Raw genomic sequence first — 140849 nt, 5'->3', positions numbered from 1 at the left:
GCTCTGTGGCAGGCAGGGCACTGCCTCTCCCAGTGCCCACTCCCTGGTCAGCCCCACCCTCCAGCACATTTACCTGCCTTGGGCCCGCCCCACATTGTGCCCAGGCCTGCCTCTGACTGGGCCCTTTGTCTCCTGTGCTGCCCTCTCAGGGCTCTGCCTAGACACGCTTTTCCACCCACAGCCCGGCTCAGCTGGGCCTTGCCCAGTGCCTGCCCTGACCCTGCCAGTATTCCCAGTACTGTTGACAGCTCCCATGCCTTGGCCTCCTACCCTGGGCACAGCTCTTGCCCCCGTAGCCCAGAGGGCACTCGCAGCTGAACGCGTCCCACTGATTCACACAGGTGCCCCCATTATGGCAAGTGTTGCTGTCACACACATTCTTCTTGGCAGGGCAGCCTAGAATGGAGAGAAGGAGACTCGGCTGGGGGTTCTGTGGCAGTGGCTGGAGGGGGATTTGAGACCCCTTATGCTGATGTCCCCCTACCAGGCAGAGCCCCTCCCCCAGCTCCGACCCCAGGCTCCCATACCAGGCACGGTGCCATTGTTGGCAATGAAGTCGGCCATGTCCACGTGCCGGCTGTCCACCTGCAGGTTCCTCATGCACCCCACAAAGTGCCGCGTCTGGACAGGGAAGCTCTCGGGCAGGTCAGGCACCCCGCCCAGCAGCAGGGGCCCTGTCAGATCCAGAGACCTGAGGAGCAACAATGGTGGTGACATGGGGCAGAGTGGGCAGCTTGTGGCTCTTCCTTCTCCCCCTGCCCTGCCGCCAGGCCAGGAGGCGAATGCCCCAGAGTCCAAGGGGCCCTGCAGAGTGGCTCCAGGGGGAGGGGAGGCACCCCCAACCTGGAGCTGCTCTCATCCCACACCTACCTCCTCCCCAGGAAGCTCCACAAGGCCCTGCTCTAATCCCCTGATCTCGCTCAGTACCTCCCACCACCCAGCCCCACAGAGGGCTGACCAGGGGCTCAAGGAAGCGAGGTGAGGGCAGGCCCCCATCTGGATTGGTTCCCATTTCAGGGTCCCCTAAAGCCTACCTCTCGACCGTCACTCCCCCTCCCTGTCCCCTGCTCACTTCTTGCTGCCACCCTGGGTGCCCTGGGCAGCACAGGAGTAGTTGCCCAGCACAGCTCCGAAGCGCAGGGCCACCCCTGTGTCACAGCCATCCACGGTCACCACGGCCACCTTCTGCTCGGATGGACCCTGGGGGAGCCCTGTCTGGCCCAACAGCGGCTATGGATCAGGGAGGGCAGAGAAGGGAAACAGTGAGCAAGGAATCCACTAGGTTCATGGACCAGGCACAAAGACACCTGTGCACATTGATACCCATTGTGTGCACACATACGTACACGTGCACACACGTGTGCTCATGTGATTTATAAGCTTAAGTCAATATCCTTCCTCAATGTGCATTCAAGTTTGGCTGGCCTAACGGAACAGGACATATCTAGCACTACCCAGAGGAACGGAAATGCACTGCAAAGTGGCCAGTACCCACCCCTTCCCGCCCCTGAAGGCAGCACCACCCAGGTCTAGGTGAGCACCTGAGCCCAGGACAGCCCCCCAACCCTCCCACACTCACCTTATTGTAGTACTTCAGCTGCACTGTGTGCCACTGGCCATCACTGACCCCTCCGGGCACAAATGGGGACACGGTGGTAGTGGACTCCCCTGGGAAAAGGACCCAGGTGAGCTGGGACACCAGGTGAGGGCTGGGAATGGGGGAGTGTGCACTCATGCTTGGCACTGGACCCAGGTTTGGCTGGGAGAGTGTGTGACTTAGGGTCAGGGGCAGAGAGACATGGTGCCTCTAGGATATGGGCAAGGACACGGGGCAACTGGATCACCTGCAGAGAAGGTAAGCTGGACCTGCTCCTGGATCACCTCGAGAGCCACAAAGTCATGCTTCTCATTGAAGCGCCCGTTATACAGCAGCAACCCATCACGCTCCTTGGTGGCAAACCTGAGTGGGAGTTGGGGATAGGGGCACGGAATGGGGCACCCACCTGGATGCCAGCATCCCAGCCACCTAACTAGCCCTTGATTCTACCATCATCCAGAGGGCTGACACCTTGGCCAAGGCTAGGGGCCATGGGGCTAGAACGTGGAAAATGAGCCTGAACCAGAACCAGAACAGAACCCAGTCATCCTGGCTCCCCACCTTCGAGGGCTGAGTGGGAGGAGTGACAGGTGGATTCTGGGGGCTGAGGAAGGTCTGCTGGCAAAATGTGCAGGTAACTCCAAGTGCAGCCCTCTCTCTGCCAACGACCTGCTCCAAACACTTTTGCTGCCTGACTTCTGGCCTTGATGGTAGAACAGCAGGCACCCCAGGCTCCCGCCATGCCCCTCCCCCGCCAGCGCCCCGCCACTCACGAGAGGGCCAGGGTGAAGTGGAAGCGCTGGCGCAGGCCGCGGAAGGTGATGAAGGAGCGGGCAGGGAAGCTGCGCGTGGTCACCTGGCAGTAGGGCTTCTCGAAGTCTCCAGATGGGCAGTCACACTTGAAGCCACCCACCAGCAGGTTGACGCAGGTGCCCCCATTCTTGCAGACACCCGGGGTGCAGCGGCCTGAGCGGGCACTCACTTCGCAGTGCTCACCTGGGCAAGAGGAAAGGCAGGGTGAGGACCACGTCCCTGAGAGGAGGAGGGGGACCGGGACTCTTCCCCTCCCAGCAATAGCTCCCACGGGCTCCTGTGGGCTCTGCGGTATTCCCAAACTCTCCCCGGCATCCCCCTTCCTGTCACGGCCCATCTTCTCTGAGAAACCCCAGTCCTTCCAGGCACTGTGCTTGGCCCACTGGGCCAGTCTCAGCACAATCTGATACACTGCTCTCCCAGTTTCTTGAAGCTCCTGGTCCCTTCTATACCCGTCTGGGCCTCAAAGGCACAGGCCTGTGAGGTCCCTGGTCATAAGGCCCAGGTCCTAGGAGCCTTTGGTGTCATGGCTACCACGCAAGCCTGAGGTGTTCTAGCCCCTGCAGGGGTGAACGTGCATGGAAGGGCCTGCAGGGTAGCATGAGGGCTGGTGCCAACCTCCCCTTCCTCCATCCCTCCCACTGATGCTTTTGTCCCCATCAGGCACCGAGATCAGTTTCTCTCCCTAGGGATGAGACCAGGCTTCCACTTGGATTTGTCAGAGTTATGAGGGGTGATGAAGGGCTGGGGGAGGAGAAGGTGGGGACTCCAGGAATGGGGCAGGGAACTCCCACCCCGAGCCCTGGGGTCCAGGCTGAGGACCTCTGTGCGCTTGGGAGATGCTGAGGGAGTGGGGAACTGAGCCCTGGGAGCAGACCAGGATTTCGTGGAGGAGCTGAAAATTCCAACAGGAAAATCCACCCCTTTCTCTCCCTCCCCATTCCCAGATTCTAGAGATAGGTTCTCAGCTCCTGTGCCTAGTGACTGGCTCTTGTTTCCATGGAAACTGTTGTTCGCCTACTCCAAGCACCCCCAATCCTCCTGGACAGACTCCCTCCTCTCCCAAGCCCACCCTTCCCTCCTCCCCCACCCACAGCAACAGCTGAGAGGAGTCAAGTCTGGCAAGTTCTGGGCAGGAAGATGCAGCAGGGAAGGCAGCGGCGCCTGCCTGCCACACTGCTGGCGGAGCTGTGGCCATGGCTCTAAGGCACTGTGAAGGAAGGGCCCATAATGGAGAGGAGAATGGGATGTCCTGAAGAGAAATGAGAGCCCGCAGGGAGGGGTCCAGACCACAAAGCAAACACAGTGAGCGGCCCTGCGTCACAGGCCAACAGGAAGACATCCTAGTCAGCACCTTCTTTTATGCACCTGGGCAGAGTGCAGCTATTCTGCTCAGGGTCACACAGGTGTAATGATCTTCTGAAACACTCCTACCCCTGCACCCAACCTCCTCCAGTGTCCCCAGCTTATCGCGCCTTCCCCTCAATGCCTGGGGAGAAAAGCACTTGCTGCAGCGCAGAAAGGTAATTCACTCAGTAGTGGGCGGAGATCAGGTGCAGTCCCAGCCTCACCTCTGATCAAGCTGTGAGGGGAGACCTGGAGCAAGCCACCTGATCCGAGCGTTCCCTTACACCCAGCACTTTCTACAGGCCAGCTCTTGCCATGTAGGACATTAATTACATTAATCCTCACAACCCTCCTATGATATAAGTAGATTCATTATCTCTATTTTAAAATTACTGAAGCACAGAAAGATTAAGTCATTTGCTCAAGGTCACACAGCTACTAGTGGCAAAGCTAGGATGCACACCCAAGCAGGTTTTCTCTAGAGCCAGTGCTGACCTGGTGACAGCTTGCGGGGGGTGGGGGTGGAGAAGGACTCCCCTCTCTGCCTGGGGGGAGGGGCGTGGGGGTGGGGAGCGGAGAAGGACTCCCCTCCCCACCCTGCCTTCCTCAGTAGGTTGTAAGAGAGTAAGCGCGAGTTGTGAATGGCCAGGGTAAGCGGTCCCTTACTCTGGAAATGAACCAGGCAACCCCTGTGCTTAGCCTGGCTCGTGTGCGCCACACAGTTAGCCCTCCCGGGCCGCCCCCGGGCGCCTCCCTCGCTCACCAGTGTAGCCGTCGCGGCAGAGGCAGGTGTAGCCTCCCTCGCGGCTGCGGCAGCGCCCGTGGGGGCCGCAGGGCCGCGAGTAGCAGAGGTCTACCTCGGTCTCGCAGTAGTCGCCGGTGAAGCCGGGCGGGCAGCGGCAGCGCAGCCCCCCGACCGGGTGGATGGGACGGAAGAGCACCGAGGAGGAGGCGATGAAGGGCGCGGAGGAGTCGAAGCGCAGCACGGACACGCAGCGCATGTAGTTCTCGCAGGGCTCGCGCAGGCAGATGTTGTCGTCGAAGGGCAGCACGCGCTGGGCCGAGATGGCTGTCAGCAGGCTGCGGTTGAGGTACAGGCGCTCTTGCAGGTCCTCCGAAGGCAGGAAGGGCGGCCCGCCCCCCGGCCCGGGTGGCTGGCCCACCGACAGGCTCACGTTGAGGATGCGGCCGCCAGGGGCGTCCGTGTCCCGCTGCACGTTGAAGACCACCACGTGGTCTGGGGGCGTGGCCAGCGTGGCCGCCACCGCCTGGATGAAGAGGCCCAGCAGTGGCGACAGGAAGCGCTCTGGCGACATGTCCTCCAGACGCAGCGTGATGCTGTGCGTGAGCATCTCGTCGGTGATGATGGTGACGCGAAGTGCGCACTGGGCGGTCACGCTGTGCACACCGTCTGCAGAGAGGCACATGGGTCAGGACCCGGTCTGCGTCTGGGAGGGGCAGGAGTGCCAACATATAGACCTGGCCCCGGGCAGCAGCACTTGAGGAAGCGAGTAGGGGCTGAAATCCAGCGGGAACATTACTACCTCGCTCAGTTGCCAAGGAGCTCCCTTTTCTAATTAGCATAAAGGTGCCCAAGGAGGTCTGCGTATGTCACCTGTGGGTAAGTCGCTCCTTGAGGGTCAGCCCCCATAAGTGCATAGGGGATGATATTTTCAGAAGTTCTCTTTGCACAGTTTCCCAAAACCCTCTGTCGTGAAGCATGGCACATCTTTTAATGTTTGTGCACTTTTCCTTGCCCAAGCCATGGGTCCTGCCTCCTTATACCAGGGTGTAGGCTTTCCCTGCACAAGAACCTTCTTTTGCCTTTTCTTACCTCTCTACAGGGCCAGAGCACCATGAGAGACCCACAAATGTAATCCTCCTGCTCCCTCAGCCTCTATATCTCAACACTCCCATACCCCTGACCCTGGCTGTGCTTTCCCCTCCCCCACCATCATGGAGAGTGGGGGATGAACTGGGTCAGTGGGCCACCGGGTCCGCTGAGCTGGATGGCTGCTTGGGCGCAAGCCCGCTATCCCCATGGCAACGCCCCACACAAAGCATTCTTCCCGCCAACTCTCTGGGCTGCTGAGGGTAGCATGGGGGGGCCCACCCCAGGAAATCCAGCTGATCCACCTTACCAGTGGCAGCAGCACCCACTGCCCTGATGCCGTGGCGCGGGGGAGGGGGGGTGGGGGGTGGTGGTTAGGGGCCAGAGATGGAAAGACCTGAGCAGCTCTCCACCTTGAGACTACAAACAGAGAGCCCCACTGGGCTGATCTCTCTTCTGGCCCTATGGCCTCTAGCTACTCATTGCCCACTTGGCTCACCCCATTATACCAGAATGCCTGCCACACCCCCAGGCCACACACTCACTTATGAAAGCTAAGTACTAACACACTCTGCTGTCTCACTCCACCCACGCACCCTAAGCCCAGAAATACCATGCACACCTGAATGCACAAACACATGGGAACAGATTTTATTTAGCTCAAAAATGAAAGCTGGAGGCCAAGAGGAGGGGGAAATGGCTTGGCAGGACTGTAAAGGATATTCATATTTTTATTTACTGTTCAATGTCTTGCACATAGTGGGTGTTCAGCAAAAACTAAAATGTTGATGAGAATCTATTCAGTCTCCATAGTGAAACATGGCAGGAGGGGCCCTAGCAGATATAGGAAAGGACAACCTAGCAAGAATGGGGCAGGAGATGATGTTTCTGGGGTGGGATGGGAGAAGAAGACGGGTCTGGGGTCTACGGCCATGCCGCCCTGAACAAGTCCGATCCCATCTGATCTCGGAAGCTAAGCAGGGTCGGGCCTGGTTAGTACTTGGATGAGAGACCACCTAGGAAGACCAGGTGCTGTAGGCGTAAAAAATAAAAATAAAAATAATAAAGGATTGTAAGCTGACAAGTTCCTTGCAATCTGTGAGGTCGACCAAGGGTTGCCTCGCCTATAAAAAAATAATAATAAAATAAAATAAAAGAAGAAGAAGAAGTAGAAGACGGGTCTGGGAATAGATTCTGCTTCTATGTTGTACCTACTTGAGGTGGCTGACTACACCAGGCTGTTCAGTTGAGGCTGGGAGGCCATCTCAGCCATGTCCTTAGCCCACTGCCCACCTGCTGTGTCCTCTCGTGGCTAGAGACTGCCGAGGCCCGCCTGCTCTCACCAGCATCCTATCCTCCTTGTCATTACCCACTTCTGCTCCTCCCACTCTTGTCTCGCAGCTACTGAATAGGCCGTTCCTTCCTACCCACCCTACCCAGCTACCAGCCCACAGTCACATGAGTTTTCTAACCTAAGCCCTAAGCTCACCTACTCTGAGAAGACTGCCCAGATTTATGACCTAAGGCTCTACTTTCCTCCCTCTTTCAGACCCCCATGCACTCAGGTAAGAGCTGGCACAGGGCTCTCTTGTACCTGGTGCCTCTGCCTAATTAATCCTCAAGATGATACTCCCTCCAGGCAGAAAGCAACCCAAGAATCCACACAGAATGCTCCTGACTGATTAGGGAGGGGAGGGGGCGGTCGAGGCCAAGGAGCAAGAGAAACTTGCCCACCACTCAGCCCTGGGAAGAGCGGTCCTCTCTACGTCCCCTCTGCCATCCCATGCCCCCGCCCCGTGCTCCTCGTTCACTGTGTCTCTGTTGCTCCCCATCTGGTCTACCATCTGTGACCACCTGCCCCTCTGCTATTGTCCCCCATCCCCAGCAGTTAACCTATTGCTCTCTCCTTCCTCTTTGTTCCTCTCCCTTGTCTTGACCTGGGCTGCCCCTCAGGTGCAAAAGCAGCAGTGGGAATAGGGGTGTGGTGTGCATGGCCTGAGCCATCCTCCTGGACAGAAAACTGTTGGGATGGGCTCGGACCCCAGGAAACACCAACTGCGCCCAGAGCCCAGCCAGCTACACCTGGAAAAGTGCCAAGTCTCAGACTGTGACAGAATCAGACTCCAAGTCTCTTCTCCTGGCAGATGTGCCAGTGGAGATTGTAGGCCCGGAGGGGGTCAGCCACTCTGGGGGCTGACAGGCCATGGACAGGAGCTGCTGTGTGTCCTAGAGAGTAAGAAAGAGGCAGGGAGAATTCAGGCTTGAGGAAAGCCATCCAGCCCAGGCTAGGGCAGCCACAGCCACGAGGCACAAGAGAAGGGGAAATCAGAGAGGCAGACACACGGAAGAGACCAAACGGGAAAACAAAGGCCCAGGAAGAGCCAGCGATGGAGAAAGTGGGAAGGAAGGACAGAGCCACGCAGGACATGGGGAGAGGGCCACGGAGAGGGGCAGCGCAGAAGGGGCCCCGCGGGCTGGGGTGGGAAAGAAAGAAGAAACAAAGAACAAGAGGAGGAAAACAAAGGGGCAGTGGGAGTCAATCCCCCCTCGCCCCAGCTTCCTGAACTTTCGGGTTGCCTTGGTGACTGCCTCCAAGGGTCAGGGCTGAGGGGACAGGGTGAGTCTAGCGTCGGAGGGCCAGTGAGGTCTCCCGCTCTATTCCAGGGGAGCCGAGATCTGGGGGCTCTGCCCGGGTAGGAGCCTGAAGGCTGGGTGGGGCCTCCTCTGCCCCCATCCCTGTGTCCTGTCACGCTCGCCCAGGGCAGGCTGAGGCGAGGACGAGAGGGAGAGGCGGTCCTTCCCACTCCTTCCCAGTGCCTCACCTCCCAGCACAGAGAAGGACATGGGACACAGGAACTCCGGCCTCCCACTTCCTCCTCCTGGAGGGGAAACAAGTTTCGAGAGGCACAGAGCCTAGCCGATGACCTCTAAAAGCTCCCACACCCTGGCTCCCATGGCCACCGGAGGAGTGCAGCAGGGGAGGCGTCCGTCCAGGAAGAACCCTGAAGGGGGAGGAGGCTGAAGCCATGCCCTGCCTCTCATGCCTCTTACTCCTCTCAGGCCCAGACTCCCTGGGGTGGAAGCGGAAGCCTGCCAGGCCTCCCCTCCCCGATGTGTTTGGAGTGGGGATACATGACTGATCCATCCCCAGGGTACAACTAACTGCGGGTCCTCACAAGGATCCCAGTTGTTCCAGGCTTGGGGAAAGAGTTCAGCAACCTGGGGCTGGCCCCTCCTTGCTGCTGCTGCTCACTCCCCATAGCTGACAGAAAAGACACAATGCCACCCCCACCCAGACTCTCCTCCCCTAACCCTTCTGTCCAGGGAATCTGCAGGCTGAGCGCTTGGCCAAGCAGCAGGAATGCCCTGCCTGGGTCCTGGCCAGGCTCCCATGCCCCGGGACTCTGTTCTCTTCCCACTGATCATGGGGCTCTGCCCTCAAAGGCCACCAGTCCCCTGGTCCATCCTGGTCCCACACTCCATTCTCCCAGCCCAGGCTGGTCTCAGCCAGGAAGTAAGGTCTGGGGTCCTCAGAACAACCCATTGGATGGCAAGGGGGCCCAGGAAGCCTTAGCCTTCCCCTGGCCTCACTGCAGCCCCTCCCCAAGCCGAACCGAACCATGGCCTCTGACAGTGGGGTCTGTCTGGACAGAGACAATGAGCTCTGGCCTCACTTCCTGTGGGGCAGCCAGGCCAGGCTTTTTCTGCCTGGAGGGAAAAGAATGCTTGAGACAAAGTCCCCCTCAGCCAGTCTGTGGCTCAGCCGGGAGCCAGAGGGGCCTGGAGAGGCCCGACAGCAGGGTCCTGACCCCTGGCGGCAACCCTGTGCCCCCATAGCCCTCAGCTCTATATGAGATCACAGAAATATCCTGCCATGAAGGGGTCCTGAGGGGACCATCTTGCTTCTCCCCGGCCGCAGCCCTCTCCTCCCCTCCCCCAGCTCTCCTGGCCCCCTCCAGTCTTCCACGTGCATTTTTTCACAATTCCTGGCAGCCAAGGCAGCCTCACAAAAGTTCCTCCAGCATGTCACGGGCTGGTGTGTGTGTGTGTGTGTGCGCGTGTTTTTGTGTGTGTGGCGGGGGGTGCAGCAGCAGTGGATTGAAGCAGCCCAGCCCAGCCCGGAGCTGACCGGTGAGGCCTGTACCAGCTGCCAGGACTCCCAGGGCTCCTTCCCAACCTGCTTCTGTCCCTCGACCTCTGTGCCAGGCACCAGGCAGAGTGGCAGGTCAGCAGTTCCTCCCTGGACAGCTACCCAGGCCCTCGCCCAAGGGCCACCCCTACCCCAGTGTCACCTGGGCCCTTCCTTACCTGACACTAGCACACTCATGATGGCCTCCAGAGGCCGGTTGTTGTCCAGGGCCCGGCTCAGCCTCAGCTCGCCCGTGGAAGCATTAAGCAGGACCAGGCTGAGTTCATTTCCCCGCTCAAAGCTGTAAGTCAGGCTGTCTGAGATGTCAGGGTCGTGGGCAGGCACACGGCCGATGGCACCCCCAGGGAAGCTGCTCGAGCGGTTGGTGACATAGTTGTTGAAAAGGATCTCAAAGTTGCCCAGCACTGGCGGGTTGTCATTGCGGTCAAGCAGGCGGACATGGACGGTGGCCCGACTCACCAGGGGAGCTGAAGTGGCCTGGATGACCAGGATGTATTCAGGCCGGTCTTCGTAGTCCAAGTCCACCAGAGCGGTCAGCTCCCCGGAGAAGATGTCCAGCTGGAAGACCTCAGGGATATTGCCCTCCACAATCTGGTACATGATCTGGGCGTTAGTGCCCTCATCAGGGTCAGTGGCTGTGACCCGGGCCACAGCCAGCCCAATGGGGCTGTTCTCTTCCACAAATACATCAAACTCATCCTGCTTAAAGACAGGTGGATTGTCGTTCACGTCTAACACAGTGACTGTCACTTCAATGGGCGTGCGGGCTGGAGGCATCCCCTTGTCCACAGCGTATGCCCGTAAGATGTACTGGGCCACATTCTCACGGTCCAACCTCCGCAGTGTCCGCACAATGCCAGATGTGGACTCCACGATAAAGTCACCATCTCCATCACTGCCCCCTTGGAAGGTGTAGAAGACCCTGCCGTTAAGGCCAGAATCACGGTCAGTGGCTGAGATCTGCAGGACACTGGTGAAGGGGGGCACATCCTCATAGACACTGCCCTGGTAGGAGTCCCGCAGGAACTGAGGGGCGTTGTCATTCACATCATTCACCAGGATCTCCAAGTAGGTGGTATCCGACTTCTGGGGAATGCCATTGTCTCGGGCAGTGATGGCAAGGGTATAGGACACCTGGTCCTCGTAGTCCAGCTCCGCCTGGGTAGTGACAGCCCCCGAGTCTGCATCGATGCGAAACTGGGGAATGCTGTCCTCCATAAAGTAGGTGATGCGGGCATTCTCACCTGTGTCCTCGTCTGTGGCACTGATCAGCACCACCGTGGTGCCTGCTGGCCGGTCCTCGTTAACATTCACTGTATAATGGGAGCTCTGAAAGACGGGACGATGGGTGTTGGCATCGGTGACGTTCACCACCACCTGTGCTGTGTCCTGCCGTGTGCCGTCAGAGGCGGTGACAGCCAGCACATACTGCCGTTCGAGTTTGTAGTCCAGTGGCAGAGCGAGGGACACTAGCCCACCACCACTCTGGCTGGTGATGGAGAAGCGGTTCCGGGTGTTGCCACTGGTGATCTGGTAAGTGATGACGCTGTGAGCATCACGATCTACGGCCGACACAGTCACCACGCTGGTGCCCACTGCTGCATCCTCATTGAGCCGCACCGTGTACTCTGGTTGGGTAAAGGTTGGGTTGTTGTCGTTGACATCCAGGATGGTCACACTGACACTGGCTGAGGCAGTGAGTGCTGGGGTGCCATGGTCTCGGGCTTCTACTCCAAAGCTGTAGAAATCGACTTCCTCCCGGTCCAGCTCAGCAGCCACGGAGATCCAACCCGTGCCATTGTTGATGGTGAAGGGGAAGTCATGCCCGACTCCAGCAAGGCGGTATTCCAGGCGGGCATTTTCACCAGCATCAGCGTCAATGGCCTGAACGTGGAGAACCAAGTAGCCTAAGGGGACACTCTCCAGGACAGTAGCCTGGAAGGGGGTGCTGACGAAGATGGGAGCATTGTCGTTGATGTCCAGGACCTGCACCGTTACCAGGCCAGAGACATTGGAGAGCGGGGGCCGGCCACCATCTTGTGCCCGAACCCGTAGGGTATACTCCTTAGTCGTCTCGTAGTCAAGAGGACTGACCACGTCCAGAGCCCCAGTCTGGGCATCCAGGTAAAACTGTCCCCGAGCATTGCCACTCATGATGCTGTAATGCACCAGGGCATTGCTGCCCTTGTCTCTATCTGAGGCCGTGACGCGAAGTATCGGGGCTCCTGGGGTAACATCCTCCCGCACCTGAACCACGTAGCGCTTCTCACTGAACTGGGGGGCATTGTCATTGTCGTCCTCCACAGATAGGAAAACAGCAGCTGTGGCACTCCGTGGACCAGGGTCTCGACCCTGGTCACTGGCCTCCACTGTCAACTGGTAGGATTCCACCTCTTCCCGATCCACAGGGCCACGGGTTCGGATGACCCCAGAACGAGGGTCAATCTCAAAGGCTTCCGAGGGGCTGCCCCCAGGCCCCTCCAGCAGGCGGTACAGGATATTAGCATTGGGGGGCGCATCGCCATCTGTGGCTCTGACGGTGAGCACCTCATAGCCAACCTCCAGGTTCTCCCTGAGGCTCTCCTTGTACTCCTGCTGCTCGAAAACAGGGTCGTGATCATTGGTGTCAGTCACCAAGATGGTGAGCGTGGCCAGGGCACTGCGTCGAGGCATGCCATGATCCTGCACTGTGACCCTGAACACGTGGGTGCTCTTGGTCTCACGATCCAGCTCCTCCGCTGTAGTTACAGCGCCAGTGATTGGGTCCAGGGAGAAGAAATGGTTGGAGCGGCTATCAAAGAGGGCATCCATGGTGTACTCAAGCCGACCTGCCTCACCCTCATCTGGGTCAATGGCCCGCAGGGATGCCACGGAGGTACCTGCTGGCTGGTTCTCAGGCACTGTGGCCTGGTAGCTGGGGGGCTGGAACTGGGGGGCTGTATTCACATTCCTTTTCCGACGCCCTCCCGTGGATTCTTCTGCTGACCTTTCCCCTGCCCTGTGCCCGGGGGTCTGAAGCAGCTTGCAGGACTGACATCTCAGCCGTGGAGCCTTTAAGCACGGGTGTTCGTCAGGCAGTGTGAGCTTGCCCTGTGGGGAAAGGTGGCCTCTAATGCCCAAGAGGCGACAGCTCCAGGGGCAGCCTTCCGCCGCTGGCGGCAGGGGAATGTGAGCCCCGGATTCTGGGCACCAGACCCTCAATCCATCGTGGTGGGGCACCAGATGGCCAGTCAGCTCGGTCCCAGCATCTCTGCAGCGGCTGGTGTAGAGCCAGAGGTTCGAGGCTGAGGCAGGACAGAGCCAGCCCACGGGGGCGCAGGTCCCCGATGAGCCGCGTCCCCCGGTCCCCAGGGAACGACAGGGCCCCACTTGGTCTCCCAGTAGTGGCGGCGGCAGCAGCAGCAGCAGCAGCGGCAGCGGCAGCGGCAGCGGCGTGGGAAGGGGGGTGCGGGCCGCCCGGCTCCGCATCTCTCCCTGCTCCCGGCCCGCCGGGTCAACGGCGGCGGCGACTCCTCCTCCGGCTTCTGCCGGCCCTGCACCGCCTCATGCCCGGGCTGGGGCGCAGGTCCCCGGGGACCACTCGTGCGCCCCGCGGGGCCTGCGCCTTGATACCTCGGCGGGGCTGGAGCTGTGCCCTCCGATGCTCCCGGGCTCCCACCGATCTCCGCCGGGCCTGCGCCTAGGTCGCCCCGACCACCGCAGGCTGGCGCCGCGCCTCCACTTGCGCACCCGGCACTCGCCACCTGCGCCCGCCGGCCCCGCGCGCCCAGGGCCCTGCTGGCCCCCCAATCCCCAGGGAGCCCTCTCCAGCCCCGCGAGATCGTCCACCTGTGCCCGAGGAGCTGCACACCCGGACCCCGGCCCGGACCCTGTCACCCCGCGTCCCCGCCGCGGCTGCTGCTGTCGCCGCGGCCCCGGGCCCAGCCCCACGCTCCCTCGCCTCCCGGGCGGGCGGGCGAGCTCTGCAGAACAGCGGCCGCGGCGGCCGCGGCTCATTACCATAGACCTGCTCGCGCCGCCGCCGCCTTAAAGTGGCGACGCCAGCCGCACCGAAGGAGGTGGGCCCCACCCAGCGCCCTCAGCACAGAAGCTCTGGGATTCTTGTTGTCCAGACCCCTTCCCTATCCCATCCCAGATCCCTACCACCGCCTCGAGTGGAATTAACAATCAGAAGCCAGACAGAGAATGTAATAAATGGTAGCACTACCCTAAGTGTGCTTAGAGGTTTTTCAAAACATTTTGAAGGGCTCTCAGAGGCCAAGTGCCACCTTACACCACCTATAATGGCTGGCAGCTGCCGGCTGCTGATAAGAGCCCTGATGGCTGTCCCCTCCCACAGGTGTCCAGTCAGACTAGGCTCGAATGGCCTTTCTCCACAATATAAAGCCTCCCTATATCCCAGAGACACCCTGCCTCCCTGGGAAGGCACAGTGCTGTCCTCAGTGAGGTTGTAATCCAACCCGGCTGCCCCTTGGGGTCCCGCTGCTGAACAGAATGACCCTAGCCTCAGTCGGACATCACCTGGGCTTTTCGAGGGGAGGTAAACTGGGAGTGTCAGGGCAGAAGCCAGCTTGTAGAAAACACCCTAATACTGCCAGGTTCTGAGGCCCAGAGAGAGTGAAACCTGTTCAGGGTCACAAGGCTGGCTAAGGATAGAGCCAAGCTTTACCATAGGCTTCCTGGGGCCTAGACCAGTGGTTTTCATTGCCCAAAATGGCTTCCTGTCTGGAGAGATGAACTCTTGCCCCCTCCCTCCTTCCCCATCAATGTGCAGCTGCCCCTCCCCTCCTTCCACCCGTACTTGTGACCAACAAACAGCACAGCCACTGGCACAGGGATCCTGAGCCTCTTCAGTGCTAGCCCGCCACGGACTGGACCTTTCGCTTGAAAGGGGTGTGGCGATTCCAGGAGTCCTGGGGGAGGTGGCAGCGTAGAAGCTGACCATGAAGAAATAAGCCAGGCAAGGGTGATCCAGAAGGAGCTCTCCTCTCTCATACCCCAACCAGGGGTCCCCATCCGGGGACTGCAGGGCTAATCAGGTAAACAGCAAGAGGCCTGGTCAGGTGGTATGAGGGCCCGGCCTGGGGAGGAGGCCAGGGCTTTAGTCCCAGCCTTGCCACCCTCTAGCTATGTGACCTTGGTCAAATTCCTGTGCCTCAATTTCCCCTTTGTAAAACAAAGGAGTTGAATAAGGTCAATGGTTTTCAAACGTTTATTTAACATTAGAATCCTTTTTTTTTTTTTCCCAAATAAAATCTTAAGTAGAAGCCCAAAATATGAAACGGATAACGGTAGCACTGTGGGATTGAGGTGGGGGTCAGGGCTTGTCCCATTTCCACTGCTCCTCCAACAGAGAAACCCCTGGAAAGCCCTGTCGAGCCCGAGGGTCCAGGGGAGCCCAGTTTGAAAAGGATCGGACCAGATGCTCCCTTTCAACACGGAACTCTGGGAACAGATTGTCACTCTCAGCGAGTCACAGCGGAGGAGCCGTGACTCCTCTCTCAGGGACCCCAGGCCCAAGGAACTTCTGTGTGACCACGCAGTGATGCCAAGAATGAGAAATCAGCTTTTCTCTTTCTCCCCAGGGGAAAGAAAAGGAGATGGGCTTTGGGGACTGCAGGAGGGATTAGGGATAGACTACATTCCTGGCATGGTGCTGGGTGGGATGAGGAGAAGGAAGATGCTGTTGTGTCCAGGGCTCGGGAGAATGCCCTCCCCTTTGACGGAAGATGAGCTTTTTTCCTCTGGTCAAGGCCAAGGGCAGCTCCAGAGACAGAGGGGTGGCTTAAGTGGCCTCTTCCACAGGGTTCTTCCTCTTCAGACTTCCTTTGACTCTGTGATTTGGGAGGATCTAGGGGCTGCGTGGGCATTTTGCTCTTCACCTAATAGCCATGTGGTGCAGGGAATGTTCGGAAATTATACCATCTGTTAATTACCCTTTGAATCAGGGTTGGGTAATAAGACTCTCATTTCTGCTGAAGGCCCAAGCCAACACATGGAGAAAATGCAGCTCTCCATTCATCTCTCTCCCTTGGTACTAAAATGAGCTTCTGAGTGGGAGAGAGCAGCTGCCTTGGCTTTGGATCATGGACCGTGGTTCTGGAGCCTAGCACTGAGAAAGGGGTTTCCATGTTAGGCAGGGGGCAGGAAGCACCCCTCCAGGTGATTGGCCTTCTTGCCTAAAGGCAGACAGGTTGAAGGTTGCAAGGAACCCCTCCCTTCATCTCCAAGCACGTTTGGCAAATAGTCCTTAATCCTCACCCCCCACCCCCAACCCCACCCCATGCCTGCCTCCTGGGGAACAGGACAGAGCTGCCTCCCCAATCCACTCTCACGTCCTCCTCGTCCTCCTCGGCTACTTCCACCTCCCAAAAACAGGAAGGAAACTTCTATATCTTCTATGCATCAGAGTCTCTGACTAGGATTAGCTCTGGTGGTGTCCTCCTTGACCCCTAGGGGGAGGGCTGCCTCCTTTATGGAACTTTCCAGCTCTAAGGAACCTTTAGCACTCCCTCCTACATGGGAGAAAACCAGGTGTAGCAATGCTGGGAGTCTGTTCAAAGGGAATTTACTGTTTTTCTAGGCCAAACATTCCACTTGACAGTGGAGGCTCTGGGAGGAAAGTGACATGCTGAGAAAGCCCGGGGCTCTCCCATGCTTCTCCTTGAGGGTACCCCAGGCATATGGAGAATACAGCTTGCATAAGGCATGGCTGTCAGCTAAACAAGGTAGCATGGGTGAAGTGCTCTCGGAGCAACTGAGACAGAAAAGGCTAAAGGAATTCAGAAGGGAGAGCAGTGAGGATTGAGGTAATCCCACAGGGCTTCCAGGAGGAGGTAGAACTTGGGTTGCCTCTTGAAGAATCAGGAACTGCATTCCTGGCAAGAAGAATTAATCAGCAAACTCATTTAACCTACAGGTTAAGAGGCTTACTCAAGTTACACAGATAGGAAGTGGTAAACCTGGCATTTGAACCCAGGCAATTTGGCTGCGGAGTCCATTCTCTTCTTATGTCTTACACTATGAATGAATGAAATGTGAATGTCACCTTGGCTGAAGCCAAAATTAGACTGGGTATGCAGTGGCCCAGCACACTGAAGGGGCAGACAGGGCCCCGCTGGGAAGAACCAGGTAACTTCTGTCATGGGCAGATCCTTGTGAAATTCTGGGACCAATGGCCCATTTGGAAGGAGGGGTATGGAGGGTAGATGCTGATGGGAAAGATCACAGTGACCTTCGATGGGTGAGCGGGGTAGTTACTCTGGCAGGAGAGAGGTTGGGGGACAGGCCCTGATGCCTGATCTTGTTTCTGGGCTCAGTGTTGCTTTATAAAAGGTACAGAGATGGGGAAGGGAGAGCCTGGCCATGTGGAGCTCCAGACACGGGTGCTCTGGGAGGGTGGGGGCGGGGAAGGTGACCAGGAACCAGCAGAGCTGGCAGGCCAGGACCTGAGTGTTCTCTTGTCCACACTTGCCTTTCCTGTCCAGTCCGCTTCCCCCCACTTTTCTTTGCAGATGAAGGGGGTGCTCCTTGAGCCTGGACACTGCTGTTTCTTGGCCCCCCACTTTATGTTTGGCACAGAGGGGGCGCTCAGCCAGGGTTGTGTGGATTCTTCTTGTGGTTGCTTCCCCTTTAAACCATTCTCCACTCAGCAGCTGAAGTAATCTTTTTTTCTTTAATTAATAAAAATTTTTTAGATTAGAAAAAAATCTCCCCCGATTTGTTTATTTTGGAAAATGTTAAGATTCAGAAAAATTGCCAAAATGGTATAATGCATCTGCAGCAAACTTTCCTCTAGATTCAATAATTGTTGACACTGTGCTCTCTCAGTTTTTGGAGGATGAAGTGAAAGCGAGGCACAGACATCATGGCACCTCAACCCTCTGCCCCTTAGGGTGCAGCTCCTAAGAATCGGAGCCCTCTCCCACATCCCACAGGACGATTGCCACACCCAGCACCACAAACTATGATTCCTGGTATTATCTGATATTCAGTCTGATTCAATTCCTTTCTGTTCCTCGAAGGTCTTTGATAGCTGCTACTTTCAGATCACAAGTTTATGCATTACATTTGGTTATGTCACTTTCGTGTCCCTCCCTCCCTTCCTTCTTCCTCCCTTTCTCTCTCTCTCTCTCTCTCTCTTCGTCCCTCTCTCCCCTTTTATCTTTCTTTCTGCTCCCTCCTTATTTTCCTCCTTCCTTCCTTCTTCCTTCCTTCCTTCTTCCTTCCTTCTTTCCTTCCTTCCGTCCTTCCTTCCTTCCTTCCTTCCTTCCTTTTCTTTTCTTTCAGTATCAACTGAAGAGTCCAGGCCAGTTTTCTTGTTCAATCTGCCACATTCTGGATTTAACTGATTATAGGGCCCCCATGGTGTCTTTCACAGAGTAATACTGTAAAGTCCGAATCTGAGCATGTTGCTCCTTTCCTAAAAACCTTGCGCGGGGCTTTTTTGTTGTGCCTTGAATGAACGTCAACTTCCTCATATTGGTCCACAAAGCCTGGTGTGGAGGGGCCCAGCCTCTTCTGACTCCTCCTCCTTTACTCTGTCCTGGACATCCTGGCTTCCTTCCAGCTGTTGAATGTGAAAGTCTTAAATGTCCCCTTCTTCACGGCATGTATAGCGATTTGTAATTACATAAAGTATTTATTGTAAATGTACTTGGTTAACATCTGTCTTACCTATTAGCAGTAGGTCCAGGAGCAGGGACAACACATGTGTCTTGAATAGCTAGCGCCTGGCATGGGACCTAACACACAGTATATACTCAGTAAATATTGGGTGGATGGATGGAAGGGTGGATAGATGGATGAATAGAGGCATAGAGAAGTGGCCAGGTGTCCCTTTATTCCTGGAGCCACCATCTGGGAGGCCAGTTGGGTCTCTAGGTTCCTCTGTGGACAGCTCTGAATTCATTCACTTTAACCACAAAACTATTTCCGGTGCCAGTTGCAGCCAGGAGTCATAGGCCTGATGTAGCAGCCAAGTTACATAGACTTTCTCTGAGGCTCATTAAAAGACAGTGTTGGATGCCTCAACCCAGGGATAGGTTCAACCCACAGTGCCAGTGCTTTTTGCCGAGGGCGGGCTCAACAGGCTAGCATTTCACACTGATGCATAGTCCGTCTAAGATCTTGCTGAGATCATTTTTGGCTCCTGAGCAGAGAGGGGAAGAGCCAAGAGCCGAAAGCGGCAAATCCCAAAACAACACCTTCCATAACTTAGTTGTTACATTTATCAGAGCAGGCAGAGAGGAGAGCCCTAGCCCTGCTCTGGGTGCCAGAGGTATGCAGATAAATAGGACTCTGGCTCCGGCCTCAAGGAACAATCAGTCTAATGTGGTGGTAGAGCCATATTCATTAATATTTCTATGTGGGGTGGGAGGGATTAGGGAAAGCTTTGGAAAGAAGGTGGCATTTAGACCACCCGGAAGAGGAAGGAAGAATTCCACAGACAAGCAGCAGGAATGGCATCTGGGTAAAGGGAACAGCGTGAGCAAATATGGAGGGTTGCAATGCATGCTCAGTGCTGGGTAAGTGAGTAGTCAAGTGGGCTGGAGCTCAGAGCTCATGGTTGGCACAGGCAGAGCAGAAAGGCCTGTTCATCTGAACTGTGGCCATGGTTGGATGAATCTTGACTCTGGCTTTTATTTGATAAGTTGAAGAGTCAGGGGAGGGCACGATCGTGACTGTACCATCCACAGACTGCTCCAGGACAGTGAGTAGGCCCCTTGGAGGAGGAGCTGAGTCTGGCAGGCCAGCAGGAGGCGGTTGTAGCAGTCCAGGAGGAGGAGAGCCTGTGCTGCCACTGAGGAACAGGCTTCAGGGACAGAGCTGAGTGATAAAGGACTCAATGGGACTGTGTGAGGCTGGCCACTGGGGATGAGGAGGGGCTGGTAAAGAGTGACTCCCGGGTGTTTGTTTTGGGTGTCTGAATACCCAGAGGAGGGTGAAAGTAGAGGATCAGGTAAGAAGTTAGACTTGGACTTTTGGGTTTGCAGTCTCGGTGGTGGAGATGCTCGATGTCCCCATTGTAGGGTGGGTGGTTGGAACCGGAGATTCATGAGGAGAGATCATGGATTTGGGGTTAGAGGTAGGAGAGCATACAGAGAAAGAGCAAGGAGAGCACGGAGCCCGGGGGGACCCATATTTCGGGGCAGGCACTAACTCCTTATCCCATCCACCTCACTAGCCTCGACTCAACCTCCCCTCACTCTCTGCACTCCAGCTATTCAGGCCTTCTTGCTGCTCCCTCATGCTGTTCTATCTGGAACATTCCACCTTCTCTCGGAGGGGTGGGGACCATAAGGGCCCAGAATGTCGGTCGATGAGGTACCAGAACCTAGGAGTGTCCACTATTTATCTTTGAGGAAAAGGAGCTAGATGGGATCAGAATTGCCAGCAGAGGCAGGATGGCAGTTTTAAGATGGGGAAATGTAAGCAGATTGGTATGTTGGGGGGAATGGGTGGGGAGGGGAGACATGGAGAGGAAGGGAAGAGGTTTAGGGGGAGAGCTAGCTAAAGAACAGGGACTCAGGGACGTGATATCCAGGGCACAAGCAGAAAAGGGCTGGTTTAGGAGAAAAAATAGGAAAAAAAAATTTTTTTTTCAGACAAGATGGAAGGTAAAAAGGATTGAACACTATTTTAAATGGGAGCTAAATTCTTTCTTCGAGGTTTAAAAAACCTGTCTCCTTGACAGGTTATCAGCAATTTGCACCTCCAGGAAAATCATTTTCCAGACTATTTTTGACAGCAGGTTTACACGGGGGCAGGAAGCCCCAGTCCTATGGAGGAACCCCGGACAGCTCTCTAAAATTCAGGGCTTGTCAGCGAACCAATCAGAGCAGTGAAAGAGGCACTTCCCCTCCAGAAATAGGGGCTTTCTCCGAATCAGAGGTCGCTGGAACCCCCTACCTCTGTCCCGCAGGTCTGGGGATCTAGAGGTTGAGAACTGGCAGGGCTGGTGTCTGGATTTCCTTATTTCCTGCAGGTGGATGGGGAGCCCAGTAGCTGGGTTTCTGCAACAAGGACCCGCCTGCAGCACCACCACCCTGTGTGGGGGGGGGCCTCTTAAAAGGGCAATGTCAGAGGCGGGCGATGTCGGCCCCATCAGACCTCCCCCGGTGGAGATGCAGGATTGCGCCCCTCCTTTTGTGTGTTATCTGGGAGGAGCTTTTGGGGAACCCCTTGCTGGGAGGTGAGTAGGGAAGTGGAGCAGGCCCCTAGTCCTGGCACAGGCTCTGACATGTAGCACATTTCTCTGGGGCCCATCCCAGCTCTGCCTGTCAGACTCATCCTGGGAGTGTGGCCAGGGAGATTTGGGGGGGGCTGGGGGAGAAGAGGAGGTCTCAGCTCTGCAAACCGGAAAAGCTTCAGGGAAGAAAAAGTGGGACATGTCGTCGCAGGGAGAGTGTCAGTTCCCTGGAGGGATTTCACCACGGGGCGGGGGTGGGGGGGTTAGTTCCTTAGTGTGACCGATAACCTGAGCTTCCCTTGGTCTCACATTGGGTTCCCAGTTGCCTGGCTCTTTAGAATTCCTCTCTGGAAGCCTAGTCCCTAGTCGTCTCTCTTGGTAGAGGCCTGGTGTCTCCTCTCTTGCCTCGGGCACACAGACCTGCATCTTGGGCTCCTAAGTCCTGGGTGTGGGAACCAAGGGTTGTTGAGGGACCCAGGGCTCTGACTCACTCCACTGGGCCTGTGGGGTTGTTTGCTGAGGTAACTTGGGTAGCTAAGGTTGGAGATGGGGCAGATCAAGGTGCCAGGGATGAGAGCATCAGCCACGAGTTGCCTAGGCAACTGCCAGGGTGGAGTCAAGGTTATCTGGGCAGGTTCCCAAGTGCTCAGCTTCCAGGCCAGTCGGCCCATCCTAAACAAGGCTTGCATCAGCCCCATCCCACTGCTCCAGGGAGGGGAGTCTGGTTTTCAGCTCGTTATGGAGGCAGGCCACACCTTTCCCAATGACTGAGTTCTTTGAGAGCAAGGGCTGTGGCCCATTCTCTAATCCTGGCTCTTGAACGTGTCTGGAACAGGGTCAGCACTCAGTAAACCCTTGTGTGTTGCGCCCATGTGCTCACCCGCTTGTGTTCTACTGTATGACCTGCAGGGAGGGACCTCAGCCACAGGGTCACCTTTTCCTTCACACTTTCTCTCCTCTGGCTTCAGGAAGAAGCGGGTATAGACTTTCTAACAGACTAATTGGCATACTGCTCTACTCTGGACTTCACGCATTCCTTTGCACAAGGCAGGCGCCCAGGCCAGTCCACACCCTGACCCAGCCGCAGGGTAGGTAGGGGAAGGTTGGCATGGGGAGCTGGCTGCCAGGAGCATTGGGCAGGAGGCTCTTTCTGCATAAAGGCAGCACTGAGTCCAGGTTCCAGGTGTAACTAGCTCCAGAAAACTGGTCAACGGAGAAGGTAATCGACCAGTCAAGAAAAGACCAGAGCCAGCCAGGGCCCCCAGCAGCTCAAAGCCCCAGCTCCTACCTTCACACAGTGTTCAGGGCCCTGGAAAAAAGCAGTGCCTCCTGCTGGAAGGAAGGTCACAGGCACAAGGAGCAGAAGAGGGTAGGAGTGGGGAGCAGAGTGAGGAGCAGAGTGGGAAGCATAGTGACTTCTATGGCTAGATGGGGCTGTTCGAGGCCATCTGAAAGTTTCTAACCCCAAATCCCAAAGGACTTTTCATATGGGGTGGTGAGCTAACCCAGCCTCTTGCTCACTGTGCAAACTGCCTTTCTTCACATCAAATAGCTGGGCTACAGGAATGGGAATTTCTGGTCCTTCTGAGTAAATGAGAGCAGCTTGCTCTTTTGTCCGCTGGCTCTGGCTTTGTTATTCCAGAGCTGAAGGCAATGGGCTACAGTAGAGGCGGGCTGGTTGAGCCCACTTGTGGCAAGAGAGCTACTATGGTCGCCTTTTCAGGTGTCCCAGTAATGACAGGGTTGCCGGCAGCAAGATTAATAGGATCAGCTCCATGCCCCAGTGTAAAACCAAGCATATGGCCTCTTTCCTGGGTGCCAAGCTCTAGCCAGCCCAGGGAAGTTGCTGCTTAGGGACTAAGGAAGCTGAGATGACATAAAGGCTCCTAAGCGACAGGACAGTTGAGTCTTGCTCTCATCTTCCCTAAGAAACACAGCAAGCACCAAGCACTGCTGAGGAGTCAGGACTCCTAGCTTCCACTTGGCCAGGCTGTCTCATCTCCCGTACCCAACTTGCACTGTGTCTCCTATATGATGGAAGAGGTATAATCATGTCCCCACCCTTCCTTCCGAGACTGTCACGAAGATAAAAGGGATCATCTATTGGAAGTATTTTAGGCTCCTAGGAGAGAAGCACTAAACTAACAAGAGGTATTATTAAAGTAAAGTGTTTGTAGATTGTAGATGAAACGTGGCAGGTAAATAAAGAGCCTAAACATCACCCTCCCCAGAGAAAGGGTGAACCGGCTATTGGGAAACAGTGTGAGCGCCAGAGAAGGGATTAGAGCATTCTTTCTCCCTCCCCTCTGTCCTGCTGGCTATCCCCATCCTTTGGAGACGCAGCAACGAGCTGTTATACAGTTGGTCTCTCATTTTGGAATGAGTAGAAAGGGAGAAGTAGCTGTTAATAAGGCCCTACCTCACGGTCTTGAATCTAGGGGCAGTTTTGGATTAAACATAGTCTTGTCTCCCCTGAGGCCTCACAGCCTCCCTCCTATTCCAAGGAGCCCTTCCTAGGGAACAGATGTGTTATAGGGCTTTTTATAACAACTCTGGTCTCTAAGCTTGCCTTACCTAACTGCTCTTAAAGAAGAGAAGATTTATAAAAGAGGATCCTGGCCCTTGTCCTTCAGGCTGGTGTGTCTAAGACTCAATTTTTTCACTTTGCCCTTGAGCCTTTACTAAATCTACCCCTGCCTTCACCTACCTTCTCAAAGGCTGACTTGGTAAATGCAACAGACTTATTTAGAAGGAAAAGAAAAAGTAAGTATGGTTCCAGGGAGAACTGTCAGAGACAGGGTTCAAGTCCCAGGCAGAAGACTGAGGAAGAGTCCTAGCCTTCCCCAGAGATGCTTTATTACATGGTTTCGTCAGTCATCAGTGATTGGCTCCTAGGCCCATGCGAAGAGACAGGAACGTTGTGTTGTACAGGGCAGATGGTTCCCCTTGTCAGCGGGGGGCGACGAGTAGGTGCTTGGCTTCCCTGCCCATGGGCAGACTCTGAGGTCCCAGCCGGCAGAACTGGGAGGAATGGGTGTTTAGGAATCGGTGACCTCCATATTCTGCAGCTGGCTTTCCAGAGTGCCATCTCTCACTGCCCCTTTCTTTTTGCTGCCCTCATGCTGTTTCTTCTGCTTCTTTGATGGCTCCTGGTCGATGGGTGCCGGCTTCACAAAAGGAATCAGTTCCTGGAGACCTAGAAGGGAAGAGCCAACCAAGTAACCTATCATTTCTCAGGAGTCAAAGCCCAAGGACCTCTGAAGTGAAGGGCACCCACAATGAGCACTGGTTTCATTCATTCTTTTCTTCCTCAGTCTAAATTTTAGCTGCATTTCGACAGAATATCATACCTGTATGGCTACTTTTTCAGCTTTGTCCCTGCTATGCCCAGTACCAGATGACAGGCAGTTTTGGGGACTATGTCGCAATAAGAAAAATGGGCCCATTCTGAAAGGGGCTTGCTATCTAGAGGAGTATGAAGAGAGAGAAGGGGAGGAGGATGGTCTGGGCTGGAGTCTTACCTGGCGGCATGAACTCCCTCAACTTCTCAGGCACGACGATGCCCTCCTCTGTCTGGTAGTTCTCCAGGAGGGCGCAGATGGTGCGAGTAGTGGCGCACATTGTAGCGTTGAGCATATGGACAAACTCCACCTGCGAAGACGGGGCCCCAGAGGGAGCAGTTAATGCAGCCCTTAGCTGGTCTAACCGATGACGAGGAACCATCACCCAGCCAGACTCCCCTACTGCAACTTGCCAAATCAAAATCGTGGCTTCTACTCATTATTGAGCTTTTTCTAAACTTGTGTTTACTGCCTATCACATAACTCCAGGAAGAGTCCTCATGTCTCATGAGTGACAAGTGGTAGGTTCCAGTATTTTGAGGAGAGGTGGGTCCTTCAGGGAGAAGCAAAGACACTACTACAGTGGCCTCTCCTTTTAACCCCTTTCAAGTCTGACTTGGAAAAGTAGGGTTGAAAATTGAGTTTGGAGAGATAAGCTACACCTCCTTGGGTGAGAAGAGGGAAGAAAGACATTGTCTCCAACTTGTTCTGTGTTGACAAATGGGGATCCTTCTTTATCTGGAGTTATGAAAAACAAAGACAAACGAGAAAAGCTAAAATTACCTTGTAGAATGGAGCTAGATTTAGGTTTCTATCTAAAAGGACTCAGTACTGATTCAGTAGAAGTCATTTTCAGATTCCTTTTCTGGTCTAGATGAAAAACTTAGACTTTCCCATGATGCTAGGAAATAACGTATTCCAAGGGATGAAAATTAAGATGGATCTACCCTGCACTAAAGGTCCTGCTGTGCGCCTCCCCAGGGGCCACTTACCTTGTCCATCATCTTCTTGGTTTGCCCATATCGGATTCGGAGCCGGCGAGCCTGATAGTCCGTGCAGTTAGAACAGGAAACTAACTCACGGAAGGCTCCCGAGCCCGGAAACCAGGCCTCCAGGTCAAGCTTCTTACTGGCAGCATGATTTAAAGAACCTGTAAGGACAAACCCCTAGAAATCATAATAGAGAAATGGTATTTCAGAAGGCTGACTTTTAGCAAACCTAAAAAAATTCTTTAATTTATATCCTATCCCAGAAGTGAAATCACATCCAGATATTCTTATCACCAAATACTCCCAAGTGAGAAGAGTGTCATATTTTAATTAACGAAGGCAATTAATTGGATTGTGAGCTATTTCTTTGTGTGATGAGGGTGGTGTGCATGGGACGCAGGAAAGGGAGGCCAATACCTGAGACAATATTCACAATGTGGTAAGGGATCCCCAAAGATTGGTAGAATTCTTCTGCGGTAGTAATCATCTCGTCGAACATCTCCCATGACTTGTTGTCATGTGGTGATGAGTAGACAAACTGTTCAATCTGCAAAGAGAGACCCAAGGAGACAGTGACAATGGGACAGGGTGAATGAACTAAAGGACTGAAACGAGAGATATTCTTGCAATCAAGACCTTTTCCTATACCAATGGGAGTCAGGCATGGCTCCCAGCAAGAGAGATCGGCGCTGCACTGGACTCGGGGTGCCACGAGACTGCGTGCTTCTACAGAGAGCTGAGCATGCATGTGCCTGGTACTGTCCTAAGTGCTTTACATATATTAACTAGTTTAATCTTCATGACAGGCCTAATGAAGTAGATACTATTATTATCCTCCTTTTAAGAAACTTGTTCAAGGTTCCACAGCTGGTAACTGGTGGAGCTGGCATTTGGGAGTCAGGCAGCCTGGTTCCAGAGTCTGTGCTCATGGCCACTCCACCATGTTCTCAGGCTCTTCCCCAGAAACACAGGCATAGGTACCAGGAGGTAAGACTGAAGCCAGGGTGGGCCTGAGCAACACAGATCCTGCCTCTCCTCTAACCACCCTGGACAGACAGACAGAAGAACCGTACTTGTCTACTCACTTTTTCAAACTGATGGACTCGAAAGATGCCACGGGTGTCACGGCCATGGGAGCCCACCTCCTGGCGAAAACAGGTGGACAGGCCGGCATACTTGATGGGCAAATCCTCTGGCCGCAGCCACTCATCCCGGTGGAGAGCGGCAATGGGCTGCTCTGAGGTGGCAATCAGGTATTTCTCATCATAGGAGTTGTCATCAGACTTTTCACTGCCTTTGCCAATCACCTGGAGGAGGAGGGACCTTTATTAGTTAAAGGGTGAGGGAGGCGGGCCTCAGCTAGAGCAAGAAACCACAGGGAAGATACGAATGATGGAACAGGGAGAATTTTCTTTAATCCCTTCTTGGGAAGGAACAGGGGACACTAAAGACAAGGGATGGAATGGGTCAATCCCATAATGGGGTCTCTACTAGATCAAAGAAAAGCAAATTAAAAGGAGATAAAATATTCTGATATTTTTTACTTATCTAATATAGGAAACATTTATAAGTAATGTATAAGGGCCCATGATGGCAGGCATACGATAAAACTTGAGCTGGTAGCAATATAAATTAATCCATTCGACAAACGTTTGTAAGGCATTTACTAAGTGTCGAGTTCTTTTTGCCAATGCTGGGCAAAGAGACATGGTCTCTGCTTTCTCGGTGCTTATGGGTTGGTCTACTGATCATAATCCTCGAAGAATCACTTTGGTGTTTAGTTGATTAGAATCACCTTCTGAACCTTGACTTGACTCATCTGGCTCTCTCTGAGATGGTCTCTAGTTGAGGAGCCACAAAATGGAAAGACATGGAAGACCAGCCACTTCTATAATTTCCTTTTGTCCCACCACTCGATAAATGGGCTTCTTTTCTAAGCTCATGATGTTAAAGTATACTCATTTAGATGCATTATACAGATTATTTGGGGGGAAAGATCAAATGTCTGCTCTGTTCAATACGGTAGCCACTATCCACGTGTGGCTACTTAAATTAAAATGAATAAAAATTAAAGTTTTACTTTCTCAGTTGCATTAGCCACATTTTAAGTGCTCAATAGTCATAGATACAGAACATTTCCATCACGCAGTAAGTTCTACTGGAGAGCGCTATTCTGTATCTTCGAAGTTAAACTTCGTAACTTAAGAAGTCATCCTGCCCCACTGTCCCCCGCTTCTCACCTTATACAGTTCTTCGTCAAACTGGCTGAGCTGTGCCACCTCCTGCATGACTTCCTTCCTCATAAAGAAGGGGGTATAAATGGGAGTGTAGCCCCGACTTCCCAAGGTACGAAGGGCATACTGGATGAGTGCCTGTTCCAGGAATACCAGGACCCCCTAAAAGAGCAGAAACACAGCACTGTGTGATTGGCTTCTGTCACCGGCATGTTCATCTGATAGGATTCACATTCAGAGGCAACTGGGGCTGGAGAATATGACTACCCAGGAGCACAAAGGAGGCCAGCGAAGACCGTGAACCCCAACACTGACTTGAGATTCTTTCTTAATGCCAGTGCCCAGCATATCATCCCGGCGTATTGTAAAGAGAATCTTTTCTGATACCAAAGCAAGAGAAAAAAAATATTGGTCCCCAGGTGCATGAGTTTTCTTGTGCTAATTCTTACAATGCTGGACACACTTATATAAAGTAGAGCGCTCCTATGAATGTGTACACACGGACAGTACAACTGGCCCTTGAACAACATGGAGGTTAGGGGTGTTGACCTCCTACAGTCAAAAAACCACATATAACTTTGGACTCCCCTGAAACTTAACACCCTGTTGTTGACTGGAAGCCTTACCAATACCATAAACACTATTAACACATATTTTGTATGTTGTATGTATATTATATACCGTATTCTTAAAGTAAAGTAAGCTAGAGAAAAGAAAATGTTATTATGAAAATCATAAGGAAAATACATTTACGGTATTTACTGAAAAAAATCCACAAGTTCACCTGCACAGTTCAAGCCATGTCATTCAAAGGTCAACTATAATTCCAAAATTATTTTACCATGTCCTTCTGGAAGCTTTCCCTCAACTCATCTGCCCTCTGTCTAAGCTAACGTGGGTTTGCCTCTGCCTACCGCTCTCATAGGACCCTGGGCCTGCTCACACCACAGCATGTATCACAGTAGGTTTTGACTCTTTGTTCCTTGTCTGACTGTCCAATTACACAGCTCCTTAAAGGCGGAGGCTGTTCTGGTTTAGTCAGCAAATCATATTCATTATGGAGGATCCGGCAGTGGCTTTTGTTCTGGGGAATCCTGATCAGCAGTCTCCTGCCTTAGAAAGAAAATTGCATCTAATCGCCGGTAAGTTTGCAGGAGAAAAGCGAGTTCAAGTGGTAGATTTGTGGGCCTCTTTAAGTAGATTGTTTTCTGCACATTACGTGTTCCTTCTTTACAATCCCATCCCGCTGGATCTTGACTCTTACCTTCAGGAAGTACCCTCGACTCCCAGCCACCACGACTCCTTTTTCACCTTCAAAGCCGTCGACCATCACCACCAGGTCCACGTGAGAGTACTTCTTCCTGACTGTACAATCACCCCAGATTCTCTCTACTTTGTTGTCTGCATCCTAAAGAAACAAGACCAGGAGAGAAGGATACATGACCTTTGAATTCTATGACCTCCATCTTTCCTAATCCTGTTCTAAGAACAACCTGAAGCTTTGTGAAGCCACAGCTTAGCTCAAATATGAAGTTTTGGTCACTGTATACAGAGACTAGAGAAGGGAATTTGCTAGAGAATTTATGCTCAATAGAGAAATAATCATTTATAAATTCCTAGAAGTGATTCTAGCATGAAACTGAAATCATGATTTTCCAAAAGATCCGTCACGTTCTGTTATTTTTTACCCGTTTAAATGACTCCTTGAAAATACTTTACAAGGACACCCCTTCCCTGGACAATCAGCATTGCCTAGGGTACAGAGGAGAATGTAGATTTTTTTTCCAGGCTCTCATTGGTCCCAGGGCCATAAGAGGGAGGGCTCAGGGCCCTGACCTCTCCAGTCTGCCACCCCAGCCTGCAAGGAGTTTAATGTTCCGTTCACCAGGGAATGAATGAAAGAGGCACAGATGGGCCCTGCTAAGGCTGGGGTGTCAGAGAACAAAGCCTGGGCTCAGAGCAGCTTTGTGCTGGGGAAGCTCCCACTCAGCAGGAAACTTTTATCATGCAGATTTCCCTTCAACCTGCAGCTTCTCAGCAGGGTGTGGGTGAGGGGTGAGGTTGATTTAGCAGATCCCTCCCACAAGATTCACTGCTACCATGGGCAACAGTGGAGGACAGCAGCCCGATTTAGAAGAGATTTCTGTGCCAGGAGTCTCCTACCTGCTGTCTCTGCTACTTCCCAATCAGGCAAGGATCTGACTCTTTCCATTCTCAGTTGGTGGGCAGAGCAAGTATACAGAGAACTTGCTTCTGACACAAGGCCTTTTACACAGAGTGCGCCAGTGTTTCGTTGCCCTCCTCCTGCCGCACCCCCTTCCCAACAGGGAGGAGTGATGTGAGGCAGCGCCTGCTGTGGCGCTGACGCCTACCTCATCATTACTGATGGGCACAGAGGGATGCAGAAGGTTCCCGATCTCTCGGAGGTTCTCAAACCGCTCTGCCTCCAGCTTTAGCCGCTCCGCGTCACACTTTAGGATGGCTTCATCAATGAGGAGTCTGAGTTTTTTGATCTGTGACACTTTCAGGTTCTGTAGATGAATAGGCGAGGCCGCACCCAGGCCACAGAGTCAGGGACAGCGTAGCAAGCGATAAAGTTCTGTTGCGCTAACCCTGTTGTGTTCTAATGACAGCTCTTGTCAGCGCGTTTTAAAAACAGACAATGAAGATGTTCAAAAAACTTGAGATTTATTCCACACTGGGATACTTACAGTCTTGCCCTACAAATCCATGGCATTTTCTTTTGGGGTGCTTAAGGCAGAGATGGATTGATTCTGAATACTATTCTTGTTCCTACATCTCAGGAATTTTAATATGTAGCTCTTTTAAGAGCTCTTTCCCTTAACTTGCATTTTCTGATATTCTTGATTAAACCAATTTAGCATTCTATTATGTGCTACATTTAACCATTCTCCAGTAAGACTATAAATTTATTAGAAGCAAGAGACTTTGTTATAAGCTAATTTTGTATTCCTTACTACAGATGTTTCAAACAGTACTCTGACTTCTTGGGGAGAGCCCTTACCAGGTAGGGCTGGGCAGGAATAGCACCCCCGATGCAGCCCTTCAAGCAACTTTGTTTTTATTGTGTGTTTATGCTCTCAGCTGTGCTTTTGTGCTATGGATTTTAAGACAAGGTTCAGTGACTAAAACCTTGACAATTACTGCGCTGGGTCCACTGTAGTGAATACTGACTAAATTACAGTTTATTGAAAAGCTCCTTGACTCTGTGAAAACAGAGTAATATAAACCAAACATGGTTAAGTTCCTGTTTTCTCTTCTTATCCTTGACTCTTCCACTCCGGATCTCCATCTCTGCTATTAAATAAACACTCAAGTACATAACGAGAGTGAATGGGGACATGTCCCACTTGCAGAAATTCAAGGATGCCACAATGCTGTGCGGAGCACGGTGTCAGCATTTGCTCGTTCAGGAATAAGTTAAGATAAAAGAACAGAATCCTAACCTAGAAAGGGACAATAACTTACAGCTAAAGTGTCTGCCGTGAGGTTGTCGAGACTTAATACATTATCCGGAATGGACTCATCATCTCCCACTGGCTCTTTTTTCTGCAGGAAATAAAATTACAAACAAACAAACAACACTATTAAATAAAAGAAAATGTCTGACATTGTTTTATAAGCGCACACCTAATTAACGTCATATAAACTAATCACAGAACTTTCTATATAACTGTCTCTAAAAGATGCAACATGTGGGAGAAAAATTACTCAATTGGAAGTGAGAAGTTTCAAGTCCCTGTTCTGCCACTTTCTAGCCTTTTGATCCTGGACAGAGCGATTAACTCACCAGGGTCAGAGAGCTGACATCATCAGGAACACAGGAAGAATGTCTGCCCTGTGTTGACAGCTATGGGCACCACGAATGCGTGAATGCCCACGTGCTGGGTGCTCAGGAACCAGCACTGGGACAGGGCCAACGCCTGGGCGTGCATCCTTGTCTACCTGCTAAGAACAGTCCCAGTGCTGAAGGCAAGGGGAAAAAACATATCATCTGATGAAATATTAGGGAGGCAAGGAAAACAAAATTTTTGAGGAAAAAAGTCACAAAATCTGAAACTAAGTTTAGGCAATTCGAGTGGGCAAAACAGCAGGGCTGTACCCAGGGCTCGACTGTTTCCCCCTCGGCTTCCTCACTTCGCCCTTCTTTATATTTTGCCAAATCGTAATTTTTAATTCTTGCCCATATCCATGGGAAGGATAATTTTAAGAGTCAAATTCTTCTTAAATTAAGGAAAATTATCAAAGGCCATTATAACAAGATATATAAGACCTCAGCAAAACTCTTACAAAAACAAGTTGAGAAGATTTAATGTCTGCTTTGCAAGTACAAATAAAATGATGTGTAGAAATCATGGTCAAATGTCCTAAAATTTTTAAAAATTCTATACATATAACAATAGGCAATTTATACAATCTCATTACCCACTGCACAAAATTGAATCCCGAGAAAATACTAAATCTTCTAAGGGTAAATGATTAGATATCCTTTAGGTTCATTACACATTCTCATACACCAAAGTGAGAAGTAGGAATTCTAACCATAACTCAACTCATACACTTCAGTGATTCAAGCAAATTATCTTAAAAAGTTGGAAAAGTCTGAAAGTATGAGAATGAGTCTTGACAAGAACAAGCACAGATGACTGAGGTAGGAAAAAAACAGCCTAAATCTCAATATTTTTCAATGGTAACAAGATAGCTGAGGCTCCCTGGCTATCTGCCAATCTCGGAGGGCAGCAAATTCAAGTTTTGAGTTCAAGTTCTAGCTCTGCAACTAACTTATGGCATAATTTTAGGCAAGCCCTTAATTTCCTAAGCTCATATCCTTAACCTTCAGATAAGGCTGATAATAGTACTCTCTAAACTCCAAAGATCTAAACATTTGCAGCAAAGATCAAAACCAAAATGAGATGTATATAGAAGAGTTTTAAATACTTTCCAGCGCTATCTCACAAGTTAAAGCATTGCTAGTACCATTCCAATGGACAGCAAAGGAGAACACGCCTCGTTGCTATTGTAAATGAAAACACTCCCATCTTCCTGCTGTGAAAAACACTTGGCTGGTGCTATCTGTATTCTTGCTTCACAGAACACACAGGCAGGAGTATACATGGCAATTAACATAATTATGGGGCTTTTGACATGCAAATGATTAAGTACCATGAGTCCCATAGAAAGAAAATGGAATGATTATCAATTTCTACAGCCAGTCACAAGCTGAAAGTGTAATAAAATACAGTTAAAGAGAAGGATTCGGACTATCAGGAAATGTAAGGTACTAGCATCCCAAGGGAATCCTTTTGCTGTGCTTTTTACTAGTTCAGGTCTCAAATTTTTAATTTTTTGGTTTAGAGTTGCACAACTTAAAAATGAGACAGACTGTAGGTTGTAATGAATATGTTTTTAAAAACGTAATTAAAGGGTTAAAAGGGTATTTTTGAAGAAAGATTGAAAACATGCACTATTCTGGATACCAAAGAAAGGCCGAGCTGAAACTTAACATTCTGCAAGCATGGCAGGGCTTCCTGAATGAAGGCCAGTAACTACTTGCCAGCCATTGTTACTCCCAATTGCAGAATAACTACGATGTTCTAGGCATTGTGCCAGGTTCTCTACATTTAAAAAATTTAGTTCTCACAATTCTGTTCTATCGGCGACTGTTAGTATTGTCATTTCACAGACAAGAAAACTAAGGCTCAAAGTTAACTTGCCTCCAGTCACATAGCCAATAGCCCAAGATTTGTAGTCCCTACCCCTGGGACAAAGAACTTGAAGTCTGCCATAATAAATTCCTTCTGGCACTGTAGTTCGTACCCAAGAAATAACTGGAAAGGATTACTGGTAGAATTTATGTTCTTATTATAAGAACAGAACAGATAATGAATGAGTGACTAGTGTAGCAGGAATCATATCTTGCTATAGACTGAATGTTTGTGTCCCCTCAAATTATATGTTGAAACCTCATCTCCAATGTGATTGTGTTTGGACAAAGGGTCTTTTAGAGGTGATTAGGTCATGAGGGCAACCTCATAAAAGGAACCCCAGAGAGCTCCCCTCCTCCTTCTGCCATGTGAGGACACAGCGAGGAGACTCTCTGTGAACTAGGAAGTGGGCCCTCACCAAACACTAAATCTGCCCGTGCCTTGATCTTGGACTTCGCAGCTTCCAGAACTGTGAGAAATGTTTCTGTTGTTTATAAGCCGCCCAGTCTGTGATATTCTGCTATAGCAGCCAAACTAAAATATATCTGAAGACAGAAGATGGATTCACTGATGCTATAAAGTGCCTCTTCATTCCCTCCCCACTTTCTTTCTTCCTTTCTCTTTAAAATAATTTCCTCACTTTGGTAAGAAATTAGGTATCCCATAGAATTAGACACTAAATTAGAAATTATGTGAGTATTAGCTAAGAATAAGATTAAATACCTCTGCCCAAGCTCTCAAGGCCTTTACTCAGTTCTCTTACCTTCATTTTTTCTCCAATTGTCTTGCTGCATAGGTTCTTCAGCTTGTTCAAGTTGTCTGCCTGAAATCTGCCTGAAGAACATACCAAAGACATGCATATAATTAAAATTCCTCCTTCTTCTAATCATGGCTCCTAGGGCTGCTCTCAGCCCAAGGCCAGAATGCAGGCAGAGCTAACAGATCTGCCTCATGAAGTTGTGAAATCTTGTAGCTTTCGCATCCCAAACTTAGCTGGCATATGTTGGTGACTGCAATAGGGTTCTCCAGCATTTGGTGACAAGGAAAAGGCCATTCTGAGACTGAAATTAAAAAGTACCATAACTTGGATGATATCACAGTAGAATAATGCATCTGAGAAATCTGGAAAATGCTTAAGTAACTATAGCTTGCTCGATTATCTTAAAATTCTTTTAAAGAAACTATGTGTTGTGAAGGGGAATCTAGAAAGAGGGCAGTCATGTTTCTATTCCTGTGAACTTGAAATGATGACTAGAAATGAGATAGCATCTAGACATAGCTACTCTTTAAAGCTCTGTCAAACTGTAACTAAACTAAATTTACACTAAATTTTAACACATAATGACATAACTATCTTCTCATTCACTTATTTACATTGATTACCGAGATTGAGAACAGATTAGTGGTTGCCAGGGGTTAGATGGGGGAGAGGAAAGGGAATGAACTACGAAGGGACGGGGGGATCTCTGTAGTGGTGAAGTGGTTCTTTATCTCAAGTGTAGCAGTAGTTACACAAATCTACGCATGTGATAAAATAGCATGGAATTATACACAGACACACACACATGAGTGCATGTAAAACTCATGAAATCTGAATAAAGTCTGTGAATTGCAGGAATGTCAATTTCTTGGTTTTTATATTGTCCAAATTATGTCAGATGTTATTATTGTGGGAAAATGGATGAAAGGTACACAGGCTCTCTTTGTACTATTTTTGTAGTTTCCTGTAAATCTGTAATTATTTTGGAATTAAAAGTTTTAAAAAAATTTTACTTAGTCCCTCCTATTTACAAGGCCCTGTGTTAAGGATTGAAAACATAAAAGAAAACACCCTGCTAGGTGCTGGGAAATAAAAGACAATAAGACAGTTAAAAAAATATTGTAACGATGCTGACTGTTTCAATCAATAAATACAGTATAACAAATGAACAGGACAAACAGAGACTTAGGGACATGGACAATGGACTAGTGGTTACCAGACGTAAGGGGTAGGGGAAGAGGGAAGAGGTAGACAGGATAAAGGGGGTCAAATATAGGGAGGTAGGATGGGGTAAAGTGAGTAAAGGGGGTCAAATATATGGAAACTAGACTCTGGGTGGTAATCACACAATAGAATATATAGATGTCATATTATAATGTACACCCGAAAATTATATAATTGTATTAACCAATATTATCCCAATAAACTTAAAAAAATAAATATAGTATATTCCTTCATTATCTTTAATTTCTCTCAGCAATGTTTTGTAGTTTTCACTTTAGGGATCTTGAATATCATTTACTAAATCTATTTCTAGGTATCAGATGCTTTTTAATTGTTACTTGTATATAGAAATATCATTGATTCTATATATTGTATACATTGATCTTCCATATTTAATTTTAATATTTGAGATTCTGTACAATCAAGTCATCTGCAAATAGTGGCAGTTTTACTTCTGTTCCCATCTCTTATTTCTTTTTCTTGTCTTATATCATACCGCCTAGAACCTCCAGCGTGATGTGTATTAGAAGTGGTGATAGTAGACATCTTTGTCTTGTTCCCAACCTCAGGAGGAAAGTATTCAATATTTCATCATTAAGAATAATGTTAGCAATGGGTTTTTGATAAATACCAATAATCAGATTAAAGAAGTTCCCTTCTACTCTTAGTTTGCTGCATTTTATCATGGATTTCAACATAAAAAATAAACTTTGACTCCTATCTCACATCATACACCAAAATCAATATGAGATAAATCATCTATCTAAATATGAAAGGTAACGTAATAAAACTTCTAGAAAAAATTGGAGAGTCTTTTCAGGACCTTGGGATATGGAGATTTCCTAAACCACACAAGGAGCACAAATTACAAAATATAAATAAATTAAATCTCGTTAAAATTAAGAACTCTAGTTATTAAAAGAAGGAAAGAGTGAAAAGGCAAGTCAGACTGGGAGAAAAGATCTGCAATATATATATTATCTGAGAAGGTCTTGTACCCAGAATAGATCGAAATTCCTACAAATCGATAAGACACACAAATAAAAATTGGTCAACAGGATTGAACAGATACTGTCCCAATAACAGTTTGTCCAAACACTCACAAGTATATGCAAAAGTGTTCAATATCTTTAGTCATAAAAAAAAGTAAATGAAAACCACACTGATATACCACTACCCGTCCATCGAAATGGCTAAAATTGAAAGGACTGACAATATCAAGGGCAAGGATGCAGAGCAACTGGGACTTTTGTATCACTGGTGGGAATACCAATTGCTACAACCACTTTGGAAAAATATTTGATAATATCTACTAAATCTAACATGTGCCGACCCTATGACCAGCAATTCCACTCCTGGGTACCAACCCAACAGGAATGAGTACTTATGTCTACCAAAAGACACATAACAATGTTCATAGCACCTTATTCTTAATACCCTCAAACTGTTAACAATCCAAGTCCATCCACAGAATTGGCTGGTATATTTACAAAATGGAGTACTGTACAGCCATGAAAAAGAACCAACCATAAGAACACTCAATCATCTTACAGACATCATTTTGAGAAAAAAGCCACATAAAAAAGTATATATTATACAAGACCATTTACACAAAGTTCAAAATCAGGCAAAAGTAATTTATGGTGGCAGTGTCACCAGGTTGTGCCACCACATTATTAGTTAGTTAATCCTTAAACTTTTATTTCTTGTCTTCTCTCTTCCACTGTATCCCATGATGAAACAGGCTGAACTGGACAGGAAAGGGCAGAAATTCCAGAGATAGCTAAGCCAGCCCACAAGGACCACAAAAGAGACCCAAGGACATGGCTAAGAAACCGGTTTGCACCGGAAGGATCAAAGATGGCGCCGAAACCTGTTGCCAGGTGATCTTTTGACGAACTTTCCTTTGGTGGCATGCTAGAAATCATGCCCATGGGTAGAGCCTAAACATTACATGAGACATGTGATGTATGGCCATGCATGTTCCAAGTGTGTTTAGAAACTACCACATGCTCCCCCACACTGCGGAGAACTTCCCACTCTTTTCTGGGAGATCTCCACCCCTGAACCCACCTGCCTCTCATCAATCCTTAAGACTCTCCTAATTTCCTTAACTCAGGAAGGTATCTTTACAGCATAATCTCCTTCCCCTTTCTATGATCAAAGAGTCAAGTTTCTGCTTTCTTTTACAGAATTCAGTCTCGTTATATTGCTCTAAGTGGCAATATAAGCAAAAGGACCTTATTTTGGGGTCCCTGACAGTAGATAGCGGAACACTGTTATTTTTGGAGGTGAGAAGTGACTGTGAGGGGGCACGAGGGAGCCTGCTGGGGTGCTGCAAATGTCTTAGATCTTGATCTGGGTGGTGGTTACATGGATGTACAGATTTGTTAAATTCATCAAGCTGCACATTAAAATTTGTGCATTTCACTAAATATATTGCATCTTAATAAAAAATAAGTTTTAAAGTTTGTATATAAAATTAGTATAAATGCCACAAGAGATACATGAGATAATATATCGAGAGCACACAAGAGATGAAGTACTACTATGGAAGCAGAATTGGGTGGCAAAGAGGGCTGGTGGGAATGGGGGCATCTCCCAAGAAAAGGCAACAGTGATGGACATGTGAAAGAGTATGAGTGGCATAACAAGGCTAGAAAAGAGCAGGGGTCAGATGTGGGAGAGAAGCAGAAGATGAGACTAGGAAGGAAGGTGAGACTTTGTAAACTGTGTTAAGAAATTTAGATTTTTATGCTTTAAAGCTACACTGTTCAATAGGGTAGCAAGTAGCTACATATGGCTATTGAGCATTTGAAACATGACTAGCTTGAATTGAGATGTACTGTTAAGTGTAAAATATACACTAGATTTTGAAGACTTGTAAAAAAAGAATGTAAAACATCTCAGTGGTTTTTTAATATTGATTACATGTAACAAATACAACTTTCAGATTTAGTGGGTTACATAAAATATTATTACTAAAATTAATTTCATCTGTTTTTCTTTATATTTTTTAAGTGGCTACAAGAAAACTTACAATTATACCTGTGGCCCACATTATATTATATTTCTATCATAATGCACTGCTTTAAGGTATGAATGTCATTGCAAGACTTAAGCCTGGAAGTAAAATGATTAGACTTGCATTCCAAAAAGATCATACGTCCTGGGTGTGGCCAGGATGACATGTCGCTGGGTGAGACTGAAGTGAAATTGAAAGCAGTACAAAGTTATTCCAATGATAAGAGCCTGGATAAAGGCATTTACAGGAAGGGTTAAATTCAATAAATTCAATTGATAGTAAAAAGAAATCTCATTCATAAAAGCACTTTTGGGGGAGGACAGAATTCCTGTAGTCAGCAGCAGATTTCAAGATAGGTGGACATCTAGTGGCTTTGAAAGTAGTTGAGACAAATGTTTATCATGTCACTAAATGTGTCCTCATTGTACTACTCTGAATTCAAAGGAAGAAATTATAGTTTGAATCCTTGGAGTTAGAAGAGCTGTGGTAAATTCTGTGGTACTGTGACTCCAAGTTTTGTCAGATTCCTTTGAGGGTCCTAATGGCACCTTAGAGGTCTACAGGCAGATTGATAAGTACCGTTGTAACGGAGGACCTTGTGACGTTTGCTATGTCCATAGTCAGGGAACACAATCTGAGTTCTTAATGTGGTTCTGGGTACAAGTCCTTGTTGCGGCCAATGACTGAAGAGCCCTTACCTCTGATGTGAGGTTCGGATATAAAAGAACCTTGAGACAAAATCTGTCAATGTCCTACTCCAGCAGCTAGTGACTTGGAAAAAAATCATTAACTCCCTTTGGCTGCAAAGAGAATATTGGTAAGGGATACCAGGAAAGAATAAGTGTGTTGAAAATAAACTACATAAACTGCTTTTCATATAGAAGGGCAAAGTGCCCTAAACACAGAAGACATTCACGGATTCACAAAGGTTTGTCAAGCCCTTACCAAGGAGCAGATGCAGTCCTAGGTACTGGGATTATATGTACATATATATATATGTTTATACTGTATATGTACACCCTAGGTACTGAGACATACAGATGAATAAAACACAGCCATGTCCCTGAAGAACTTATCCCCTCACCATATATCCATTCATCAGGAATTGGATAAAATTTACCATAGATGTGTGCATTATATGCAAGAGATTATCCAATACATTCAAAGACATTTAGTGCTGGACAATGGCTAGCCTAAAATCTGATACAAAAATCTGATACTTCTGATTCAGTAAAACAATGTCCAGTCTAGTTTTTCCTTCCATTTAACTTAATTCACAGCAACTCAAAATTCATTGCATTTCAAATTCAGGTGGTGAGATCTCACAGTCACAACTACCACATTAGAGTGACTTGAGACATAAAGAATCAGCAGACAACCTGAGTTAAATAAATATTCTCTTGGTACCCAGTAGCTTTATAAATTTAGGAAAATCAATTTTCCTAATAGAAATCCACGCCATTCTTGGATAGCGACTGCCTTTGCAGTATGCTGTCATAAACTTGGCTCTCAGCTGGTTGCTGACTTATTGCATCAGACAAAATTAATCACATGTGCTTGACAGCATCCGGCCAATCAGTGACTACTACGGTTAATCTAGGCAGAGGGTTCTATGGTTTCACTTAGTTTCATGAAAGATGGCTGGATCAGTTCCAGGTTCTAGTCCAACTCTGCAAATGTCTTTTCCGGAAAACTTGGACAAATCACAATAAAAAAAAGCCTCAATAATTACAAGCTTTTTCTTGTCTCGCCACACCCCTCTCTCTATGTCTGACCTACCATGGAAAAGACTTCTCCTTTCTTAAAGGTATGACCACAAATCTGGGGGATAGCTTTCCCCAACGTTCCTCGATCACAGCTTTTGGAAAGGAGCGGCCTCCAAAGACCCCAAAAACTTCCAATATGGGTGGAGTGAACCTATTACGCTGCAGATGTGACTCAGTCTCAGCTGGAGCTTTTGATCTATCTAACTAGGAGACCACTGTGGCCTAGCTGCAGATGAAAAAAAGACCAGAGGCGACCTAACATAAGTGTTAGGAAAGGGGAAACCCCAAAACCTCCGCCCTGGCTTTCTTTCGGCTACCCTTGCAGCAGGAAGGCTTGACAGCTTTTAGTGCGCAGGCGTCATGCTTCTTCCCAGGCTGAGACCAGCGATCCGCAATGAGCACGCGCGGAAGGGAGCTTACGCCAAGCCGGCAGAGGGAAAGGGGGACGGTCCCGGCTCCTCGGGTGCGTTCTGGCCGATAGGGAGAGCCTCGGAGCCACTGCAACGTGGGAGGGGGGTCTGACGATAGGTGGAAGCTGTGGCCTCAGGAGCGGTAAACGAGATCCGAGAGCCGAAATTGGGATTAGGATCGGGAGACACCCCGCGCGTACCGGTACTTACATCGTCGCCACTCGCCGTCTGCCTTCACCAGCTGATCCACTAGTCTGGGGTCCTTGAAGCGCTTCTCCTGCGTCTCTCGGATAAGAGCTGGGTCCCCTCCTTTATCCACCCGAAACAAGTCCAGATCCAGCACCATCTTCCCTCTTCCCGGGTCAACACTAAGGGAGGGGAGGACCGTGCTCAGGCAGTCAGCCTGTGACCGACGCACTGCGCCGGCGCGCTGACCCGTCTCTCACCGCGCAGGCGCGGCGGGAGCGCGCGGGCGCCCCCTCTCCGCCGGAAGCGACTGTGCCGGAGGCGGGGCTGCGGAGAGGAAGGTGGGGTTCGCGGGCGTGGGCTTCTATAGCTGTGTGTGGGATTGGCCTGGCCAGCGGCTTTGTCCCAGTTTTGTGCTTTCTCCTCAGCTGTGCCCCTCTCGGTAGGGCCTCTCATTGCCCCTTAAAGGTGAGTGCCTCAGTTTCCTCCTCATGTTAAAGGACATACCGGCAAATACGATAGGTTCTTGGAAAGTGGCGCCTCCAAAAGATGCCAGTTCCCGTTTGCAAACTTGAGTCCTAAGACTGAATCCTCTCCCTGAACCTGTGCTCTCTTCTCCATCTTGAGACAAGAGTATGGCTACATTTTTTAGTTCCGAGGTTGCTCAACTCAAGATTCCTGCTCTTCTGCCTCAGAGCTAGGATACATTTCTTAATCTGATTATTGGGTAAACCAGATTATCCTTTTACCAACCCTTAAGATCATAGGATTAGGAAAGTGCAGTTGAAATCTTTTAAAGAGAGACAAGACTTTTCCAAGGGAAAAATATTTAGCAGATTTGAAGGCAGTACAGGGGTTGAGGTCAGGTCTTAGGTCTTTTTGAAAACAAGCAAAAGATTACATCATAACTTCATAGTGTTCAGACCTTTACAGTAAAATATTCTGGTTGCTGGTGGAGCCAAAGTTATCAAAGAATCTCCCTGATAAGGAGAGATTATTTGGAGAATTTGGGAATAGACGTTCTGTTCTCCCCATCTTTTTACCTTACAGAGACTTTAGAGCCTTACTACCAATGCTGCACAGTCAGCTGTGCTAGAATCTTCTTGGTCTTATGCCGCTTGCATGGGTTCCTGTGATGAGGATGTGGCATAGCTATCGCTACTGCCCAGCAGTCCTCTGCCAAGCCCACTCTGAGATGTAGGATGGGCTAATAGCAGTGGTGGAGCTGACGAGTAGAGATCTAGAGGGAAGCTTAGGTATGGAGGTTGTCTGGGTTTGCCCCACTAAGTTTAGCTTGCCCAGGATATTGGATTTAAAACCAGTGGAAAGAAAGTGTAGGGAGCTGCAGTCTCTGAAGAAAACATGTAAGAAGACTGTCTTCAAAGCATTGGATTCTCTGAAATCTTCTAAGGGCAAGGTCTGTGATGGGGGCTGACTATTTTTATGTCAGTGAAGGCACTGCCAAAGTGTATTGTCTGCTAATTTTCAAAACAGTGATGGATGTTTTTGAGGCTGCACTGAGGCTCAGGCCTAGCGGGGAAGGACCACTGCACCAATCCTTTGAGGAGGTATTAGTATAATTGGAAGGATGACCTTAAAATTCTAGCCTCTCCAGATTTCAGTTTACAATTAATCTTATTATTAGATTACAAGCATCTTTCTTTAAAATGCTCACATTACTTGATAAATATAAGAAATTCATGTAATAGCATACTTCATTTATCAGCTTAGAATCATAGGATTTTTCAAGCAGGAGGGAAATCTGTTAGCTATCTGCTAGCCTAATCTCAATCTCTTCATCACCTGTCCCTCATGTTTTGAATTATTTTATCTTAACAAATATGATTAAAGAACAATAATTCTTTTCCCTCATTAATCAAACATACACGCTGCCAACTAGAATTTCTGATTAGCAGGAAGTAACCAGTGTTACTACACTGAGTAAAATTTCTGCCAGAAGCTAACACAAAAACAAATCAACATAATACTTTAGTTATGGAGGGATGGTGTGAAGCCATACCACTTTTGGATGTGTGGTTTCTTTTGGCCTTTAATACTGAGAAGAGCTCTTGGGTGCTGCATCAGAGGACTCAGGGGTTCAAAGACTGCCAACTGGAAAACACGTTAACCCCTTTATCCTCTATATAATGAAATTGAGGCCCAGGGAATTTAAGTGATGGAACCAAAACCTGAATACTGGTAAATGCCTAAGATAGTCTATGTTTGGGCTTGTCCCTTTGTCAGCATTCCTTAGCCGAAAACAGGGCCTTGAGGAACTGTCTAGAACATGTGACTTTTTCTTAGAGGTCATAGACCATTGGATATTTGCATCTTTATTGCTACAGGACGTAACACAGTGCCTTACATATGCTAGGTGCTTATTATATTTCCATTGGGTAAGTGAGTTGCAGGGAGTAGGCTGAGGGGTAGAAGATCATTGCAGGTTTAGGGAGCAGGACCCTAGGTGAGATACTGCCTTGGAGATTCTGGGCAGCTAATGGGCAGCCCAGGGAGAATGAGTACCTGTAGGAAGGAAGCAAGAAAAGAGAATGGGGCACCCAGCCATAAATGCCATCCTCAGAGTTCCCCAGTTCAGAGCTGGCTAATGTGGGAGGGCTCTTTCGGGTCTCATTTAGCACTTCTTGGCTCTTTGTTTCTTTTTGTTTGTTTGTTTGTTTTGGATTTGGAGTAGAATTTCTCAGTGTTTTACAAGCATGCCTTATCCTCTCACTCCTCTGCCAGAAGCCTACAGTGACTACCTGTTGCTCAGGACAATGTGCAAACATAGATTGCAAGGCCCATCATGATCTGCACCTCTAACACAGAATGAATTAGTTATCTCTTGGCATTACCCTCACCCCATACTCCCCCTACCAAGCTACTTGTGGTTCCCTTTCCTTGCCTCTGAGCCTTTGTACAAGCTCCTCCTACCTAAAACTTCCTTTCCCTCCCCTTTTCCTCCAAACTGGCTAATTTCTTCCTCCAGGAAGTCTTATCTGATACCCTCTTTGCTCCATCCCCTCGATTGGTTTGGCATCTTTCTAGGTTCTCACAGTACAGTAGCATTTATCATACTATTTCAGGAGGAGCTGACAACCCAAACTCCAGTTCTCAGCTGCCTACTCCCTTCTATCGAGAGACACGGTAACGAAAGAAGTCCCATTTTAAAATAGAATGAGTCAGAGAAAGCTGCCAGAACTTGGGTGACTTTGATCTTGCCTCTCTCTCTCCTAGAACTGGAATGAGGCATCAATTCCACCACACTGTGGTTCAGGGAATTGCATTTTATGTGAGATTGTTAACTTCAGGACTAAGATGGAATTATTTATATTCCATACTCTCCTTGAATAACTCTTCAGTTACTCATAAAGTTTTGTATATGCAACCCTACATCAGGTTCTCTATCTGCAATAGCCATTGTTGCTTTATGGTTCTCCATCAATTAAATGTCTTTAAGTTTTAGTCCAGGTCATTAATATCTTCTTGTCTGGTCACCTGACAGTGTGATTGAGAAGCCCTTAAAATTATTCACAAAATCCACCCTCTCTTCCCCTAGTTTCAAGCTTGGTTATGTCTGCAGCTTGTTTGATACATTGGGATTCTACACAGTATATGGTTGAATTCATGTGAATTAATTGTTTCTTCCCTATTGTATCCCCAGTGGGTATGCCAGAAAAGGTTTCACAGTGGGGTGACTTTAAAGACAGGGTGGGCATCTGTCAGGTGAAAAGTAAGGAGAGGGGCAGAGGCAGAGGCATATGCCAAAGCAGGGAGGTTCGAGTGTAAGGGTGGGCTATTAGGGACCTTACACTTCACATGACTAAATCCGTTGGAGGTACACTTCATCTATTATGATGAGGATGGTACCTACCTGTAGGACTGTTCTAAGAACCCAGTAGGTAATGCTATGAAAGCACTTAGTCCAGGCTTGACACATAGAGACGGCCACATTAATGCCTGTTTCCTTTCCTACTTTCCTTCTTAAGAGGAAGGTAAATGTCACACCTACTTACAGACTTTATCCTATAAACAGGGTTGATATTTAAAATATTTAACCATCAGTACAACCCAGGTACCACCTAGTCAGAACAGATGTAGGTCAAAACCAATCAGCTGAGGGAATTCTTTCTAGGGGGTTAAGTGCCCTCAACTAGAATGAAGGAAAGCGCTGAGGCAGGAAAACCCCAATCCCCTGGGAAATGGTAGGTCCTTGATGTCCTCTAGGCCTTTATCCACACTAGTCTGTAACAGTTCACCTCAGACCCAAACAAACTAATTTTACTTATGTTTGTGGACACGTTATGTGGCTGACCTTGGTGCCACCATCAAGAAAACTGAACTGGAATGGAAAAGAACTAGCATGCCAAGTGTTTTATGTTCTCTCTTTTGACTCTCACCCAATCTTGGGAGGTGAGGAATCTTTAGATGCATTTTATTATTGTGAAAACTGAGACTTTGGTTGTTGGCTGATTCCTCATCAGGTGGTGAGAGGCTTCTAGCCTAGGGCTGTATTGCTCCACAGTTTGCTGCTTTTATCTGTAACTTTTGGGGGTCTAAAATCCTTCTCTTCAGTTTTAGCTTCAAGGACATTACCATTTCTCACTCATTTATCTAGCCATCCAACCCATGTTTAAGAAAAACAACTTGAAAGGTATGTTTTTATTTCACACACAAAAAAGTGACATGCAATACCCATCCCCAAACAAACCACAAACTCTCAAGAGTATAGATTAAAAAGGAAATCCAACCAGTCTGGATGAGACAGAAATTTGGTTTCACAAAGCTGAAAAATTTGTTACAAATTCTGTTATATAAATATAGTCAGTCATCTTTAATGTCAAGTCAGATTAAAAAAAAAAAGTGTTGGGATAAGAAATCCCCTGGTCCTAGAATACACCACAATCTCCATTTGTATGCCCAGCCAAATGTAGGTGACACCTACATGAGGAGAGCTCTTTGTGTATTCTAGGACTCTAGGTAACCAAATGGAGTTTAACCTGAGCCCACACTGCCTCCCCCAATAGCTTATGCAAACTACAGTAGCCTTAGTTGAAGGGCTAAAGGCTTTTCCCGTATACCATCTATTGTGTCTGTTCTAAAATCGATTGTAGTGATGGACGCACAATTCTATGAGTATACTAAAATCCATCGAATTGTACATTTTAAATGAGTGAGTTGTATAGTATTTGAATTACATCTCAAAAGAGCTGTTAAAAAATTTTTAACGTGTTTCAGTTGCTAGGGGAGCAATAGGTGACCCTGATAGCATAACTGAGTTACTGGAAGGACACAGGGAAGATCCACAGAAGTTGTACAGTAAGGAATAGTAAAAAGGAGATCCTTAAAGTATTATGACTAATCAGTGGAGTTTGAGGTTGCCTTGGGAGCATTCCGTTTCAAGATGTCAGAATAAAGATGTCGACTGAGTATGTTCTATGCCCTACTGCTTCTAGAATAGCCTAAAGATTTTCTGTGGGCTTTGTCACAAAAGCAAGTTATTCAGTGGGCAAACAGATGCCCAGGGTATTGCCGAGGATGCAGAAAACCTTAGGCTGGAGCTCAGGAGCTAGCTATCTGTATTCATTTGGAGAAATTCCAATATGGTCACAGCTTCTGAGAGCCTGACTTCCACAAGAGGAGGGAGAATTTAGATACCCAAAGAAAAGCTTCTAGATTATTTGAATCAAAGAGACTGCCTGCCTTTAGTGATGCTTTTGTTGGCCAGGAGCCATGGCAGGGCTACAGTTCTCACTGACCCTTTTATAAGACTACTGCCGGGGCAGCAATTGCTAATAGGCCCAGCAAGCCATTTCATGACAGTCAAACTGCTTAGAAGTGCTCTCTTTGTTCCATATATACTGTCTAGTCACCAAATGGCCACTCGAGAAAGGAGACAGGCACAAACCATGGGCACCTGGATCCTTGACCAAGGGGTGGCCATTCTAGCCTAATAGTGGTGGTGATGGGGGAAGAATCGCCAGTAATGGAAAAAGCAGACTTAAACTCTTGCTCTGGGTTTTACCATTCTAGTTAAAGTTCATCATTTAAACTTGGTGTAAAAGTGGAGAAAAGGGGGCACAGAGGACACTACCTTTACTCACCGTTCAAAAGAATGCTGCCAGAAGTTTGGGCCAAAAGTCTTTTTAGTTTTTTTTTGTTTTGTTTTGTTTTTGTTTGTTTGTTTTTTAGCACACAAAGAAAAGAGAAAAGGGAAAAGGGAAGGACGGGCTTGAAAGTGCGAAGTGTCCCAATTTGGTGAACACCTTGTTTAACTCCTCTGGTCTTCCTTGAAGATTGATCTGGTTCTGCTGCTGGGGTATGGGCCTGGGAGTCACTTCCTTTCTTGGCCAGCTTAGAAGTTGTTTATTCTGTGGCTGAGCAGACTAAAAGCTTAGAAGCAGACATGTCTACCTCAGGTCCATCCCATCGTGGGCTGGATCCCCCAGTATGGCCCCATTAAAACCTTGGTCTCCTTGTATTCTTGTAAAATATGGTACCCCTGTTTCGTGACACAGCCCAAGCCTCTTGAGACGGGGCACTCAAGTATGGGGAATTTTCCTCAACGGTAGGGTTTGTCATCTCTGTGGGTAAAGACATAATCTAGACCACCTGGGTTTGGTGCTTACATGATTCTTTAGTGTTATAGGGAGATAGTGAGAGATTTAAAAAAGAATAGAAAAAGTAGATACACACCTGGCCTTCAGGCATTTTCTTAATAAACTTTTTCCTTTGGCTCCAATGAGAATATTTATCACTTACTTAAGAAAAGGGAATCGAAGTACCTAGTTTAAAGACTAAAACAAAACCTTCCTTATTGTCTGTCTTTGTGCTTATCAAGCCTTTTCTTGCCCAGGCCTTACTCATCTGGCCCTCGGCCTACCTATTACACTCAGTTTGAGCTGGTTATCCAGGAGAGATGAATCCAGGCAACCACGAAGATGGTCTATCAGGGCAGCCCAGTACCCTCCTTACCCAGCCTACCTCCTAAAAAAGATCGTGAGCCAAGAGCATATGATCAGGGAAACTCCTAGCTGCTTCCACCCTTAAATAAGCTGTCAGAGGATGTCGTTTCTATTCTTAAGAAGAGAGAAATCTTTTCGTTTCAGAGCTATAAGAATTATGAGCAGATGAAGCTGTGGCTCCGGCGACTTGACCAATTTGGGAAACAAGATGCAAGCAAGGGATTAATATACAAACAAAGTATGGGTATATTTGGTAGGTTCGAGGCAAGCAGAAAGGAAAGTTCGGGTACTTTATAAAAAAAAAACAAAGATCTGAAATTCAAACTTCTTCTGATAAGGCCACAATGAAGAGATTTTCAGCAGTGGGTGTTGCAGGAAGCTCCACCCAAATCGCCACAGGCTTGCAAGGTGATGTGCCAAGGTGAGGAGGCAGGGGAGGCAGGTCAGTGCCTCTCACAGGTCCATGTCTGGACCTCCTGAGGATGTCTTCAGTGGCACCGAGTCAAATCCATCAGGAGTCCTCTGAAAGAGAGATGGTGACAGGAGCTGGCTGCTGCACAGGGGCAAGTTTGGGCAAAGGAGAGAAATGGAAAATAGGTGACAGAAGGAACCCTTATGGAATTTCTGCTTTCAGTGTCTTTGTGGAAACATACATAAGGTACCCTCTATTCTTCTCACTTCCTTCAGTCAGAGGATAAGAAAAACCTTTAAAACCCTCTGCTTTGCATCTTTGTTGAAGTCTAGAAGTTTCAGAAAGAATCAAGGGTCCCAGAGTGACTTGTTTTCCCGCTGGTAAAAAAAAAAAAAAAAAATCAAAGTCTAAGGAGGCCAAGGGAATCACCCTGGTAGATCAGCACAGAGGGAATGAGATTCAGCAACCTAAACGCCTACCCTCCTTTCCTCACCATCCCTCCCCGTCCTCTCTTCCTGTTTTACCACCCACTCTGTTCACACCTGGTTGGATGAACTGGTTCAGGGTAGTAGTGAGGTTTAGGTGCTGGCAGAGTGGGGCTGCAGAGGACTGCGGCTCTGGGGGAGTTGCTTGGATGCTGTCTGCTGGCCCCGCGCCTAGCGACAGTGTTGTCTGTCTTGCATTTATGAGCTTCAAACTCACTCACCCACTGACGCAAAGCCAATGACTCCCAGCTCAGAATTGCTCAGTGCTGAACAGCTTAAACTTAGCTATGGCTCTGCCACAGAGGACCAACTCAAACATCTGGAGGACAGCACCCTCCACTGGCCAAAGGAGAGTCTCTCCTATCAGAAGTTGAGCCTAGGGAACCTCTTCCCCTCCCTCCAAAAAAGAAAAGGGGCTAGGAGGTGGGTGGGAATGATTCTTACAACATGGATGGTTCAATACTCTTGGAAGTTAAAAGGCCCAAACTGAGTGCATGTTGGAGCAGAAGGAGCCTGGTCAAGAGTAGCCTTGGACCCCAGGGAAAAGAGTATTAGTGTGAAAATGCAGAAAGCAGAAATCAGGATTTTCAGGGTAGGGTGACAGAATCGTATGAAGTAGGGAGCAGAGTAGTGGTTCCTAAACAATATGGGCCCATTCACTGTCTTCTCCAGTCCTCCAGGCTGACCTTGGTGCACTGGCCAGTCTCCCTACCTTTGAGGTAAACGATTTGATCTTCCCAAAGAGTGACTTCTTGCTGGTAAAGATGAGGTCATCCTCCACGTCCTCGCCTTCCATGATGGCACAGCTATCGGCTGCTGGCAGGTCACAGTCCTTAAGGGTAGCATTCATCACCAGCTTGGAGTACTTGTACTCTAGTCTGTGAAAAAGAGGGATGGGAAAGACAAGACACCAAAATGTGGAATAAGGGGGAAAGAAGGAGAGGGGTTGGGCTGTGAACAGATGTTCCCATACCATGGGTAAGGAAACTGAAGCGCATAGCAAGGTGGTGTTGGGCTGGGCGGATAGCTAAGCAATCTCGACCCCCAGGTCAGCAGTCTTTCTTTCCTTAAGACTGGCTGTTTCTTTGATCTCAAAGCTTAATAGAAATAGTGGATTCATAAAGTGATTATTTTTATTATTAATAACAACAAAGTAAGGATACTCTTTGCTTTTCTTTTGAGAATCTAACAGGCATTTATAGGCTGTCATGTGGTACTACTGTCCGTGTTCAGGAGTCGGGATAACCAAGGTGTACACTGGATAGATAAGTGGCTCAACAGATCTCTGGCCAGAGCCATAGAGTGTGTGGCCAACTCCAGAAAAAAGCCCCAGGAATTTATCCTTTCATATGTTCTCCTCCCAGCTCAGTGATCTAACCCTGTCTATCCCCAAACTCCAGTACCCCATCATATGTACTTTTGATTCTTTTTCCAAAAGTAACAGGTCAAGACGGTGAGCAGTATGGCAGTACAGGTGCCTGCAGAGATGCCCACTTTCAGCCAGAAATCTATCGTTTTGCAGATGGTGACTCTCTGCTCAGGTAGGGAGATGCCACTCACGCATAGCTTTGGTTCTCGCCACACATAAGTAGTCTTCTGTTGGGGAGAAAAACAGGAAACTCAGATATCACATTCCCTCCTCTCTGAGGAAGTTCCCAAGCAGAGAAACCTACCTGGATCCCAGCCACACAGCTGCTGATGATAGCATGGTAGTCAGCGGTGGAGCAGAGCGGGCAAGCAGCCACGCTCTCCCACAGGAAGTGGAAGTTACAGCCATCGCAGGTCCCATCGGAGCATGTGCTAGGACGCAAAAAGGAGACTTGGGCGCTCACTCGCTGGACCGGTGGGGAAGATCTGGTTGGAGGGCTCTCATCTCACAGCTTGCCTGATCCATCCTCTTCTTGCCAAACTGTTAGCCCCACCTGTATCCTTCGAACTAACTCGTAACCTAGGTTTTGCTCTCTGATTTCCCTGAGGATAAGAAGCCTCCCTAGCCTCCATTGGGCTCCCTACCCTATGTTTTGTTTCTCCTAACATCAGATCAGAGCTAATGTAAGGTGTCTTGAGCTCTAGCATGGCTGCCACTAAAGCTCTAGCATGGAGCTCTAGCCAAGCCCTCAGAGGCTCCTGTTCTCCCCATTGACATGTAACATTTTTCAGAAGTCACTTCGATGCAGCTTCCTAGAGGTGGAGTTCAGGAATGGACTTCAGGTCATGGATACATGTTATGTCCTTTCCTGTGATTTTGATAACAACAACAGTGATCTTACATTTGACGCCACTGCTGGGTCACACTATCCTGCTTTGTTCCCCATCTCCATGATCAGTTGTTTTTGAGAAGCATTTCCCAAAGCGTCTTTCTCGAGACACTAATGCCATTCACGATGTTAGTTGGTGTTATATGAAAAAAAAAAAGGTGAGGTGGAGGGGCACTGTAATTAAATTAGTTTGGGAATTCTGGATTTAGTGCACTCAGCTATTAAACTCAGAATTGGATCTTTTAGTTGTGGTGAGACTTCCAAACCTTTATTAACCCTAGTCACAGGAGGTCCACAGCCAGGCAACATGAGACGTCTTCACCTCTCATTGTCTGATTTAATCTTCACAACAAGCCCCTGATGGAACTTATTATTATAATATTTCCATCTTACAGATAATGAAAAAGAAGTCTAGAGAAGACAAGAAATGTATCCATGATAACAGAGCTAGTGAATGAATAGAGGAGATGACTCGAATCTGGCTCTCAGGCCCAGTAGTTAGCCAGTTTGCTATGCATCTGCCCCCGTAATGGTTGGGAAATGCTTCTTCCTTCTGCCCCCATCCTTGACATCTGACGATTCAGGGTTTAGAGCATGACTATGTCTTCAAGAGCCCCTAATGGATCTTACATTGTTTTCTTGTTTGCTCTTTTTTTGGCAATCTTTGGCTTTTGAGATGGAATGAGCCCAAGAAAGGGAGATTTTGTTATCCCTTTACCTTGGCAGTGACAGACTTCCAGGGGCAGGTTTCAGTGGACTACACCTGACGCGGATGGTGGTTGATCTCCCGGAAGTGCAGGACTGAGTCACATCATTGGATCTGCAGTGAAAGCCAGTTCCCAGGAGGGAATGAGTCACATATCTGTGCCATTGGAGAGTCCCTAAGTGAAGTTAGCATGGCACAGATCCCTTGCTGGGGAAGTCTGGATTTGAGCTCTAGCCTGACATACAGGGAGTACATACAAGGAGAGAGTAGGGATTGGGGAGATCTGGGCAAGGGGAAGTGCACTGGTTTAGGAAAGGTTAGCATGTGCATAACACTGGAGTGTCCTCAGGTGGGAAGAGAAGTCTGCTACAGATTATTCAATATTTGTCCCTGCCTCCAAGGCAGACTTGCCCCAGTAGTACCCAAGAAGCTGGGATCAGGGAACTCCCAGCCTTCAGCTATCATTGCTGGGTAGATCTGGTAGATCTTGGACATGTTCTAGCTTGATAAGTAATAGGTGGCTAGCAAGAGAGGGATGCAACAGAAATTGTGGAGGAGCCCAAGGTTTTACTTGCATTAGCCTAGCCTCACATCACCTGTAAAAGAAGATTACATCCGGTATTCCCAAGGACTCCGGGTGGAAAAGTTCAGCTCGGGAGGTGATTCCATCCAGAGTCATATCTGTTGTCACCCCTGCCAAGTCAGAGCTCCTAGTTACTTCTTAATAGTAGCATTAGCTGGCAACCACTTCAATTCTTTCAATATCTGTCAATGTCCAACCTTCTTTCATCTCATCACATCCCTGAGTGGCTCATGAAAGGGTGAACCAAAGGTTTGTCAGAAGCCCTAGGGGCACTTGGCACCCCAGGATGGAATAGAAAACAGGTCAGGAGATTGGGCCCCTCATCTGGGGCCGTTTTACCTCAGAGCCTGGTAGCCTAACTTTCTCTTTCATGCACATACACTCAGACAAGCTGGAGCAGCTAGGTTACTCACCGATAAGTCGATCAGCAAGGCTGACAGGCTGTGAGGACACTCCAGCCTTATAGCCTGTCACCTCTGGGGGAATGATGACCGCCTGGCAGACGTAGGCTGTGATGGATTTGGAGAAACCTGACTCACCCTCAGGAATCCGGAGGTCAGTGACATTGTCAGTGCAAACGGACATTTTCTTACCCTGAGGGTGGGGGGTGGGATTTGGGGAGAAAGAAGTAGGAAGGAGCAATGGTTACAAGACTCCCAAAAGGAAACAGGAAAGAGTTTTCTCACGTCTAAAATTTTAGCCTTCTAATGGTATGTCGCAGTGGAATGATTCATCCCAGATCTAATTACAAGACAGATTTAAAAAAAAAAAAAAAGCTAAAAATAAGGCCTAGGTGTCCTAGTTTCTGGAACTCTGGCCCAGGAGTCCCTCAGTCTTTTTGTTTCTTTGGAATCAGATGGAAACCCTATATGAGTAGGGTTGTAATGGTGGCAGCTGATTTGGAGATCTGGTCTACCAGCCACCAGTTAAGGGCCTTTCTTATCCTACTCAGTTTTCTAAACAGATACTGACATCTATAATTGATCCAATGAAATTGTTTGACACCTGGCCTGGTTCACATTCCTTCTCTGTGTCTCCCTTGGTACTGTGATTCCACCATTCTTGTCTCAGAAGCACTTTCCAGACAGACTCCCAGGGGTTAAAACAGATGCATAACTAACTAGCCCCTTCCCCATCTTGAGATAGGACATCTTAGTACCAACTGGAACTTTTGTCATTAAAAAAATTTTCAAGAGAAGACAGTTTGCTTCTGCAGTTTTTAGCAACCTTCATTGTATAGGAAATCTGGAAGACAGTAGGAATTGAGACTACTTCCTTGAGATTTTGTAATAGAAATATTGAGGCATTGATCCTTCAAAAATATTAAATTTATGGAATATCAATATATAACTTGTTTGCTAATGTAAGCGGCCTAAGTATTTAGAATGTAAGATTTTCAAAATTATACATTTTATTACAAATCAAGCCGAATTGCTAAATCTGATATCTTAGTTTATTTTCTAGATTGTAAGAAATAGAGAACATGAGAAAGAAACCTTCACATTATAATAAAAGAGTTATTTTGTTTTCGAACTGTCACAAACTAAATAAAAGTATGACAATACACAGTAAGCATTTCTGGAAAGAATAAAGGAGAAAAGCAAAAACAAACAAACAATCCCCCCTCCTCTCAAACTCTCCGAATTCCTCTATCTCATCTGAATGAAACTTTTGATACATAGGACATTAATTAGTCTCAATACCTGAGTTATCACTAGCTGTCACTTCTGAGGTTTTTAACTTCTTCAAAGACTTTTATAAACAAGATAGAGACATCTCTCTCTAATCTTTCATAGATTAGTTTATTTTTTGACATGTTCTCTATGTAAATACAAACTTTTTTTTGTATACTGCAGAAGATGGGTAGAAGCTATGTGATGTCAAGACCTCACCTCAACATAGAGTCACAAACTAAATGCTCAGTATATTCTTTATTTTGTAACATTTGAAACTAACTTTCCGAAAAGTGCTAATCCTTGCTTGTCTGTAATTTAGTCAAGTGCACTACTGGTGTGATCACCCTTTATATTTCTGCCTTTGAAGATTGGATCCACAATATTTACAGCAGCATGAAGTGGCCGATTGTAACATACTTTCCTTGTCTTATAAAGCCCTTCATGTTACTTTCTTTTGTTCTGTCAGCAAAGATACATGTAACTGATCTAGGAATAATTTCCTTTATCCAGCCTCTAGGAAACAAATGATAAGTGCCATGATTACTGAAAACTGCTTTTTTAAGGGAAAAAAATCTCTCCATATAGTTTTTATATACTCATTTGAGGGAATAAAAGTCAGGGAAGAGTAAGTGGACACCTTATTTTAAACACTTTTATTTTCCTAAATTTTAATTACCCAAATGATTTAATTTTAGAGGAGAGGGTCCTCTTCATCTTCTCAATCCCCTGCTGCCTGAAGGTTTTCTAGCTTTTCTCCTATGCCCGTCTTTGTTCCCTGATCCACTTGCTTCCCCTTTCAATTCTCACATTGTTAGCACTTGTACACCTTACCTCGTTTCCACAGAGACTGAGGGTAAAGTGATGGAAATATTTCAGCCCTTTGGAAGTGAAGCTTGGCCCTCCGGCCAGAGAGATGGTGTCTGCCAGAGCCAAGAAGTTGTAGTTGAAAGTCCTGCTCGGAGTGCTGATCGAGAAGGTGCAATCGTTGTAGCACAGAGAATGGATCTGAGGGGAAAGGGAGCCATCAGGCTGGCTGCTCGAGCAGGGCCTTTGAGGGGACTACAGTGGAGACCCAGACTCGTCCAGCCCAAGGGGGGTGAAGGAAGAGGAATTAAGAATTGCAGGGGGCGGGTGCACTAAAAGAAGTAAAATGGGCTAGTGGGGTTTATGTACATCTCGCCATTCAATTATTAGCACATATATGATGTACAAACCCAAACCCATTATTTTTCAGTAAGTAGTTGGGTCAGATCCTATAGTGTTGCCCCTACCTATGCTTAGATTATAGAACTCTCAAGACACAAGATAGCCCTTCTTACTGTCAAGCAGAAGACAACTGGGTACTAACTGGAAGAAGGGTGTCCAGGATGGCAGGAGAGAAAACTAAAAGCATTGTCTCCTCCCTCCATATCGAACTCACTGAACCTCGCTTCCCCTTTCGCAAGTGCTCTGTAGGAAACTGAACTTCAAAAGGGGCTTTATTCTCCTTGCTCTGTTTTAGGGTCCCCACTCAGCACCTGCCTGACACAGCTGTCATTCCCTCACATAGCAGCAGAGGGAGCCCCAGGGGAGAAGTTTATGTGGCAGAAGTCCAGGGTGCCCAAAAGAGGTTGTCAGGGGTCTGTAAAATTATTGCACTTACTGCCCAGCTAAACTGAGCACTGTTAGCAGGCTGTATAAATAACGCCTTATAGATGTATATCCATGTGGTTGTGATCAGTAAAATGCAGTTCATCTGAAATCATTAGTGAATACTTAAGAGCTTTTAGTCACAATACTTTCTTAGATTCAGACAGTACATGGGACCAACAGCACTGTTTTTCTACATTCGAAGAAACTACTGGGATAGAAGACAGCAATGTCAATTAACTATATGTCTGGGAAAGGTGGGTTACTTTCTCAAAGAAGAGGGGGCAAATTCTCATGAGAATAGGCTGGATTGAAGTAGGCTGAATTTGAGCCACAGGTCCCACTATTTTTTTCCTTCAGGTCTCTGCATAGATGCCAAATAACCCTTTGGACCAGATGGTCACAGATCTCCCTTGCCTGTCTCTTGAAGATAGGCTTGACCATGACTGAGGCCTAGATCTTGAAAACCAACTACCACAGGTAAGAATTTGCCATCTACAGTCACAGCCTGGATGAGTGTCCTCCAGGACTCCAGCCTGGGAGCATGCTGCAGGGAGTGCTTGGGGATCAGCACCTTAAGAACCCCATCTAGGACCTGGTACCCTCTGAGGTGGTCTGTCCAGAGGACCATGGTTAGAATGCATGACACACTGCTAGCACCTTGTTGCTCTTGGTCCCTGGACCACAGGGCTTGCAAGCCTGGACTCCATAGGGCTGGTGGGCTTTCAGGATTGTGTCAGGGGGGCAGGAGTGGCAGGTTCCTGAATCCCGATCAATGTAGTAGCCAGCAGGACAAGAGGTGCAGGAGGAGCCCATGTCAGAGGCTTCCAGGGCACAGGGACGGCAGTAGGAGGCCACCCCATCCATGACATTGGTGATATTGATGGAGTAGATCTTCGCGACATCACTGGTGTACTTTCTGCCCTGGGAACAAGGAAACGAGAGGAGAGAGGGCAGAGGCCTGAGAAACCAGCAGTAATTGAGTTCTCTGGAAATAGAAATTACTACTCAATCTTTTTTATCCTATAATGCTTGAGAAAATCTTGGTAGCATTTTTAATCACCTAACAGTAGCTCTTTATGCATTTCGTGTGATTTTAAAACAAGACTGGACCATTTAAAATGATGTTAAGTGCCATGAGGAAATATGCAGTAGATACCGTTATATGAAAAAAGCAGGTCTTTTCTCTGTGGAAGGAAAAAAATGTATTCGTAGAGTATGTCAGTATGTCCTGTCCTGTATAGGAAATACTTAGATGCTAACTGGGTAGTAGGACTATGGGTGATTTTATTTCTTCCTTTTGTTTCTTTCTGTCTTCTAAGTGTTCTGCAGTGAACTTGCATTATTTCAAGTTAAGAAAATAAAAACCAGAGTTATTATTATTAAAAACAACAACTGAGATGAACAGGGTATACCAGGGCAGGCACCACACTGGTCCTCAAGGTGGGGGCTGCTGAGGAGACAGGTAATTTAAAGGGCTTACCTGGAAGTCATTTGGACAAGGCTAGATGCTTCTCTATTCCACAGCTATGCTGAGTAATGTTTGTAGACTGTATAAATTAATGCCTTAACAGATATATGTCCATGTGGCTGTGATCAATAAAATATACAACCTAGGGCTGGAATAGGCAGTTCTCTGGTTGACTCCTTAAGATCCTTTTAACCCTTGAATTCTGAACTTCACACTCCTACTTAAGCCAATGCTAGGAATCCTGGATTCAGAGGTCTCTTCTGGCATCCAGGGTCTGAGGAAGGGGAGGAGCTTACTATCTCATGAAAAGTGGTCCTCTGGAAGGCCCAGGTGAAGCTCATGGTAGCGTTCTCCTCAATGATGTAGGTATAGGACTGCTTGCCTTTGGAACCTTTCCACGTCTCCACTGGAGTGTTGGTCCTGGAATTCACTCCCTGAACCCAAGAAAGACAAGAAGGCAAGAAGACAAGAATTCTGAGTGGCTGATGAGAAAGAGGGTGCCCATACTGCTGCCATCACAGGGGCCATTTACAGTTGGCCAGACCCAGGTTAAACTGTGATATCCCTGATGGACAGTCTGGGCCCTTCCTCTGTGAAATCACTATAATCAGAGTGTCAGTTATGATGATGCACCAATGGGGCTGAAGGGGCCAGCCCTCCCAATAGTCCTAGAAGCCCCATAGTGAGCAAAGAAAGGAAGACGTACCACCATGAAGTAGAGTTCACAATTCACAGAACAGATGGTCTCAAAGACAAATGTGATCCTGGCCACCTCTTTATTCTCCGTGTCCGCCATCACTGCCTGTGGAGGTCTGTGGGCATAGAAATTAAAAGTTCCAGAGACCAAGCAGTGCTTATTAAAGATCCCAGACAGCATTAGAGGGTCTACTGGGGGACAGGATTAAGTTCTGAGTATGTTGGAAAGAGCATAGACTAAGTCCAGTTCTGCCACCCTGGCTGTGTGACCTCAATGTAGCCAAACTGTAGTTTTCTATCTGTAAAATAGAGTTAATAATATCTTTCTATATACCTCCCACCATTGTGGTGAGAATCAAAGGCAAACTAGATGTAGAAGTGCTGTGTAAAATACTGTATAGCCTCACGAGGAGAGTGTGGTTCCCAGACTCAGAGCTTATTAGACATGCAGAACCTCAGGCCCCTCTCCAGATCCTCTGAATCAGAATCTGCATGTTAACATGATCCCCAGATGATGCATATGTACACTAAAGTTTGAGAAGTACCACTGTCATAAGATGTAAATTGTCTACATTCACTTAACAGCTCAATCTCTGGGATAGTAGGAGCTTTGCCTGGGTTGGATGAGCAGATATTTCAACTTGTAATCTCTTCAGCCAAGTTCTCAGGCTGGTCCTTTTGGGGAAGAAATGCCCAAAGGGGCAGGGGAGGGTGGCAGCGGGGGAGTTGGTGGGTGAGGTGTGGAAACCTTTACTGTGGCAATCAGAATACTTCAATATTTCAAAACTCCAATACTTTGCAAATTGAAAAGTACCTTTGGGATTGTTGCCCCCCAAAAAAGTCTAAAAAGTTTGCTCATCTTGCAAACCTGGGATATATCTACTCACCTCTGAGTAATGCAAATTAAGAGAAAGAGAACTAATACCTTCTGAGAAATCACTGTGGGCTAAGCACTGTGCCAGGGATAAAGGGAGGGAACTTGAAGGAGGGAACAGAGAAGCCCAACTGGCAATTGGGAAGCCCATTCAGAGGTTCCCGTGCATCTTTAAAGCACGTATGGGCAGAAGAGTTCATTTTGGCTTTGGAAATTCATTTATGGCTTTTCTTTTGGCTTTGGCCATTTGCTTGAATTCTGAAAACGTGCAGGCCCCATCTCCTGCCTACACAGTTGTGCTAACCAATGGGCTGGAAGAATCATTTCAACCTGAGTTAGTCCAAAATCACAGACTGTTTTACATACCAAGAGCCTGAAGCCTGTAAGGGCATGGTGACTTTCCCAAGTTCACAAAGCCAGTAGGTGGCAAAGTTCAAGTGCCCTGTTTTCCAGTCCAGTGCTCTTTCCACCATGCCACACTGTCTGTAGTATTTTTTTTTTTTTAATGGCAAACAAATTGCTATTGTTTGCCCTAGGTCTTCTTGGGATATAGGGATAAATATGATGATAAGAAGAAACCCTCCCAGACTTCTTGCCCCAAATAAAGATGAACTGTGTATGGGCACTTCTGGCCCTATTTAAAAAAAAAAAAAATCTTATCTGATGCTGTGAGGAGGAAGAATTCAAGTAGCATGTGGACAATTAATGGGAGAAGCTAGATGGGACGGGAGAGCAGTAGGTAAATTAGCATGAGCAGCAACTAAGAACCTGTATCAGCATTCAGGTTCACTTTGTCAGGCCATTACCTTGTTCTCTCTGTTCTGAACTGATACTTCAGCATGCCAGAGCCCCCTCCTCTACAAGTGCCAAGGTTTGTGGGACTTGGATGAGGCTAGAGTGGCCTGGGATTCCCTTTAGTTTTGGATGCCTCACCTAAATCCTGGCACAACCAGAGTGAGAATCATGAAGTCGTTGTCTGAGGCTCCGACTGCTGTGTAAATGTGATCACCAGCCACCTCCCAGCCTGGAAAAGGAGAGCGGAGAGTTAACGCCCCAGTGGTCTTAGGCGCAGGGCAAACGTGCACCCAGATGACACTCTGGAAGAGAGAGATGATATTGTCCTTCCAGGTGTCCAGAACCAGTGCCGAACACAAACCGTGTTACTTATCTCACTACTTTAGTCAGAGACTCTGAAGCTCTAAGAGCAAGATGTCTGGGCTGTGTGTGTGCTGTTTCTAGTCCCGTTTCTGTCTCAAACAGATTTGGCAGGATATGTGCTCACGAGGAAAGGAACTTTGGAAGGAACGCATGGTCTGATTAGCTCATTTTTCTCCAGACATCACTATAATAAAGAAACGCGAAGCTGAAAGAGTCCCTGTGGGAAGGGGAGAGGCCCTCACCTGTCATGCCCTTGTACTCAAAGTTGATCCCACTGAGAACGGTCGTTTCCATGTTCGTAGGCAGCGTGTTCCACCATTTGTATTCAAATCCCACGACAGGTTCGGTCCCAGCTGGGCAGTGGCTACAATCTGGGGGAACCACAAGATCCAGCATTCAGCAAGAAGGCTGTAGCTGCCCTGACAAGTGGCAGCAGTTGTGGGCAGCCAAGCAAGGGTGGTGCTGAGCACGCTGCAGTTCTAGTGAGTTGACTCCAAAACAGTCTGACAATGTATTTAACAAACTCAAATGTAAACACTGGCTCTTCATTTCAGCATTGCAGCTATCCTACTTACCTCCCCCGCCACCCCAAGTTTTTATTTTTAAACTTAAGTGTATCTTCTAGTCTGATCCATGTATTTCATACTATTTGTCACATTTTGATCGGTAAATGCTTTCACATTAATAGGTACACGGATCCCACAACTCCCTTTTATAGCATGGCTTTCAGGTTCAGATTGTATCAAGCTGGCCATCCCAGCTCCCCAAACCTGGTCAGCATCCCTGCCACATGCCGGAAGCCTCTGTGGTGAAGATGGGGTACCCTCAGGTCTGAATCACATTCGCAGTTGGAACGAGGAGGAGGATAGGCATTTCTCAGGTGAGACTGTGACCTACACTCAGAGCCCACCCTGACCTCTCTTCCCATGAACTTAGTCCTCAGATGTGGCCTGACCCTTGCTGCCTCCCTTAGAAGGAGAGTCCGTGTTCAGCAGACAACCCTGAGCAGCACAGGGCCCCACCTGTGGGTGTTGTGGGAATGGCAATGACACAGGGACTAGGTGGCAAACGGTTACCTACCAGAACCATTGGAGTACGAGCCATAAGGGCAGGGCTCGCATGTGCTGTTGCTGGTTTTGAAGAAGCCTGGGTTGCAGGGTGGGCAGCGGGTCTTCACGCCAGAGGCTGGCAGCTTCACTGCCCCCTCGAGATCCTCACCGCAGATTTTTGGCTGGGCCCATTTGTACATGAGCTGCGTCTGCAGAAATGAATTAAGAACAGCTCAGCCTGTATGGGATTTAGCACATCTTTAGGAATATTGACCTTGAGGATAAGGGGATTCTGAAAGCTCCACTGGGGTGGGGAACTTTGTTTTGGTCACTGATGTATCCCAAGCACTTAGCCCAGCACCTGCCACATGGTTGTGCTCCATATCTGCTGAATGACTGTTGACTAGATGAAGAAGGATATACCTAATATACCTAATGAGGATTTGTGTGACAGGGAATGGAGTAGCCAATTGTCTCCAGAGAAAGCTCTGATTCCGATGTAGAATCCTGTTATTACAGGGTCACAGGAAAAGCAGCTGGTGAAAATTTCAGAACAGAGAAAGGCATGGAGTGGAGGTGGCTTACATAACCCCTGGGGAAAGGGGGAGTGACTGAGATGTCCCAATTTGTCTTCCAGGTTGTTTCTTTGCTTTTTCATTTATTCAGTCAGCATTTATAAGCCTATCTATATGCCAGACCTGGTGACTCAGAGATGAATGAGATGTGGCTCTTGCCCTCCAGGAGCTCATCATCTAGCAAGGGCAAGAATCACATGATAACAATCCACATGGGCATGTAGACACTGTGTTCTGGGACATAAAGGCAAGGAGGATGATGCTGATCAAAGTTCCAGTTATAAGATCAATAAGTTCTGGGGATGTAATGTACAGCATGGTGGTTACAGTTAATAAGACTGTAGTATGTACTTGAGAGTTGCTAAGAGAGTAAATCTGAAATGTTCTCACACCAAAAAAGAAATGGCAATCATGTGACATGATGGAAGTGTTAGCTAACACTGTGGTGGTCATCATTTTGTAATCTATAAATGTATCAAATCAATATGTTGTATACCTGAGAGTCACACAGTGTTATATGTCAATTATAGCTCCATAAAGCTGGGGACAGGGAGGCATGTGGAATGGTCAGCCATCAGGTCAGTGGACAAGAGAAACACTGTGTCTGTCACTTACTAGGGCCATCCCTAGGGTCTTTTGATGGAAGCATTGGATACAGAAGAGGAGATGATCTGAAGGAGGCCCCTGGTGAGTTGGGTGAGGCTAGGTAGCTCCAAGCTTCCAATGTGGCCCTTGGGTCAAGGTGGAGACAAAAGGCGCTCTTGTGATTGCATTGAGGTGATGATGAAAATGATCCGTGCAGCATACCATACGTATGAAAAGGTGCACGAATTAGGCATCTGTCCATTTTATTCAGGATGAGAAATGACAAAGTCTTAGAAGGAGCCTGTGCTGCCTTCACTGAATGTGAGCCCTGGGGCTCCTCCTCCCCCGCCCAGCTCAGCCTTCCTCCCAGAGAAGAGCAGCCAATGGCCAGAGCCCCAGGCTGTGCTCTAACTTATCCCACCCAGCCTATTTCCTTGCTTGTCATGGAAAGAACTGTCTGGGGAGCAGGAAAACTGCTGTGGGCCATCTCTTGGAGCAGTACATTAGCAGCCCCAGTGGGTTGGCCATTAAGGTCCCAGAAAAACCACTGAGGCACAGCAAAGGCTGCAAGGGCAATCACGGGGGTCGGCGCAAGGTGTGTTCCTTGATTTTAAAATACAGCTTGGAAGACAGGCAAACTGAAATCATGAAACTGAGCAAAACCAGAGTGGGCATGAGGCACGAGACTTCTGTAAGGTGTTCCTGGGGACTGCACATTCACATACACTCCACAGGGCTTCTTCCCTGAGCTTTGGCTGGGGTGAATGGTGGGAGCGCTAGCTCTGGCCCAACCCAGCATCTGAACTCCCCAGAGGTCAGGCGAGGGCAGACACCCAGGCTCGGGCACAGCAGAGCACAATACAGATCTAGAAGGCTTTGGCCTAAGCCAGGCAGGCAGTGGGGCAGAAGGAAGCAAAGATAGCCATATTCAGCCATATGATAGAGAAGAGGAGCAGGACTGTCCTCATTTAATTTGTGAGTCAACTGAGGATAAGAAAATGACAATTTTTACAGGGTCATATAGAACATCAGACCCTATAGAACTGAGTCTGAGGTATAGCTGATAATAGCCATTCTCACTTAGCTACTGGGGAAGGAGATGATGCTCCAAACATGAGGGCTGGGGGAGGGATGGGAGGAAGAGACGACTATGATAAACAATCACTGTTAAGGACCAGACTTTATCCCATGCTTAATTAGCAAAAGGAGGATTCAGGCAGCTGTCCAGCCAGCAAATATTTATGCATCCTAATAGCCAAGCACGTGCTTGGTGCTGAATGCATATTTCCCTACTCCTAATTCTATCTTCTTGAGAAGCTCTGCGTTAGAGATACAGACAATACACCCAGAGTGCCTAAGAGATCCCTCCACTTGTGCCCTTGAGCCATCCCTGCTCACTGACTGCTGTTTCTCCCACTTAACAGGAACATGCCTGCCTCCTCTATCCCTGCTGGGCCCTCTGCCTGGAAAGGGCAATGACTCCCGCCTCATTTCATTCAGGTCTCTGCTCAAATGGCATTTCCTCAGAGACGTCATCTTTACCCTCTCTAAAATAGCTTCTCCACCCTCCGTCATTCTCTGTCTCCTAATCCTGTTTTATTTTTACTCCATACCACTTATTTCCATCCCTGTATTACATACCCTTTTGTTGTTTATCCGTTGTTCTCTCCACTTGCTCCCCAACAAGAACTAAGCTCCCTGAGAGTGGACGTTTCCTTGGTTTTGTTAATTGCTGTGTCCCTAGTGCCTAGCACAGTGACCGACTGTTGAAATGAACAAATGACCTCCTCTGAGAGGCCTTCCCTGGCCCCCAGTCCTAGTCACTTCTCTTCCAGGGTCCCCCAGTGCCCTGCACATCTTGCTGCCTTGGTCAGGCCCACCTCTCCCGTCTGCATGCTCCCACACAGGACCATGCTCCCTGAGGGCAGGGGCCTTGTCTTAGAATCTGATTCTCCAGCTGGAGCACAATACCTGGCACAGTAGTTAATACTCAAAAGAAAATTACTGCTGACTCGGTGACGATGAGGACTACAAAGGAAAGTCTTTCTGAGGCAGAAGGCTGGGGGCAAGAGGGAACCCTTCAAATCAGTTCGTTCTCCAGTAAGCAAGGAAGAGAAGCAAATCTGATGCGTTCCATGCAGAAATAAGTGTGCGTGGGCAGACAGTCATTGCCCAGAGGTGCTAAGCAAATGGAAGAAATCAAAAGAAAATGAAATGGCCTTTTGAAACACAGCCTATATGAATACGCGATTGAATAAATGCAGCAAAAACAGTTTCTGACCTGAAAATGAATGAGGTCATCTCACTTTGCCTCCCACTGGCACCAGGGTCACTGCAGAGGTCTGTGGGGTTTTTTTTCTGGTGCCAGCGTCAGTGACTGCTGGAACTCCAAATGTGTAAAGCCCAGGAAATGGGCAAAGGGACCCCAAGATCATGCTACCTACCTCTCCGTTGGCATCACAGGCTGTGTGTGTGTAGAAGTAGTCTTTGTCTGTGCAGGCTGGGCGTACTTTGCAGGAAGAGGATCCTTTTTCTAAATTGCAAAAGCAAGGACAAATATATGGTTATGTAAGAAAGCAGAGCTCTTGACCACTAGCTCATGACCTTTTGACCCCCAAGACCCTGGGGTACAGCACGACACAGACACTGCAGGAAGCAGAAACTCCTGCTTACGCGCCCTTCCCTTTGCCTCAGTGGCAGCATTTCCAGTCCCTGAAGCCCTGCCCCGATAGCCCTTTGTACCTCTCCCTGGTGCTGACAGGAAACCACCTGGCCCGCACTCTGGGCAGGGTGCAGACAAGTGGACTGGACCAGCAACAAGGGCAGGTAGCTAGAAAGAGCCTCTTGCAGATTAACCACCACCAACCCAAGTTCCCTGAGACTCGCCATCTTCCAGGAGCCTCAGAATTCTGACTTTGTGCGGTTTCTACTCCTGAAGGGTCGAAGCGAAACATAGGAAAGCTTAGGCCCATGCCTTCATAATCTTATTCCAGTCCTTTCTCTGAATTTCCTCTTAATATTTTCTTCCCACTTTCTCCACCCCGCCAGGCATCTCAGCACTCTCTCGAACCCTCGACCTGCACCCAATGACAAATGTTATTAACTGTCATTTTATTTATTTTGCTCTCTGTAAGTTCTCATGTCTGTGTTGGTTCTGCTTTAACCCTTTGAACCCCTGGAGAGCAAGAACTGTTTCAATGAATCCCTTTTTAAGCAATGGATTTCACCTTTTTTGGATTACGAACCCTTTTGAGAATTTTAAAAAAAAAAAAAAAAGTGTTTCCTTTATCCAGAAAGATAAATATAATTCATGCAAATAAATTTGTAAAATTTTCAAGAACTTTACTTTCCCCAGAATAAAAACCACTGTTTTATAGAGTGCCAGTACAATACTACTACTAGTACTACTAGTACTGCTACTAACACTACTGTCTCCACTATTTCTAATATGACTACCGTGCCACCTGCAGGCAAGCATTTGCTAATGGTGAGACTGCCCCTCTCTCTCTGTTACCTGACAGACACAGTAGGGTAGAGTGGAATGAGATTTTAAGTTAGGCAGATCTGGGTCTGGATCCCACTTAACTATTTAGTAGCTGTGTCACTTTAGGCAAGTTTCTTAACCTCTTTGAGCCTGAGTGCAATCAGCTGCAGAGCAGGAATAGTAATATCTACGTTACTGGAGCCAGCACATAGCTGGTGTGTTGTAAGCAGGGGCTCACTAAATGCTGGTAACTATTATTACCTGGATTTATAAGAATTATTTTTATTTAGTAACTGTCACAGTATTTTAAATAAGGATTAAAAGTCTCTTTCCCTTCCAGTTAAGGGCTTATTTCTCAACCGATCCCTTCTTCTTCCCAAAGCACCAAATGAATTCCTAGATCATAAAATCTCCTAATTACTGCCGTGCTGGCCTGTGCTGGGGAGTTCCCACAGCCACACATTTCCACACCTCTTCTATCTCTGTCTTATTAGCTCAGGCAAGAGGGAACTACTGGCTGAGAAACAGCTGGGGTCTTCTCAGCTCGTTTACTTGGTTAATAAGCAGAAGGCCTAATTCAGCATAGAGGAATCCGGGGACTTCTGCTTTTTTAAGATTTATTTATTGGGGTGACATTGGTCAATAAAATTATGTAGGTATCAAGTGTGCATTTCAATGATACGTCATGTGCATATTGCATTGTGTGTTCTGCTTTTGACCGGCGTGGCCAGGAGAAATTGGAGGAGGAGCTGTTGAAAACATGCCAATTTCCAGGAGCTTGCATATCGGATCTAGCAAATTGCAAGTTACCTGTTAGAAAGTGCATTCCACACAAGGACCTTTATCTGCCTGTCAAATATTTGCTCAACCTGACACCCTAGCTCCAGGTTCTATCACAGATGGTCCAGCTGTTTACACAATGAACAACTGCTAAGGTAGTTTTAATAAATGATTAACCCAAATGCTGAGACAGACTTCGCTTTTCTAGTTCAAGTTTCATGGTGGTATTTAAGTTGGGTATTAGTCAAGTTTGAGAGATCCGCCAAGATGTTTGGTGAGAAAGTGAAAAATGATTCCTGTAGGATTGGCCTTGGTCAAAACTTTAAGCATGTAAAGTTTATGTTGGGGGCTCCAACTCCTCTTCCTGCACCTTCCGCCTCCTTTTAGTGTTCTCCCTGTCTCCGGGAGTACAATGTTCTCACTCTGATCCATTTTATGAAAGGAAAACATTTCCTCCGAGAAGTGAGGTACCTAATGAATGCATGCCCCGCCCCCCTCCCCTCAGATACCACCTCACACTCTGAGCAAATCCCTTAACCTCTCTGAGCTGTTCTTTATTCATTCGTAAACGGGGCAGTCACTCCTGTACTGTGCTCTGAGTAATAAATGAGATAATATTTTGTAAGTTGTAAAGTACTATACAGGTGACATATTATTATTGTTATCTATGCCAAGAGTATCTTCATATTAGAAGAAGACTGCTGGGACAGGCCTTAACGTAGATGAATTAATAAAATTGCTATGTGCCAGGCACTGTTCTAAATCCTTTACCTGTATTATTTAATCCACACAGTAACACTATGAGGTAGATATGATTGTTGTCCTTCCCATCTTATGGATCAGGAAACTGAAGCACAGACAAGGAACTTGCCCAAGGTGGCACAGCTAGTAAGTGGTGGAGCAGGGATTTGAACCATAGTAATTTAGGTGTGGAGTCCATGTTCTTAAATCCCATGCTATCCTATTAGGGAATGAATCCCTAATATTAAATGTAACACAAAAGAATTAATCCTAATAATCAAATTTTAGGTGTCAATGAGAAAGATGCTTTCGTTCAAGCCTTTGTCCTTAACATCTCCACCCCTAATGGCTCCGCCTCAGTCTAGGTCCTGGACACCAGCATGGGTAGCTGATGCGAAATGTCCCAACTAGGGCCTCTGCCTCCAGCCAGTTGTTCCTTTCCTTGTCCATTTTCCAAATGGGAACCAGAGTGATCTTTCAAAAGCTCAAGCCAGATCAAGTCCATCTTAAAATTCTTTACTGGCCTCCACTGCTGAAAAGATCAAATCCCAGTTTTTGAGCAGTGGCACAGAAGGACTGATCCAAAATCTGCTCCCTGCCATCTCAGCTTTGGGTGTGACTTCTTTCCAAGTAAGCTCCAGCCATGCTAGCTACTCAAAGTTCCCTGAGCCTTCTGGCCTTGGCTCACACTTCTTCTAGGACATTCTGCCCCCATCAAATTACCAACTCATCTTTCAAGACTCAGCTTATCTCTCAAGACCACAGCTAATGAAGCCTTTCCTCTCTCCCTAGAGAAGACTGACTGCTTCCCTTCTTTGCCTCCACTGCATGCCATACTCAGTGCTCCTATCCCAGAACCTCCTGCACCGTGAAGTTACTACCCTCAGGTATTTCCGCCTTTTCCACTTTTCAACATAAACTAGAAGGCAGGCACCAGCTCTAACCCTAGCACCAGGTTCAAGCCCTGGCACCTAGCAGGCACGGGAACTTATTTGTAAATGGATGGTTGAATGGTCACAGAGTCTCCTGTCACTCCCTTCGTGCACATTCTATCAAAGGGACTCATCAGACTGTATTTTCCCAGCTTCCCACTGACCCTGTATTCTGGAAGAGTCAAGTCAAAAAGAAATTGTGACTCTTTTTGTACCCCTCGCTGGTGAGATGGTCAGCAAGCTGACTGTGCTCGCTATAATAAACACTCACTCCCCAGTCAAAGGGGTGGACTGAGAAATCAGTGGCAGAAGCAGAACAGACTCTAAGAATTCAGACTCCCAACCTAACACTTTCCTAACAGCTTTCTGGATAAAAATCAGTTTACACAGAGTTGATCAGAATACTCTAGGCAGTTTTGTTTTGTTTTGTTTTTTAAGAACCACCTTGCCATTCAAATGCTTGTACAAGGGTTGGGCTGGAAAGGGAGCTAGAGACTAACAAAGGCTGCCATTGATGAAGTGGGGAAGAAGAATAAGAAATTCAAGTGGAAAAACAGGAATTTAGACTTATAGATAAGAACTTCCCTCAAGATCTAAACATTCCTGTTTTTGCTGAAAACTGCACTCATTTGGCAAGATCTGTATAGATAAATAGGATTTTTGTTTTAGAAATAGTGTAAAAATAAGCAGTTCACAAGGTCGATCGCTGGTCTTGGCTGAGCAAACATACTGTAGCACCTGTGTGACGACAGGTGGGTGTGCTGTGTACGGATACGGGGGTCTGCTTGAGAGAGGGCCTTGAGTGGACTTGTATATGGGTCTGTGTGACAAAGGAAAATGGAATAGTTATGAGTGTTTGCAGGGGAAAAGAAGGGACTCTCTCTTTCCCTACTAGTTCGTTCAGAACCTGTCTTGGAGATTGGCCCCCTTGGCCAACCACTGGACTTCCTGAGCAGAGGGCCCTCTGGGAGCAGTGCCCATCTTATACCAGAGCCCTGCTGCCCTGAAGCCCCCTCAGTGACCAGGCCCTGTTTCTTAAGTTGGGATATTTGGGGAAGCTATCCAGAGACTGCAGAAATAGGCTGCTTTGACTGTCCTCTTATTTTCCCTTAAAACAGTGAGTGGTTTTTAAACTGTGTTCTCCTGAAAAGGCCTGCTTTGAATTCAGTGGCTGCTTAGGCTGATAAAAGATTATAAGTTCCGTCTTTAGCTCTTGCTATTAAAATGTTTTGCTCGTAAATAGAGCCTTATGACTTTTCTAAATTAACTTTGATAATTGTTATAAATTAAAATATATAAATGTATACTTCCAATCTACTATATCTATTATTTATAATTATAATCTTATACTTAATAAGGTTTCATTTAAAAAATTGTACTGCTTAAAAAAAAAAAGATTGCAACCCCTTTCCCTAGCTCTCCTAAGCCTCTAACCCTGAGTTGCTTTTCCTTCTTGCTATGGCATCGTGCACTTTTTACTGTCTAACATACTATATAAATTTCTACACATGTATTATTTATTGTTATTGTTTACGTCTGTCTTCTCCCCTCCCGAATGTAAATTCCATGAAGACATGGAGCTTTGTCTATTTTGTTCACTGCTGTATTCCAAGCACCCAGAATAGAGCCTGGCAGATAGTAGAGCTCAATAAATACCTATTGAATGATTTCAGTTTTATTTCCAGAGTGATTGGTGGAGTGTGGATTGGCAAGGGTCCTCTAGGGTCCAGAAGGCAAGAGTTTAAGAATTATCGGTCTTGAGCTTGACCAGATGGATGGCTGTACTTCCTGTTTCTCCCAGGGTTTGTTGGTAGCCCCCACCAAACTCTTCCCGCCCTCAGAAACATCACCTGAGTATTTGTCAGGGTCGCACTGATGGCAAGAAGTTTCTCCCTTATTTGAATAAGAGTTGGCTGGACAAAGTTTGCAAAAAGAGGAGCCCTGCTTGTCTGCGTACGTGCCGGGTTTGCAGGGGAAACATTCTGACGTGTAGGCCACCCCTAGGGAAGAAGAACAGCATAGAAAAGCAAAAATTGATCCTAAGGACTGAGCCCCCTGGGAACTGACCCCCACCCTCCCCAAAGAGTTACAAGGCCAGAAATTCAGCAGCAGACTCCAGCCCCAGCCCTGCTCTTCGTACCTGTTATGGCAATGTTTCTCACCAGCACAGGCTTGGAGACTTTGGACCACACTGAGAAGGCCGTGGTTCTCCAATAGAGGACATTATTGCCTCGATTTAGCTCGACCTAAAAACCACCAACAGGAAGAGTTAGTTCAGTCTCAGAAAACAGATAACCCTAGTCCGCTGGATTAACCTCTCGTTGGGACCTCCTCTCACACACAGTCTGTTTGGCAGTGCTTCTTCTGATCCTCCCCCTCAACTTCCTCAGCTTTGCCCTTCCTCCCATCTCGGTTTAGCTCCCCTCTCCTTCTAAGCCTCCTCTACCCCCTCCCCTGCCCTCTCCTGCTTCTCCTTCAAGCACAGATACCATGAGCCTCTCTGTGGTGAGACTGGTATGAAGGGACCTGAAGGTGCTGACAGAAGGGGCACTGTTTCTATTTATTCTTCTCTCATTCTTCTCTGCTTCTGCTTATCCGTGCCCCATCCCCAGAAGACCTGGCCCTTAAACCTGGAAAGCTGCTTGTCCTTGGAGTCAAGCCATAGGAACAAGTCAGCACACACCCATATTCTGTGAACTAAAGAGGAGAGAAATTATAGCATCCTCATCATGTCAGACCTCTGCTCTCCAGGGAGAGAGGGGTTGAAGCCCGAGCTGGGAGGAAGTACTCCTTAGAGGAAAGGCCTTTGGTCCCTGTCTTGGGATTTCTAGGAAAGGCTGGTATCTCCAGGAAAGGCTTAGGAAGGCTGGTATGATACTCACACTGTGGAATTCCCATCCTTTCTCTGTGGTCTTCATCCACCTGGAGTCATCTGCATTGGGCTGGCACTGGTCATTCTGAACCTGAGGCAGGAGGAGTTGGGAGCAGAGTCTCAGCCTTCTGAAGGAATGGGTTCCTTACCCCACACTGCAGCAGCCTTTCAGGGACCCCTTCTCAGGAAAGAAGAGTTGCCAATTTCCTTTAGGAGCGGAGCTCAGAACATATGAGCCTTGAAGCAGGGCGGGAGCTAGTCACACACACAGAACGTCAGGGTATTGACACCAAAGAAGTAACTTGGAACTCAGAAAGGGTTACATGCTGCTTTCGTGTCCGAGCAGGGCAAAACCCCTAGGAACTCCCAGATTCTACTCTTCCACCTCAGAGTCCCTCGCCTCTTGAAGCTTCAACTCATTTTGCCCACATTTCTCTCCAGAAGGAAAACCACTGTGGAAATCTCCCAAACAGGACTATACTTGTCATTCCTTCAAATGAATCTGAGCATCTTTACCACCCACCCCTCCTCCTTGGCCAGGGGCTTACAAAAAACTCAAAGATGATGCTGGAGTCTGGGTAGTAGTATTCGAAGTTGACAGTGCCCGACTGCTTCAGGTTGACGGCGTACATCAGCGTGGCCGTGCACTCGTCTGTGTTGGAGGAGATGTAGTCGCCAAGGGGAACCCACTTGGACCTGTGAGTTGGAATGGAGCCAAGTTCAGTATCAGGGCCATGGCCCATCAGGCTTTGTGTGATGTGCAGGTCTCATGTCCTGCTAGGTCTCTGGGGCAATTCCAGATTTGTGCTTCACAAGCAGAAGCTTAGACCTGAAAATACTCAGTGAAGAATGACTTCCATTTAAGGAGACTGGAGGTACAGCCAACAAGAGGTGTGCCCCCACATTATACAGAATTACCCAGAAGATAGATGGCAGGTGAAGTGGGGGGCTGTGGATAACATTTATTGGTTGCTTACTATCTCCCAGGTACTAAACTGCTTTATGATTTTTTTTTCATCAATAAGAAGTAGTATGTAATGGATGATGAAACTGAGGCTTGGCGAGTATCTTACCCAACATATGCAGCCAGCAAGTGGCAAGGCTGAGATTCAAACCCAGGTCAGCCTAACTCCAAAGCTGTCACAAAAAGTCAGTAGATACAGCTGTTCTTCAGGACTCATAAGTCCATCAGTCTACTTCACCTGTTTTTTCTGGAAATGTCCACTTTTAGATGCTACAGGTAACTAGATTTTATGGGATGGGGAAGGCATGTTGATTTAATTTTCTAAATATCTCTCAACTCAGGCCACTCTGCCCAAGGGCTGGCTCTCCCTCCTCTTCCCCACCACTACCCTCAGCTCATTTAGTTGGCCTCCTAACTCACCTTCCTGCATCTAGTCCTGCCTCCTCCAAACCCTTCGCACTGTGGCTGGAGAGACCGTCCAAACAAAAAGCTGACCATGCCACTTCCCTGCTTAAAACCCCTGTGACTGCCTGTTGCCCTTGGGATAATTACAGATTCCTCACCCACTCTCTATACTGCAGCCTTAGAGAGTTTCTTTTGATTTTTCTGTTCTCTCACCCCTGGGTCTTGCCACATGATATTCCCTCTTCCTGGAATAAACTTCTCCCTCCTCCCTCTGTTTAATCCTTACTTGTGTCTTAGAATAAATGCCATCTAATCTGAGAAGTCCTTGACTCTTCACCTGCCTCGGCCGTGTGTGCCCTTAACTCTCACTGTTTCCCGTCTCCAACCTCCTTCCTGTTACACACTCCTGTCCCCACCGCCAGGTCACCGCCTTCCTGAATTTGGTGCTTCATATCCTCATGTAGTTCTCTGTCCCTTACTAATTATGTATGTATCACCAAACAACATATTATATAGTGCTTTGCATGTTTTTTAAATTTTAGGTGAATGATATCATAATTATGTGTTCTGAAATTGCTTTTTTAAATTTTTTTTTGCTCAATATAATGATTGTGGGATTCACCCATAATTCACTCCTGTAGCTCTTCTATTCATTTTTACTACTTTATAATATTGCTTTGTATGGCTCTACCATATTTATTATGCATTACTTGTTGGTGGATATTCCAGTTGTTTCCAATTTTTCGCTATTGAACACACTCTGTTTGGAACATTCTCCTCCTGTCCCCTGATGCCCATGTCTGAATGCAATGCCTGGGAGTAGAACTGCCCGGTTAGAGGCTGTATGAACCTCCAGCCTTACCAGCTACTGCCACATTGTTTTCCAAAGTGGTTGCTTCAGTTTACACCCATAGGCAGTGTAAGAGGATTCCTGTTGCTCCTCCTCCTCCCCCAGCTTGGAATGGTCAGACTTTAAAATCGTAGCCAACATGATGTGATAGGAGATAGCGTCTCATTGGGCTGTAAATCTTCTCTCCTTAATTATTAATGAAATTGTGCATCTTTTCTTAGTTTGTTTGCAATGTGGTTCCCTCTTCTGAGCAAACATTAATAATTCTTTAATTGTCTGTCCTCCTGGCTGGTTTGCAGATGCTGTGAGGGAAGAGACCAGACTTTCCTTGCTTACTATTGTATTGCCAGCACCAAACCCTGGGCCTGGTCCAATGGACGGACTCAGAGGATTAAACAGATAAAGGTGGGAAATGGGTGATCAAAGACAATTCTACTATTTCACTATTTTGCTTGAAACCAGCCCAGATCTCTAATTATTAATAATGGCCAGTTAAGGGGACCTCAGATTCGTCCACTGGTTTCCCTCAGTGTTGATCAGAATAATATAGTACTTAGAGCTCTTCCACAGTTAGTGTTATTCTCAAATGGAAGCATAACCAAAATATCTAAACTGAGCTCATCCAAGACACCCCAGCTACCTAACGCTATTGATGTCTCCTATTGAAAGAGACAGTACATATTGCTGATGTGCTCCCTGGCATCAGCTATAAATAACTCCTGAAGTTGGATGAATAATTAAAAGGATGCCGTAAGTAGGTTACATTTGCAAAATGCATCACAATTCTGTTTGTCAGAGTTGTTTCTGGTGAAGATCATTTCACGTTCAATAATAACAACATGTCTTGATTGATTTCTAGTGCCAGACATCGCTCCAGATTCTTGACACGTATCATCTCCCTACGACAACCTATAGAAAGAACGCTCTTTTTTATGATGAGGAAACTGAGGCATGAAAGTGATTAGGAAACTTTCTCATGGTCATTTAACTGTGATCTACTTATACCTGCTTTGTTTTACTGTGGCCCTAGGGAAAGGCAAGCTTTCTAAGAGGAATTCTCACATGGCGGCCACCCAGACACCCCACCTGGCTCATGCTGTGTGGCATTGTTTCAGAAGTTCAGGTTAGAAAGAAGAAACTGTATAGGAAAACTTAGAAGCTTCCAATGTTTGAAACCCTTTTTAATGTTTATATCTATCTCTCATTCCTGTCTTACCTTTGCAGTAATTGGGCTTCTGTCCTTTACTCTCCACTAACACACAATATCCTTTTTATATTACTCTCTCTTTACTCCTCTTCTCTCTTGATTATTCCAGTTTTGGATCTGAAGACTCTTTTCGGCATCTTAAGTCCTGGGACATTTATCCAGGAACTGAAGATGGCTGACCCTGTGAAGGGTCAGGATCTTGCCGTAGAAACTTGGGTTGGCCTGTATTGTTCCCAATTATTTATTTCATGTGGACTTTTTACCAGATGTTAGATGTTGAAGACACAGCAAAAGAACAAGACCTGATCCCCCTCCTCTTGGAGCTTGAATTCTATTTCTAGTTGAGGAGACACCAACTTAACTAATCACACAATCATGTAGCAATAACTATGATAAGTGCCATAAGAAGAAAAACAAGATGATACAGAGTAACTGGACTCTCTGGGGTCAGGGATGGTGTCTTTGAGGAAGTGACATTGAAGCAAAGACCTGAGAGTGAAGCAGGAGTCAGCTAGGAAAAGAGTTGGAGAAGAGGGTGTTCAGAGGCCCCAGGATGGAAGGAGCATGGCAGCCAATGTGTCCGGAGCACAGTAAGCACGAGGGGAGGTACTTGAGAGAAGCTGGAGAAATGAGCAGTGGGCAAAGGCCGGTCCGGACAGGGCCCTTCAGGCCATGGCAAGTACTGGATTTTATTCCAAGAGCAATAGGAATCCATAGAATCCAGGATTTTGAGCGGGCAAGTACTGTGGTTGGGTTTGTATTTTAAGAAGTTCAGTCTGGCTACTGAGTGAACAGTGGCCTGGAGGAGGCTGGAGTGGAAGCACAGACTAACTGGGAGGCGCTAGAGGAAGAACGGGCAGGAGGCGACGCTGGCTAGCTCGGGTTAGGTTAGAGGCAGTGGGCATGGATTCAGGGAGATACCAGACACTTGGTATCTTGGTACCAGCTCGGTTCTTACCTTCCTGAGCGGAGTGGGAAAATCACAAAACCTCTCTATATGGCCATCTCCTCTCCACTTCTACAGAGGAGAAACATTCTTCCCCCTGCTCAGGGGTGTCATGGACGCTTTGAGATCCAGGCCCTTCAGGATCCGTGCCGTGGAAGTGCAGGTTGTTATTAACTGGCCACATCCTGCCTTGCTGAGAGGTAATGATTTCCGGACTTTCAGTGCAATCCCCTGAGAGGGAGAAACCCTTTCTTCTCTTGGATAAGAATTGATTGAGTGAGTCGGGCCTGCACCGTGGCCAGGATAGTCACATTCTCCATTAGGACACAGATGTGGGCTGGTTGTCTTAACCTACATATTATCCCCCTTTCCAGCTTTAATCCTCTCTAGCTTTATCTCTGATGCCAATGTTATCATGCTGATGATTTTGACACATAATATTGAACTCTAAAATAACATTGTAATTGGAATATTAAATGCCTGCTGCCTGGCTCTGACAATGGTACTTCTGGAAGATTTAAATATAAGAAATAAGTATCAGTTTCAGAAATCCAAGTGTAATACAACTATTATGTCCTTTTTATCCTTTTGATTATTTGAGTACAAGAGAAACTTTCATGTATGTACTTTTCTCCCACATTCTCTGTCAATATTTAGTGAAGAGCAGCAGATGATTGTCTTTTACATCTATGTGTCCTCCCACTTTTCCTCCCTAGGACCCAACATTGCCTTGCACACACTAAATTATTTGAAGGTGGCTGCTTCGGGCAGTACAAAGCTTAGGACTAGGTAGGAATTCCATTCTCAGCAGTTGTAATCTGGGTAACGAAGGACAATTCATTTAACCTCCCTGAGCCTCCGGTTCTTCATCCGTGTAATAGGAGCAGTTATACTTATTGCACAGTGTTCTTGTGAGGATTATAGAAAATAATATAGGTAAAGCATGCAGAATAGTGTGAACTATAGAAGGCACATCATTTAATTTCTGTCCCTGGCATTATGTGTCCAAAGATTTGACACGGAGAGCTTACCAGTTCTCCAAGCACCCTGGGCTGAGCTTTCAGTTACTGAATAGTTGGAAAGTTATCTGGTCACTGGGATCTCAAAGGGTTTGAAAGATATCAGCCACCACTGACCAAAGCTCCGGTCCTACTCTGTCTCCCACAAGCCTATGAACTCAGGTTTGGCAGACAGGTTTTAGAAGTCAGCACCAAAGCCAGGAAGACAGCCTGTGCTTTGCACATTGTGTTGCAAATGAGTTGAGGATGTTTATTGGCTTATCCAGAATTCTGTGGTGGCAGTCCCACTGGATTTTATTTTAAATGGACTGAGCCATTAAACCCTTGTCCATCTTACCCACCTCCATGTTTTTCACCTATCACAAATGCCTGTCCATCATTTAGTAAGCTTAGGTCAGTGAATGGGCCGAGGTGGATGTCACATTCAACAGTCCTGTGGGGACCTGTTCCATCCTCCCTGCCCAGCCGGAGGAGCAGGAGAAGAGGCTCGAGTGCTCCCTGCAGCTCCTTCCCCAATATGGGGAGGAGGGAGCTTAGGGGGTTGGAGAGGATGGGGACTCACAAAGTACAGTTCTCGGTGGACTCGGCGGTGCTGTCGTCAATCTCCATGTTGGTTGAGAGGCTGGCAAAGCCATGGGGCAGCTCATCCCATTCGTCGAACCGGATGCCCGTGCCAAGCGAGTAGCGGCCCTCGGCGCACGGCTTACACGACTGGTCCTTCATGTCCAGAAACTCTCCGGCTTTGCAAGAAAAGGCTGGAACACAGAGCAGGGACAAGGGTGGGGTGGTGAAGCCCCTGCTGCCCCAGGAGAAGTGGGTGGGTTGTGGGCATCCTAAAGGGAGGAGCAGAGGATTGAGGTCTAGGCATTTAGCCCACTATGATTTAGAGCCATAGCTCATCTTGTTCCATTCTATTTACATGGACTGTCCAGATAGGCAAATTCACAGAGACAGACAGTAGATTTGTGGTGCCAGGGAGTCAGGGGAGGGGTCTGGGGGAGAGATTACAAAGGGATTTGATGTTCCTTTTGGGGCTGATGAAATGTTCTGACGTTAGTGGTGACGGTTATGCAACTCTGTGAATCTTCTAAGAACTGATGAATTTTACACTTTAAAAGGGTGAATTTTGTGAAATGTAAATTTCTCATTAAAGCTGTTATTAACAACAACAACAGCAACAACAAAGATGTAAGGCCATGGAAGCTCTGCCTTGCTGTGGGGCTTAGGCTTGTCCCTGTCAGTCTCATTTCCTGAGGGAGCAGATTCTGCCTTTCTGAGCTCGCCAGGGAAAGGAATACCATGGCCTCTCGTGCTGACCCCTCTGAATAGTGCCTGGCCCTTTAGCCTTGCGTTTCCCCCTTGAGTCTCTGGCCTCTGTCTCCTCCTTTCTGGTTCCATTGCCACCATGCTGGTTGGGATTCTCATGACTTTTTAGCTCAACCTCTGCACTGTCCTCCTAACTAGGTCCCCATTTCTTGTTTTTGCTCATTCTGTGGTCAGAAGTATCATTCTAAAACCCTGATGTGTACTGTTGTTCCTATTATTTAAAAAATAATCGGGCAATCCCCTTTGATTATAGAATTAAGCTCTCAGCCTGGCATTCAGTCTTCCAAAATTTTCCCCCAACCTAACTTTCCAGCTTGATCTCCCACTGCAGACCTTTCTCCACCCCAGCTCCATCCATCGCCTTCCCTGTGCTGCCTCCTTCCCAGACTATATGTTCTTCCCTGAATGTGTCTGGTGTTCTTTCACCTTTAAACTTTTGCTCATGGTTCCCCCAGCTGTTCCTGATCCCTAAGCATCCATAACGCCCATTCTTTTTCACTTCACATTAACACATCATATTGACGTGTGCCTCCCACTAGGCACCGAGCTCCTCCAGGGACGGTGGCTCAGTGACTGACACAGACATAGCAGGAGCTCCATAAAGGTTTTACTGAAAAAAATGAATGGATGAATGAATGTCTGCTCCTTCCACCAGACTGTGAGCTTCTGAAGGCAGAGACTGTGCCTTACTTATCTCTGATTCACACAGCACGGGCACAAAGAAGGAGCTCAGTAAAGTTGGCCAAGTTAACTGAAGATGGCTCATCTGTTTCCATTAGTCACCCTTCAGTTCTGCTCAGATCTTAGCAATATCCATTCGTTAATTTAACAAGTATTTACTCACCTACCGGACAAGGTACTGTGCTAAGCTTATTTTAGAATTTAAATGCCCTCAATCTCCTTTCCAAGTCTTTAAGTATTTCTTGATTCTAGTCCCAGATTTTTGTTGTTATCTCCTTTGTATTTTTAAAAAGAACATTGCAGTGGAATGAGCTGCCAGTTGTAGAAAAGTTCTGACTACTAAGTCACAGAAGTGGGGACAGAAGCTGCAGGCAAGTCATTGCCTTGCTGATTGCACAGTCAGCTGCACAGTTGGGGAAGATTCTCTTCCCTGAAGTGATGCCCAGTGCATTTGAAAGGTCTGTCTCTACAGAAATTCATCTTCTCTGGCTTCCTTTTCAAGAAAGAAAGCAAATCGCAATCTTTCCTAATGACTGATTGTGGCTGGTGAGTGAAGACTGGAGAGAAATGCATAGGCAAAAAAAAAAAAAATGTATGCGAACTGAAAAGAAATATCTGAGTGGCACACAGCTGGAATTACTTATACTTTATATCCTGATGGGATTTAAATTAAAAAAAAAAAAGCAAATTCAGATACTCAGTTTGCATCTATAAAAAAGATTTCAAAAGGGTTGGGGATAGGGACTGAGGAAATATCTGGTTCCTTAAGGCACCCGCGCTGTTAGGAAGGGCCTAGCTTGGATAGCAGGAGGCTTGGGGCAGAAACCAAAGCTGAGCGGCAGGGAGGCCCTGGAGCAGGATGGCTGCTTACAGCACTCGGTGCCCTTGACAGGGTCGGGGAGGCTGGTGCACAGGCCTGGGCTGTGCGGCACGGCGACCCTCCACCTGGAGCCTGTGCTGTCACACGCGGTGTATTCATAGTGGTACTCAGACTGCAGGGGAGAGAACAATGGGCAAAATGTGTATTAGCAGTGATCGAACAGTAACAGCTTCCCAACCGCCCCACTTAGTGCCCAGTACAATGGCTACTGATTCTCATCAACATAGTAATGGGCCCTGGTACCTCAGTGGGGAGCAAGGCATCACAGGACCTACAGTTATTTAGACCATTCTCCACCCAGCCATGGTCTAGTCCTGAGAAAACCTTTGCTATCTAATTAATTAATTAATTAATTGAATTATTTATTTATTTATTTTGCATGACTCTCTTTGCTGTTGTATATAAATAATGCCCGCTAGGCCAAAGGAATATGTGAAGGTAACTAAAAAACAGGCTAGAATCAGAGTTTTTCTTATCCCAAACTGTAGCATTTATGAGCAAGGACTGGTCCATGAAAAATTTAGAAAGGATTATCACAGAAGCTATATTTCTTTTTCCTAGTGTTTTTCATGCTCCCTTCTGCCCAGAAAGACTATGAATTTTCACCTTGCATTTTATAAAAACATCATATTTAGCTCACGCAAGTGATGTGCTCTCATCATGTGAATCTATTCATGCCAATTTCTCTGTGCAGTGAGAAACTCACAGTTCAGTTGCTTTACCTGAACTAAGGATAAACTGAATAACAATAACAAAACAGCCGAATCAAGCATTAAATAGAATGACAACAAAAACAATAGAAAGCACTACTTGGGAAAAAGAAAACACAGTAGACATGCCAAATGCTCCTAAACGGTTCTTACTCTTTTAAATCTTGTAATAAACAATAGACCACAGAATTAATGTGGTTTTGGCTCTGACAAGTATTTTACAATTTGCACTAAAACTATATTTAAGTACAGAACTACTTTATATTACTGTGTCCATAAGAAAAATAGATTTCATGTCCCTTTTTCAACCCATATGAAAGCATGACTGCATAACATGTATAAATGCAAGACAGACTAAAAATGAGACAGTTAATTCGAGAGACAGTTAATTAATGAGACAGAACCAAAAGGAAAAAGTGTCTCCTTTTAGAAGAGGTAGACATACTGCATTTCATCTACTCTAAGATGCCTATTTCTTTCACATTTTAACATCTATGAAATCAAGATGTTTGGCTTATAATTGACACAATGAGGAAGCATTGTGTCATATTTTAACTGATAGTGTCTTTGTGGCACACAAAAAAATGGTGTGTCTTAGAAGCAATGGCATCTCAGATTTGTGGAAATAAGATAAACATGTTTCTCGAGCTGTAGTTTCAGACACTTAGGCTGATAAGAGAACAATTTTAGAGCTCCATTTTTATTTTCCTTTATTATAAATATTTACCAAATATATATTGTATGCCCAGCACTTAGAGGTATTAGATGTTGTGTCGGGTGTAGTTCAGGACAGCAACACATAAACCCGGCATTTCATCTAGAAGGAGAAGATACAGAGGAGAAGGGGACAGTTTGGGGAGCTGTGAACCTAACTCGTGATGAGACTCTTCGGCTTCGCATTTAGATGTCAGTGTAGTTTGGGAAAGAAAGAATATCAGGATGGGAATTCATTGTGCCTTTGAGCTAACATCTCTCTAGATCTGTTTTTCCTCATAATTCTAGTCTTTTCCTTATCTCAGAGAACTCTGAAATTAAAAAATATGTATAAGCAAATTCAGATACCTAGTTTGCATCCATGAATAACATTTCAAAAGGATTGGGAATGGGAAGTAACTGAGGGAAAGATCTGATTCCTTAAGGCACCCTCACTGTCAAGAAGGGCCTAGTTTGCCCGCATTTAAGATTGTGACTTGGATATGTGTCACATCATTGTGCGTGAGGGAGGAATTGTGTGCTGAATGTACTTGTGTGTCTTCTTTGTGAATCTGTATATTACACAGACTATGCACTTTCACAGACAGATGACTGGGTAAACCAAGGTGCTGTCAAAGAATTGATTTGTTCACAGATTATAATTGAGGACTGCTGCCAGTTATGTATCTGATTTAACTGTCGAAGCTTATGTCTTGAATTGTGAGATCTCAAAGTAGCTTGAAACAGCTGCAGCAGAGCCAGCCATCTTGGACAGTATGAATATCCCCAAGTGATATGAAGTAAATTAGCACACGTTGAAAGGGAAATGTTCTAAGGCCTAGAACCACCATTTTCTCAGCAAACCTTCCACCCGAGTGAGTCCCAGGGGATTCCAAATGAAAAACCGTGAAAAGAAATAGACTTGGCCCATGTGTCTCCAAAAGGCCAAATGCAGTCAGAGTGAACTGAAATTATCGCTCGAACAGATTAGATATTTTAACACCAATTCTCAGGCCTCCGAAGTGAGCCTGGATGATGGCAGACAACCAACACTGTCTTATTTAATTTTTAGATTTGGCTGTTAAATTTGGTGCAGGGTGAGTCTGTATTTTATTCGATGTACAAGGGTGGAGGTTTCCTGGTGAGAAGGCTTGGGTTCTCGCTCAGTGATTTCCCATCCGTGTGACCTTGGACGAGACATTTCACGCCACTGAGAGTGTTTTCTCATCTGTACAGTGACGGAAACATCTCCTCATTCGCTTGCCATATGGGGAGATTGAAGATCAGATGAGACGGTGTGTGGGAACTGTGGAAGCACTATGCAGATGACCAGCGTATTGTGTCCATAGGCAGAACATCGATCCTCTGTCTGGTTCACTCGATTCTCTATGTAATTTACGTAATGTGGTTTTTTACCCCTCGTTCCTGCAGCAAAACCCTTTGGAGAATATTGTTTTCAGACTTGGAATTGATATATGTGTAGTTGCCCTATCTTACTATACGTGCAGATATGTTTTTAAAAATGAAACGAAGATCCTTCTATGCATGTAGTTTTGTGTTCTGACCTTTCTTCCCTGTTTTTGCATCTTAGGCCACAAGCGCTTTCCCATGTCTTTAATGGTTGTGCCATATTCCTTTAACCGTTCTGCTGTTGGACACTGGCTTTTGCCCAAGGTTTCCTTATTTTAAATGGCACTACAATGAAATATTCTGTGTCTCACTGGTTATTTATTTTGGATAGATTCCCAAAAGTGAAATAACTAGGGTAAAGGATATGAGTTTCTTAAGACTTTTGATCAAGAAGAGAGATTTCGAAGAGAAAACAAACATTTCTAACTCTTATTTTTCACTTTTTATTATGGTAAATTTCAAACACATATTAAAAATACAGAATATAATGACCCCTGCCATGTACCCATCACCACACCATTCCTGCTCATTTACCTCCGTCTACTCTTCTCCTCTGGAAGTTGTTATTTATCGTGTTTTTTTTTTTTACATAAAATTTGTATACATTGAAATCCACACATATGAATTTGGTTGAATGGATACACTTGAATAAAACACTGACAGTGCTAAGAATCACTGCCCAGAGACTGTTGGGGAGAAGGAGACAACTCCTCTGCCATCTTCAGCCCACAGAAAGAATAGACAGAGCCAAGCAGGTGTCTCATGTCCTGAGTCTTAGAATCACAGAGCCATTGCTGTGTAAAGTCACAGCCACCCAAGGAAGCGGGGTGTCAACACAACTTGAGTTTGTCTTGGCTGGGACGGGGCCTGTGTCAAGAAACAGGTTCTTAAGTAAACCTAGATTTTGACTAAAGGCTTTGGGATCAAACCTGGATTTTGACTAGAGGCCTTGGGGTCTGGAAGAGGCTTTCTCCTGCTCGTTCCCCAACTTCAGGCTCATCCCCTTCTCTCACCATCCCTGAAAAAGCAGATCCTTTGGGGAGAATATCAAGATGGGGGCAGGGTAGGCCAAACAAACCCCTGAGCTTGGTAAAGTAGGGTGGGTAGGTGTTTGTTGACTCAGTTGTAAACGCCTCTTTGCTTGGAAAGCACCTGTGATAGGAGCAGATCCAGTTCAACAGTTCAGACTGTCAGGAGAGACCAAGCCTTTGCTGGGAGGGAGGAATGAGCTAGTCAGCTTACTACAGGACATGGAAAACCACGGAGAAATGTCAGAACTTGAACATCAGGGCCCCAAATGAGACTTTCTTTTAGGCCCAGCCTTAGCTAGATGGCTTCCTGGACTCTCATTCTTTGTTGTTTTTGTTTTTGTTTTTACTTTGGAGTACTCTCAGTCAGTTTTGGATGGATGATCTGGCTGAGGCTTATGGCTTAGGGACCTGGCTTTGTCTCATTGTGAAGGTCGGGATGGAAGGCACAGGATCTTCCCTGTTGTTCTCTAGCCTGTCAGACTGGGGAGGGCAGCAGGGCTTCTCCCTCCCTCTCTCCTTCCTTGCCACCCTCTTAGGACGGCCAGCTCAGTAGGAGTGCCTCCTGGGCCCCAGCGCCTAGACATCCCAGCTCTAGAGCTCTAGTGCCTAAACTTACATCTGTCTGATCATCACTACTGCCTGGAGGTCAAGTTGAAATTGCCTGGAGATCAAGTTAAAAATAGAGTCCTGGGCTCTGGCTCCCAAGATTCCATTTCTCCTTTAGATCTTTTCCTCCTTCCTCCTTCTTGGAAACCTCACTCTGCTATGCCTCAAGACTTAAGTATTTATCCCATTTTGAAGCAAATCATATAAACCAATCTCCCACGAGACAGGGGTCTTTAATCTACGGTCCTTGGACTTCTTCCACCATACAGCCAGGCAGAGGAGCCATAGTTTTCATTAGATCCTCCAAGGAGTCTATGATCCATATTCCTATGCACAGAAAAACATTAAACTCTGTCATAATGTATTAGTAATTTTAAAATGGCTTAATATTGTACCAGACAAAAGCTGTTTACTTTTAACAGGGAGCTGAAATACTGTAAACCAGAAGTTTTCAAATTATGCTCCAGAGTCCAGGGGTTTAAAAGGCAGTCCCTTTGAAGGGGAGTGGGAATTCAGAATTCCACTTCTTTAATGGAGCAACGTTGGTTTTTTTTTTACTCTCTTATACATGTTTATTCTTCTCAGTGAAGCTTCTGTTTGAACCAGAAGTTTCACGCAAAAAAAGTTTAACACTACGGTCTTAAGACCAAATTGCTGAAGGTGGAATTGCAGGCACTGAGGCACTCAGGGTCAAAGACGCCTTTTGGCCTTCGCCCCACTTAGTCGGTTCCTCTACCTATAAGCGATGCCCCCTTTTCCCATAGCAGGCACCAGACCCAGCAGCAGCCAAAGCAAACAGACCCCAAGCAGTCTGGCTCCTGCTGGCTGTCCTCGATCTGTGGGCTGTTGCCTAGCAACACGGTGCTGGGAGCCCTAGGGCTCCCAGTCTGAAGGAGTATGGGGAGCCTGCCCTTTCATTGCCCCTCCTTTCAGCATTTTCTATTCTACTCTGGGTTTTCAACTTCCATTTTGCTAAAACCAGCAAGGACCATACTTGGTCACCCTAGCAGGGCCTGCCCTGGTTATTTGGCTGTGGACACATCTCACAAAGCAGATACTGGGTCTCCACAACCCAGCAGGGGCACTTTGTGTCACTGTGCTCTGTGCCAAGCGGGACCCTGACCCTAATGTCCAGCCTGTCTGTAACTTGAGCTGCCTGTGCATTTGAGGCACAGCCCTGGCCTGGGGGCTGCTGGGAGACACTGACAGGCTAATGAGGGAGCTGGGACTGGGGCGATGACAGCCACCATTAGTGACCACATGACAGCACCAATGCACTGGGCTGTGAGCTGAGCACTTCGCAGGCATCTTCCCCTTTAGCTCCCACAAACCCCCCTGATATTGTCCCTACTGCCATGACCTCACTGTTTACAATTGTAATCCTCTCCCCTCATCTCACTCATCCTGAAATCCTGAATGATTTCTTGTTCTCCATAGCGCTTCCCACTTTCGAGCATATTTTATAACTTAGTTATTCATTATGTGTATTGTCTATTTCTGTCCATCCCAGATCAGGCATAAGATCTATAAGAACAGGGATCTTTGTTTTTACTCACGGATATAGTCCTAGTGCCTAGAACATCACCTGACGTATAGCAGCTGTCAATCAATATTTGTTGAATGACTGGATGGTGGGACAAGGGCATGACTCTAGAGCAGCTCTGGACCAGTGCAAAGCTCTCTGCATTACAGCCAAAAGATCTCGACTCTCATCTCTTCCTGATACCTCCAAACTGCATGATAGTGGACCCGTTACTAAATATCCCCATGCCTGGGTTCCCTTGCTCATAAAATGAGGATGATAATACTCGGCTAAGAAGATTAAATAGACGCACCCCCACCCTCTCCCCCCAAAAAAACAAACAACAAAAAAAACCCAACAACAGGTCCGCTGAGTAAGTAACATTAGCTTCTCAAGACAATTAGGAGATTATGTTCAGGAAAGCTCTTTGTAAAATGGTTAAAAAAAAAAAAAAGCAGCCAGCTCCTGCTATGACTCTGCCTGGAGAGGGCTCGCTGAGGGGGCGCCCAGGCCCTCTTCTCCTCTCTCTGGCAGTAGTAGGGCTGGGACATTTTTGGCCTAACAGCAATGATGACAGCAGCAGCGAGACCTTCCCGGTTTCCCCTGCTGTTAGCTGCGTGCCCCCACTCGCTCTCTCCTCTGATGCGTCGTCTCATGCATATGAAACAACATCTGTCTTTTTCCACTCTTCCTCCCCTAGCAAATCCCCCAAAGCTAATCTCTCCAAGAGAAAGGCTGGTCGCAGCCTTATGACACTTGGTAACTGTGGCCACTCTGTCAGGGGCTGAGGGCTTTTCGGTATTGCTTGTAAATATCCCTAGGATTGAAATGGTTTTGTCACCAGGAAACAAAATGTCCCTTCACAAATTTCAGTCTCTTTCTGATAGGCGAGAGTTTGGTACACACATCTGTCTATAAGGCAGGGCTTTATGAGATTATATTTCAAAGACATGCTTTTCTCAGGTTTTCAATGAGATCAAAATGTCCCATTAAATTTTTTCACCTGAGCTTTTAATCATACCTGAAAGAAACAGGCCAACTAGGTCCAGGACTATGCAAAACTCTCCAAGGGATAGCTCAGTGTTTGGATACGTTAGCTGTTTGTAATGGAGAACTTGAATTTGGAGGATGGACTCCCAGCCTTTGCTCCCTCCTCTCCTCCAAACCCCTCTGCAGGCCACAGGCAGAGTGACCCATCTGAGCTGCAGAACAGTGCGTTGCTGCCCACCGATGCCCGCAGGGTGAGCACCACACTCCCTGCAGGGTTTACGAGGGCCTTTGCTCCCTGGTGCCTGCGTCATCCTCCAGCCGTCTCTCTCTATCTTCCAATCCTGTGTCCCCCCATAACACTTTGAGATGTTGCCCGCTTTACCTCAAAGTAATCCAGCTAAAAATGGTCACTAAGTGTGTGGCGAAGGGTTACAGATTTGATCGAGGCAGTCCTGGCATGGACAGGGACCGCAGCTGTAGAGATTGTGTCCTGCATAATCCCAGGGTGTGCTAGTCACACAAAAGTATATGCGAGGTACTGTCCTGCAAGGTACATACCATAAATAAGAATGCTGTAAATATATACAGGAACAATATCAGGTAGAAAGTGACAGATGAGAAATAATATGCTTTAAGAATTTTTGAAAAGAGTGATTTATTTAATGCCTCCTAGTTTTTTGTTTTTTTTTAACCTCCAGTCCATATCTATAATCTCCTGGTTTATAATGTCTGGCTTAAAATTCAACTCCTCCAATCCCAATCTCAGTAATTAAAATTAATTTAAAGGAACCTCTCATAACTTGTGTGTTATATTTTGATTTTGTGACCAGCCCATTGTTCCCTCAGCATTCTCCTGCCTCTGGTTTTGTTCTCCCAGACAGAGAAGCCTATGGTCAGGGCTGCTGTCATACCTTCTCTGTATCCTCAGTAAATACAGGATGCCCCAGGGGTGCAAACCAACTTCAGTGGTAAGTCTGAAGGCAGCGGGGCTGCTTCCTAGCGGGAGAACTACGTGACAGACGGCAGAGGACAGAAGTGGGAGGAACCCTTTTTATTCTGTACCCCCTTGTACTTTTCGAATTGATTATCGTGTAGATGAATTACTTGTCAAACAATTTATTTAATGAGGTATGTTTTTTAAAGTTAACGCCTCCCTTGGAGAGAAGCTTTTTAAAGCAGGATTCTTGGAGCCGGGGTTGTGGGAAGTGCCAGGCAGGGGAAGCCTGCAGCAGCGTTTTGCCAGCCTGGGCAGGAGCTGACATTGCCGTTGTATTTCTCAGGTGACTCTGACCTATGGAAAATGTTCTTTAGAGGAAAAATTAGGAAATCAGGAAGTCTGGGCCGGCTGGTGGAGGGAGGGGGTCAGAAGCAGTTTCTCTTACTGTGTTTGAAGTTCTATCTGTGCTTCACAGAAGGATCTGATCAGCTGTGGGCACTGGATGGGTACCTCTTGTCCTGTAAAATGACAACTGTACTGGTGACTGGTATAGTTGTGGACGTCTGTGTTGTTTGTAAAAGTTCTGAATAAAAGTCCCAGGCTATTCTCTGGGACAGTCTCACCCTAGACCATTGCCAGGTGTCACCAACTGAAATTTTGGCCCAGCCTTCTGCCATCATGGGAAACTAGAGATGGGTGAGTGGAGGACCAACTCTCGGAGACCAGGCCCCTCTGGTTGGCCTGATCCTAAGGCAGTCATAAGCCTGGCTCTTGCTTAAACAGGCTGAGCTGCAGCATGGGACCGAGACCTGGGGCAGCGTGTGTGAAGCGTGCCTGGCAGGTGGTTTTAGAAAAGATTCCCAGTAGTTGACCAAGTTTCTGCACCAGAAGAAGTCCAATCACTGTCCCATAAAGCTGGAACCTCGTCACTCAGGGCCTCAGTTAATTTGACCTTTGTTGTAGAAATAGCTAAGAAATCAAAAAAGTCTGTACACTTGTGAGGGAGGAAAGAATGCAGATCTTTCCTGGGTACCCTTTATACTTTTTGAATTGCTTACCACGTGGCTGTATTATCTGTTCACTCATCCCCTCCCAGGGTGGCACGGTTCACAACTGATCCTCTAAGTAAAAAGGGTAGGCAGAGAACATTGTGCCTGCTCCTCCCTGCCTGCAGAGTGCCCTGCCCAGTGCTCTCCACCCCTCATGGCCCACCAGTCCCAGCTGATACACTCTTTCCTGGTCCTTCTGGAAACAGTCCCTGCTCTTTCTAGAAGGTGAGGGCTCTGCCCTCCATACCGCTCATGAGGTGATGATCGCAAAGTGCCTCACTCTGTTGTTACCTCTGAGTCCTGGTCCCGGTTAGATGGGAAAGTCGCTGACAGGTACATCAGTGCGACAGCCCTGAAATGTCTGACTGTGCTTTGCCAGCAACAGACATTCCCTAGTTATTTCGGAGGATTTCATGTTGTTTCAGAATTGGATGGAGGTCTTCTAATCCACACTCTGACCTGGTACAGATGTCCTGATGGACCTGACAGGTGGTTACAGCTGTTGCTTAGCTGAGAGAGTAGAGAGATCTAGAGGCAGAGGAGTTTACTCTTTTCAGAGTATTTAATAATAATTACCTATACTTAAAAATTTTTAGATTACAAGCATTTTTGTAGAAGAATTCAAATAGTAAAGAGATGTATGGGCTAAAAAGAGCAGTTCTCCTTCACCGTTAATCAGTGCACCCTGTGAATGATGTGACCTCATACTTGACAGTACTTCACAGTAGCAGTCTGCTAGGGCCGTAACAAGGCACCACAAACTAAGTGGCTTAACCAACAGAAATTTACCGTCTCATAGTTCTGGAGGCTGGAAGTCTGAAATCAAGGTGTTGACAGGGTTGATTCCTTCTGAAGCTGTGAGGGAACTCTGTTCTACGTCTCTCTCCTAGATTCTGATGACAGCTAGCAGTCCTTGGGGTTCCTTGGTTTGTGGTAGGATAACTCCAGTATTCACATGGCATTTTCTGTGTATGCGTGTGTGTGTGTGTGTATGTGCGCGTCTGTGTCTCTGACCAAATTCCCCCCTTTTATAAGGACACTAGTCATAGTGGATTAGGACCCACCCAAATGACCCCGTCTTAATTTGACTACATCTGCAAAGGCCCTATTTCTAAATATGGTCATGTTCTGAGGTTCTAGGGCACATAGGGGGCACTCTAAGGTACAAATGAATTTTTGGAGGACACAGTTCAACTCATAATATTGTCCATACCTCAAATTTCCATCTAGACAAACAAAATCATAGCTCTTGGTTCCATGCCATAAGATTTGAGAATGGCCTTTGGACCAAAAAATTAAATAGATAGATAGATAGATAGATAGATAGATAGATAGATAGATAGATAGATAGATAAATAAATAAAAGCAGAATCATGTTACCAACTGAAAGGGAAATGAAATTAATATTTATTAGGTATCTCTCATGGTACTTGAACTTTGCCAATTTTATCTCTTTAGTCTTTACAACCACCAAAAATTCCTTGACATCAAAGTCTGTCTTATCCACTGTGATGTCCCTACTGCCTAGTGTAGAACCTGATACTGTAAGTAATACAACAAATATTTCTTGAATCAACAAACTCTGTGGAGTAGATATTATCTTCTCCATTTTAAGGATGAAGAAACCAGTTCAGAGATGCTCAGGCACATGCCCCAAAGTCACACAGCTGATAACTTACCTGCAGGATTGGGACCCAAGCCCAAGCCTGCCTGTCTTCTAAGCTTTTGTCCTTTCCATTAAACTGAAACCAGTGGTTCTGAAAGTGTAGTCTCAGCACTGGCAGCCCTTTGCACTGGCCCACTGAAGCAGCACGTCTCGGGTGAGAGGTGCCAGCAGTCTGGGTTTTAGCAAGCCCTCCAGGCGACGTCATACCCACTGCAGTGTGGGAGCCCCTGCTCTAAATGGGAAGCTGGCTGGGAGGGGTGAAGAGTGGGTGTGGAGTTAGAGAGTGGCTTGGTCAGTTTTTTTCCAAGTTGCCTGTGCAACTGCAGGATTTCCAGAAACCTCCCCTTCTACTCCAACCGTTGTTACTATTTTTTATGCTGAAAAATTACATTACCCACCATTTTTTTAAAAAGGGGAAGGAGAAAGAGAAGAGTGCTCACAGGTAATTGTTTAAATATGAACTCTTTTTCAAGTTTTCTTTCCTCTGATGGAAATGAGACCTCCTGGAACTCTGATGAAAACACCACCGAGAACTCCCAAGTTCAGCTTCAGCTTTTCTACCTAGAAAAGAGAACTGACAGTTCTCTCTAGGATAAGACTGTCAAGATGCTTTGAAAGCTGCCAAAGAGACTTCAAAGTTGTATGAAGTAACGATGAAGGTGGAACTGACTCGGCTCCACAGAATTTCATCTGCACAATCATGAAAGAAAAGACCAGAAGCACAGGTGCAGCAGCCGCCTGAACAGACATCCATTTCTTATTAGTAAACTGACAGCAGATAGTCACGAAAGCCAGCTATTCACTGGACAGGCGGCCAGGACTCAGTAATCCTTTGCAAGAATGACCTGGTTCTTAAAGGAAGCCATTTTTCTTCCAGAAGGTCTTGGTGGCAGAAGAGGGTAGCAGCCAGATGCCAGCCACAGGGGAGAGGCCCAGAGCCCTGTGAGGTAGAGGCCTGTGCAAGGCCCGAAGCAGGGTTCCACCGCTCGGTTCTGCCTGGAGAAGGCAGTGAGGCTGTGCAGCATGAAATCTGAAAGCACCCGAAGCTAAAGCCAGAGGAGGGGAATAGTGTCACTGACTCCATGGCACTGTCTTCCTTTGGGAAACTGTACTATCGCCCTTTGTGGAAGGGGTAGTTGGGGTTGGGGGAAGAGGGGCTGGAAGAAAGAACAGGATCTAAAGCAGAATGCTCAACTTCAAGCCATTTGCCCAGGTTCACTTTCCCACATGGCTTCTGCTACAAGGTGGAAAATGAAATACTCCTTTATACAGTACTAAAATTGGTATCAGCGTTCCTCTGCTCCCTCCCACATCCCCCCGCCCACAGCCGGGTACCTGACAGTGTTGGAGGCAACCACCACACACAGAGATTTCAAAAGGTTCCCCTGGGCCAGCCTGGAGCACCATTACTGGGAACTGAGTCCACATCAGCACCTCTCACTTTGCCAAAGCAGAAATGGCCTGAGTCCAAGAGTGAAATTTGGTGGAAGAAATTAAGACAGGATGCCATTCTCCCTAATTTTCAGGAAGGCCTCAGATGACTCGCCTGCTTTTTAGCAGTCACAGTAGGAGACAGCAAATCTTCTGCCTCTGTATATTTATGTCTACTGATAAACAAGCCATCTTGCTTTTCCTCTTCTGAGCAGTGCCAGCTTCTGTAATGGTTAATAGATTGTAATTAAACATCGTATCCCTTGCTATTTCGATTTGAGACCAAAGGAAATTACTCTGGCCATGTGAAGACACAGAGGGGAAAGCCACGTGACTATGGAAGTGGAGATAGGAGGTGGAGATCGGAGTGAGGCAGCTGCGAAGTCAAGGAATGCCAAGGATAGCTGGCAACCACCAGAAAAGCTAGAAAGGCAAAGAAAGATGTTTTTCCCTAGAGCCGTCAGAGCGAGCGTGGCACTGCATACACTTTGATTTTTTGAACTTCTAGCCTGTGTAACTGTGAGAGAATAAATTTCTGTTGTTTTAATACATCTAACTTGTGGTACTTTGTTCCTGCAGCCCTAGCAAACTAATACAATTGGTCGATGTGTATATCTTTTTACTTCTCATTTATAATTTTCACAACAATCCTTCAAATTGAATGTGATTAGCTCCTTTGATAAATGAGTCTCACAGCCAGTGAAGCTCTACCTGGGATACGAACCCAGTCTCCAGAGGTGCTCTGCCCACTGATCCTCCCTCTCTGGCCTTATTCCTTTATGCACTTGATCTCTGTTTGTAACCACTTGTTCTTGTAAAGGCTGGTTGGTTTCATGTCATATAATAATTCTTCTAAATAATTCTCTTTCAGTCCATCATGTTCAACAAGTACTTGGTGAATGAATTATTTTAAATTAGATAGGATTAAAAATTAAAACTCTAAGAGAAAAATTAAGTATTTAGTGAAGAAAGCATGACAATGGCCCATGATCTTTATGGGAAATCTGTCATTGATGTTTTCAGACGGTTAGTACTCTGGTAATACTTGCTCTCTGGGACCAGGTACCAATATGGACAGTATCTGTCAATAGTCCTTGGAAGGATAAAAAACAGAAAGAGTATAGGAAACAGAAATGAATGTCAGAAATAATGGGGCCATCAGGTGACCAATTATGTTAATTAACAATTATAAATGTTTTAAAAAGAGTACTTTTTACCTCCAGATAATGAGAAGCTCATTACTTCTCATTACCATTGCGGCAAAAAGTACTCTTTTTTTAAACATTTATAATGTTACGCAACATAGCCCACATGAGGATAAGCACCCACTCAGCTATTTTTAGGAAGCTGGTGAGGGTGCCTTTGGTCTGGATGACCACTGAGACCCACCAGTGTTTTATGAGGTCACAATTTCATATCTAAAATAACATTCTTCGGAGTGAACTAACCCTTTGATCTCCTTGGTCCTCAGTTTCTACAAATATAAAATTAAATTTTTTAACAGAGATGGGATGATAGCAATGACTTTTCTTTAAAAACCTTAGATTTTTAGGTTATCTAAAAATTAAAAAGATGTCTCCTCTTACAGAGAAGCTCCTGAGATCTATTTGCATACTCCCAGTGGTATCACCTTTATCTGCTCATATTCATTCATGTCCAGTCCCTTCAGGTACTCATCATCTGACTAAAATGAGTATGTATAAGCAGTTGCTTGCATTAAAGACAATCAAGGGCATTGACTGCAGTCACACATTCCTCTGAAATCTTATATGAATCCATCTCCACATGGGAAAACTAGCTGGTGACTGTATGAATCAGGAGTAGTCTTTTAGATAATCCAGGATTAAAAATGCTATATGTTCTTTTAAAAATCTGCCTTTTCCCCCCATAGTTCTTTGAATCTTCTGACTTCGGCTAACCTGTTACTTTATAGTTAGTTAGGCACAGGCCCTTACTTCTTTTCTTTTCCAGATGATTTACACAGCCAAATAATATTTATAAGTAGAGGCTCTAGCACTAATCTTTGAAAAATTTTTACAAGGAAAATAAGTTGACTCATTAATTGGAAATTTATGGAGCATGTAGTCCGTGACAGCACAGGGCTTGATGTGCCTGATTTGCCCCAACTGCTATCCTGAGCCAGAACCATCCTTAGGAGAATCTGAACAGAGCCAGATGAACAGATATAACTGATGCTCTCTTTATCTTTTCTCTTGGTGGCTTACTAGCCACTCTTTTATTTTTATGTGATTGAGGTTAGAGTGTGAAGTAATCAATTTCAAGCAGAACATTAGCCAATTTCAGTTTCCTTTCTAACTCAGAAATGGCTTTCCTTTCTTGTTTTGCATGGGGTAAAGAGAGGGCTAATGTAGTTAGCATACAGGCTTATTACATTAAAGTACTAATATTATTTTGCCTTTTATTTTGTATCATTAGTAAGTTTCGGATTTAAAAAAAAAATCACATTCCATGCCTATGAAACTCAATTTTTCACATTGCATTGTTCTGTGGGTCTTTTAAAAATACCCTTAATAATACATGACAAAATAAAGAAGAAAAATAGGTGATAACCTCACATTAGGCCTCTCAAGCATAAAGGAATTTGAAAAGTGGAGAGCCTACGAAATATGAAAAATTTATTTTCTTTCAGCAGCTGTCAAGCACTAACTGTAATAATCTGTTCTGTGCTTTATCTGGTATGACATAGAAGCTTAAGAAGTTGTTAAGAAGAAATGTAACAAATGGCACAATTTTTATCACTTACCAGAGAGACAGTACAGACTGGGGAAAAGCTATGAGTTTGACCAAGTAATTTTCAGAAAATTTGGCAAAATGAGCAGTCAGGTCCTTCTGCCCTGACTGCAACCAGCTGGCAGCTTGATAAAGCAGACAGGCTCTCCAGCCGGGCCCTCCGTGTCTCAGCAGTTCCCGAATGAGAATGAACTCAGGCGACAGTCCTCACAGCCAAAGCCTCCCTCCTCCTCCTAACTGCAGATGGAGAAGACTAATGCTGTCTTTAAAATTCCATGTACCGACTTGACACATGTCTATCAAAATGTTATACTTAGATTCTTTGACCCACAATTTCTACTGTTAAGAATTTATCCTACAGATAGACTTAAGCAAGTATGCATCGATTCACGTAGGAGGATGTGCACTGCAGCACTGTTACCATATAAATGACTGGAATCAACCTTTGTCAAGTTTCTGCTTCAATAGATGATGGTACGTATATATGCTAAATCACAATTTAGTTGTCAAAAATAAAAATGTAGAGCCATAGTAATGAGAACAGTAAACTACAGCCTAGGACAAGTATTCTCCTCTGATTTGTACAGAAAGTAAAAATATTAGACAGATGTGCTTGTATAGACATAAAACATTTCAAGAATATATTTCAGCAAGTGTTGATAGGTTAGCTTCTGGGGATGTAGGGGGAGGGGAACTTTTACTTTTCAACTTATACCCTTTGCACAATTTGGACTGTTAGCATGGACAGGCAGAAAATAGCCCAGCTGCCTGAGATCCTGCTCTTATAACAGCCAAATAACCTCAGGCTGTGTTCTCTGCCTTAGTTTCATCATCTACAAAAAGGAAATTCATTCAGGAAACTTTTTGAATATCTACTATGCAGCAGGCACTGGAAATTTAGAAATGAATAAAACATAAAGAATACCAGTCCTCAAAAGGTTTACATTCTAGTCAGAAAAGGTGGATAATTTTTTTAAATTATATATGCACACATGTGTATGATATATAAAGTATATGTCAGATAGTAAAGAATGCTATGGAGAAAAATAAAGCACGAATGGTGGGGGGTGGCGTATTGTAGGGACTCATTTAGTCCTTACAATAACTCTTAAGAGTCCCTACAATAACTCAGAGTTATTGTAGGAACTAAATGTGTCAATACATGTAGGACACTTAGAACACTCAATAAATGTGAATTGTTATGATTATTATGAGCATATATTACTTTAAAATGTAAAAGTAAATAACTTTTAAACAAACACATGCCACTAGCGTCCTTTAAAATCTCATGTCTTCAATAGTTTTCAAAACTTAAAAATGGGGATATACTTCTTTTATTTTACGAGTGTAAAATTATGTTGTCCAGCTACACTGGCCTTTTCTCCATTGCCTAAGCACCTGGCTGTCTCCTGCCTGCAGGCCTGTCCCCACATCTTCACCTGCCAAACTCCTCCAATCCTTGGCTCACCACTTAACCTTCCTGATCTGAATTTGGTCTCCTTGTCATATTCTCTCAATATATCCTTTTCTTTCGTAGCACTTAACCAAATTTATAAGTCAATTGGAGTGGCTTATATGTGAGTATCAACTCTGGTTTTCGAGCCAGACTCCTCCCCGAGGACCACCTAGGTGGGGAAATGTGAAGGACAGGAGAGAAGGGTAGGCATAGCATGGGCGAAGAGTGGAGAGTTTTCACTGCTGCTACGTGGAAGGGGAAGCAGCTGAGAAGGAATTTAGAGCAAGAATGATGTATAGGGATTTTTATATTGTTCGTCGAGAATGAGCAAGCATTTTATCCTTAAGTTGTAGTAATAACCTCCAGAAACTCTCTGAGGTCGCTTGGGAGCTCTAGGTGAGTTTCTTTTGAAACAGGTGAGATTCTTCAGCTATGGATGAAGGTGTGTGTGTGTGTGTGTGTGTGTGTGTGTGTGTGTGTGTAGTGTGTGTGTTGCATACTGATCTGTTAAGGTTTGAAAGGACTGATAGCATTGCCAAGGACGTGAGAAAAAGTAAGGGTGTACAAAGTTAATGGGAAGTTAAATTGGTGCAATTTCTCCGAAAGAGAAATTGTATAATATGGATAATATATTTTATGTTTGATCAAGGAATCCCCATTTCTAGGAACCTAACTTAAGGAATTAACAGAATGACAACCGAGTAAGTGGTTACAAACATGTATACAAAAGCATTTATTTTATTATTTTTTATACTAATAGAAATTAGAAGCTATCTGGCTGGTTAAATAAATTACATTATATATGTGCTATTGAACTCTCTGCAGCCTTGAAAAATGATGAAATTGACATATTTATTAACAGATAGAGATGCTCCCTGAATATTATTGTATTAAAAAAAGGTGATGAAACACATGTAGAATATGATCCCATTTGTGGAGAATTATATAACTATATCTATACATATCAGCATATAATTATAGAAAATCTACAAGTATAGAAATAAGTCTGGAAAGATATAACAAAATATTAACAGTGATTTTAACCAGTTATGAAATTTTGCTGTTTTGTGTCTTTTTTTGTGTTCTATATTTCTTGAACTTTTAGAATAAGAATGTATCATTGTTACAAAAATAATAAAACTATCTAAAATAGTATTTAATAGGTCAAAAGGGAACAAGGCACTCTGGAGTTCAGTCCCTTCCAAAATCAATACTGTATGCTTTGCCTTGAATATGATATTTCTCTACTGTGCTATAACTTTTCTCACTGTACTCCTGAAGAATCGCTCTATACCACTAGATACAGTGATTAAAAATTCTCCACCGTCATCTCTCCAGCAAGATGCTGGAAGTATATAAAAGATCCTGTGATTCAGTATAAATTAGTTGTCCTTATAATAATCTCTCATCATGTCTTCTACTTCTCTGTCACAGCACTTAACCAAATTTATAACTCTAAGTCAATTGAAGTAGTTATTTGTGAGTATCAACTCTGCTTTTCACAGTGGTATGCTGTAAAAATGGCAATAAATTTTTCCATCCCTATATTTTCACCCTTTTAATATGACTTTTCAAGGCCTCCCATCAAGAGATGAAGTGTATTTCATGGCATGACCACGTGACTGACTTTGGCCAATAGGACATTAACAAACGACACACGCAGAGTCTTGAAAAGAGCTTGCACATTGGGTCTTGCTCTCTTACTGCACTTGAAACTCTGAGACCATCACATAAATGAGTCTAAACTAGCCTACTGGAAAATGAGAGGCCACCTGGGGACCCCAATCAATAGCCTGTCAACTGTCAGACATCTGAGCCAGGCCATCCTAGATCATCTAACTTGCAGTCAACACACCACTGACCACAGTCACATAAGGCAGCCCAGCAGAGATCAGCCAAGCTGCCCCAGACCAGAAGGACCACCCAGTCAACCTACAGAATTGTGGGCTAAAAGTGGTTGTTGTTTTGAGCCATTACATCTTGGGGTGGTTTGTTACTCAGCAAAAGCTAACTGGTACAGATCTCCTTTTTTTATTGAAAGGTTATCTAAATTAAGACCGTAAGAACCTTACATTCTTAATTATAATTAGTTTTGTTTGGTTTTTTTTTGCTAAATTAGTTTTCTATTTAACAATATTCTTTAAAATAAGTACACAGGCAAAGAAGACCTCCACTATTGGACAATCAGAGTATGAACAAGATCTACATTTGCAGAAAATATCTAAGTTCCAGAAAGCTAGACAGTTCCTGGCAATGTCCTTTTATCAGAAGTTAGTCCCTCCAGTGTCTAAGCAGCATTAACCCCCTTATTTTAGGAGTCATCCTGAATGTATGGAGAAACTCTAAAGGGTAAATGAACCCACCAAATCTGCATATAGGGTTAGATGTGCTCAGAGAGCATTTCCCTGAGAACCATTACTATAACTCAGTCTCCTCTCAGGTAGAGTGGAGAGTCGTGGCTTTCTCCTATGTAGTGACACTCCATTTTACCCTAAGATGATCCCTTCAGACCTTAAGGTGCTACCAGTTTCCAGAAGCCTACCCCTGGAAGTAGCTTTCACCGAGACCCCATTTAGTAAGTGATCTGCATATGAATATGTCTGTCCAGCTTCCAGAATAGAAGAAACCCCATTGGATCTGGGATGCATCAGATCAGAAATCACTGAAAACTGAAAAAAGCTGTAAAATTCTAGGAAAACATGACCCCCTCCTAGAACTCTGAAGAAATGACATCACTTATGAAAGAAGAATAACCCCACAGTCAAACTCTAACTTAGTTTGCCTGGGGCTAATGTGACTAAGGTCCTTAACGGAATCTCAGTCTCTGGAGTCACTGACAAATAAGTTATGTTTAGTTCTCTTACTTGGGGAAACAATCTGGCATTCTTTTGTAAAGATGAATGTGTGCACACCCCACATCCTAGCACCACACTCTGGGCTTATACCTTCAAGGAATTTGTACCTGCACACCAGGTTAAACAGTGTCCTTAACCATCTTGTTTGAAACCACTGGAAACCCAAATGTCTATCAACAGGAGAATGAATTTTTAAATTGTGAAATATTCACACAAAGGAATATTTTACAATGGTGAAAGTGAATGAAATACAGTAACAAACAACAATATGAATGAGTTCAGAAGCATAATGACTTAAAAAAGCAAATCTTACAAGACTACATATAGTATGATATATTTTTATAAAGGTCAAAAAAAACTAAAGTTTATTAAAGGAGATATATATGTGGGGAAAATAAAAAAGATGAAGGAACATAAAACCAAAATTCAGGACAGTAGTTACTTCTGCAGTTGTAGCTGGAACTGAGGATAAGCCTCAGGAAACTTTGTGAGCATGAATTATGGTCTAGTTCCCTAACTGAGTGGTGAGCTAATAGCTTACAGATATGTATATATATATTTAGTATATATTAATTGTTGCATAATTAAATTTTAACAGTGAGTAGGAATAAGTAGAGAAAATGAATATGCTCAAAAGTAATGAAATAAATGAATATTAAAATAACAGTTCTTAATGCTATCAAGTTGGTAAAGAAGAAAAACTTGTGATGATGGTAGGGGGAAAACTCTCATATACTACTGATAAGAGAATAAATGGATTTTAAAAACTCTTGGAAAGCAATTTAGAAATACATGTGAGAATCCTAAAAATGATCTCTCATCCAGCAATTCTCTTTCTAGGAATTCATTTTAAGGAAGTAATGACAGATGTGCTGAAAGGTATATGTAAAAAGAGGCTCATCTTAACAACAATGTTCATAATAGCCAAAAGTTAGAAACAACCTATGTGTTCAACAATAGGGGATTGGTTAAATAAATTCCATCAGTGGAATTCGTATATTCATTTATCTGTTACATTCATTTATTGAGGGCCCACAATGTGCCAAATGCTATTTTGGGGACTAGAAAATAAGCCAGACATCCTGGGGAAGAGCCTTCCAAGCAGAGAAAGCAGCAGTTGCCAAACCCTGAGGCGGCAGGTTGCCTGCGGGTCTGAGAAATGGCAAGGAGGCCAGTAGGCTGGAGAGGAGGAGCACATGGTATATAGGGCCTTGTAGGCCATTATAAGGAGTGGGTTTCTACTCTGAGATGGGAGCTTTAGAAAGTTTTGAGCAGAAAAAAGGACAAAATCTGCCTTATTTTCTATAGGTTTACCCAGGCTGAGCACTAGACAGTGAATGGGCAGGTGGAAGCAAAGAAACCAGGTAGGAGGCTTTTGCGATGTCTCAGGTGAGAGGTGATGGTGCCATAGATAAAGGTGGGTGGCAGTGGAGGTGTAACAGGTGATCAATTCTGGATATATTTTGAAGATAGAGCTAACAAGATTTTCTTACGAATTGGATATAAGGAGTAGGAGAGAAAAGAGTCGAGATTTTAGTCCTGATCAACCGGAAGGATGGGGTTACCTTTAGCTGAGATGAGGAAGATTCTGGGAGACACATGTTGGGTGGTGGTGGGGAAATCAGGTGTTTTGGACCTGGTAAACTTGAGCTGCCAATTAAATATGTACATAGAGAGGTCATGTATGCAGCTGGATATATAAGTCTGAAGTTCAAGGATGAGATCTGGACTGGAAGAATTTGGAAGTCACTGATGTACAGATGGTGCTTATAGACATGATACTGGATGAGATCATGAAGGGAATGACAACAGAATAGGTTGGAGAGAGAAGAGGAAGGAAGAGAAAGAAAGAAAGATTCAATGACTGAGTCTTGGGAACTGCTAGATTTAGAGCTCAAGGGCACAAGGAGAAAAATCAATCAAGGGGACAGAGAAGGAGCCACCAAAGGGAAAGGGAAAAAAATACCCAGGAGAGTTGGTGTCCTGGAAGCCAAGAGAAGAAATGTTCCTAGGAGGGGAGAGTGGTCGGAGGTCTACCAAATGTTGGTAGATGAAGTTTGATTTGGACAGAGAAATTACTACTGGACTGAGCAAGAGCAGTTTTGGTAGAGTCGTGGGGCTAAAAGTCAGCTTGGGAGTGGATTCAACAGAGAAGGGAAAAGGTAGATTTAGAGACTGATTATAGACAAGATTTTCAAGGGCTTTTGCTATAAAGGGGAGAGGGAAGTTTTGCTTAAGACTCCTTTGGTTGGGAACCATTACTTGTTTTTTCCCCCGTATTTTTTTTTTAAGATAGGAGAAATAATAGCACGTGTGAAAATTGATAGGAATGATTCAGTAAAGGAGAAAAAGTGATGACTTGAGAGAGAGGGAATACCTGCTGAATCTACATCAAGGTAAGAAGGGATGCGCCTAAAGCAGGTGGTCAAAGCGAAAGGGTTGGCATTAGAGATTAGCCAGGGCGGTTCGTCCACTTTCCCATTAAAATGATGTCATACAAGACCATTTAATAATGTAGAATGATATCCGGTTAAGTTTTTAAAAAACATCATAAAACAGTAACAAGCATAACATTTATTAAGCACGATGCTTAATTCAGTGCTAAAGCGCTATACATTTTGCAAGCATTATTTAAGCATTGTCTTGCTTAATCCTCCCACAGACCGTAAAAGGCAAGAACCAAATTATCCCCGTTTTCCAGATGTAAAACAGAGGCGAAGAGTGGTGAATATCTTGCCCCAGATAATGTAGCTGGAAGGGTAACTAGTACTCAACTGCAGGTGCCAGACTTGCTCGGACATTACCTACAGGCCAACACTGTCCCACAGAAACATAATGGTGTCACATACTAGATTTAAAAATGTCCAGTAGGCACATTAAAAAATAAAAATAAAAAAACAGGTTAAATTACTTTTAATAATACATTTTATTTAGATAATATCTAAAATATCATTTCAACATGTATCAGTATTTTATCAGTATAAAATATTGAGATGTTTGACATTCTTTTTTCTGTATAGCTGTTCCTCAAATAATGTCATTTCATTGAACATCGTTTTGTTTATGCCACTGATGACCACTGTCTGTGTGGAGATGGCACGTTCTCCCCATGTCTGTGTGGGTTTTCTCCGGGTTCTCAGGTTTCCGCTCACATCCCGAAGCTGTGCACATGAGGTGAGCTGGCCTGTCTACATTGTCCCAGTAGAAGTGAGTGGCCCTGAGACAGAAGAGGGCGTCCTCTGCCGGGCGGGCGTCCACCTGTACCCTGGGCTGCTGGGATAGGTTCTAGCCACCTGCCACCCTGCTCTAGAATAGTGGGTTGGAAAATCATTATCTGAGTGGTTTTTATTAGTCTTTCTTAAATGTATGCATAGCTCACATTTATTTCAATGTTTAATATTAAAAGTGTTTTGGGTCTTTATTTAGAGGTTCGGTGATGTCTTTGTGACCAGAAATATGCTATAGGAACTTAACTCTTGTTTATATCAATTAGCCTGTGGTAAAACTGGCTTTGTAATACAGCATTTGCTTAAAGTCACAGTTTCCAAGAACCTATCAACGATGTTGAGTGAGGACTTAGTGTACTGAGTCTTCCACGTCTGGCCTGTATTTTACACTTTATGGCACATCTCAATTCAGATGCTAAATCTTCATCGGAAATACCTGATCTCTATTTAGAATTCATAAAACTTACAGTCAAGAAAGTAAATTCACATACTGAAGGTTTTCCAGAGTTAATAGTTTTTCATTTTTTCTTAAATTTTTTATTTTTTAAATTACAGGCGACATTTAGTATTCTGTGAATTTCAGATGTATGGCATACTAGTTTTTCAATAATTAAATTGAGTATCTACTTAGACTTTAAATTAATTAAAATTAAAATCAAAATTTCATTTCCTCAGCTGCACTAGCCACATCTTAAGTGCTCAAACCCGCATGTGGCTGGTGGCAACCGTGCCCAGATAGCACAACACCAGACTTAACTACCATGTGCTCCTGCTTCTCTTTGCCAAGTTCTATCAACTTTTTCCTCAGAATAACTTTCACAGCTACTCTTTCTTTCTTTTCAATTCAACCGACTTTAACCACCATTAAATTCTTAATTTTTTACTGCTATAAGACCATGTTAATTATACTTACAAAAAATCTAATTATAGCAGCTAACATTTGTTGAGTACTTACTATGCACCAAGAATTAACATGAACTCTATTAATATTCTCATCTTGATGATGAAATCGAGGCACAAGGAGATTAAATAATAATCTATTATTCTTTACCTCCTCTGATAGTAAATGAAAACAGTCCATCTTGCTATCCTATAAGTACTTCATGATAAATGGAGAATTTTAATTTTCTCTTTTTGCCAGATATGGCAGGATGTTTTAAACATTCAACTTTGATAGTTCCCAAGCAAAGGAGTCATTTAAATCTTATGTTTTTGGTAAGGTATTTCCTGAAAGCTCAAGGGTCCTGACTGTTTTCTAGATCATTTCCCCGTGGAATCCAAACCTTGGATAATGTGTTAGGACAAATACAGAAAGAACTGTACAGTCTGGAAGATATAATCACACCGGGAGGGAGAGTGCCAAAGTCTCAGGATTTTTTTCCACCTAGTACACTGGCTGATCCCAGGGAAGTCAGAACTATGAAAGGCAATCACTCCTTTTCCAAAGATGGTCTTTCTGCATCCTGGCTAGTAGCTCCTACCATTCCCCCATTCTAAAATCCTGACGAAAATCCTCAGCTTGCCCCTCTCCATCACCCTGCACTTCCAGTCAGTTGCCAAATCTTCTAACCGCTACCGTAGGCATATTTTTCATATCTGTGCCTTTCCACTTACCCCGATGTCTCCATCCCAGTGCATTCCCTTGGTTAGCCTTCTCCTTGACCTCAGTAAAATTTTCTGAACTGGTCTCCTCGCCCGCATCTCTCTGCTCTCAGCTTCTGGCCTACCTCAACCATGTTTACTTCATACTCATGCTAATCCACTCTGAGCAGGCCACCCTCTGTGCCAGAAATCCTTCAAGGGTTCCCTACTTAGTGTCTGACTTTTCAACCTTCATTTCTAGTATAACCCACAGCTCCTCTGCATTTCAGCCACCTGATCTACTTGTAATTCCCACAGTCTTTTACATTTTCTACCTGTGGACCTTTCCATAGGCTCCTCTCTCTTTCTAAAAAGCACCCATCCTCCATCTCTGCCCATCGAAATTCTACCGATTATTCTAGAAGCAGGTCAAGTGCTAACTGTTTAAATACATTTTCTTCCTTTCCTGTCAACTTTTATATTGCCACTCCTGCATTGTTTCACACTTGTTAACCTTATGTCATCATGTATATGTCATTATTTTTGTACTTAACTTTTCTGCCTAACAATATTTCTTGAGCACCAATGACATGTCAAGGGTATGAACTAGGCAAATGTGTTATCTAATTTAATTTAATTCTCATAACAGCCTTATGAGGTAGGCATTGCCATCTTCATTTTACAGATCAGGAATCTTAGGCTGTCAGAAATTAATTAACTTGCTCGACGTAGCATCCTTACTAAGTAGCAGAGTCATCACACATTCAACAAGTTTTATTCCAGTCTACATCTGCCATATTCCTCAGCCCTACAGGCTTTTCAATATAGATTTGAAGTTCCGTTGGGACAGTTAGCACTGGAGTCTCAGGAAAAGGCAGATGTTTTCTGCCCCTCTCTCATTAGATTGAGATTTATTGTGCTATAGGAAATGCTCTTTGGCTCTCAGTGAACACTTCGCCCAGGCTAGCACAGGGCTCAAGAAATGATTCACAAAGTCAAACACCATGCAGGTTGTTTAGTTCCACTGCTGACCCTGATGATTGGAAAACTGTGAAAGGAATGCCAAGCCCAGCTCATGTTTAGCCATCTGGGACTCCCTGTTCTCTGCCACCAGTTTAGGCTGCACCTCTCTGTTCCCTGATTAGATCCTGAAGGATGCCTCAAATTTCAGAAACAAGGCTGGAACAGCATTGTTGTCATTAAGGTCGGCCTTGGTCTGATAAGGATCCCCGTCTTTAACACAACAGACTCACAAGAAATTCATATGAAGATTAAAAACAGAGAAGGCCTAGTCTACCCTGAATTGGTTTTTCACCATTTAGGGTTGGAAGCCCCAAAACTTGTTGGGTCAGTTCATATTGCCAAATGAAGAATATTATAATGGGTTTATTCTCTTCCTTATTGTTTTGGAGTCGAGGGTGTTCAGCAGCCAATGTTTGCTCAAGGAGAGTGTAAACAGGACTTGCTGACGCCTGTGGCCAATGAGCAAGAGTCCTAAGACACTTTCACTCAGACATGGCATATGGATCTAGTGGTAAGAAGCTTAATGGGAAAGGGGGTTAGGTAACTCTGTGTTTTATTTGTATTTTCTCTTTCAATCCTCAAAGCAATTCTTTTTTGAGGTAGGTGTTATTGAAATGCCTATTCTATATATCCAAAAACTGGGTGGTAAGTAATAGGCAGAGTCTGGAACCCCGGTATGCTGAGTTCCACAGCTTTCCATAGCCCTTAGCTCATGCTCTGTGGCAAGACCTTTTGCATAGGCAAATGTCAATCATTTAAAAAGCACTAAAGGCAAAATTTATATACAAGTTAGAGTTCTCAAGTATCAATATTATTCCCCCCCCAACCAAGAATGATACGAAGTTTTAAATTTCTTAAATGTCTCCCATTTTCCACTGTTGACAAAGGTCTCTGCAAGAAGTAGTGGTTGAACGGTAAGATTCTTATCTTCCACATGGGAGACTCCCCTGGTGGAGTCTTCAGTGAGCAGGCTCGTTTGAACTGGTTATCTTGGTTGATTAGAGACCACAAGCCACCAATACCAGTAAGCCACAGTCTCTTGACAAAATCATCCTGTTCCCAAGCCATCTTTAAACATCATAGAGTGGCTGGGTGCGCTGGGTGGAAATGTAGGTGGCCCAGGGCAGGTAGTCATTGGGACTGATAAAAGTTACCAAAGGTCCCACTGACTGGGGTCACTTACTGTGTCATATTCATGAATGAAGTCAAACATCTTTATTCACACAAAAATTCATTCCTCTCCCCCTTCTCATTTCTTCATGATCTGTTATGTTTTAGACAGTCTAATGGTTAGAACACCTTCATAATAATATATTTTCATGTAGGATGGGGTTATTATTGCTAACCAGTTAACACTGACAAATTATAAAAAATATTCCAACCTCTCAAAACCTTATCCAAGTATGACATTTGGGATTACTTTTACAGAGCTAGACTCTTGATGTATTCTCAAGTCTTTCATATTTCATAGAGATGGCAAAACAACTTTTATTTTGCCTTCCCTAATGCAGTTCTTGTAAATATTTGTTGTTGCTTCTGCCATATGGTTAAAAAAATGAGGAAAATCAATTATTATTTCACTACTATAGAGACTGCTGAGTTTTGTTACTCCTTGATACCTTTTTGTGGCCCTCCAAAAAGAAAGAATGTTGAAAAGGCATTTTTGGGGGAGGGGGGCTGGACGACATTCACTACCTATTGTCTGAATTATGTTCTTAACATTTTAGAAATACCTTGAAAAAGATTTATGACATATGTTAGCAGAGGTCCAGAGAAAGAAAGTAGAGATTGGCGGAAAGAGATATTACAGAACTCAAAGTCCGATCAAAGGTGGGTCATGTGCGGTCAGGTACACTTAAGTAAAGCACATGGGGGAGGCAAAGCTATAAAGAGGATCCGCTCTCAGCAGCTGGCAAGGTAACTGGATGTTTAACACGGAAGGGGGAGAGAGAGGTGATGGGCTCTTTCAGCGCCTCTGGCACATCTACCCGCACACTCCTTTTTTGAAACCGCTTCGCTGCTTGCCCCTGGCTCTCCTAGCTCCTTTCTTACCTCACTTTCTATTTTGCCATCCGTACATAATATTTTGTTTTCAGCCACTTTTAAGGTAATTTCAACACAGTTAGAAAACAACCCAGGTTTTCTTCTTCCCTTATTCCCGAACCAGGGACCCAACTCCTTCCTGGGCTCCTTGAAGCTGGGATCTTTCTCCCTGAGCCCTGCAGCCCAAACTGTGAGGATGAGCTATTTTGTGAGTCCTGGCTTCTCCATGACGCCGGTTTGCCCCTCCCCACCCCCCATCCCCGAAGAAACCTAAACTCCGTGGCCTCTGAAACTAAACTGCCTGTGCCTAGGTCCCCAAGGTCTTCACCGAAATCCAATATTTTTCGGAGTAACGTGGGGTCGGGTCGGAGAAAACAGTACCTCTTTACAGGCGTGAAGCTCCGGTCCCGCTCCCTGGGTCACCTGGAAGGCGGTCCCAACCCAGAGCAGCAGCCGCAGAAGCCGGAGTGTGCGCCGCTCAGTTCTTCCCCTGCCTCGGGGAGAGGGATGGAGGCTGCGCCCAGGCTTAGCCATAGCGTTGTCCAGAGCGAGCGGCAGCAGCGGCTCAGGTGCTGCGGCTGCCGCTACCACTGGCAGAAGGCGGAAAAAAAATGGGAGGGAGGTTCACAGGGGGAGGATGCAAGGGGCTGGGCTCGCTTCAGTCACCTCCCTGCGGCGACGCCAAAGCCGCCCATCCTTCCTCTTCCCTCCTTCCTTCTCCTCCTACCCACGTCGCCTTGGCAACCGCCTCCTCTTTCCCTCCGCGCGGGTGGGGCAGGGACCACGCGATGCTCTGCGGCTCACCTGCGGGTCGTCATGGTAGCCGCCGCCGCTGGCGCGCGCCGCGTGGGCGTGCGCGCGCTTGGGGTCTGCAACCGGCCCAACAGGCGGGCATAGGGCTCGCGTAAAGAACGCGGTGGAAGCATCCTCCAAGCCATCGCCACCAAATTCATGTTTTCCACTGCGCTTTCGGGCCATGGACTATTTATGAGCATCTCTAATTTTGCAGATGTGGCGCCCCTGCTCTGCGTGAAGCAAGAGAAAGAAGAGTGAGACGTCATCGTCTCTCTTCTAGAAGTTACAGCATAGAAGAGTGGCCCCAGTAGGTGTTACCTACTGCAAAGGCGGCTGCTTCTGGAGATCTTATTTCCATCCCGCCAAATCCATCCGTGCCTTTACAACCGACTCATTGCGAAGCCTTGAGACTCGTGTAGTTAAACTGGGTTTAAGCTAGGAGAGTTTGCTCAGCCGACAATTTCCAAGCACGACACGTGGGCTCTTAGTCTCTCAACACCCCCATTCTATTATTGCTTCGAGGGGAAAAAAAACCTTCTGTTAGATGCGAGGCAGAAGGAAATTTATGGGTCATCTTTTAGCGCTTCTTTTGTCAACTGAAGTCTCTTGCAGAAGTTCTGCACGCCAGACCGGCGTTTTTCTCCTAGGGTTCACCAGTGCAAATCCAGAGCTCCTGGGTGCGCTCACCGGCGCTTTCCCTCCCTGTTCTCAGTAGCTTCCTCTCGAGGCGCTTCCCGCGATGAACCGCCAGGTGGGGCTCTTCTCGAAGGGAATTCACCTCAGTCATAGATAGGGGTGCAGTTGCATGGCAACCGAAAGTGGGCGTTCCAAACAATTGGGACCTGGGATCCTCCCGTGCAAGGTTGTGTGCGGCTGCGCGGGCCTCCCATCCTTCCGAAGAGCGTCTCTCTGGGCTTTTACCATGCCTCCCACCCGAGACCCTTTCCCGCACCTTAAATCAGATAACAATGATTCCTACTTAGGAAAACTTCAGTCTTCCCAGGTATTGTGGTTTCTTGCGCAGAGTCCCAGCAGACACTCTTTTGTCTGTCACCTTGAGGGGCCGAGTTGGTAACTTAAAGGACTGGTGAAGACACTGAGTCAGGTACCAAAGAAGTCTGTTTCCTGCCTGCCTCCATGTCCCCATATTCAAGTCTGCTAATGTTTCAAAGTGCTTTTTAGCAGGGGGAAGTCGAACTGTAGTCCAGAGGAACAAGGGGCTCTCCCCGCCCAAAGGAGTGTTGAGTATAATGGGACTTTAACAGGCCCAGATCCCCGCCCAAAGCTACACTTTGCCCTCTGAAAGCCACCAGGTCATGCTTTATACATCTGTCTTCACACCGTCTCTGTCTTCTGGTTAATCCCGGAATGTGTTTGTGCATGTGTGTCAGTGATTTGAGAATTTAGAAAATCTTTTTTAGGTAGAAGTGTTTGGGATGTTTGAAGAAGCACAAAATAAGGTGAATTAGACAGTAATTGTGGCTTAATAACAAAGCCAAAGAGCTTCCTTTTATTAAGCATTATTTACTATATGCCAGGTACTAAACACTGAGGATATATAGATAAATTAGGTATAGCTCCTGCTGTAAAGAAGCTCTAATAGGAAGGCCAGACACAATTGCTACAGCAAAATTGCTCGCACGGTAGCACATGCTGTAACAGTTATACGTAGTGTGTCAGGAGAACTGGGTGCTTAAAGGAAAGCTTCCCAGAGCAGGTGAGTTTTGACATCAAAATATGAGTTAGCTGGGCCAGGTGAGGGAGGAGGTGGAATGTAAGTTAGGAAGCAAGAAACAGGAACCAGACATTGAAAGGAAGCAGCAGGTATCCATAGACCTGGAAAGAAGAGAGAGGGTGACTTGTTTGGGGGCCAAAGAGTCCAGAATGGCTGGAGTGTCCATGTGATGAGGCGTGAAGAACGCAGGAGCTGGAGAATGGCCTTGTCGGGCTGGTGTGCTGTGTATACCATGCAGGTGAGCTAGGGTTTCTTCTCGGAGGTGCTTGGGAAGCACGTCGAGATTTTAAGTACTAGAGCGACACAATAGATGGGCGTTTTAGAAAGCACAAGTGGCAGTGGTGGGATGGGAATGGCACAACAGGATCAGCCAAGAGGCAGGAGCCTCAGGAGGCAGCAATCTCCAGGAGGAGGAATAATGGATCTAAAGCAGTGATGCAGGAGATGGCGATAAGGTACAGATGTGAGAGAGATGCAAAGGGCAGAATGATGGGACTTTGTGGCTGACTGGATATGAGCCCAAGAGAGCAGATGAGTGTAGGGTAACTCCTAAGTTTCTGCGGGCTTAATTGATTCCATTTACTGAATGAGGCATCCAGGGGAAGCAGGTTTGGGGAGAAAGATACTCAAATCAATTAGGTAGATATTGCTTGTGCGATGCCTGTGGGACATTTAAGTGGAGATGAATAGCAGGCAGTATGATTGAGATTTCTGGACTGAAGATATTTATCTGGTAGCCACAGCATCCATATGGTGGTTGAAGCCAGAGAAGGAAATGAGCTCATCCAGCAAATGTGAGAGTAAGGAAAGCAGACACCAAACCCCTGGGGAATGCCACTGTCTAAGGAAAAGAGAGGGAAAGCCGAGAAGGGAGCCGAGAAGAAACGGCTACAAGCCTCCTGGAGAAAAACCAGGAGGAGCTGGGTCCATAGAGGGTGGAGAGAACATTTGAGAGAATCAGAATCGTGGTGCCAGAAACTGCAGAGATCAAATAAGATCATGTCTGGAAAGGATCCGCTTGACCTAGCCACAGAGATCATTGGTCACCAGCAAGAGCAGTTTCAGTGGGTGCTCGAGGCAGAAGCCAGACTGAAGAGAGGATACAAAGCGAGAGGAAGTGGAAATAGTAAATGTTGACTCTTGAAGAAGAGTCTGGCTCTGTAGGAAAGGTGATAGAGTGGTAGCTAGACAGTGATAAAGTTATGAGAAGCTGGGTACAGGGAGTGCCAGGATGGAACAGATCTCTGAGGCACAGGGAAGAGCTGGGTTCAGGGAAGAAGTAAAAAGGCCTTCCCTTTCTCTGAGATGGAAAGAAAGTGGGTGGGAAGATGGCTTTCGTGCTAGACTTTCTTGGTGAAAGACAATCTCATCCTTTTCTGATAGAGATGATGAGGCTTATGTAGCCTTCAGGGAATGGGAGAGTTGCTTATGCTTATATCATGTATATTTGTAATTTTCTTGTTTCATTTTGCATCTTTCTTGTTGATAGCACAGTGCCTCATACATACTGTTCAATTAATGTCTAACTCAGCTGAATCACACAGCACTTTGACATATATGGTGGGGGCGGGCAGGGAGATGGTTCCAACATCGGATAGGATAAATGAGATTTCTTCTAGGTTGTAGTTGTACTCACTGGAATTCAGTAATGGATTCGATCAGTACTTCATTTTTGAACACCACATGTTAGGTTGCTGTGCTAGGTACTAGGGACACAGTGGCAATCAGTATTTTACACATAATGAAAAAATCAGTTTCGTGCTTTCCACATCCATGCTTATGAGGTTCTATTTAGAGGATTGAATGTTCAATGGACCTTTTTATTTGATGTTCCTGCAGTCACAATGACCCTTTCCTGCATGCTGAAGTCTTTTTCTCACCTGCTTAGACACTGCACTTCCCTGATTCTCCTCTCTCTGATTACCTCTTAGTGTCCTTTCCCTTTCCCTTCCCCTCCCCCAGGTATAGTATTGTGCAGTTATGAGCCATTTCTTCCCTTTTGGCCACACTCCTTTTTGCAGGAAACAGCCACTGTTTCATGTGGACAACCCCCGCCCTCCATCTCTATTACTCGGCCTGAGCTTTCCTCCAACAGGTTGCACACTTCCGATTTTCTGCATATTAATCGTATTAGGATGTCTTATTTTTTCCTCAAACTCAGGACATCTAAACCTGAGCTCATCATCTTCTCTATCTGCTCCTCCCTCCCCATCCCACTACACCCGTATTCCTGGCCCATTTCTGTCAGTTCCAAGATTGAAGACTTGGAAGGATCAAAAGCCTGCAGAGTCTTGCCTCCCATAGTTCTTCTCTTTGAAGATGTTCCTCTGAGATTCAATTAAAATAGGAAGCTCCTCAAAAAATTAAAAATAGATCTACCATACAACCCAGGAATTCTACTTCTGGGTATTTATCTGAAGAAAACAAAAACACTAGTTTGAAAAGATATATGCATTCCGGTGTTCATTGCAACATTGTTTATAATAGTCAAGGTATGGAAGCAACATAGGTATCCATTGATAAACAATTGGATAAAGAAAAGGTGGTACATATGTACAATGGAATATTACTGAGCCATAAAAAGAATACAATCTTAACATTTTGACAACATGGATAGACCTAGAGGGTATTATGCTAAGTGAAATAAGTCAGAGAAAGACAAATGCCATATGGTTTCACTTATATGTCAAATCTAAAAAAACAAACCACACTCATAGAAACAGAAACCAAAAGGATGGTTGCCGGAGGGGAGGGGAATGGGAGGATAGGTGAAAAATGTGAAGAGGGAATATAGTCAATATTATGGTAAGTTTGCATGGTGACAGATGATTACATTATAAGGTATAAAAATGTTGAATCACTATATCGCACACCTGAAACTAATATAACTAATATAATATTATATTCCAACTATACATAAATAAAAATAATTTGAAACAATAAACAAAAAGTAAGATGGACTAAGGGGATGGATGTCACTGATGCTTCCACAGCAGCAAGGACCTGTAACCAGGTAACCAGGTCCTGGGTGTGGTTTATCTTTTGCAGAAATCGCCACATAAGAACCCAACTCACCTTGCTCAGCAACAGGAACCCTGGAGTCGGCTCAACTCAACTCCTACGATCACCTCTATGAGGCGGGATGCTTATTTTTTTGACCCTGAGGTACCTAACATTGAAATGCTATTTCTCTTTACCTCTCCTTAGGACTCATTAATATCCTCTTTGAAAGGTAGTCTGTCCCTGACGGCTTTAGAGTCTTTCCTTTGGTCCCCAATTCAAGATCCAAGATGCTACCAAATCTAAAACCAAATACCAATTTATCTGGCCCCTGGGAAGTCAGAAGGCTTGAATTTTGCACCAGTCTGTTATCTGGAGCAAATCATTTTCTCACCAAACTTCTCTCTTCTTATTGAAACAAAGGCTGAATATAACCATGAATGAGAGAAGGCCCATTAAGCCCAAGTCAGGGACAGAATAGTGATTCCACGTGGACAGGGAGAGCTCGCCACTCCTTAAACCTAACCATGAGAGAACTCCATATTGACAAGAGTCACCGTGTATAGTTTGGTATGTAAGGAGTTGGTGGATCTCAGGCCCTCAAGGGGTTCACTCTGCTTTTGGGCAAGAGTAGAGCCCAAGAGAGTCTGATTAGAGTGGGCGGAGGAGAGGGCAGAGGTGGTGTGTTAACCCTGGAGCTAACTTCTTTGTAGATACCGAAAGATGACCTGGATTTCCGCTTAGCAGCCTTGTACGACCACCACATGGGGGCGTTCAAGAACAAAAGTGAGATCCTGATACACCAGGAGACCATCCAGGATACCCATGCGTAAGTGATGGAGGCACAGCCTCCCCACCCTAAGGATAATGCCATCAAATCACATCCGGCAAAGTGTCACCTGGGAAATATAATTCTTTGTATAGATTTCTGTATTTTTTACATCCGTACCTGGAAATGATGTTTTTTATTATCTGAAATGAACAGAGATCCTCCAAGATTGTTCTCATCTGTATTATCAAACGAAATTTTCCATTTATTCCAAAGGGTAAAAAGGCCTTTGGTTACTTCATTTCTGAGGTTGCATGCAACTGTCTTTCCCTCTTTACCTGTCTCCTTTTGATTGGTTTCACTTTCCTGTTCTTCCCTTATCATCATCTAGAATCATGAAGATCCAATCACCTGGAGGACTTTTGCCTTCCCCAACATCCTCCATCACTTCCCAAGCTAACATCAGACACTGGATCAACCCTAAGAAGGACTCCATCCACAGCATCCAGGGATCTATAGGTAAGAGTTAGAAGGGCAGATGGGTGGTGCTAGATTTTCTAAATGGACCCATGAATTAGGGATATCGGGGGACACGATGACTATGGAATGAATTCAATTTTTCAGGAAGACCCATAGCTACCTCCCAGCTGTCATAAGAACCTTCTCCATAGGTGAATTACATATATGATGATTACAGGTTCCCAGAAAAGGCAAAGGATCTGAAATTCACAGCCCACTCCTTTTCTCCACAGTGTCCCCTCACACTGCAGCCACCAATGGAGGCTACTCCAGAAAGAATGATGGTGGCTTCTTCTCCACCTAGTGTTGACAGGCTCCTGGACTGATTAATCATAGTGCAACATCCTGCCACCCATCTCCATTAAATAGATTTGTGCAACGTGAAGCCTGAAGTGTCTGTTCTCCATGGACTGAGTTGCCACTCCACTACTCTTAAAATATGGGTGGGGGGCTGGGGGGTGGAGGGGGTTGTTCCTGAACTTCTAGAAACTAATCCTGTAGGGCATATTCCCAACTTGGAAAGGCATCTTGCTGAAAAGATAAGGATTTAGGACAGAATAGCAGTTTTTGGCTGGAGGCAGGTATTCATATTTTGTAAACAGGAGTCATTCCAACCATAGATATATCCATTCAACATTTCTTGCAAACATTTGTGTCAGGCACTGAGCTAAGTGTTGGGGAAACAGGAATGGACAGAGCCCGTTGTCTTAGTGAACTTGTAGTCACTGTAATTTTGGCAGCTCTACGTAGCATTAATATTTATGCTGTTACACTTAACGGATTTCCCACCTCCTGGATATAGTCATCTACTGGGCCCTACTTTTCCATGAGGGCTTCATCTCCCCGGTCCTGGCTTTTTGCCATTGTTCATTCTCTAACTCTGCTACTGTCTCCTTGCCAGAGGTCAAGTCCTTTTTTGTGTGTGTGTGTTTGTGCTGAGTTTTATAAACCTGGGTCAACAATCTGGTGCTTGGGTTTGAAGTTACCTAAAAATGATGCTTTAATGTGGTTTCTAAAATCACAAGTCACTGATAGGAACGTGCTGTAATATTGGACAAGAAATGGCAGACTTTCTAGAACACTGTATGGTTAAATTCCCATTTCCCATTTCTAAGTTTGAACAGCAAATGCATAGTCAAATAATTCAGATAGGAAAAGGTTTCTTCCTGGTACTCAAGTGCAGGGTCCTGAAATCAACTATCACAGTCCCTCTTTCACAGAGATACTCCAATCTCTTCAGATAGTATCTGCTACCTAGTGGCAATATAAAGTTTCAGTTATTATTTAGAATGGATGAAAATGGCAGAGGGGTGAGACTCTGGATAGTCCTCATGTAGGTTGATACTGAACATCGAAAAATCTATTACTGTGATTCATGCATTGAGGCTTTTAAAAATAGATTCCTAGACCTCCCTGATAATTCTGATTCAGTAAATGTGGGGCAGGTCCCTGGAATCTGAATTCTTAAACGCTCTCCAAGTTTTCTGGAGACAGATACATATACACACAGACATGCATATATACCTATATCCCTTAGTGGCAGATGCTGTATAGTGCCTTTAGGCCAGGGGCTACCAGTGTGGGTACCATACAGTCAACGTGACAAGGCGGGCCTAAAGGAAAAAAGGGAGGCTAGGGAAGAGCAAGGCCTCCGTCTCCTTTCCGCTCCCGCTTCCGCGGGCGAGGTGACAGTTCATTCACCCTCCGTCCTCGCCCTCCGCCGACCGCTAACGCGTTAGCCCCACGCCGCGGGCGTCCGTGTCTTGGGGCCCGGCTCAGATCAGAATCGCCTCGATAATCAGCGGCCCGGGACAAGCCTGGCCTCGTCTATCTGATCAATTCATCACTTCTGAGCGCCGGGCCCCGTAGGACCGGTTCCGGGACCTCCGGGACCGCGGCGTTACCGCCGCCCAAGGGGCCTCGCTGCACAGCGCCCCGAGGAGGGGGCTTCGCAGGAGGGGAGCTTTTCATTTCGGGTCCGCCCGGCGGGGCTGGGGTCACAACCCGATCAAATAAGATCAATGTGTAGGCGGGAGTAGAGGCCAAGGGGGGAGTGCACGCACTCACCTTGCACGCCCCACGCGCTCTCACATACGCGTCCACTCACATACTCGGCCCACACACGCCTTCCACGCGACACCACGACACAGCACACACAACCCGCACCCCAAGGCGCTCTCCCTCCCGTTGAGGAGCGGAAGTCCGCACCCTCTTTTAAACCTCTCCGCCGCCTCGGAGGATTCTGGGAGGAACCACCGAGTTCTGGGAGAACCACAGCGCCCTCATTGAATGGGCGCTTTGCTGCCCTCGCGTGGCTCGGAGGGGAACCCCGGTCCCAGGGAAAGGGGACAAATCCTCACAATAGTGAGTTGTGGTTGTCTTTTGATCTTTGTGCAGGTCTATATTTATAAACATATCTATAGTTTCTCTTTGACCTTTGATCCAAGGCTTTGATCCAAGTTCTGAATATACGATGACTCACTCACAGGGGATTTATAGGTGAATGACTCTTTCCCATGGAGAAGGCAAATCCTGGTCATTCCTAACACCAGCATTTCCAGGAGCTCCTTCCCACAAGGAAGACAACAAAATCGTTTTACCAAACAGAAAGGTGACAATAAACTATTTAAATCAAAGACTAGGTAGTCAGGATATCTGTGAAATGAGTAAAGATAGGAAGCATATCCCTGTCCTCACATACAGAGTCCTCTTGCTCCACAGAACCTGAGGCTGTAGCAGCCATATTGCTGAAACTTCATTTACCTTCACATCCATTAAAACATATCACTTTCAAACTCCAGTAGTGAAAATCAGTAGTGATCATATAAGTAGAATCAGCTCCTTTCAGAGAGCACCATTTTAATGTCTCAGTTCCTTCTTTATCCTTTTTCAATGAAATAGGTATATGTATGGGGGTGGAATAAAAATCAGGATTTTGGAATTAGTAGAAAATGATTTGTGAAGTTATAATTTGTATCTGTACAAGTGCCACCATATACTTGGAATAAATGCATAAGGGAGCAGTATCTAATGTATGTGTCAGAATCCCATTAGGTCAAAGAATTTCTATGTGCATGGATGGTTAACCTGATAACATCACTTGAATGAAGTCTGTGGCTGGTAATGGCAAATAGGAATAGTAGGTAAAATATATTTGGGAGTATCATCTATTTTAATATACCTCAAAATTTATTCATATATATAAAATATATATGCTGATATAGACAGTATTATACATCAGCTCCCACAAAAGAGAAAGCTACATTCTCATAGATCCTGAACTACATCATACATTCAGTGTTCATCAAAAGGGGTTAAAAGGAATGATGGTATTCACTAATGTTAACTAAAATACTATGGGCAGAACCCAAGGGAGTATTGAACAAAGTTCAGTAAACTCAGAATGTAACAAATAAAATGGACAAAAATGGTAGGGAAAGAAAATTTTAATTTCAAGGTTTGTGCAGACAATGGTGAATAAAAAATTGTATTTCAACTATAAAAAGCTGACTTCAATTCCACCCTGGTGATGCCAGTTTGAATCTGAGGCGATACTGCTATTCCCATTCTTCCACCCATAAGACTCTCATAAGAGGAACAACTTCTACAATTTTCAGTCAAAAATATATGACATATCAAGCAAAATAATAAGTTAAACAGGTTGCATATCTGCTTACATAAAGTCAAATGAAATAAGCTGTGTATTTGTTTCTTGCTGTAAATTACCTTCACTCTGTGTACTTTTTGGTACCTTCTGGTATGAAAACATCTCAAAATATAACAATTCAAGAGTTTAGGTCAAGATGACCCACCCAGGCGGCTATAAAAGTTGGTTTGAATAACTAGAACTCTGAAATGGAACTAGTGTAAAATATGAAGCAGCTCTAAGCACCAAGCTTAGAGACATTAGCCCTATTAGAAAAAAAAAAAAGTCCTTAAAGCTACAAAGTAACAAGTACAAACGTTCTGTATTTCTAGAGAGTGACATTCCCATTGGCCAACAGGTCCCAAACTCACACTCAGGAGGTATACCTCTTCCTTCACGTGCCAACAGATTTCCTTTCTCTCATATTAAAGATCCTCAGAAATGAACTTGGAAAACATATGAGTCATTGAAATTTATCCTGTGGACCAGTTCCTGAAGAGGTAACAGCCGCAACTTTGAGATGATTAAACATGTAGTGTTTACTTGATGACTTTCTATATTTCTAGAACCCCTCAAAGCACTAAACTGCCTATTTGAGAACCTAAACTTCCTAGCAGCTTTTGTTCTCTTGGGGTAAGACAAACGTCAATTAACTGACACAGGGGTCAACAACAGCTAACTTGCCCACAGTCAAGTTTTACTTTAATGGTCAACTCAACTGGCATACTTATGTCCGTGCTTGCTTTTTACGATAATTTAATTTTAGACTAACTTTTTTAAAGAAGTTCTAGGCTTCATAAAGGCAACAGTTGATTCTTTTGCAGATTAGAAGGAGGAGGGAATGGAGAAGTCTTCCCTTGAAATGTTGAGTCAGTTAAAATGATTTACTCAGGAGGTACTATACTCCACGGAAAAGCCATCAATCTCAGTTGCGAACCTTTGTTTTCCTTTACTTTAAAGACCGCCCTCATTTTATTCATGGAGTCTCTGAACTGTCCTAACATGCTTATGAATATCAGCAACTTCTCTTACTCAAATGTGTTCATGTTCGTGTGATACAGAATTTCCAAGAGACAGTGAAAAGTACTGCAAAATTAAGAGATGGCCAAGAAAAACAAGTAATCAACTAAAAATTTCCATAACCCAGATTTAAACAAAGAATGTTTCTATCTTAGATAACATGACAAAACTCCCATCTAACATCACAATAAAATCTTAAACTACATGACTTCACTAGTATATGAATTAATATACTAGACTTATTTCTTCTACCCTAACTACAAATATATTAAGCAACTATTTCTTCAGTCATCTCTCTTTCCCCTAGTGGTGGCATTTAAAACTGAGTAATATATTTAGCTCTCAGTAATTTTGAAAATATAAAAAGGCTTCAGGAAAATAGCAACAAGATTCATTTTCAATATACCATTTGATGGGGTAGAGTCTCCTTTTGGGGATACTGGTGTACAGAACATTCCTTCTTGTCTGAGTTATTGCTTTCTGGTCTCATCACAGATAAACGCCCAAATCTTATGTAGGCCCAGATTCTCTTGGCAAAACTCTCCAGCTTCCAGCACACAGCACCTCTTTCATATGTTCTCTTTTTGCAGTGAGGACCATGCCTTTCTCTTATGTTCTCAGATGGGTATATGAAAGATAAATTCCCAAAGCTGAAAAATTTCTTGGCATCGTACAACTTGGCAAGCCCCCTGCCAATTTGCCAAATTCAAATTAAGTAGTGAAATAAAAAGTCCAGTCCTGAAAATTATCTCCTTCCAAGAGATTTGAACACAGCTTATGGCTTTCTCTAATGAGCCTCAGTTTGAAAAGACCCTGATGAGGGCTGAGGAGCAAAATAGGTGACAGGTTTTTAAGCAAGAGGTGTATAACGTTATCAACGAGGGGTGTAATTTATCTGGACATTATATGCTTTTTGCTGAGGACTGATTTACACATAAAGGAAATTGGCTTTCTGGAGTCCCCTGAAGCATAAATAATGTTTGTAACCATGAGGAGTTTTCCCCACATATGGTAGGGGCAGATGCTGTGGTGTCATCCTGGGGACTTTGATGATTTTAGCTGAACTCTTCTACGCTGGGCGCAGGCCCCTGACAGGTTCTTCACCTTCATCCCCTTGGTTGGCCGTTGATGAGATGGATGCTTGGGAATTCATTTTATAAACAGGACGTAAAAGGCCATGACGACACAGGCAATTGCCACAGCAGCGTGCAGCCTGGTTCCAATCACAGCAGCTAGCAGGCAAAAAGTAAAAAGAGAAAAGAAATCACATCTTGCCCTTCATGTAAGTCCTGACTTCCAAGGTGATACTTTGAAATCTCTAATCATAAATGAAGATACCTATCAAGGGTCTCAAGAACCCACTGGGAATGTATTTAAATACTACCCTTGTGGCTTTAGGTTCTAGGTGAATATACTGTTTATTTATATTTTGCCCTATTTTGAAAACAGACTGAGGTAGGTAGGACTCCAGATAAAGGTGCCCAAAGTATAAGTAAAAAAGCATCTGAGTTAATTAAATCAAAACTTAAAAACTTAAAAAATTAAATTAAAAAAGCTCCAATCTATTCTTCCCAGAAATTCAGAAAATCTTCTCATTGGGAAAATATTCCTTCCAACAATTCTAGTCAAGTCTAAATGTTTAATTTATATCCTTTTACTCCATGGAGAAAATTAAAATTACCTTGATGCTAAAACAAACAATTATGTAAAAATGGAACCAAATACAATCCTAGTCTATCTCACCTCCCCCCTCACTTTGTAGCACCTCACTGTCTAGAGATGGCAATCTCCTCTTCCTGTGCAGATATGATCTTACCTTTGTAAAACACACCCCAAACTCCCTTCTTCTCTGATAGCAGCCAGGTTTTGAGACGAGGGACTTTCTTGAAGTAGGCACAGGTGCAAACAAAGAGCAAACCAAACACCAGAATCCCATCCAAAGAGTACACTGTTATAGGAAGAAAAGAAAATCTTTGGTGCTTATCCAGTTTGGGGCAGGTGATCCCACTGGAGAACTCCAAGAAGCACAGAGTGTGATATACTATCAAGACGATAATTGCAACTGCAGTGCCAACCCTTGACAAGAGGAAGCCAAGGTCCTGGGACTAGGAAGGTCACCTCATTCCCTAAAACTGCTTTTAGGCATCCCTTAAAACAACTTCACCGCACTTTATGCACTCCTTCCCTTTAACTAACCACGGGTCCTGAGAAGCATGCATCAGTTGATGTGGAATCAGACTCTCAGGAATGGTCAGTGTTGGCAAGAGGTTGAAAGAGGCATAAGAATCCTTTGAGCCTTAGTTGAGAGAGTTAAAGACGTTCTTATTATAAATCACTCAAGTGATAAAGGAGAGCTAGAAATGTGGCCAAGTCTCTCAGATCTGCATCTGTTGATGAAGAAAATGTTAAGGCAAAAAAATGTTAAAGCTTAAGGGAAATAGCAAGAGTTAGAATCCATATGACTACAATTTTCCTAAGCTTATCTTACACTTTCCTCACTGGTGCTAATGCAAATAGTTCAAAAGGGACTGGCTTCTCCAAGAGGCTTGTAAGGGACAGAACGAACTTCTAGGAAAGGAAGAGAGGCACAGACTAGGGACCGAGGACTTGGGGTTTGGGTACGAGAGGCACTACGGTTCTACATGAACCATGGGAACGGGGAACCGCGGAGGGGTATAGGAGACAGGAGTCTGAGGCACTCAGAGGCCAAGAGGGGGGCTGCAAGGGGAGGGGGCGGAGAGAATGACCACGTCAGCCCCGGCCCCACCCGCCACGTTTCTCCTCATCTTTCCCTCCCATCCTCTCTCTGAGCATTGGCATTCACCGTTTGTCATCGCGGCTGGGCCCGCGCCTGGCTAGGGGGTCCGGGATCAGCGGTGATAGTGGCGAAGGCGGGGGAACCAGCACTCGCTTGACACTTCCCGATCTCGGCCGCAGAGACGGGTTGGAGCCGTAGTACGCAGGCGCAAGGGCAGAGAGGCGAGCGTCGAACGCAATCAGGGGTGGCTAGCAGATTGCCGAGGCAGGGAGACCTTGTGGGGTGGAACTCACGTGCTGACTTATGGGTAAAAAGCGCGCTATCAGGGAGGGTTCCTACGTGGTCACGGTAACCAAGTCTCCTCCGCTGGTCGGGCGGAATTAGTACTGGGACGTACCCTGACTTGTTTGCTTTGCACTTTGTGCTATGACGTGTGTATGTGTGACTGTGTGTCTGTGTGTCTGTGTGTCTTTGTGTCTGTGTAGCAACCGACCTGCAACCGAGAGATCTCGGTACTGGTCTTCAAGAGGCGGCTCCTGCGGCCCCCAGGACTGCCCTTGCTTCGCTGACCTTTCTTACTCCCTATAGAATCTGGATAGTCAGGCTACGTCTGAACTTTTGAAATGAAATAAGGAACATTATAACAAACGCAAGTTACATATTTCAGATCCTAAAGCTCCACATTGTCAGGAAACATTCAGATAATTGTCTGTTTGCGTGGATTTTTCTTTAAACTTTCAGGAGAGTCTCGATTATCTCCTGTATTTCGTTAATGCTTTGATCACCTCCGCCACTTTGACCAGGAATCCGCGATATCTGGACAGCGCTGCTCACACGTTCACAAGCTGACGAGAGGTATCGTCAGGTTTTAGTGGTGTGAATGGGATGGAAGAGACAAAGCCACAGATTCCATTTTATAAATTGAAATCTTTGATTGTACACAACTCGACCTGCTTTATTAGAGTCTAGGCGAGAGAGCGACTCTGAGTCCTCTGAGGCTGAAATTAGAAGGTTACGCGTCCTCAGTGGTTGACAAAGTCCTAAAAGGACTCTGTGCCCCTCTTGCTGTAGTGCCATCTGCTGGCTGCGGCCAGCTTGGTTACGCAGGAAAAAAAGCTACCAAAGCCTCCTTCTAGGAGCTAGAGTACCGAGAGGCAAAACACGAAAGTATGATTGATGCAGGACAAACTCCTTGTGATAATATACATAAATGCAGAATTTTAAAAAATAGAATATTATGGGACAAAACCTAGAAAGCCAAATATATGCCCAAAAGAACTGCTCAGGACCACTCAAAAACAAAACAAAAAACAAAACAAAACAAAAAATCCTGTATTCGTCTTTGAACCTTTCACCAATCGTAATCTAAGACAGCGCATAAGCACTAGTAGCATCATCACTAGCAACTGACTGTTAATTTTCTGCTCCATGGCTGGATAAAGGCCCCAAATCCTTCCAACCAGATCCTAAACAAATTCATTTTCACTAAATTAGACTCATCTACATCTAAAAAAATTCTTTTTCCGGATATCATGAAACTCACTATCCTCCCTGAATTGTACCTAATTGGTCTCTTTACCCAGGTTCTTCTTCCAACTAAATATAGACGCTTCTAAGACACCCACACCCTCTTTTTCTTGTTAACTCTTACTTAGTAACCTGTTCTGTTCCATGGCTTTACCATCTCTATGCAGAGTTCTTAAGTTGATGTCCTACCCAAGCTCCAGTCCTACATTTCTAACAGATGTTCTTCTGACATTTGAAGTGTTTAAAGCCCAACTAATTCCCCTCTGATTTTCCTGTTTCTATGATTAAATTCTTTTTTTCCTAATCACTAAATGAAAAATTTGTAAATAATCTTGGAATCAATGAAGTCTTTTTTTCCCCAAAAATGTCATTCAAATTGCCCCCTTTTCAATCCTACAGACATCGCGTTAGTGATTTTACCATTTCAGTCTTCTTTAAGCATTAATTATTGCCTCATAACAATGAAAAGTTACTTTTTTTTTAGTGTTTTAATATTTTCAAAGCAAACACCTTGTTTTAAATCTTATTCAATCCTCACAACTGCCTCATTACCCCCATTTTGGAGATAAACAGGTTTAGGGTGAGGACTGCCCAGTATCACACACAAGCAATAATTCTGGTCTTCTACACTCAGGACTAGAAAATTTTACTCCAAACTGTAACTGTTGTTTCTTTAACAGCAACCACTGCCTGTTGAATATATGTCTGATCCTTTATTCTGCTATTTAAGGCCTTCCAGAAGTATTTTCCACTTTCCTGTATGAGAACTTTAAGCTTCAGCTGTGAAAAGACAATTCTATGTTCTTCAAATGTACTCTTTGCTTTTACATTTTGCTCATGACATTTACTTTTTTGGAAATAACTTGATCTCATTTTTTACTAGATGGAAACCTCTTCAGTTTTTGTAATGCTCTGAAAGATAAGTCTTTGCTTACTTGTTTAAGAAGAAAATTTAAGGACAAAGAAATCACAGTTGAGGAGCTGGGTAGAGTGATTAATTGACTACTATTTCAGAAAACAGTGATCGATATTACTTTGATTAAGTGGTTATTTTTCAATCTGCTCAGAATTCATCTTTTTCTGTTTCTCCTTTTTTCATGTGTCTATATCTATTCTCCTTCCTACTCTTTTTCCCTATTCATTCATGTTTATTTTCTTCCTTATTTCTCCTTTCATCATATTTTTTTCTAATATTAATAAAGTATTTTACCTTTTTAACATAAAGTGGATCTCACCCAATTTTTATTTCAAAATTAGTTATACCAAGAATTTTATATTTTAAAAAATGATATTCTGTTTCTCTCTGTAAAATTGAACTATAATGGTTGCTCCTTTCTAAGGTCGTTGAAGGATTAAATGAATTATTATTTACAATAATACCTGGCATGAAGTAAGTGCTCCATAATGTTAGCTATTACAATTGTTGTTGTTGTTCATTTGTTTAAAAAATATTTACAATGTCTACTAAGTGCTGAGAACTTTTATAGATTTGCAGGCATAGAGGCAAAAATTAGTCCCTGCCCTCAGGAAGCAAACTATATTGGAGAAGATATATAAATAAAAATATTTTAGTAGAGCAGAGGCATTATGTATGTAAAGACATTATCTTTGATCTTCACAACTGTATCGCAGAATATTTTTTCAAGAAGAAATCTGAAGCTCAAAGAAAAGGCATGTGGGTGAGATCATAGCTAGTTAGGACCAAAACCAGGTCTATCTGACTTCAAAGCTCCCTTCCCCTTGTTATCTCGCTGCCTCAAATTAGAATGCTGTCCTCTGAAACTGATCTTTGATGATTTTGTTTCAAGCATTCGTGTTTCTGTTGCCCTAGAAAGCTCTGTAGCCTCACATCAGTCTAAAGCCTGGGTCACTGGCCTTGCAGCCCAACTGCAAGGAATAAATAGAGCCCTTCTGGCTGGGGACTCAATTCAGACAGTCCTTCCTCAGTTCATTTCAGCCTCCACGGGAAGACAAGCAGTTGTTGCCAAATGCCTGTCAGTCAAGAACAGTGGCCCATTTGTTAGGGTTGTTGCAGTTACTGTGGCAAACACTGATCAGTCATGGGGACCGTGACGATGGCATTCTGGTTTAACCAAAGAGTAAGCTCAGTAGCTTGCAACAAAGCTTTATTTGAATTACAACGTATTTGAAAAGGGATGTCAAACAGGCATTAATTTATGCTGCAAATATTTGTTCCAGGACTCTTAAGTGTAAGGAATGTGCCAGCCTTTGGGAGCTCAAAGATGAAACAAAAACAGAGTCTGTTCTTCATAAGTTTAAGATTTAGTAGACAAGATAAACTGTGTGTATAAATAACCAGAAAATATAGTAGAAAGTGAGAAATGTCCAAAGAAAATGAAAAATAAGTGCTTTCAGAGCATAAAGGAGAAAGTGCTTTTGGCTGGAGAGCTCAGGGAACGGCTTTATGAAGGAGCTGGGCCTGAAAGGCATGTAGCATTTCAACAGAAAGGAAAGGTGTTCTAATGGGAAAAAGTGATCAAAGGCATGGAAATGGGAAAGTCCAAGATAAATTTGAGGCACAGCACCCTCTTCCCTTCCTCCTTCACTGACTAACTCCATTCATCACTAAGGTCTCAGCTCAGACTTCTCTTGCTCAAGGGAGTCTTCTCTGACCTTGGGCCTCCTACCCCCATCATAAACTTCTGGAGCACACAGTATCTATTTAATTCATGTCCCCCTGCTGCACTATAAGCTTCATAAGCCCAGGGCTTGTATTTGCATTGTCTGTCATTATCCACAGTCCCACAGCAAGTGTTGAACATTACAAGTGCTTGATGAATGTGTGTTGCATGAATAACTGAACGTGGCCTTGTGGAACTATAATGTAGAGTTCATGAAGAACAGCAGACCATCGCACTGAAAGGTAATTTCTTGAATAAAAATAGCTGACACTTATGGAATGTTTACCACATGCCAAGTATTACCCAGAGCACCTTATGAGTATTAACACATCTAAGCCTCATAATAATCTTATAAAGTTAGTAACTTATTATTCTCATCTCATTGATGAGGAAATGGATATAATGAGAGATCAAATAATTTGTCTGAAAGTAATATAGCTGATAGGTAGTACACTTAGGATTTCAAACCCAACTCATTTGACCTCAGAGCCTGCATGTTTAACCAGAGTCTGGACATTATTTGGTAAACAAGCAGGGTTAAGACTACATAAGATTATTGTGTAAATTCTGCAAGACATTTAAAAAATAACACTACCTCACTAAGCCCCAAACAGGGAATAGCATTGCAGAGGTCTATACCCTGGGATAGAGGGCAGGGAGTAGGGGTGACGGGGAAACAGGGTAAGGGTAGGACTGTTACTGGGACAAAAAGGGGTCTGTTTGCCTGTGCATGTCTAAGGCAAAGAAGAGTTATGTGCAGGTTTTGCAGCAAAGAAAGCAAGGTTTCTTTAGAGAGTTGCAAGTCTCAGAGACACAGGCAAGCTGTTGCTCTCAACAACCTAGCTCCCCAGGTGTCTTGGGAGTACAGATTATATAAGGAAACATCAGTGGGCATGGAAACTAAAGGATTTGGGTTCGTGGGCACTGATGATTGGATGGGGATGGGGTAATTGATCATCGTGTCAGGTTCTGGAATCAGCCATGGTGCCATCCCATCTGGTCCCTAGGTCTGGGCCCATGGTCTGGTCCCGTGGCTGGTGGGGTAGTTCTACCTCAATGGGCCTGGGGCTGAAACACATCTAAAGCCAAGATGTTATCATCCTTAGTCTAACCAAAACTTGTAGACCTGAGGCTTAGTTGATTAATGGAGCAGGCATCCAAAGGCGGAAGGATAAGGGTGAAAAAAAAAACAACAACAACAGTGAGTCACAATGCCATTATCTGGGCAAAACCGGCCTGAATCAGAGAAGAAAAGCTATATTAAAGAAATGAAGTTTGTGTGGGGTAACAGGTATGCACAGTTTCAGCCTAAATTTTGGATCTGGTTACTACTCTTCCATCATGCCTCAAGCCCACCACCTAGCCTCCTGCATTCCTCTTTTCTGAGTCCAACCTCCGCATTCCTTGCAAATTATTCTCACACACATCAGCCCTATCTCCCTTTTATCCGCTACTCCTGTCTGCTTCTCTGCTGACTCCATTCTTCCGTGAACAAATCTCTTTTGTCCATTTCTTTAAAAGCTCATAACACTTTTTTTGCTATAATGAAAACCTGGCTTTTCCTAACAGTTAGCTAAGTGACACAAATTCACAGCCTTATTCATTCAATAATTATTTATTCAAAATAATTTATTCACTCTCCTTGATCCTACTATCCTCTAAGGCTCCTTTTATTTCTTTACTTTTCCACCTTTCGCCATCCAACTACACATTCATTCCTTAACCTCTTAAAACCTGGCTTCCACCTTCGCTGTTGCCCTCAAACTATTTTGTCAAGATTATTGTACCACCTTCCTCATTGTCAAACCCAAGGCCTTTTCTTAAATCTCCTTATCTCTGTGGCACTGAACACACCTAACCTCTTTCTTCTTTTTGAAATTTTTTCTGTTTTGGCTTCCAAAATACATTTTCCTCTTTTTCCTCCTCCTTCTCCTCCTCCTCTCTCCTTTCTGTCTTTTGCCTTTTATCTTTTGCTACCTCTCAAGCCATTTTTCTTTCTCTGGATGTACTTTTTCTAAGGATATGCCCTTTGCCTCCCTTCTCTGTTGCTTTTGCTCCTGTGCAGTCTTTAAACGATCACATTTTTGTTTATGTCTTTCATACCATTTTCTTCAGTCCTAATTTCTCTGTGGCTTTCCAGGCCTGCAGTCCCATCTCTAGAAGGGACATCTCTAGACTCTTGCATTCAGACTGGATACATTTTCTTCTTTCCCTAATTGCTTTCCCTTTTTACTTTCCAATTTATATTAATAGCAGTCTATTAATCTGGATGTGACCGTCTCTATCCACAGTGCTCAGATTCATTCAGACACAACATTCTGTAAAGTCTTCTCTTAAAGTTCTTTCTTCTTCTTAATTCAGGTTCCGATCGTTCTCATCCTAGGTAGTCTCCCACTAAAGTGATTATTTTTTTAAAAAAAGATAGGGGCCTAAATAATGCCCACGAACTCTGACAGTTTGTTCAGTCCCAAAGAGAACATACAAGGCCTTTTACAGTATAACTCCAGCTTCATTCCAGCCTCATTTCCTGCACACCACCCAAGAATCTGGGCTACGGCAATTCACCCAAAACACCTTGTAGAAGCACACCATGACTTTTCACTTTCTGTGCTTTATTTCTGCTCTGCTCATTACACTGCAATTTTTTTTCCCTTTATTTGTTGGCTCTCCAGTTCAGAAGGTGGGATTATTTATACTCCATAGTTCAAGGCATACTGTCATAATTGGCCCTTCCAAAGTCCTTCACTCGTTTACCTGCGCATTCCTTTCATCTCTATTCCCATATCTCCGATGCTGCAACCTTTCTAATGTATTTAATGTCCATGCATTTTTGTATGTTCCTGTAAAATATGTATGTATGTTTAATTTGCATAAATAAGATTGTGTTATAGATCTCATTGTGTTTTCTACTTTTTAAATTTAGCACTACGTTTCTAAGCTCTGTCCGTGTCACTAGTCGATTGCTTCCAATTGCTGCATAGTACTCCTTGGTGTATGTTAGCACATTTCACCTATCCACTCCCCTGATAATGGACACTGAATATTCTGTACCAGATCCCCTCTGGACAAGGCTAGCATTTCCTCACTACCTAACACAGCAGTTCTCAACCCAATCAGACTCAACAATCTACCTTAAACAACAAATATATATAATGTCTCCTTTATTATTCTGAAATGAAATCCACAGATGATATAAGCTACTGTTGTAGGCAGCCTCTCAGATAACCCTCAATGATGTTTGCTTTCTGGTATTCTCATCCTTGTATAACCCTCTGTCCTTGAATGCTGCACTTATTAATTTTTAGTGAATAGAAGTGATGGGATATCACTTCCAAAGTTAGGTTACAAAACAAAAACAAAAACAAACTGTGGCTTCTGTCTTGGGTGTTCTTCCTGGTTCTCTCTCTCGTCTCTGAGAGAAGCCAGCTGCCATGCGGTGAACTACCCTATAGAGAGGACCATGTGGCAAGTAACTAAAGGAGGCCTCTCGGAACAGCCAGTGAAGAACTGAGGCCCTTAGTCTAACAACCTGAAGGAACTGAATCCTGTTGACAACCACATGAGTAATTTGGGAAGTGGATCCTCCCCCATCAATACTTCAGGTGAGACTGCTGCCCCAGCCAACACCCTGATTACAACAGAAGGGACCTTGAGCTAGAGGCATCCCGCTAAACTGCACCCAGAATCCTGACTCACGGACACTGTGTAATAAATGTTTATTGTTTTTGCCACTAAGTTTTGGGATAATTTGTTACACCATAGTAAATAACTAATATACTTAACTACTCATATAATTTTAAAATAATATATAATACTCTAACTGTAAAGGTAAAATAAGACAGTAAATTATAATATGTTTCAATATGTAAATGCTCAGGCATGACTATGCTAGAGGGTATAGTGATTTTAGATGCTCGCACCTATATATTGAATCATCATGAATGCTGGAGCTACAATGAACTGATTCCAGTGAGTATTGGGCATTCAAATTATTATAAGCGATGTGGCCCTTGGTGACATTATTTCCTGAAATTGTTCACAGCTCTTGATAAGTTCCAAACAAAACAATGTATAATATCTGTCCAATTTCAGAGTAGTTGCTATGGGGAAAATTCTCAGTTCTTTACTTTTATACAGAACAGTTCACTTCTGACACTCTGGTCATGAATGTGTGGGGTTTTTGTTTTTGTTTTTTTCTCATACCAAGTGATTCTGCAACGCCAGATTGTTGGTATCCTACAATTTAACTCAATTCTTGCACTATCTCCATGGTGCAAGTTAGATAGTGTCAGATCCCACAGGTTAAGGTCTCAGTCTCAAAAGACCACCTCCTCACCACTTGAATGCTAGCGACAGTAGTAAGTATCCAGGACACCCACAACTTCTATCTTGGCTACAAATTGAAGGTTCCCATGACCTCCTGCCCCTTGTTTTCAATTATTTCTAGAACAGCTCATAGAACTCAGGAAAACACCTATGTTTTCCAGTTTATTAAAGGACATGATAAAGGATGCAGATGAACAGCCAGATGAGGAGATACATAAGGTGAGGCCTGGGAGGGTCCTGACTGCAGAGCTTCTATCTCCATGGAGTTAAGGTACAAGACCCTCCCTCAACGGAGATGTTTTCCTCCACCTGGAGGCTCTCTGAGCTTCCTACTATTGGGATTTTTATGCCTCTCGTAGGTACGATCGCTTAACTACATTTCCAATTCTCTCACCTCTCTGGAGAGTGGGGCTGAAAATTCCAAGCATCTAATCATGGTTTTCTGTTTCTGGTGACCAGCCCCCATCCATGAGTCTCCTCATTAGAACAAAAGATGCTCCTAGTGCTCTTACCGCTTAGGAATTTACAAGGGTATCAGGAGCTGTGTGCCAGCAGTCAGGGGCGGGGCTATGTATGCGTTCATTATATGTGTGTGTATATATAAACGAAGTTAGGTTCCAGGCTCAGATAATTATAAACAGATTTTTCATTCACATGAATGTTTGGCAGGACATTTAGACCTAGTGTATCGTGGGACAATTTTTCCTTGTGTGGCATCATCTCTTGCATCGCGGAACATCTTATATCCCTAGCTTTAGCCTTCTAATGCCCGTAGTTCTCTCAATCACCGTTTTGACCAAAAACTCCTCATAAAAATTTAAACCCTTGGTCTAAGGGGTGGAACCGCCCCTTCGAGAACTAGTAGTGAAGAACAATATCCCCAAGCCCATGACTCCCTTTTCTTTGCTAACGTTTAATTCCGTTTTAGGGATTACAATCGCGGGTCTCGCCCGAAGCAGCGCCCTGGTAGCGCTCCTAGGCGCCGCGCACGAGCTCCTCTCGGGCAGGCCAGGCCCGCGAGGCCCCGCCCCGGCCCGCGCGTCACCGGAAGTGAGGTGGCGGAAGTAGTAAAACTCGCTCGAAGCGAGGCGGGCCGGGTTCTGTGGGCTCCCTGGTGGGATGGCGGACGAGGAAGAGGACCCTACTGTGAGTGAGCACCTCTGTTCCAACCCGCTCTTTTCTTCAGTCCCTCGGGTACAGTAGCGGAGGCCGAGTTCGGAATCGGGTCTGTTTTCCTTAGTGAGTTCAGCGGAGAGAGTCGGGAACTACCCGCGGTGCTAGCCTTTCCCTTCGATTCATCTTTTTAGTACGTGGGGCAGGACGTGAAGGAAGAATAGGAAAGTGGCGCCTTCTCCTTTGCTCTTGGTCCATATCGGCCACACACCCTTTGTAACGCCTAGAGAATCACCAGAGGTCAAAGCTAATAATTATTAGCGCTCATTATGAACCAACAGTTTAACTGCTAACAGAACTATATACTTACTGTAAAGTATGGACCGAAAGTCAGGGAGCCTGCATTTCAAAATCTGTATTTTCCGTGAGCCTGTTATTTAACTGAGGTTCGGTTTTCTTGTCACAAAAAGGGATTAAGGCATACTTAAGGAAAGTTCCTAGCATTGTATAGTTTAGCTCGCTTTGATTCAACACCAACTCTTCTAATAGTAAAACTGTCTAGCAGGCCAACTTAGTTGATTAAAAAAAATATATGGTCATTGGAATTCTTCCAGGACAGGCAGTAGAATTATTTGTTGGGAACAGTGTAGAAGCCATTCCTGCGTGAATCAGAGATTGGACTAATATATAGGCTTCAAGGCCCTAAAATGCTGCTTTAGGCTTTCCAGCATATCATTGTTGAAAATGGCGGGGGGAGGGGTATTAATTATTAAAAAATTAAATGCGGTGCAATTACTCGACATTTCTATGTATACATTTTCACTTCTAGTTTGAGGAAGAAAATGAAGAAATTGGAGGAGGTGCAGAAGGTGGACAGGGTAAAAGAAAGAGACTTTTTTCTAAAGAGTGTAAGTAATATATACAATGATTTTATTATAGATGATAAAAAGTTTTGGACATGTGCATTCAAAGTAATTTTATTCCTAATGTATTTCCCTGTAGAGACAGTATTCTCAGACTTGCCTATAATATTTTGTTTAACTTGCAAATCGTAGCTGGTAATGATGCTAACCCCAATTTTTACATTTATATATGTGTGTATAAATATAAAAAAAATGTGTATATATATATGCACATACATATGTACATTTTTATTAAATGAAGAAATATGATCAGTGTTTCCATTTAGAGCCTAAGAACAGACTTCTTTTACTTTTCCTGTCCTATATCTTTGTAGCCGTAGGAGCAGGGATTCCTTTGACTGTAAGTCAGAAGTTAGGATGGATCCTAGAACAGGTGCCAAGGATAGGAATTAAGTTGGAGCTTTGGAGGAAGGCAAAGAATAAGACAAGAAGGTGGTAAAAGTGTGAGGTGTTATAGTAGCATAGAGATTATAATGTATCGATTCTCTATTCTGCTCCCTCAGTAGACCAGTTCGACCCTTTTTGTCAGCAGCAAGAGAGAATGCTGTTGCTACTACTGATGGTGTAGGCCAACTCCTGAAAGGCACCGTGAGAGTGTGCTCCCCATCTCCCAGTCCTGGGCCATTACATATAGTTATGGTTGAGTATGACAGATGGGGCAACACTTGGTTACCTGGTTTATTGATGTTGAGTTAGATGTAAGCAATTCCCAGAGGCTCTTGAAACCAGTCGATATTTTTTTCTTTTTTTAACCACTCAGATTCTCCTTCATGTGTCAATTCCTCACCTAAAGCTGACTACTCTTTATTCCATCTCTGATGCCATTTACTCCATTTGTACATGGTTTTACATCTTATGTCAGCATACAAAGGGGGTTTCTACGCAAGAGCACCCCGGAGTGATGCTTGCATTGTTGGAAACCTTTAGCAGAAACCTTTGTTCTACTTGGATTGCTTTATTTTTGTGCTGACAAAAATTTGGGATCGTCACAGCCTTCTCCTTATCTTACTTGAATCTTGTGTGTGTGTGTGTGTGTGTGTGATATACATATAAATTTTCATTATGGTGACATTGGTTAACGAAATCCAGTAAGTTTCAAGTATACAATTCAACAGTAAGGCATATATATATATATATATTGCATTGCATTGTGTGTTCACTGCTCACAGATTTCTTTCTGTCACCATATATTTGACCCCTTTTGCCCCTCTTCTACTTACCCTCTCCCCTCCACCCCACCCTCTTGTAACTACATCTATTGTCCATGTCCATGAATCTCTGTTTGTTTGTTACTTGAATCTTAATATATGTTGCTGACCAAGACCTGTTCTCTTAAAACTTAAAAAACACTTTTTTTTGCTAACACAGTAAGTTTCAAAGAATTCATTGGTATTTGTTTATGTCTTCACAGACTCTTTAATCAAATACAGTTTATATACTTCCTATTTAATATGTTTTCCTTTTCCAGTGAAATGTATTTCCCTGCTGGTGAATTCTACCCATCAAAATGTTAATGATATTGTCTCTTCCTCAAAATGTTGAAGGAAAAATAATAAGCCTACAGTGGAGGATCCTGGCAGACATTACTTTAGTCATCAAAGTTAATATCACTAGTGACATATGTTGACATCATATACTCTGATACGATGCATTATGAGGGCACATCACTTCTGTGGTACCCTTTCTGGTAATGCATAACCATGATCTAATGAGAAAACATCAGATAAATCCAAATCGAGGGACATTCTACAAGATAACTGACTAGTATTCAGAAGTGTCAAGGTCATGAAAGATGAACAATGTCTGATGAACTGTCACTAATCAGAAGAAACTAAGGAGGCATGACAGTTAAATAGTGTGGGATCCTGGAACAGAAAAAGGACATTAGTGGGAAAACTTACGATCTGAATAAGTTCTGTACTTGTAGCAGTGTTCGTTTCTTAGTTTTGGTAAATGTCCATGGTTATGTAAAATGTTAACATAAGGGGAAGCTGGACATAGGGATTTGGGAATTCTGCATTATTTTTGCAAGTCCTCTTTACGTCTGAAATTATCTCAAAGAGAAAAAAGCAAAAATTTTTCAGAATCCAAAAGAATGAGAGAAAGAGAATATTGGCTCTTGTATGTTTTCTCCTGTATCTGGACCTCAAGGCTTTTGCCTGTATAAACCCTAGGAATACCTCTATCCCAGGCTAACTTCCAAGTCACTCTTTTCTTTTCTTCCCTAGGCCTGAACTACTTTCTTCTCTTTTCAGTTCTACCAGCTTTTGCTTCTCCTAAATAGGAATTATTCTTAATGTACTCATTCTTGCCTTTAGAAGTATTCAAAGAGTTCCTTCTATTTTTTAAATTGTAAAACTTACAGTAAATTGTATTAGTCTTAAGTGAACAGTTTGATGTGTTTTACATATATGCATATACTTGTAACCACCACTCAGATGAAGATACAAAAATTTCCAATGTATGACAGAGTTTCTTAACATTTATATACCCCTTCGAGAATCTGGTAAGAGTTGATTCTTCTTCCCAGAAGAATGGACACACACAAATGTATAAAAATTTTGCATATAATTTCAGGAGGGTTCAAGGACTTCTTGAAGCATGTCCATGAACTAACTGGGAATTTATAGGCTATAGGACAAGAATCTATGTGGATATTATCTGTCTTAAACTTCCAAAACATGTACTACTACTGTTGTGGGTAGGAGTATAGACTGGAGCCAGATCAGCCGGGTTCAAATTCAGGTTCAATCTCTAACTATCTGTGTGACTTTGGGTAAGTCGCTTAACTTGGTGCCTCAATTTTTTCATCTACATAGAATGGGGTTAATAATAGTATCAACTTCAAAGGATTGTTATGAGGAGTAAATGAGTTATATATGTGAAGGGCTTAAAACAGTACCTGGCATATAGTAAGGGTTATGTAAGTTTTAGCTTTTAGCAGTTACTTAGGTTACTCTGTATTAGACTTGTCTTCTCTTTTGTACTTTTTATGGTTCCTTCAGATGAAGCCTGAAAGGGCTTTGCTGGCATTTGCATTGATCTAGGGAATGAAATGTCAATATTCTGTATAGTGAGCCCTTTGCTGTCTCCTTTTGATTACCCTGGTCCTATTAGAAGGGAATTGGATCGCTTTCTCTCATGTCCTTTTCCTTTTGGTACTGTGAGAAAGAATTTTGTCTTCTGTTTTCCAATGCTGACACACACACACTCCCAGTAAAGGCTAAGCCATTGCCATTCATCCTGTCCATGCCTATTGAAAGGTATTCTGGGGTTGTTGGTGAGTGGATGATAGAGGTTAGGAAAAGAATATAGGTGTCAGGGTTCAGTAGCTGGGAGGGAAGGGGAGTTTTTACCTATCAGGAACAGTTGGTTATGAGATTGTGGTTAAACCTTTTACACCAAAATCATACTTGGAAACAAATACAACATAAATATATTTTTATACCAATATCTTCTACAACCTGGTTTAATTCTAATTTGAAAAAAGTCTTGATCAAATGTTAAATTTATTTAAGACAAAATGACTGTTCCTTTTACAGTACGATGTATGATGTATGGGTTTGGGGATGACCAGAATCCTTATACTGAGTCAGTGGATATTCTCGAAGACCTTGTCATAGAGTTCATCACTGAAATGGTAAGATTTTTTTTTTTAATTGGTCATAGTTAATTGAGGAATAAATTTGAAATTCTAACTTTTAGATAAGACTAGAACTATGGCATCCTTTTGAAATAAGCTATCCATTTGAGTGCCTATTTTATGGAAGTTGTTGGTTACTATTTATCATTAAAAAGGAAGATTATATATATATATATACACACAGATATATATGTACATATATACATATATGTATACATACAACAGAGACAACTAATGCTAAGATTTTGGTGAATATTTTGTCTTTTCATATATTTTTAAACTATAAAGTTGAAATCATATATACAGTCTTATAATCTACTTTTACATTTATGTAAGTCTAGAACATTTTCCCCATGTCATTGTGTAATACTCTATTACTATTATGGTTTCATAATAGTAATTGAATGGATACGCTCAAATTTGTTTACTTAATGCCTTAATATTTAGTTTCCCTTTTTTTAGTCATTAGAAATAATCTATGATGAACCTTTTTTTTTTATTTGGCACAGGATAAATATATAATGATAGGGGATGAGATTTGATTTTAAGAAAACCCACAAATATTTATTGGCTATTGAGGTAGATACAAAGCTTAAATGAAATTGGTGGTTACAAAGAAATTAAAAAATTATTTTATACAAATGAAGGCAAAAACTGCATACATCAAAAACAAAAGAAACATCAATAAATTTGATGGTTTTCATGTCTTTAATATTAAAAAATGTCTACAAAGCATTAAGAGAAACATTGCTAATAACAGTAGAAAGTGGACAGAGGACATAAATAGAAAGAAAACTCACAAATGAATGGCTATACTAAAAGAGAAAAGCTTCAGACTCACCAGCATTAAATAAGTGCAGATTAAAAAAGTAACATGTTAGATTTTTTAAAAAAGTTAATTGAATTTAATGTTTCTTTGTAATAGACTCACAAAGCAATGTCAATTGGAAGACAAGGGCGAGTGCAAGTTGAAGATATCGTTTTCTTGATTCGAAAGGACCCAAGGAAGTTTGCTAGGGTTAAAGACTTGCTTACTATGAATGAAGAATTGAAACGAGCTAGAAAAGCATTTGATGAAGCAAACTACGGCTCTTGACACCTTTTGTACTTTCGGAAGCTTCATTATCTTCTGGGGAAACCATGTGCTGTATGTATATTTTCTATAATAAGGTCCTGCTATCTAGCCATATAAGTGAAAGATGGAGAAAACACCAGGTTTCTCACCTTTATCTTCATGTCTTCGATTTTAGGATGCTATTTGAGCCTTTAATTGCCTGCTATTATATTACCATTCCTGAATTACTTACTGGGTTTTAATGACCACATGTAAGTTGAAGGACCTTGCAAACTATGTACTACCTTCTGACTTGTGACTGTCTAAATGATGAAGTATTATTTGTGTATCAGGTGTATTTGTGCCATTGTAGGCTATACTATAGCTGTTTAATATGTGAAATCTAAATGGCACCTTTGACTTTATGGTAGCTAAGACAGGTGTTTCATTTACTCTGAAGTTTTTAAACTACAGTAGTCTCAGAGGTTATAAAAGATAGTAAACTGGTTTGTGTTTCTTTTAAGGAAAAGATATAAGAGAATACAGTCTTGTAGGAGTGTTTATCTGTCTTAAGGTAATTTGTTTTAATATGCTGTTCTTTAGATAAAGAGTGATTTTGGCAGGGGAGAAACTAAAAATTTCATGTGAATGCTTGTGTGTGGGAAGGAAGGCTTTAATTTAAAACCTTTTGGGTTTAAAATATACTGTTTGTCAAGTTTTAAGAGAACTCATTTCCCCAAGTTAGATTACAGCGTCTAAAAATAAATACTTATAGTAGCAGGAATGGCATTACTTAAAAAGCTGATGGCAGGATAAGCATTTAGGGCAGTGTTTTATTGACATATTTGTTAGTACTTGTTCTTTATGGAAATGTGTACTTGCCTAAAACTGTATGTGACTGTGGAAACCAGTTTTGTAGTTCAGGATATACAGGTTTTGTGTGTATTTAGCTTATGGTATTAAATTATTGCACTTAGTTTAAAATAAGGATTAAAATTGAATTTAAAGAGATCACTGAATATTACTCTTTGTGAAGCAGAATGTCTTGTGTGCCACCTCCAAACATTAACTATAAATCAGTACTTAGGAAGATTTTACTTTCTTAACCTATTGATATAAGGAATAAAGCATGAAAAATTAAAGATTTATACTTGAATTTGACTATGTGATTTTTCTTTTTTTTTTCACTTTGATTTATCATCTTTTCTTTCTCCGTTATTGGCAATATAATTCAAGCTGCTTAATCTAAGAACTTTTAATATATTATAATGCCCTTGAATTGATAGTGAAATTCAAGATAGCTGGGCTAATCCTTTTGTTATTTTTTAAAAAGTAAAAACCACCTGAAAAGTCATGCCAGTCTAAACTGAAATCAAGAATAGGAGTGGAATAATAAAAGATTAATATATCACTATTTTTGCTAATCGGGGTTTACTTCTGAAGAAGGAACTGGTAGTAACTGGTAGTAGGAAAGTTATACTGAGTGCCTGTATTAGTCTGCTTGGGCTGCCATAACAAAATATTGTAGGCTGGACGGCTTGAACAACATATTTATTTTCTCATAGTCCTGGAGGCTAGAAGTCCAAGATCATGGTGCCAGCATGGCCAGGTTCTGGTGAGGACTCTTCCTGTATTGCAGACAACTGCCTTCTCCCTGTGTCCTCACATGGCTGAGAGAGCTTTGTTGTCTCTTTCTCTTCTTAAAAGGGAAGCATTTCTGTTGCACCGGGGTCCATCCTTATGATCTCATTTAACCTTAATCACCTCTTTACAGGCCCTGTCTCCAGTATAGTCAGATGAGGGGTTAGGACCTCAAAATATAAATTTTAGGGGAACAAGATTTAGTCTGTAGCAGTGCTATTAGTCTTACTATTTTGCTAATGACCCTGGCCATGTAAGGAGTTTTTTTGTGGGACTTCACATTAGACTTTTAGGTGGCAAGTGATAGAACTTAAAAGTAGCATAAACAAAAAAGAGGAATTTATTGGCTTATCTCACTGAAATAAGGGAAAGAAGGGCTGGAGTTGACCCCAGGTTGATGGGGTCCAAGAACTTGAGGAGAATCAAGACTGCTCATCTTTATCCTAATTTTGGTTTTACTCTCTCAGGAAGCTCAATGTATCATGGGAACATGATGGCCAGTAGTTCTAGGGTTCCAACCATATAACTCCTCATCGAGGGAGCTACTTCACTTCCTGATACAGAGAATTCTAAGCAAGGATTATGGCTGTGCTGTCTCTGGTCATTCGTGGACCGATCACTGTGGCCAGGAAGAACTTGTGCCATAGCCTGGATCAGAAACCCTACCTTTGTGATGAAGGGCTTGGAGTGGGGGTGGGAGCTAGTACCACTATTAGGAAAGGGAATGAGGCTGGGCATACAAAAATAACAGATGTGCACTGACTTGAGTCATGAACTTACTTATAAACAGTTGTAAGGCAGCATGTCTCTCTTCCAGTATCGAGAGCTGCTATCACCAAATTCTTCTGGACAGTGCTGATCTATAGTGTTCAGGTGCTCTCTTCTAAGTTAATTCACTTTTTTTTTTTTTTTTTTTTTTTTTAGGCAAGGCAACCCTTGGTTGACCTCATAGATTGCAAGGACCTTGTCAGCTTACAATCTCTCATTTTTTAAAATTTTTACGCCTACTGCACCTGGTCTTCCTAGGTGGTCTCTCATCCAAGTACTAACCAGGCCCGACCCTTCTTAGCTTCCGAGATCAGATGGGATCGGGCTTATTCAGGGTAGCATTGCGGTAGACTCACTTTTTTTGTTTTTAAACTTACTATGAAAAATCCCAAGTATACACAATAATAGAATAGTATCATGAGCCCCCAGCTTCAACAATTAACCAACCTTTTGCTAATTTAATGTCTTACCTATTCTACCTTTTTTAGCGGAGAGAAGCAGTATTATTTTAAAGGAAATCCCAGATATATCATTTAACCTATAAATATATCTGACAGGTAAAGTAAAAAAGGTAGCCCCAATAATACTATAGCTTAAAAATTAACACTAATTCCTTAATATTCCATCTAATAGCCAATCCCTGTTTAAATCTGATCTGTCTCAAAGTATCTTTTTGAGTTTGTGTATTAGTTTTCTATTGCTGCTGTAACAAGTTACTGCTAATTTAGTGACTGAAATCATTGTCTTACTGAAATCATGGTTCTCTAGGTCAGAAGTTTGAAATGGGCCTCACTGAGCTAAAAATCAAGGTACCGACAGGGCTACTGTTTCTTTCTGGATATTCTAGAAGGGAATCTGTTTACTTGCCTTTTCAAGCTTCTGAAGGCTGCGCTCCTTGGCTTAGGGTCCCCTTCCATCTTCAGAGCTAACCATGTTGCATCTCTCTGACCTCAGCTGGGAAAGGTTCTCTGCTTTAAGGACCTGTGTGATTATAATGGACCCACCTGGGTAGCCCAGGCTAATCTCTCCATTTCAAGGCCCTTAATCATACTAGCAAAGTCTCTTTTACCATGTAAGGTAATATATTCACAGGTTCTGGGGATTAGGACATGGACGTCTTTGTGGGGGACTGTTATTCTGCCTAGCACAGTTCGTTTGCAGGAGGATCTGAGCAAGGTGGCACCCGTCACATTTGGTTGTCACGTCTAAATTTTAAGAAGTCTTTAATGGCTTCCTTCCCCTACTTTGTTTTAAGTGGAGCTCTCTAAAATAAATCATACTTTTTATTTTTTTAGCTCGCATGTTTGTTACATGCTTAAGCAGAGTATCCAATATATCTATGATTCACTTAATTGCTGGTTTTACTGTATTTAAACTGGTTCTCTTAAGTAAAACTAATATTAATTCTAAATACTGAAATTTTAAAATGGAGAAAATAGTTCAGTTGGCCTCTCATCAGTGGGGAGAGGTGTTGTCTAGAGAGTTGTTTGGCCACTTCCCAAGAGGCCTCAAGAGGTTGTGTTTTCTTGGAAGAATGTACTATAGTCCAGAGTTTGATTCACAGTATTGCAGGCTCAGAAACTGATTTCATCAGCAAATGGAGAGCACATTCATCTCTGGGGTGGATCACAGAAACCAAGCTCATAAAACCAGTGTTTGACAATGGATGCCAGTTTACAGATGTAAAACTTGCATCTGTGTCGCTGGCAAATTCTTCCCTTCTTTAGGCAGACCCATGTGGAAAATTGAAATATAATTATGAGGGTGAATCAGAATGAGGGGAGTTAGATGAATTCATTGCCTTAGAGCATTGGGTAAGACGAGGATAAAGTTAATACAGAAACAGGAAAAATCTCCCAGGGCCTGAAGCGATGCAGACAGTGTATGCTGCCTGGAGAGCTACCTTCAAGATTGCCTTGTTGCTAAGACTGGAAACTTGACGTGAATTTTTACTTCTACTGATAATAAGCACTCCAGCATGGTCTGTTTGTGGGCTTTAAAGGTGACTTTGCATATTTCTACTCTGTTTAAATGTTGATCTCAGAGATAAGTCAAAGACGACGATTTTACTTCCAAGTTCTTCAAGAAAGCTTCATAGCTGCTCCTAAAGAGCTGACAACGCTGAGCATTGTGCCTGATTATCAAGAACATTGTAAGAACTCTTCCTGCATCGCAGAACATTCCCAGTTCTCCAAGCCCGATATTCTTAGGGTCCCTATGCTTTCCTTCCTACTACAAATAGAGACTGAAGGATGAACGACCTGTGAACAAGGCTTTAAGTGCATAGTTGAAGGCTGCTGCTTTTCTGGGTACTGGTAAGTGACTACATGAGCTAGTCAGACTGTTATGGAATGGAATCAAGGAAAACATTTTTTTTTTAATTTATTTTTTTATGATGACATTGGTTAACGAAATCCAATAAGTTTTATCTGTACACTTTAACAGTAAGGCATATATATATATTTACGCTGTGTGTTTACCTCCCATAGTTAGACTTCTTTCTGTCACCACATATTTGACCCCCCACTTGCCCCATCTGCCTCCCCCCTCCCCCCACTCCCTACCCTCTGGTAACCACTAGGCTATAGTCCATGTCCATGAGTCTTTATTGTCCTGTTCCTTTGTCACTTTTAGGTTTATATCCCACATATAAGTGATATGTGATTTTCAACTTTTTCTGTCTAGGTTATTTCGCTTAGCATCATTATCTCGAGGTCCATCCATGTTGTCGCAAATGGCAGTATTTCATCTCATGGCTGAGTAATATACCATTGTAAGGAAAACATTTTGATATATCAGATGAGTATTTATTAAGCACCTATTGTATTTGAGGCATGGCAGAGGTACCATTTTGCTATATGGTGTCTGGATAAATAAAATTCTAAAGTTGTAAGAGCAGATTTCTTATATATTACTGATAGATTGATAAGCGTTTCAATTTGAACCTTTGTATAAAATCCTAATTCATATATGTCATACTGAGACCTATGTACATGCTCACTTTATTATACTGACACTGAAAGCCTCGCAAACTGCCTTGAAATCATTGGGTGTGTACCTTTAGTTTAGGAAGAGCAGTTGCTAAAATGTAAATCATCTTGTCATTTGCTTTTGCATGGCCAATTTCCTGAAAATTTATTAGGAAAGAGCCTACTTAGTTACCTAACTCTAAAAGAAATGCTAATACTATGTT

General features: G+C 44.7%; 6 protein-coding genes, 1 long non-coding RNA gene, 2 other non-coding genes and 1 pseudogene across 15 annotated transcripts in view; 4 read left to right on the top strand and 6 right to left on the bottom strand.

The window, feature by feature from the left end:
- CELSR2 (cadherin EGF LAG seven-pass G-type receptor 2) overlaps positions 1-13700 on the bottom strand; it is a 25248-nt gene extending 11548 nt beyond the window's left edge. For all 3 annotated transcript variants that reach the window (XM_039841070.1, XM_039841071.1, XM_039841073.1), the window contains exons 1-8: positions 9897-13700; positions 4521-5168; positions 2371-2593; positions 1845-1960; positions 1580-1668; positions 1073-1230; positions 528-691; positions 271-396 (exon numbers count right to left, since the gene is read on the bottom strand). In XM_039841070.1, the coding sequence (XP_039697004.1) occupies positions 271-396; positions 528-691; positions 1073-1230; positions 1580-1668; positions 1845-1960; positions 2371-2593; positions 4521-5168; positions 9897-13206 (4834 nt within the window). In that variant the 5' untranslated portion in view covers positions 13207-13700. The remainder of the gene's footprint in view (positions 1-270; positions 397-527; positions 692-1072; positions 1231-1579; positions 1669-1844; positions 1961-2370; positions 2594-4520; positions 5169-9896) is intronic.
- Positions 6511-6629, top strand: LOC120585291 (5S ribosomal RNA). The gene has a single exon (XR_005648291.1). It is a non-coding gene; the product is annotated as a 5S ribosomal RNA (ribosomal RNA).
- Positions 13701-23724: 10024 nt separating the features above from the next.
- On the bottom strand, positions 23725-40838 carry SARS1 (seryl-tRNA synthetase 1). The gene is made up of 11 exons (XM_039841065.1): positions 40615-40838; positions 33983-34053; positions 30983-31063; positions 29866-30024; positions 28758-28901; positions 27500-27655; positions 26345-26566; positions 25677-25806; positions 25263-25420; positions 24451-24580; positions 23725-24125 (listed from the first exon to the last, which is right to left on the bottom strand). The coding sequence occupies exons 1-11, from the start codon at positions 40748-40750 to the stop codon at positions 23968-23970; spliced, it is 1545 nt and encodes a 514-aa protein (XP_039696999.1). The 5' UTR covers positions 40751-40838; the 3' UTR covers positions 23725-23967.
- Positions 40839-40923: 85 nt separating this feature from the next.
- Positions 40924-60356, top strand: LOC120584980 (uncharacterized). Its single transcript, XR_005648180.1, has 3 exons — positions 40924-41058; positions 55662-55781; positions 60189-60356. It is a non-coding gene; the product is annotated as an uncharacterized LOC120584980 (long non-coding RNA).
- ELAPOR1 (endosome-lysosome associated apoptosis and autophagy regulator 1) lies at positions 45220-107261 on the bottom strand. Of its 2 annotated transcripts, none has more exons than XM_039841062.1 (23): positions 106895-107261; positions 106159-106802; positions 78788-78908; positions 76472-76664; positions 71067-71214; positions 70529-70609; positions 69787-69892; positions 69497-69646; positions 64154-64242; positions 60581-60758; positions 59743-59871; positions 59276-59366; positions 57479-57584; positions 57069-57206; positions 55962-56225; positions 54504-54677; positions 52410-52590; positions 52010-52106; positions 51426-51527; positions 50123-50249; positions 49867-50045; positions 49162-49327; positions 45220-48074 (listed from the first exon to the last, which is right to left on the bottom strand). In XM_039841062.1, exons 2-23 carry the CDS (start codon positions 106309-106311, stop codon positions 48006-48008), a joined length of 3042 nt encoding a protein of 1013 aa, XP_039696996.1. In that variant the 5' UTR covers positions 106312-106802; positions 106895-107261; the 3' UTR covers positions 45220-48005. The 2 variants fall into 2 exon arrangements, with proteins under 2 accessions (XP_039696996.1, XP_039696997.1); XM_039841063.1 differs by lacking the exon at positions 45220-48074 and adding an exon at positions 48140-48341.
- CFAP276 (cilia and flagella associated protein 276) lies at positions 71553-112980 on the top strand. Of its 3 annotated transcripts, XM_039841067.1 has the most exons (6): positions 71553-71758; positions 73037-73142; positions 111356-111472; positions 112021-112136; positions 112468-112595; positions 112829-112980. In XM_039841067.1, exons 1-6 carry the CDS (start codon positions 71736-71738, stop codon positions 112897-112899), a joined length of 561 nt encoding a protein of 186 aa, XP_039697001.1. In that variant the 5' UTR covers positions 71553-71735; the 3' UTR covers positions 112900-112980. The 3 variants fall into 3 exon arrangements, with proteins under 3 accessions (XP_039697001.1, XP_039697002.1, XP_039697000.1); XM_039841068.1 differs by lacking the exons at positions 71553-71758; positions 73037-73142 and adding an exon at positions 94045-94066; XM_039841066.1 differs by lacking the exons at positions 71553-71758; positions 73037-73142 and adding an exon at positions 107450-107575.
- A 1390-nt stretch (positions 112981-114370) lies between these two features.
- Positions 114371-114787, bottom strand: LOC120585323 (small Cajal body-specific RNA 2). The gene has a single exon (XR_005648309.1).
- Positions 114788-116023: 1236 nt separating this feature from the next.
- Positions 116024-120288, bottom strand: TMEM167B (transmembrane protein 167B). Its single transcript, XM_039841069.1, has 3 exons — positions 120086-120288; positions 119078-119209; positions 116024-118493 (listed from the first exon to the last, which is right to left on the bottom strand). The coding sequence occupies exons 1-3, from the start codon at positions 120093-120095 to the stop codon at positions 118411-118413; spliced, it is 225 nt and encodes a 74-aa protein (XP_039697003.1). The 5' UTR covers positions 120096-120288; the 3' UTR covers positions 116024-118410.
- Positions 120289-129554: 9266 nt separating this feature from the next.
- On the top strand, positions 129555-136403 carry TAF13 (TATA-box binding protein associated factor 13). Of its 2 annotated transcripts, none has more exons than XM_039841061.1 (4): positions 129555-129660; positions 130457-130535; positions 134093-134190; positions 135119-136403. In XM_039841061.1, exons 1-4 carry the CDS (start codon positions 129634-129636, stop codon positions 135287-135289), a joined length of 375 nt encoding a protein of 124 aa, XP_039696995.1. In that variant the 5' UTR covers positions 129555-129633; the 3' UTR covers positions 135290-136403. The 2 variants fall into 2 exon arrangements, with proteins under 2 accessions (XP_039696995.1, XP_039696994.1); XM_039841060.1 differs by having other exon boundaries at positions 129571-129708.
- Positions 136404-137889: 1486 nt separating this feature from the next.
- Positions 137890-138008, bottom strand: LOC120585357 (uncharacterized; annotated as a pseudogene).
- Positions 138009-140849: the final 2841 nt, after the last annotated feature.

The sequence above is a fragment of the Pteropus medius genome, unplaced genomic scaffold, assembly GCF_902729225.1.
Source record: "Pteropus medius unplaced genomic scaffold, Ma_sr-lr_union100, whole genome shotgun sequence".
Lineage (NCBI taxonomy): Eukaryota > Metazoa > Chordata > Mammalia > Chiroptera > Pteropodidae > Pteropus > Pteropus medius.
The sequence above is the reverse complement of the archived record's forward strand: the minus strand, read 5'-3'. Positions and strand labels throughout refer to the sequence as shown.

What these genes read in the sequence shown, in the direction of transcription:
- SARS1 (XM_039841065.1), bottom strand. Translation starts at nt 40,750, where the DNA reads ATGGTGCTGGATCTGGACTTGTTTCGGGTGGATAAAGGAGGGGACCCA. An exon ending in CAATTGGAGAAAAAATGAAG is followed by an intron (nt 31,064 to 33,982) that starts GTAAGAGAACTG and finishes TATTTCCTGCAG; the next exon opens with AAAAAAGAGCCAGTGGGAGA. An exon ending in TCACGGCAGACACTTTAGCT is followed by an intron (nt 30,025 to 30,982) that starts GTAAGTTATTGT and finishes ATTCATCTACAG; the next exon opens with AACCTGAAAGTGTCACAGAT.
- CFAP276 (XM_039841067.1), top strand. Translation starts at nt 71,736, where the DNA reads ATGTCCACTTTTAGATGCTACAG. An exon ending in CTTATTTTTTTGACCCTGAG is followed by an intron (nt 111,473 to 112,020) that starts GTACCTAACATT and finishes ACTTCTTTGTAG; the next exon opens with ATACCGAAAGATGACCTGGA. An exon ending in CAGCATCCAGGGATCTATAG is followed by an intron (nt 112,596 to 112,828) that starts GTAAGAGTTAGA and finishes TTTTCTCCACAG; the next exon opens with TGTCCCCTCACACTGCAGCC.
- ELAPOR1 (XM_039841062.1), bottom strand. Translation starts at nt 106,311, where the DNA reads ATGGCTAAGCCTGGGCGCAGCCTCCATCCCTCTCCCCGAGGCAGGGGA. An exon ending in AGCTTCACGCCTGTAAAGAG is followed by an intron (nt 78,909 to 106,158) that starts GTACTGTTTTCT and finishes TCTCCCCTGCAG; the next exon opens with TCTGAGTACCACTATGAATA. An exon ending in CCTGTGATGCCAACGGAGAG is followed by an intron (nt 60,759 to 64,153) that starts GTAGGTAGCATG and finishes TCATTTCTGCAG; the next exon opens with ACGCAGCTCATGTACAAATG.
- TMEM167B (XM_039841069.1), bottom strand. An exon ending in TTGGGGTGTGTTTTACAAAG is followed by an intron (nt 118,494 to 119,077) that starts GTAAGATCATAT and finishes TTTGCCTGCTAG; the next exon opens with CTGCTGTGATTGGAACCAGG.
- TAF13 (XM_039841060.1), top strand. Translation starts at nt 129,634, where the DNA reads ATGGCGGACGAGGAAGAGGACCCTACTGTGAGTGAGCACCTCTGTTCC. An exon ending in TCTTTTCTTCAGTCCCTCGG is followed by an intron (nt 129,709 to 130,456) that starts GTACAGTAGCGG and finishes TTTCACTTCTAG; the next exon opens with TTTGAGGAAGAAAATGAAGA. An exon ending in TAGAGTTCATCACTGAAATG is followed by an intron (nt 134,191 to 135,118) that starts GTAAGATTTTTT and finishes TCTTTGTAATAG; the next exon opens with ACTCACAAAGCAATGTCAAT.